Raw genomic sequence first — 144,179 nt, 5'->3', positions numbered from 1 at the left:
TGTTATGAGCGTAGTCATTAAGAGAAACGGGGCAGTAATGCCAACATAAATGACACTAGACTATTGGGAGTTTTGTAATGAGCGTAGTCATTCACATACACATGGCAGTAATGCCAACATATACGGCACTAGACTATTGGGAGAGTTGTAATGTGCGTAGCCATTAACACACACAGGGCAGTATTGCCAACATACACGGCACTAGACTATTGGGAGTTCTGTTATGAGCGTAGTCATTCACAGATATAGGGCAGTAATGCCAACATACACGACCTAGACTATTGGGCGAGTTGTAATGAGCGTAGTCATTCACAGACATAGGGCAGTAATGCCAACATACACGGCACTAGACTATTGGGAGAGTTGTAATGAGCGTAGTCATTCATAGACATAGGGCAGTATTGCCAACATACACGGCACTAGACTATTGGGCGAGTTGTAATGAGCGTAGTCATTCACAGACATAGGGCAGTAATGCCGACATACACGGCACTAGACTATTGGGAGTGTTGTTATGAGCGTAGTCATTAACAGACACAGGGCAGTAATGCCAACATATGCGGCACAAGACTATTGGGAGAGTTGTAATGAGCGTAGTCATTCACAGACATAGGGCAGTAATGCCGACATACACGGCACTAGACTATTGGGAGTGTTGTTATGCGCGTAGTCATTCACAGACATAGGGCAGTAATGCCGACATATGCGGCACAAGACTATTGGGAGTGTTGTTATGAGCGTAGTCATAAACAGACATAGGGCAGTAATGCCGACATACACGGCACTAGACTGTTGACAGTGTTGTAATGAGCGTAGTCATTCACAGACATAGGGCAGTAATGCCAACATATGCGGCACAAGACTATTGGGAGAGTTGTAATGAGCGTAGTCATTAACAGACACAGGGCAGTAATGCCAACATATGCAGCACAAGACTATTGGGAGAGGTGTAATGAGCGTAGTCATTTACAGACATAGGGCAGTAATGCCAACATATGCGGCACAAGACTATTGGGAGAGTTGTAATGAGCGTAGTCATTAACAGACACAGGGCAGTAATGCCAACATACACGGCACTAGACTATTGGGATAGTTGTGCGGCACAAGACTTTTGGGAGTGTTGTAATGAGCGTAGTCATTAACAGACACAGGGCAGTAATGAGCGTAGTCATTAACAGACATAGGGCTGTAATGCCAACATATACGACATTAGACTATTGGGAGTGTTGTAATGAGCGTAGTCATTAACAGACATAGGGCAGTAATGCCAACATATGCGGCACTAGACTATTGACAGTGTTGTAATGAGTATAGTCATTAACAGACATAGGGCAGTAATGCCAACATATGCGGCACTAGACTATTGGGAGTTTTGTAATGAGCGTAGTCATTCACATACTCGGGGCAGTAATGCCAACATATGCGGCACAAGACTATTGGGAGTGTTGTAATGAGCGTAGTCATTAACAGACACGGGGCAGTAATGCCAACATATACGGCACTAGACTATTGGGAGAGTTGTAATGAGCGTAGTCATTAACAGACATCGGGCAGTAATGCCAACATATACGGCATTAGACTATTGGGAGTGTTGTAATGAGCGTAGTCATTAACAGACATCGGGCAGTAATGCCAACATATACGGCATTAGACTATTGGGAGTGTTGTAATGAGCGTAGTCATTAACAGACATCGGGCAGTAATGCCAACATATACGGCATTAGACTATTGGGAGTGTTGTAATGAGCGTAGTCATTAACAGACATCGGGCAGTAATGCCAACATATACGGCATTAGACTATTGGGAGAGGTGTAATGAGCGTAGCCATTAACAGACACGGGCAGTAATGCCAGCATATACGGCACTAGAATATTGGGAGTGTTGTAATGAGCGTAGTCATTAACAGACATCGGGCAGTAATGCCAACATATACGGCACTAGACTATTGGGAGTTCTGTAATGAGCGTAGTCATCAACAGACATCGGGCAGTAATGCCAACATATACGGCACTAGACTATTGGGAGAGGTGTAATGAGCGTAGCCATTAACGGACACGGGGCAGTAATGCCAACATATACGGCACTAGAATATTGGGAGTGTTGTAATGAGCGTAGTCATTAACAGACATCGGGCAGTAATGCCAACATATACGGCACTAGAATATGGGGAGTGTTGTAATGAGCGTAGTCATTAACAGACACGGGGCAGCAATGCCAACATATACGGCAATAAACTATTGGGAGTTTTGTAATGAGCGTAGTCATTAACAGACATAGGGCAGTAATGCCAACATATGCGGCACAAGACCATTGGGAGAGTTGTAATGAGCGTAGTCATTAACAGACATAGGGCAGTAATGCCAACATAAATGGCACTAGACTATTGGAGTGTTGTAATAAGCGTAGTCATTCACAGACATAGGGCAGTAATGCCAACATAAATGGCACTAGACTATTGGAGTGTTGTAATAAGCGTAGTCATTCACAGACATAGGGCAGTAATGCCAACATAAATGACACTAGACTATTGGAGTGTTGTAATAAGCGTAGTCATTCACAGACATAGGGCAGTAATGCCAACATAAATGACACTAGACTATTGGAGTGTTGTAATAAGCGTAGTCATTCACAGACATAGGGCAGTAATGCCAACATAAATGACACTAGACTATTGGAGTGTTGTAATAAGCGTAGTCATTCACAGACATAGGGCAGTAATGCCAACATAAATGGCACTAGACTATTGGAGTGTTGTAATAAGCGTAGTCATTCACAGACATAGGGCAGTAATGCCAACATAAATGACACTAGACTGTTAGGGTGTTGAAATGAATGTAGTCATTTACAGACATAGGGGAGTAATGCCAACATATACGGTACTAAACTATTGGGAGTGTTGTAATGAGCGTAGTCATTAACAGACATAGGACAGTAATGCCAACATAAATGGCACTAGACTATTAGAGTGTTGTAATGAATGTAGTCATTCACAGACATAGGGGAGTTATGTCAACATATACGGTACTAGACTATTGGGAGTGTTGTAATGAACGTTGTCATTAACATATGACTACATATATACCAAAAGCATTAGTAACATACCAGGTACGTACCGCTCCCACTGGTGTTGTGTGGTTTTTAGTGTTGAAAACTAACAGCTTTCATACGGGAGTGTTTATTTGAATTGGTTATATTAACAAAACAAATAAGGGTTATTCAAACTCACGCCAGCTACTATATTTAGTACACTATGTGGCAATCTTCGTGATATTTTATTTGTTTTCACATGAATATCAGGTTTCTTAAAATGAAATCAACATTTTTAATCACTCTGCTAGGTTTAACATAAATTCTGTATACTACAATTCATTACACGTATGTACGGGTTGAGATGTCAGTGTCGACAGCCTGTCATAGTCGTTCTGTAACAACGTAATTTGTTTAAAAAACTACGGGTAGATTCATCATCTATTTCTCCTGAGGCGAACAAAAGGTGTCATTAACCATTCTGATTGACAAACAACAATATGTTTGCAATTTGTGAAGCTGGTAGAGCTGTAATACTAAAACTCACTAATTGTCATTACGTCAGAACTCATAATTAAAAGTTATGTAGATGCTTAATAAAAAAGCTATAAAGCACAAGTTGGAATCGTAAACCATATGCCGATAATAAGTGTTTCTTTTTGGCTCTTGACAGCCTCGCATTTCATCTTCAATCAGTTTCTTAAGAGCGTAATTCATTTTGAAGGATGCTTAAACATACAATATGATTTCCCTTGTAATAAAATACGATGATAGATTTATAAATAAATGTCTTTAGAAGGACGAAATAGAACAACTTGTAGACATAATGACAGAAATAATGAGTATGTGTAAAATAGTGTCATATTTAACAAATGTACTAAGATAATGGATTGGACATACTTGCAATTGTTTTCAAAGCTTTACCTTTCAAAACAGGGGTTAATGGCAGTTTTCAGCCATTATTTATGAGTAAGTTTATAAAGACCTATATCTTCTTTACAATATAATCTGTCAGTTATATTCTGAAACAAGATGAACGGTCTAGAATAAAGGATGTTTGACGTATATTTAAAAGAAGTATAAACTCAAACGTCTTTGGCGCATTTGGTTGGAATAAGCCTAAGAGGTGTCCGTCCAAAAACATATTGAAAACCATCATAGAGAAAGAAAACATTTTAGTTACAAATAGCATATTTTTAACATGATAAGCAGAACTTTACCGTCGCATCATACCAAAATAATTTTATAATTGTGAAGTAGGTCATGTAAAATTTGGATTCTAAACATTACATAATAGTTAAAACTAGTTCGTTGTGTTTTTAACGCAATTTCGGTTAATTGGTTATAGGTAATATATCTCCAGAGTCTAAACATATTACAGCAACGCAGAAACAACTAGTAAGGGAAATGTAACGTTTGCTGTTTTGTAACTTTCTTCGAAATATGACAATGTAAATATGAAACTATATCTGCTATCATGCGCGTCCTATTCAACTAGATATGACGTCTTGTTTGTAGGACCTGGGTCTGTGTAATGCGATAAAAATGAATGTTTTTTAAAAATCACATTATATCAAAAAACAATTTAAACAGGTAACTCTCAAATATGCAATGTCTAAGTTGCTTAAAGTACCTTTGGTAGAATAGAACAGTTGCACATAGAAGCACAAAAAATATACAAATTTAAATTTAAACTAATATATTTTACAACGATTGTGAAACAAGTTATTACAACATAATATTAATCACTCTCGTTGGCACGATATTACGCGACATGCATATGAACGCCGATAATAGTGCAAATCTGGCGAACGTATTTGTCAAGTATATAGTACAGTCTACGATTAACAACCGCACATCAATTTTAGCAAAAAAACCCATCTCTGATTTCATAAAATAAATGTATACAATACTGTATTTAAAATTAAGGAACTATAGACATATTTCAGATCATTCGACATTCTTCCTTGACAAAACCTTTACGACACAATTACCGTAATAATTAATATCTGGCATAAACCTACCTAAGGTGACATACAACCTGACAAAAACTATCATTTGGCATGTGGACACAATTACTTTGAAATATAACGTTCATCTGTTATCAAAAATGCTTACAGAGAGTGGCATACATGAATTATAATGTGTCAGTCGGTCATTATACAAATAAGTTTTAGAAAACCTTGGAATTATGAGCTTCGTACAAATGGTAAGGCTTAGCGTTTTGTTTTGTTTTTAATTTACAGGGACGTAACAATCATACAATTAGATATCAAGGCTAGGGAAAAATACCGTCTAAAGAAAGCAATAAAAGTTAAACAAAAACATGGAAGGCTGTTTAAATAAACATATTGGCCTTCCCGTATGTGTGTGATCTCAGTTTTCAGTTTGCTAATACACTCGGCATGCACACATGTGATATAAGGTATAAAATACTTGAACAGCCTGTGGGTTGTATACAACAGGAAACAACAACACAACTACATAACATATTGGTTTACAATACAAAAATGTGTAAAGGTTTTAACATGTTGGCCATCCGGATGGGTTTTCAAATGTATTCTTTACAACAACTACAAATCTGCCTAACTGACAGAGAGTATTTTCATATAAGTATAAGTACCGCTTATCAGAGACGCATGGAAATTAAAGACAATTCATGTTTCTAAGATATCTTTCCAAAACTAATTTTCTACATTATTGATTTAAAAACGAACATTTACAAAGATAATGACAGTAATCTTCACATAAAACTTGATCATCGGTAAAAGTTTGAAGCATTTTTTTTCCAATTGTGTCTGTTGAGTTCGACCTACAATATGTGTTTTACTATACTAAACATATATCTCGTACCTAAAAAGCAAAATGTAATATCATTTTCTTTGATGTATAAACCCCATTGGGAGTAAGCAATTTATTGAAAATACATAGTTACATACTTACACCAATGTATTTAAATACAAAATTGGAAACTAAATGGACAATCCAAGAAGCCAAAACATTTACCCAAGACCCTCTTTAAAACACAAACAGTGAATGCCTAACAGAAACTGACCGAGACACACACAACGTACTAACATCACCGACAGAACAAACATGCATCAATTTATCGGAAACACATTAATCTTCAAACTATTATATTGATTTAAACCTTTTGAGTTGCTATGATATGTTAAACAACGATAAGAAAAGTTGTGTATTGAAAATGTCAATCAACTTTGTATATATGTAGGCCACATTTATGCCTGCAGGATATATTTACCCCCTTCATACTTAACGTTGACTTAAATATTTAATGTTGACAAGTTTGACATCCCACTGACCTATTCTAAGTTGAAGTTGACCCGAGAATACTTGGCACTTAAGACTAGGCTTGTATGTACATATGCGTTACAAAGTTTTATTAACAACATTTTCTTGAAGTTATCTTAAAAAAGTATATATATATATATATATATATATATATATATATATATATATATATATATACTCATAAAAATGTACATTTCAAATACTTATTTCAGTGTTCTTGTTTTTCTTTTGTCCAGCGCATTCAATGTAAAGCATATATACTCTGAGGAACAATATACCTTACGTATTTATAGGCAAATCAAAAAAAACTTTTCTATCAAGAGATAAACAGTGAACCGATTTTTAACCCGAGGCTATCAAAATGCTTCTGAGATGCAATGTGTCAATGCCACCGAAAAGCCAGAACAAAGCCTCCACCAGACAGCATTACATATTGGATCATATAAAGCGACTGAATTAGATACTGGACAAACCTTCTTAAACTTGTATCGTTTAACAATCTGATATTATTGTTAAAGTCATTGGCTGTTTAACTGGCACGCGATCGGCGTTCGTTCGTGGTATTCATTCTCTAACATATTTCAGGAATAAAACGAAAATGGGATATATTCGACGCATGTTGCAGTGATTAATATCAAGCATTGCAGAAAGTAACTGTTCTAGTAAAAACGGATTGTTACAACTGACGGCTAACCAATACACAGAATGCAGCCTTGGGGTAGCTACATTGACCAGTACTGGTATAAAAGATCAGTCAAACCTTGAAAGCATGTCAATCGTTAATAGGCAGGCGAGCTGATCAACGAACGAACGGATACTTTGAATTAAATAATAATGGAAACTATGTAGATTTTTCATGAAATAAAATCGTTTTAATTAAACTACACGGTTAAATAGGACAGTTTATATACACCAAGAAAATAGTTTGTTTTTTTAATTAGCAAAATGAATTTTATTTCCTCAGTTGTATATGTTTGTCTATGTGCGACTGTATGTTCCATGGCTAAAATCAAAAGCGAGGAGAAAGAAATCCAAAATAAAGAAAGGGACAAAAGCTCGATGAATTTAAAAAGAACATTTGAAAACAAAGACGACATTCCAAAAGATTATTTAGAACAACTAATGAAGCGCTACGAAATTTCAGAAGATCCGCTTGCTGACCGAGACAAAAGGAAGCAGGAATTCGAAGAAAAATATGGAGTTGACTATCCTTATGACGACTTTAATTATTATTACTACAATTATGATACAGACGTCCAAGCGGAACCAGATGAGGAGAGTGACAGTGTCATTGACTCTAACCTAAACGACAAGCAACCAAAAGGAAATGATACTTCGGACGGAGACGAAAACCTTACGTGTCCAACGTGCCAGTTGCGCGAAGAAGCAAGGGTAATTAGGATAGAGACAATTAGAAATACAATTTTAGATAAAATAGGATTTTCCAGCAGCAATCTTCCTAACATGACAGGAAAGGTGATACCTAATTTACCGTCCATTCAGCGTCTTAAAGATCAACACATGATGCTGGCTGATGAGCCAGCTTCCGACGAAAATACCTATATCCCGGAGGATGAATTGTACGGCCAAATAAAAAGGGCTTACACCATAGCGCAGAAACGTAAGTCCGTTTACTCTTTAAATCGAACTATTAATAATAGGAATTTGTGTATAAAAGTATGTGTTTCATATGCCTTATTATTATTTTTATATTAAGATCAATGCTTTATGCAAAATAATCAGATGAGGTTAAATTCTAGTTGCTAATTCATAGAACGTGTCTGTCGGTATACAATTTGCCATATTGCCTCGAGATAAGTATCAGTTATACATGTATCTAGCACCATTGCACTTTGTTTAATTACAATCGCATCGATGAATTAGGCTCTTACATCAAAATATTTAACATGATAACTTCATTATAAACACAACAATTCTGTAAAAAGCAAATTCATTCCATCCAAAATGTCAGTATGGAAACCATATCCCATTGAATAGGTAAAACAAAGGAAATTAACTGGAAATTAACACGAAAAGCTAACACGAAAATTATATTCGAGTTGTTTAATGTATTTTTATGAATACCGTACATTAAACACCTGATTGATCTCTACCAAAAATTACTATTTTCAAAATGGTCTTGAATAAAAACAAATTTATATAACGTGGCTCAAACGCTTTGTGTTACATATTTAAATCGCATGATACTAACATATACGCATAATGATTAAGTTACATACGAAACTGAATCATCGGGTAACAATTAAATTGCAATGGATCAGTTGTGTGCCTGTTTCTTGGCACATCTCTCATTCTAGCACTGTCTTGATTTGAAGGCATGGCTGCATTGGCACACTAACCCAGTGTGGAACTAGCACAAGCCAATAAACGCTCACGGCGTACAACACCAGACCTATATAGTTTCACTTCCACTTCCAAATTTTTGTTTGATTTAATTTCGTTTCTAATAGTATTTGGGTTGTGCGAAATCATTAATAACGTGACGTTAAAGGACTTTTTATCAAAATAAAAAATTGCATTACTGAGTAAAGATAAAATGTCATACAGAATATTTTTCTCAATCTGTGAGACACAATTTCTTAATATATTAATACAAATGATGCTTACTGTGTGTTGTCTTGTATGGTGATTTTTTTTGCATTACGAAAATTAGATTTATGTGCCAATAAACTACAAATACATGAAGTACATTTCGGCTTCTATTGGAATTGTCCGACGTACAATGAAAAATCACTGCTAAGAAAAGCTACACGTAGAACAGGTCGACACAATAAACTCCAAATTTATCTCAGTGTGCATACTATGTTCAATATATCAGTGGTGATAAATATGCACGCTTCGTTAGTTTGATTTAATGATTAAACTTGAAAGCTAAAATACACTAACATTTCCAAAACAGATACAATTTATCGTATTACACTACTTTATCTGCCGTGACACAAAGAGTTACAAACCAAATCACGTCACAAGACATGGATCGTGTTTAGATTAAAGGCAATTGCATCACGATATTTTATGATGTATCTAACAAGGTGGTATATGCCGAGACTTCCGAACTCTCCAATACGACTGGTATAACAAACACAGACTAATGTGAAATGTGTTATGGTAAACAGACTAAAGTGAAATGTGTTATGGTAAACAGACTAAAGTGAAATGTGTTATGGTAAACAGACTAAAGTGAAATGTGTTATGGTAAACAGACTAAAGTGAAATGTGTGATGTATTTGCCAGTCACACATCATGCTGCTAGAATGATATTTCTCGTTTAACTAACAATCCCCGATGTGTTTTACTACATATGTCTATATAAAAAATTATATCATACATATGTTCCCGAGAATGTTCATGTTTTGCTTTATATGTAAGAGATGTTTTGACAAAAGGTTTTTGTTCTCTGCTGGCATCCAGCATAAATACGAGAACTAAAAAGTACACAAAAAGTACCGACGCGTATTTCATTAAAGTGTTATATCGCCCAGCCGCATATTGTCGCATGTACGTGAAACATAGTGTGTTTTGTTCTTCAAATTTAGACGAATAGTTAAAATATAACAAAATTAATAAAGAATCCGGCACATTTGACAATCTCCAAGCAATTACGAAATAAAACAATTGAATTCGCTAAGCCAACCAAATCATTCTTAATAACTGGTATCTGCATTACGTGATCAACTTCAGAATACAGACTTAAGGAAACTCATAAAGCTTTTCCTTTTCCAACCAACCAACACGAAAAAAAAATCCCCATATTAATATAAAATTACCAAATATACGATAAAACACAATTATTAAAACTAATATGTTTTAGAAAAAAGATATCAATTTCTAAATCTTTCTGATATTGATAATAATGCAGATGCCCTAACCTCTGATTACCCAACATCGATATAAACCCGCAGTAAGTGCCTGTTGCTCTTCGAATCCTTGAATAAGGTACAGCCGCTGGTTCGGGCCTTGCGAACACTATTTTTCTTTAAAAAAAGAAGTTCCTGATGAACTATCCAGCTAGTCTATTTAACTATTCGTTACAACAATACAAAGTCTCTCGGCAGTGGAAACTGCCTCATGCATGTGCCATATCCAAGAAGAACTAGGTTCGGTTGTTCATAAGTACAGACCTATCTCTCTATCGAGTGTCATCAGCAAGGATATTGAAAAGTTATCCACAAATACGGCTTTAGCAAGATCATCGAACAAAAGAATCCCCACACACGCCTTTAAATTTATTTTGCAAAACAAAGCACGTACGTTCAATTTCGATTTATCCAAAACGACTCGACTGTCAACGTCTACCATTCAATTTGCCAAGCTTTTGACGACGGGAGAGAAAAAAGAGCCGCTTTCCGGGTTATTTTTAACGCCTTTGATAAAGTTTTGCACTAGGTTCTCTTGTTAAAACTTGAACGGATTGGTATTTTTGTTGTCGTTTTTAATAGTTTCGAATATCAGTGTGACAGGAGACACTATTTTGTCATTTATGATGTGAATTTCGACACCGTTTCTTTCTCAATTAGTGTTTCACAAGGATTGATTAAAGGGCAACTTTACTTGGTCTATATCATCGATATTTTCATTGATCAAATCCACAATAAAGTTATTGCCTAACGATAGTATTCTATATATAAACTCTGACTTGCAGAAAAAAATGAATGGGTCAAACTTTGGCTGGTAACATCTAAACCATCTAAAACTGTATGACTAATGTCACGCAAACTTGAATAAACTCATATAAATTACCAATCTTTATAAACAGTATCCTTATCAAGGAATTCGAAAACTATAAATAAGTCGGCGTCATCTTGTCATTAACAATAACTAAACCTTATTAAAAAGAAGGCATTGGAACGAAAGCATGACCCAATTCAAATAACACAAGATCACAAGCCCTGATAAATTATGTATTTGATATATATCCAGCCTATTTGGAAAATGCAGATATGTTTTGGGACAACATGACTATTAGTTTGAACAAGAATATCTCGAACAAATCCATATGTAAGCTGCTAGAGCAGTCTCAAGAGCAAGGTAGTTGTTTTCATCACACAATCCATAAAAGAAACCCGTATTGAACCTGTAAAATAAGAAAGTATTAAATAGTCAAAATAAACACAAACCTTGTTTACTCTTCAAAATGCACCATTCATTTGCGCTATCTTAGCTCAACGGCATGTTACCTATATATGTTGATAATGTAACCACTTATAGACTTAGAGCCTCTCGCTACACTCATAAATTATATAATTGAATCTGATTTAAATACATTAAATACTAGTAGTTCGTTAATGTAGTGTTTTATTTGCAATGTCGCTGATACTGTTCAAATCATCACCAATCATTAAAGTCATGATGGACGCATGCAATTCGGCTATGGTATGACATCTATAAAAAAAATCCGTGAAATTTTGTAAAATTTGATTCAATTATATTCTAGCAGCGCATGTGAAATGAAGCTATAAAATAGCTAAGTGCAAACGCTCCATCATTTTCCGATTTAACGGGAAAAATGAGGAAAACTTGCATTGAATATGTGATCTAGCGAGATGCACAGCGCATCAATATTGATTTCATGAATTGCCTAAAGTGCCATATCAATTACCTTGAGCTGTTAAGTTACCGCGATTTCGATCAATGTGAAAAAAATAGAGGGTTGTAGAATTAAATCTGAAAGAATCAAGAAAGTATAGATTAATAGCCTTTTTACAACTAAAAGTCAAAGGTTTTAATCATTTCCGAGTTTATACACGAAACAGACCCAAAGTATTTGCACCTAAAGTAAAAAGTTATAAAAACTATTCAGAGGATAGAGTAAGTAAAAACAAATCGCTCATTCTTAAGGAAGGAATTGCGGGGTTGATGTCATTATCGGGGCATGAACGCAATTGGGCTGGTCTAAGAATGTGGAGTCCGAAGGACTCCTCGTGTACTTTGACCAGCCCAATTGCGTTCATATCCCCGATAATGACATCAACCCCGCAATTTATTACTAATATTTACACCAATAGTTCATTATTTTATTAAAGAAACGTTAAAAAAATACTTCATTTCATTTCGGTAACCTTTCAGTAATCCTTTCTAACCCATTCTGTAAATAGGGCGACCCGACTGTTACCGGAAACATTTTTCAAATGACGTCACAATAACGCTGGAAAAGATCAACCACTTGAAATCACTTTTAAACGTAAAATTGAAACACTTTTGGCAACAAAACATTTAAAATATAATAACTTAGCACTTTCTAAAATGTTGATTTATATTTAACGGGACCTGCTGACACAATACAAACAATAACAAGATCAATAGTTTTCATGTATATTGTTATGCGATGACTTGCAATCCGAACATATCCGAAGATGTTGCGTTGATGAACGCAATTGCCGAAAGGCAGTTCATTTAAGGAATGGAATATTAAGGTGTAAATATAGTGTGATTGACTCTCAACAAGTTACATCTGAATAACTGATACTAATCCAATACATAAGAGGGTGTATTCATAATTATATACAATGTTCTACACATCATCTGAAAGTATACACACATTAAACGTTTGCAAGATGATATTTTGAAAATTGACACGGAAACGCCGATCATAACAGAGACACTGCAATATATTTCTTCACTCATATAATGATCCTACGAGGTACTATCATATTGGCAGAGTAAATGTTCAACGACGGCTATATCTAACATAATATCAATACTGAATAAATAAAACCGATTTTCATTTCATCCACATACTACTTGGTTATATCGTTCAGGGAACAAGACACAGGTACTGTTGAAATAATTTTCCCCAAGAATGTATTTCCTGCTCAGTTAGCCTCTTTACAATTTCAAACCCCGTATGTGCATAAAACTTTACAAACAAACAACACTTGGCGCTCGTAAATATAAAATAGTTAAGGTTAAAAGTCATTATACATGTCCCCGGGCTCGTCTTACATATTCAACATCGAGGAGATTCCGACTGATGCATCAATTTACCTATTTGACAATTTTAATGTTTATGCAGTATAAAATATCTGTTTAATATATTTTAATGTTCTGACGGATCCAAATATGTGTGATATCATGTTTCAGGCCGTCATACATAAACAAAACCGTGTAACGGTGAATTCTTTGATAGTTTTGTATATCGAATGTTTTTTAAATTCATAATATATTACTTAAATACTTATTAAGAGCGCTACATATTATATCTGCTTGTGATATTTACAATAATCGTTTACTTTCAGCCCCCGCGGAGTTCAACATTCATCTCGATGGGGCAACTTACTTTGAAATCCCGGAATCGGTAACGTCCAGACGAATCCAGGATGCGTCTTTGTGGATTTATATTAAACCTACAGTTCAAAAACAAAAAAAGGTGTTCGAGATATACCTGCACATTGTTGAAATGAAAGCAAAGCCACATGACATTCTGAATGGCCCCAAGCGGTACAAGAAAACGACAGAGGAAGGGTGGGTGGAATTTAAGTTTGCTCACATTGCTCATCACTGGATTAAACGTCCCGAGGCCAACCGGGGCATCATCATCCATGTTCTGGACAGCGCGGGAAACAACGTCGCGGTGACGCCTCAAAACGAAGAAGACAAAGAACATGTAAGTAACAGAATTTACGGATTTTGAAATGTTTTTTCTTCTCAGAATAGAAAGTTAATCATTCTAATGTAAATACTGTCATTCTACTCCAATGTATTAATTAATATTTCCGAATGTATTACATACACTTCTTTTGCTTATTTAATTATTAACTTATTATATTTCGTAAAAGGAAACTGACAGTTACTTTGCCTACTTCCAGTTCCCTATGTTGGAGATGTCCACGACGGAACACAACGACCACCACCACCGCTCCAAGCGCTTTATAAACAACATATGTTCGGAGAGAGAGAAACGCACAACGTGTTGCAGATACCCTCTCAGAGTGGATTTCGTGCAGTTCGGTTGGGATTGGGTTATTGCGCCCACGGGCTACACCGCTAACTATTGTTCTGGTGAATGCAGGCACAGACACTTGGACAATGACCCGTCCGCCTATCTTATCCAACAGGCGACCAACGATTCATCACCATGCTGCGCTGCACAAAAGTGGTACCCGCTTGCCATGCTGTACTTTGACCACAAACACACTGTGCTATACACATATATGCAGAAAATGATAGTGGACAGATGTGCGTGTTCGTGATTTTCTGTTGCAGTGTGTTCGTTAGTTATTTCATTTAACACCCAGTGTTATCTTAGATAGGTTATGTTGCTTCGGTTCTATTGTGATAAAAAGTTTGGTGCATACTTTACTTATGTTCATATTAAATATTTACGTGATGTTTACAAGCGTAAAATATGACGAGTTGTGCAATGCCTTGGTGATATAATGCTCATTGCTCTACCCGTAGAAACTAGCTTGAAGATTTTGTGACACTGACGAAATGGCCCTTTTACATCGACGCAGCCAAGGCCTGATATATAGATTTAGAAAATTAAACACGGGAGGATTTCTCCCAAATGGCTGTTGGACGTCTTTTGCGGACAGCAACAGCTCCCCGAGTTTGAATACATGACTTTACCAGTTGCAGAACAATGAGTTAGGACGAGCTTTTGAGCATTGAAATGGACGGATATTGAAGGAATAGTGGATTAAATCCGCTATGAAGGTTCAAAAGCATGCATGAATGCCAGTGATAGATATTTGGATGAAAATGGTTGTTATAGGGTACAAGGAATTCATGTGTTCATCTGGGATTATACTGATGTAAAAGTTTAACTTATTGGTATTCGAGTAACTGCATGGTTTATGTATAACAGAATGTATGGATGTGAAACTTTAGTACCGAATTAAGTCAAAAAGCATATTGCTGTGGGCATGGAAGTATTTTTACAATGCAATATTTTATTCAAAAAAGCTGACGCAAGTACTAAATTAATAACGAGCACGCCTTTTCTCATTCTAATGTTTTATACTCATAACTTATTTCTTGTTAATTATTTGTAAATAATATTCAGTGATAATAATGTCAGCATAAAAGACGCATAAACGTGTTGTAGGAGGAAGTAGACGAGATTTTATTGACGGCTGTCAGAAATTGCTTCTTTTATATAGCTATAAGTGCATGGAAAACCGAAATATCCAATTCAAGGTAGTGCGAAGTCACTATGTGATGTGATTTGTATGATACAAATGTGCCATTTCGTGATAAATTTGATATGTATTATTTGCCAAGCAATGCACTAAAACAGCCTTTTCCGAAATTATACACTTTGAAATGACTTTTTTATGCCATTGAAGTGCTCTGGTTGTTCGGTATTTACCTTTATTACAGTCTCAGTGCACAGTATATCAATAGTAGGTAAAACCTTTTTTTCCCAAAATGTTCGAGTATAATACAGACGTTTTGCGTGAGTGATGGTGCTTTTCGCGAACGCATTTTATCATGTGTTTGATTTTTATTTTAATCGTTTCCAATAAACTCCCAATTGCACAATATTTATATGTTAAAGTATGTGGGGTTTTTTCGTTTTCAATACTTTTGTCAATATTCTGATCGTTTCAAGTTATATATCATGTGCATAATTGACCTTTTCGGTACCAAATACAATATCTGTCTTTAATAATGTGACCTGCATTCCGATGTTAAATATGTGCTTTCGAGCATTTTCATGTCTTTCATAATAAAGTTTAAAGAAATATGAGTTTATTTGTTCTTAGGTGTTTAGTTTTCAAAGAAAATCATTGTAACACACTGTAGGTTGCTTTCATTTGGTGAGTCTTGTTTTCTCGAGGTTTTGGTTTTGGCCGATTCCGCGTTTTCAATTCCCAATGCCGTTATTCAAACAATTGAAAGCAGCGGAAAAATTACTATTTTGCTAGGTTTAAATTTAAAATCTGATTGCTTTGCAGAAGACCGTGAAATTAATTAAATTGTTATAAATTTACAGTATATACTTGTGTTCCAAATCTTCATTATATTACAATGTTCTAAATCTACAGTATATTACAGTGTTCTGAATCAGTAGTTTATCAAAGTGTTCTCAGAATGCAGTATTTTACAGTTTCCAAAAACTGCAGTATATATCAGAGTTCTAAATCTACAGTATATTAAAGTGTTTTGAATCTACCGTGTTCTAAATCCAGAGTATATAGCAGTGTTCTTAATCTTCAGTATAACAAAGTGTTCTAAATCTACATTAAATTACAGTGTTCTAAATCTACAGTTTGTTACAATGTTCTAAATCTACAGTCTATTACAGTGTTCTAAATATGCAGTATAATATAGTGTTCTTTATCAGCAGTATATAACAGTGTTCCCAATCTGCAGTATATAATAGTGTTCTTAATCTACAGTATATTAAAGTGTTCGAAATCTACCGCGTTCTAAATCTTCAGTATATAACAGTTTTCCAAATCTACAGTATGTAACAGTGTTCTCAATCTACAGTATATTACAATGTTCTTAATCAGCAGTAGGTTATAGAGTTCTTAATCCGCAGTATATAACAGTGTTCTTAATCAGCAGTATATAATAATGTTCTTAATCAGCAGTATATTACAGTGTTCTAAAACTTCATTATATTACTGAGTTTTAAATATGTAAGTTATAACTGTTCTTAATCTATAGTATATAACAGCATTCTAAACCTACAATATATTACATTGTTCTAAATCCGCATTATATAACAGCGTTCTTAACTAAAGGGACTGTGTCACAGATTGGCACCAACAAAAGTTTTTTCTGTAACGAATCTCAGGACAATTATCTAATAGAATGTGTTACGCTTTGATATCATTATTGTAAAAAAGTACCAAAATGTATAAAAATAATTGTGTCGGAGACCGGGTTCGAACCCGCGTCGCCAAAATTGAAGTCCAGCGTCTTACTCACTGAGCTACAAAGGCTTATACTAATCGGGTGACATAATTAAGCTATACTTCTACCTCGGTAATATCACGTGATAACACCGACTAGCCAACCACGCATAAGGAATGAATTCTACCTGGTAGACATACCCAGTAATCTTTTTTAAATGGAAAAATACGAAATAACTGCTACACTTAGATACATTGTAAACTATGTGGTACTTCAGTTAGTTTCAATCAAGTTTCAATGCATTGTACACATCGATGCCAAGTTTATATCAGTTTTCGACAACATTCTTTTTTCCTCGCTATTTTATCATACGTGAGACAGCCCCTTTAATCAGCAGTACATTACAGTGTTCTAAAACTGCACTGTGTTTCGGTGTTCTAAAACTGCAGTATATGAAAGTGTCCTTCAATTGCAGTTTTTATTACAGTTTTCTAAAACTGCAGTATATTGCAATATTCTAAGTTTGCAGTAAATTATAGTGTTCTAATTCTACTTTAGATTACATTGATCTAAAACAGCAGTTTATATCAGTGTTCTCAAACTGCAGTATATTCTCTATTTCATGCATAAACTTGAATTAAAACTGAACTTATCTGGCGGTCTTTTGTATAATGCATCGCACTTCAAAGTTCATAATGGGTCAGAAGGGTGTTTTTATTAACATTATTCCGACAGCCAGGGGAATGTTCCAACATCTACCCAGCCAATTTGAAAATATGATTTCAGGTGCTTTATTACATAGCCAATGATAATCTGCACGTTCTATTCACCCCATGAACTGTCAATTGTCTACGTCATTAAATATAGCAATGATCATCTTAAAACATCGCAAATGTCACCTTTAAATGTCCCACCTACGCCTAGTAGACTGACAAAACATCGATACCCCACAAAGACGTAGTGCATTCGGTTTATTGAGTGTAATAGCTGATAAACTGCTTGACAGCTCTGAATAGACTGTTAGTACAAACATGATTAAACCAACGTGTCAAATAGCTTCATATTCTTAAACACCTGCCTATTTAAGAACTGATCCTATTTACTTAGACTAATATTTCGCATGGGTCGAATCTTTTTACCTCAGCGAGCAAATATGCTTAGCTATTGTCTTCGATATTTGATAACCAGCTAAGCAACACTGACCCATATATTCTTAAGTATCAAAACATGTACAAAATGCTCGTATAAAGTATGCAAATAATAAATTGTTAGTTGTAAATGGAGTACACCCTCTAAAATAACTTAAACAGCTGCTTAATCCTACCATGAACCAAACTATTGAACGTCTTTATATAATACGAAGACATCTGGTTGAACCACGAGATCTCTAGAGCATGTCAGAAGGACACTTTAAAAAAATCAAGGAAGTGCATAAAACAATAATGTTATAATTTAGGTTAAAATGCGCGATAATTTGAACACGGTTTGCCATGGTGGTCTTAAATCGTTTACCAGAGATTTTTTTTTACCTTTGTTATGACTATACAATGTAACACAACAAATACCTCAGTTTGTCCCCCTTTATATCTACATGTAACACCGGTAACCCTCGAAGCGGCGCCAATTGGTATATAATTTCAACAATCTTGGCAGGAAAAAAATTGACAATGCTACACACCAAATTTATATAAACCTGATATTTGTTCTCTAAACTTTACATATAGTCCAAATTTATACACATGGTCTAAATAAAATTGTTGTAGCTTCAAAAATAAGAATGTAGGTAAATGGTCACAGTCAGTGTGATCAAAGGACAACATTGATATTTGTTTTCAAAACTGTACACATGGTCTGAATTCCATTGCTGTTGCTTCAAAAATAAGAAATTACGTCTAAAGGTCACAGTCAATGTCATTCAACGACAATATTGATATTTGTTTTTAGAATAGTGCACATAGTTCAAACTTCTTTGTTGTAGCTTAAAAATAAGAAAATAGGTCAAAAGGGAATGGACCAGCTGTGACCCTTGAGCATAATTTGAACAGTTTTTTAAGAAAACCACTGTAATTATGATGCTTCATGTAAAAGGTTGGGCCTAGCGTTTTCAGACGAGATGATTTTCAGCTTTGACCTTAGGTCCTTTAATTCGGCCTTTTTGGTAATGGGCAACTACACGAGGCTACATACCAATATAAACGATGGCCTTGGCCATGCGATTTCAGAGAAGATTTTCCAAATCTTGGGACCCCCAGGGCGAGGACAGCTTTTACCCTAGGGACATAGTTTGAACAGTCTTGGTGAAAAGCCGCTACATGAGCCTACATACCAATTATCAACAATCTTTGCCTTGCAGTTTCAGATGAGAAAATTTCGAAGTTGTTACTATATAAATATATAGAAAACCTGGGACATCTGGGGCGGGGCCAGCTTCGACCACAGGAACATAATTTGAACAATATGGGCAAAGGGCCACTACATGAGACTACATACGACATATCAATAGGATTTGCGGTTACAGAGAGAAAGATTTTCAGAGATATACAGAATAAAGTCGTATGGTGAAAACTGCCCCCTATCGTTAAAATTAAAAACGAACCAACATCGCTTGAAGAAATTTGATAAAGGGTCATTTCAGAAACATTTCTGTGAAATTTGGTTTCAACTGGCCAAGTGGTTTAGGAGAAGAAGTTATTTCCTTCGAAGTTATTTGAAGCAAAATGTTGACAACGGACGACGAACAACTTACGACATGTGGGATGGATCTTAATAATCTTATTTAGGTAAATGGATAACGCAATCGTTACAACACGGAAATATCTAACAAGAGAAAGTTTTAGTTTCAGGGAAATTGCCGAGAGTGATGTACGTATGGGAAGATTCGCCCATCTTCAGATTTCAATTGCACAAGATTTGATTCGGCAAGTTTGTCAAACATAAATAAACAACGTTCCATGCACAGTGGCGGTCCTACCGGGGGGGACACATAGTAGGGCCCGTGCCCCCCCCCCCCCCCCAGCGGGCCGGCAAGTAATGTTTTGCGGCACATCTATATTGATTTAACTGTACAAATAAGTTGTTTAAGTTGGTTGTCACAATTTAAATTTTATCTCAGCATTTGAGCAAATAAACAACCTGATTATCGAGTATAATATAGTATTCGAAACGAAAGTCTTTTGAAAAATGACATTCGATATAAAAAAAATCGGCGCCGCATTTTACACAGACAGCTGATCAAAAGTAGACAACTATGGCTGCAGTTATACGCATAAGTTTACTGTTTATAAAATATATCATATTCCAGAAATATAAGTTGTTTTAAACTGTTAACATGTGCACATTATATGTTCGTCATTGCTTTTAATAATGTAATTCTGTGTGCATAACGTGCATTAAACAAAAGTGTAAATTCAAAACGTTGCCGCTTTAAAACTTTCCATTTCGGCCTTTATTATCGTCTCGTTCTCTGAATTATGTTAGAGCCTTTGTAAATTAATTCATTATAATTTATTTAAAACCTTTTTTGGAATGTTTTGATTTTAATTCAGTTAACTTAAATTTATAACAATAACATCCTAAGTTTTTTGAAAGGTTTATCTTAGTTAATGATATCTTTTTAATTCAATTTATCTGCCAAACATTATTGACAGTGAAGACAAATGTTAATTCCATGTCATTATATGATTTAAATAATGCATTCAAAATAAGTTTGATATGTTTATAATTAGTTGTGCCCCTCCATTTAGAAAGTCCTTGAACCGCCGCTGATGCACAATATCATGGCCCTGTCAATACAGTTTGTGTATACCACGTGACAAATTGCGTCATAAAGGCTACGTCGGAAGGCAATATTTGCTTCGAACGAAGACTTTAAACAAAGAGTAAACAAAGAGAACTTCACTATTATTACACCATTTTAAATTGATTGAGAGTTGAGTTTCTTAAAACACTCTGGCTCTCTATGCAGCATAGACTGGCCTTTGTTTCATTTAAAATAATGTAATAAAAGAAAAGTAATCTTTGTTTTAAGTCTTCATTTTAAGCACTGCAATAGATTCATTTCATATAACCCTAATAAAGATTCTGCATCTCATTTACTGACCGCGTGAACGGCAAAACATTGCTGATAAGCCCCTCCAGTATATTAGATACTTTATTGTACAATTTAGTTCAGTGGTCTAGTTAAGGTGATAGAATGGCAGACATCAATGATCTCGATTTATTTAAACACGTTTTTATCAGATTATGCAAGGAAACAATCCTCCGGCATATCTGGACAAATTATCTGTTGTGATAGGAACTTTACCGGATCCTTACAACATAAATGCAAGTATTTGGAGCCCAATAGCGTTCATACCCCGATAATGACATCAACCCCGCAATTCATTCCTTAAATATTTACACCTCAACTTCCATTCCTGAAATGAACTACCTTTCGGCAATTGCGGTTATCATCCGATGAACGCAAAATCTTCGGATATGTTCGGATCGCAATTCAATTTCTAAAAACAACACAAATGCAAATTCGAGAAAAGACGTTATTAAACAAAGAAAACAAATAAATTAAATGATGTATGGCGTGTAAACAACCCAGATACTAAATATTACATATATATATATATAAATCGTTCCCTTTTCCTAAAGCTCTTATGTTCTACCAGTCTGTAGTAAAAACACGGATCACATGGCGAAGGTCCATTAACAATAATTAGAAGGAGGTTCAGGCTACTGCAAATTCAACAATATATATTTAGATGATGAACATTTTGTTAGAGTAATGTCTTATTCCTTGAAACTAATTTTATCATTTAATGATAACATGGTTATACAAAGAAAATGGGAACTTTTGAAAATTGAAAAAGTCCACTGAATTTGCAAAAAAATAATAAATCAAACGTTGTTCGAGGTAGAATAGCATTACTGGAAAAAAGACTAAACTATCTAGTAATAAATGACATAAATAACGCCGAAAATAATAAAATAAAAACCGATTTAGAGGAATTATATACAGACACAGCTTGGGGTGCTAAAATAAGATCCTCCATACAATTTGTAGAAGAAGTTGAAAAACACCAAATATTTTAGTCCCTAGAAAATTAAAGACGAACGCGGAAAACTCTGACAACATTAAACGTGAATGGCCATTTTTTAAGAAAATAGTGATATACTATCCTGATAGACGAACGCGGAAAACTCTGACAAAATTAAACGTGAATGGCCATTTTTTAAGAAAATGAAGTTATAAAGTTTCATATTTAAATCGGATAACTAAGAGGAAAATGATATTAACATATATATTTATGATACTCCTTAAGAAAATAAGCTTAACGCAAACGAGGCAAAACTATGCGAAGGCCTTTTCACAAATGAAGAATGTGAAAATGCTCTAACGTCAATGAAATTGAACAAAAGCCCCGGATCCGATGGCTTATCGGTTGAATTCTATAGAAAGTTTTTTGTTTTTTTTTTAATTTAAAAGGACCCTTCATCTGTGATGATTTAAATGAAAGATTTGTTAAACAATAACTCACCCAGAAGTTAGGGATATTTGTCTTCATGATATAAAAAGGTGGACCATACAAATATAGAAAATTGGAGACCTTTAACACTTTCAAATGTAGATGACAAAATTAGAGTAAAGGTTTTATCACGGAGGCTTCAGAGCGGTTTATTCAAAAGTGTAAGTTCGGACCAACAGTTATATTAAAAATCCCTTTATAGGGTACCAAAGTCGTCAAATACAAGATATGAAATATTATGCGGATGATTTTCTTAATCCGAAAGCGCGATCATATTTCTTGATTTTAGGAAGGCATACTGTTTGGGATTTTCTATTTCATACACTTAAGCATTTCGGATTCCAAGATGACTTTATCACTTGGATACAAAACTTGTAAAAAACCCGCTTATTACAATTTTTTAAAAAATGGATGGAAATCAAATCCTATATTCATTGAAGGGGGTATACGCCAGGGATGTTCGATTTCTTCATTACTTTTCATATAAGCTGAAGAATATATGGCCCTTAGAATCAGATCAAGTAACACAGTAAAAGGTAATTAGGTCAAAGTAGACCGTATTATAGTTCCACTCAAAATATCACAGTAAGCACATGATACTACTCATTTGGCAAACTCTGTAAGTGATATTGAAAATGCTTCACAAATTATTGAAGAATATGGTAATATTCCTGGACTAATTAGCTCCACTGGCCGAAGGCCATGGAGCTTATGTCGTCACAGATTGTCCGTCGTGAGTGCGTGCGTGCGTGCGTGCGTGCGTGCGTGCGTGCGTGCGTAAACTTTTACTTTAAACGACATCTCCTCTGAAACTGATAAGCGGATTTTGACAAAACTTCACAGGAATGTTCCTTTGGTGGTCCTTTACCAAAATTGCTCAAATGGTTCCGGTCCATTGCACAATATGGCCGCCAGAGCTAAAAATAGCAAAATCTTTAAACGACATCTCCTCTGAAACGGTTCGGCAGATTTTGATGAAACTTGACAGTAATGTTCCTTGGGTGGTCCTTTATTAAAATTGCTCAAATGGTTCTGGTCCATTGCACAATATGGCCGCCACAGCTAAAATAGCAAAATCTTTAAACGACATCTCCTCTGAAACGGATAGGCAGATTTTGATGAAACTTGACAGAATTGTTCCTTGGGTGGTCCTTAACCAAAATTGCTCAAATGGTTCCGGTCCGCTGCACAACATGGCTGCCAGGGCAAAAATATAGAAAAACCTTTAAAGAACATCTTCTCAGAAACCGATGATCAGATTTTGATGAAACTTAACAGAAATGTTCCTTGGATGGTCCTTTACCAAAATTGCTCAAATGGTTCCGGTCCATTGCACAATATGGCCGCCAGAGCTAAAAATAGCAAAATCTTTAAACGACATCTCCTCTGAAACGGTTCGGCAGATTTTGATGAAACTTGACAGTAATGTTCCTTGGGTGGTCCTTTATTAAAATTGCTCAAATGGTTCTGGTCCATTGCACAATATGGCCGCCACAGCTAAAAATAGCAAAATCTTTAAACGACATCTCCTCTGAAACGGATAGGCAGATTTTGATGAAACTTGACAGAATTGTTCCTTGGGTGGTCCTTAACCAAAATTGCTCAAATGGTTCCGGTCCGCTGCACAACATGGCTGCCAGGGCAAAAAAATAGAAAAACCTTTAAAGAACATCTTCTCAGAAACCGATGATCAGATTTTGATGAAACTTAACAGAAATGTTCCTTGGATGGTCATTAACCAAAATTTGTTAAATGGTTCCAGTCCACTGCACACCATGGCTGCCAGAGCTAAAAAATAAAAAAAAACTTTATACGACTTGTCGTCGAAACCGATGACCTTTTTTCGATAAAACTTGACAGAAATGTTTGTTTGGTGCTCCTTTACTCAAATTGCCCAAATCATTTCGGTCCACTGCACAACATGGCAGCCAGAGCTATAAAGTAAAAAAATTTTTAAATAACTTCTCCTCAAAAATTGATGATTGTATTTCTATGAAACTTGACGAAAATGTTCGTTAGGTGGTCTTTGCTTGAACCTTTTGGCCAGTGGAGCACAGGCACTGATGTGCCTCTTGTTTTAAATAAGACTTTTTTAAAACGGAAGCTATGTGGATAGGAAAAGCCAAAACATTAAACATGGTTATATCAACTGGTCAAATAAAACAGTTAAAAGCCCTTGAGATTTATTTCGGTCACAATCCAAACGAGTTGGGATAATAAAGTAGAAAGAAACGCCGCAATACGATGAGGTTTCAATGATTGACAGCAGAACTTCAGACTTTGATTTGAGAAGTTCCACGTGTTTTTGACATTTAAGTAACAGTGACCTTGACCTTAGGGGCCCAAAATGCAACCCCATTGAAGTCCTCCGTAAACTCATCCTACGTAACATAACATTTGACGTCAAATAGTTCCTCTAAAATCGCCTTTAAACGATTATTTATGTTCAATCTTAATTAAACGTATTGCATACTTATATATTTAATTGTGCTTTATTGTGATGGCATTATATACTTTTCATAAACCATACAATAAAAGAAATAAGAAGTGTCTTACATGGGGGTGTAAGACGGGTTTTCAGCACTGGTCACGTGACCGGAAACACACGTCAGGTATACAAGAAAAACTCTTCCGATATAACAACTTTGGTCGCAATAGGTCAATCATAATTTAAGTAAATCATTACCAACCACATCTTCAATTTTAAGTAAAAGTGACCTTGGCCCTAGGGGGCCAAAACACGATATCATGAAAGGTCTTAATAAACTCTCCTATATATGAAGTTTGGTCAAGATATGTCACCCAAAACTAAAGTTATTCAGTTGCAACGGTTATTCTATTTTAGTAACAGGGACAAGGGCCCCAACGCAATCCAATGAAAGGTCTCCATAAACTCCTCCTAAATACCAATTTCAATCACGATATATCAACCCTTACTAAAGTTATTCGGTTTCAAACGTTTTCCCATTTATAGTAACAGTGACCTTGACCTTGGCCCTCGAGGCCCCAAACGCAATCACATGAAAGATATCCATAAATTCTTTTTCATATATGAAATTTGGTCAATATGTCAACTATAACTCAAGTTATTCAGTTTCAACATTGTTTTTAGTTTCAGTGACCTTGACCCCAGACCCCAGATGCAACCCGATGAAAGGTCTTCATAAACTATATCTTAATACCAAGTTTAGTCAAGTTATGTCAACCCTTTCTCAAGTTATTCAGTTTCCACCATTTTTCTATTATAGTTACAGTGACCTTGACCCTATTGGCCCCAAACGCAAATCCCTGAAAGATATTCTTAAGCTCTTCCTAAATATGAAATTTGGCCAAGGTATGTCAGAACTAACTAAAGGTATTGAGTAATAACCATTTTTCTATTTTAAGTAATTGTGATCTCGATATTGGCCCTAGGGCCCCAAACGAAATCCCATGAAAGATATCCATTGATTCTTCCTATTTCTGAAGTAAAGTCAAGATATGACAACCATAACTTTGACCTCGACCCCCATGGGTGCCAAATGCAATCCCATGAAAGGTTTCCATGAATTCCTTTTAAATACCATGTTTAGTAGGTTTATGTCAACACTCCACAAAGTTAACCAATTTCAACCGTTTTCTATTTCATGCAATAGTGACCATGACCCCAGGCGCAACTTATGCAAGCACAGGAAAGGTCTCCGTAAATTCTAATTAATACCAAGTTAAGTCAAGATATGTCAACCAAAACTCTCTTTTTTCTCAGTTTTTCCTATTTTGAGTAACTGTGATCTTGACCTTGAGCCCAGAGGCCTCAAAAGCAATCTCATGAAAATTATCCATAAACTCTCCCTTAATACCAAATTAAGTCAAGATATGTTAAGCCTAACTGTAGTTTTTCAGTTTCAACCGTTTTTTATATTTTTATTTACAGTGACCTTGACCACAGGGGGCCCAACGAAATTCCATGAAAGGTCTACATAAACTCTTCCTATATACACAGTTTAGTCAAGATATGTCAAACCTAACTAAAGGTAATCCATTTCATAGTCGAGTTTGACGCCGCCCGGCCGATGTAGGTAATTCTAATAACCGGGTTTCACTTTGTGAAAACCTGGTTAAAAACTGATGATATGATAAAATCAAATATTATAATTTCATTAAAGTCATTTTGGTTTGATGTTTGAATGAGTATTTGAATGCATCTTTAATACGATCCATATTTACTCGTTTTTCCGGCGTTAATTTCAGGGGAATAAACCTGTCCGAAACCGATGACCCAGATTCTTTTAACTTTAAGTTCTAGATCCCCGGCCGCGAGTATTTTAAAATGTAATTAACACAGATACATACATGTATTTATTTGGATTCAGTACATGTACGCGTTCATTTTGAAACCTTTCGTAATCTGCATTTATTTTAATTGCGTAATTATGCAAATACACAGCTTATTCGCACTATTTTAACTGAACAACACATTATAAATACTCATTACAGCGCTCCTTGGGCAAGCTACTCATGCAGAACGCAGCTCTGTAGCTATTAGTGCAGATTGGTAATGTCAATTAGGTTGTTGACCGCCGCAATTATAACAACGCTCAGGTTGATACGCCCGTGCGCTTATTAATTTGAAGTAATGTACCGACAATTACAGAAAAAAAGAGATTTTTGTAAGGCATTATCTCCGTAATTGCCACTTTGTCCAAAAACTTGTGTAAAATTATGTTTAAAAAATAAATGTTTTTTTTTATAAAAGTGAAGACAAATGTATCAAACTATAAACTACCGTTATTTGTTCATGATACTGTTGACTGTAACTGTTGATCTTGATATTGATGGGCATCCTTCCACTGAAGTTTCATGGTCCTACATGTATGTCAAGCGGTTTGCGTTATATTATTAACATGACATTGACCTTTAACCTATTGACCTTAAATAAAGGAGGGCTATCTAATGGTCAAGAGCAACCCTCCATTAAAGTAACATTGTCATATGTCAAACCGATCTTGAGTCAGGATGCTGACCAGGTCATGACCTTAACCTTAACAAAAATAGGGGCCATCATTTCTTCAAGGGCAACCTACCACTAAATTTGCATGTTCCTAGATCAAATGGTTTTCGATTATTGTGGGGACAAGACATGGCAATTGAAAAGAGGACATACATATTGTTTTTTCTATAGGTCTTTAGTGATGCGGCTGCAAACCAATGCCACCACATTATGGAATCACACTGCTCAATCATGTTCAAGATCAAGAAAGAAACATTATTTGTTATTTACATTTATTACTCTAGTTGATAGAAATGGTTAAGTAAAAAGATAAAGAAAAAAAATAACAAAAGGTCAAATGTCGCAAAATACGCCGGTTCTACATTTAGCAAACCAGGTGTGGGCATAACTGGTTGAACGTTACCCAATATAAAATGGGCTCTTTAAGTACAGCTTTTTTCCAGCTCATAATTCTGGAGTGATTGAGGTGATATGGTTTGTTACCAAACTTGTCCTTGATATTATACACATCCTGGCAACAATAATTGGACAAAGGCTTCTAAAGTTATTGCTTGGACAATATTAATATTAAATAATTTCTATAATTTAAGGGTTATTTCTTTTGAATGACTTCAGTGATATGGCTGGTTCATGATCATGACCAAGATTTTATTGCCATACACGTTCTGGCCAAATTTGGTGATGAATGCACAAAGGGTTGATCAGGGGTAATTGATCAGAGACAAGATAGATTTAAGGTCATTTCTATAAATAAATCAAACTTGTCTGAGATATTATGCCAATATACATTCTGACCAAATTTGGTGATGATTGGACAAACGCTTCTTATGTAATTGATCTGACAACATACTGGACAACACCCGACCCAACCTTACACCACAGGTGAATAATATCTCTGCTTATCAGCTTTCCTTGCCTATTTTAATAAAACTGTGAAACCAATACAGTTTTGTGGAAATTAGTGGCTGAAGCAACAATGATGTTTTAGAAAGATTTCAACAACTAAAATGTAAAGCTTCAGCTACAACAGTATCGCTGAAAGCGATAGATACTCCCCATAGGCCTATTTTCTATAGAAAGGCAGAAATTGTAATGAAATGTGCTGAAAGAAGGAAAATGGTTGTAGCCCTACTATACACAAGTTAGAAAAATCCATATTATGGAAATATATGGGCAGGTTTGAAAATTAAATTTTAAAGTAAAATTTAAGACATGAAATAAAAATGCCGCAATTGAAATTCCAAAATATCCTTTTAAGAGGAATGTTGCATGACAGCCTGAATATGGATCTTCAAACATTTTATAATGTCATTGCCATCTATCTATATACCAAGTTTCATTTGAATCCCTTTAAAACATTCCAAGATATGGTGCAAACAAGCACCGGTTATGGAAAATTATCAGGTTAAGGGGAGATCACTAAATAAATATATAGGGTATGATTATTATTCTTTGATACTACAGTTTACTGTCATTGCCATCTATTTATATACCAAGTTTCCTTTCAATCCCTAAATTACATTTCATGATATTGTCTGGACAAGCACCCATTATGGTAAAATAGCAGGTTAAGGGGAGATGACTAAAAATAGGAAGGATAAGATTATGATTCTTAAGTACTGCCCCTCCTCTTACTTCCATTTATCTCATGTTCAGTTTATTTTCCAAGATATGGCACAGACAAGAACCCATTTTCCAAGATAATCAGGTAAAGAGGAGATAACTAAAAAGAATATTCAGCGCAGGACTACGGTTGCTCTGCACATCCTCTCATTACCATCTATCTCAGTTTCATTTCAATAGCTTTAGTATTTTCAAAGATATGGCATGGACTAGCACCAACAATGAAAAAAAAAAGGTCAAGGGGAGAAATATTAATAAAAATGCATGATAGGATTATGGTTCTTGATACCAAGTTTAATTTCAATTCCATCAGTAGTTTTCAAGTGATTTTCCTGACAAGGGTGTGACAGATGGACAGTTGGATGAACGTTGGCCCGGATGGAGAGCCCGCCAGCCTGACAGACAAAGCAGCAACTTTATGCCAGGGAGCATATAACGAGCCATCGCCGCAATGATATACTTATGGAGACTATGATTTAATAACAAGAGCCGTCGTAAGACAGTGTGCTCGACCACTGCTTTGACTTAGAATACAATAAAGATGTAATAATACCAAGTTTGGTCTCTCTATGTCAAACCTAACTAAAATTATTCGATACATAAGGTGATATTGATGCTGCCCTCCCACCAGCCCGCCCAAACAATGATGCAAGTCATTCAAATAACTTGATTTCCCATTATGAAAATGTGGTTAAGAATATACAAATATGCCTTTCAAAGGAAATTAAAAAAAATCAAGGGCCATAATTTGTATTTAGGCTTAAAACGGAGTTATGTTTCTTGTTGTAAGATGGTCGTAAATAATTTTGAATTTTATTAGACGCATTTAATGAACGGTATAGAAGTTTTACTTGGCTAAAACTTTAACCTAAGTCAATCAGGGGCCATAACTTGTATTAAGGATATGGAGTTATGTAACCTCATTGGGTGATGGTTCTGAACAATTGTGTGAAGTATTAAGTCAATTGAATGAAGGGTATAAAAGTTATTAAACAATATCCCAACCTGCCCTAAAACTTTAACGTAAGTTCCATAGTCAATCAGGGGCCATAATTTGTATAAAAGATAATATGGAGTTATCTAACCTCATTATGTGATGGCTTTGAACATCTGTGTGAAGTATTAAGTCAATTGAATGAATGGTATTGGAGTTTTAAGTGAAAATTCCAACTTGCCCTAAAACTTTAACCTGCCCTAAAACTTTAACCTAAGTCAATCAGGGGCCATAACTTGTATTTAGGATAATATGGAGTTATGTAACCTCATTGGATGATGGTCCTGAACAATTGTGTGAAGTATTAAGTCAATTGAATGCAGGGTATAGAAGTTATTAAACAATATCCCAACCTGCCCCAAAACTTTAACCTAAGTTCCATAGACAATCAGGGGCCATAATTTGTAAAACAAATAATATGGAGTTATCTAACCTCATTATGTGATGGCTCTGAACATCTGTGTGAAGTAATAGTCAATTGAATGAATGGTATTGGAGTTTTAAGTGAAAATTCCAACTTGCCCTAAAACTTTAACCTGCCCTAAAACTTTAACCTAAGTCAATCAGGGGCCATAACTTGTATTTAGGATAATATGGAGTTATGTAACCTCATTGGATGATGGTCCTGAACAATTGTGAACTTACTAAATAATGCATTTCTAGAAAATATTAATAACTGATAACAAGATTGTAGCCGTGTATTTAATATCTGAAAACGCAAAAATATTAAATGATTGGTTTACTATCTATAAAATATCTCATAAAACTAGTAATTGTCAAATAAGATGTTAGCAGGCTAAATAATTTAATGCAGATAAGATGCAAATATTTAATGATGCTTACTTCTAAATATTATACTGTATAGTGTGAAAGATTTATCATTAAAACAACATTCAATACTCAGTCTAGTAGTAAAGAAACTCATATAGCATTGTATTTGAATTGAGAATTGTTCGTAATAACGCTGAATGGACCTAAGAACAATTTAACCAAAAAACAATGACAAATCATCCTTTACTGTAAAACGATCCAACAAGAATATGTTTATCACATTTCAAACAGAATATAAGTTGCATAAACCTTTTTAAAAGAGGGTAACTGTACACATATCTTTTTACATGGAGTTACGCTACATAACAAGAGCTGTCACAGAGACAGCGCGCTTGACTATTCTGCCACATTTCAGTGTAAGGATTGAAACGTTTTGGCGAAACATGCATGGATCACTGATAGATTAGATTTCAATGCAATACATGATGTGCTGAGATATTAACATAAATGTGGTTACATGCAAAATTTTAACCAGATTTTTAAGTGTAATAATAAAGGGCCATTATTTGCAAAATACAGTTAACTAACTTGGTTATTCAAGAAGGTTGGGTGGTTGAATACCATTGTATAAAGTCTCAATGCAATACATCAAGTAGTTGCTAAGATATTATCCTATGCGTGCTAACATGCAAGACCTTAACCAGAATTTCTAAGTCGCATAATAAAGGGGCAAAAATTATATAATATGAAAGATAGAGTTATCTTACTTGATTAAATAAGAAGGTTAAATGGTTGGGACCCTGTGTGTAAAGTTTCAATGCAATACATGATGTATTTGCTGAGGTATTGACTTAAAAGTGGTTACATGCAAAACCTTAACCAGAATTTTAAAGTCTAATAATAAAGCGCAATTATTTTGCATTAAATGTAAACTAGAGTTATCTAACTTGATTGATTTAGTAGGTTGGATGGTTGAGTACCATTGTATAAAGTCTCAATGCAATACCTCAAGTAGTTGCTGAGATATTAACCTATGTGTGCTTACACGCAAAACCTTAACCAGAATTTCTAAGTCTAATAATAAAGGGCAATTATTTGCATTAAATGCAAACTAGAGTTATCTAACTTGGTTAATTAAGTAGGTTGGATGGTTGAGTACCATTGTATCGAGACTCAATGCAATACCTCAAGTAGTTGCTGAGATATTAACCAATGTGTGCTTGCACACAAAACCTTAACCAAAATTTCTAAGTCAAATAATAAAGGCCTATTATTGGCATTAAATGCAAACTAGAGTTATCTAACTTGGTTAATTAAGTAAGTTGGATGGTTAAGTACCATTGTATAAAGTCTCAATGCAATACCTCAAGTAGTTGCTGAGATATTTACCTATGTGTGCTTGCACGCAAAACCATAACCAAGGGGTGACGCCGACGCTGACGCTTGGGTGAGTAGTATAGCTCTCCTTATTCTTCGAATAGTCGAGCTAAAAATGGGCAGAAACAACTGAATACAGGTGATTGTTTAATACAAGGGGTTAAAATTAGGTGAGAACAAAAGTGAAACTAAAGACTTACAGACAAATAGAAGTATACTGAATACCAGTAAAATCATGAAAATTTACAAAGGGTTGGATTGGTCTAAAATTCATTCATGAGAGAAATGGATATTTTTTCCAAATGCTAATTTTATATGACTTTTCTATCACCACAGTGATAATGTTTGACACAAAACTGCTCCTTGGTCCTTGCTTGAATCAATTGTCATCTCTAGCAGTCACCACCTTTAAATGCACTACTACCATGACATTCATGTATTCATTACTGCAGGTTCTATGCTGTCCTTCGCAAGTAATTTACACATTTCTTCTTTAAAATCCTTAAGTTTGGGTAAAACAACAGCCAAGTAACCATCTGTATTCGGCTTTAAGAAAGAGGATAAGAATAATAAGTTTTATTATATACTGTAAATACGAATTTAAAATTTCAGAAACAACTGTGTCACACTACTGCTGCATCTTACTCTTACAGTATAAGAAACAATACACTTATACACATATATGAAATACAGTATCACACTAACAAAAACGCAAAATTCTTCTCTTAACACAAAAAATAAGTTTTAAATAATATTCTTTTGATTAAGTGTATTTGAAAAATTTACCAGATAAAGAAAACAGAAAAATAATTGCTCCTAATATGAGAAAAAGATTTATATTAAAAAGTCCGAAAAAGAATAAAAAAAAGCGTTTAAACAGAAGCACCGCTATGTTACATTACCTTTTCAGTCAAAACAGACGGTGTGTTCTTTAGTGTACCATTTGTTTCCAGAAGTTGACATTTGAGTCCGCATGGCACCTGGTATTGCGATCCATCGGAGCATTTCACTCGACACAGTGCTGAATCTGCATGAAGATTTTGAGCTCCCTACATGTCAATAAAAGCTATATAGATCTGCACATTTTCAAATTCATTTTTCAAAGCCATTAATCATTGCAAATATTTGACGGGGGGGGGGGGGGGGGGGGGGGCGTGTTTAAAGTCACGTTAGTTAAGGCATATTGACTATTGGACTTGCAGTAAAGATGCTGTTCTAGTCTTGAGATAATTATGTAATTATGGGGATTGTCATAAAAATGTATGTAAATAATTGAAATAAATGTCTGTTCTGTTTTACTTAAAAAATAATGGCTCAAATAAATTTAAATTAAATGTTCACCCAGCAAAAATAATGTCAATATATATTTTGTTCAGAAACACAATACATATCAAGGAATATAAATTTGAGACCTTTATTCACAGTTATGAATCTACAAATTGATACAAAAACATAATTTCTGATTCCCATTCTATTCCATGACTAATGTTCATCAAATGTACAGCATGATTTGTCTAAGGAAGCAATTAGTGAGTAAAAGCAGTTACGTTTTAACCATTACTTAATATTTCAATTTGTATTCACTTCCTTTTCAAAAAAAAATCAAGGGGGCTCAATTGGTAAAATATGGTCTCATAAAATTGATTCTTCAAGAACAAACACAATTCAGGTTTCATTTACTTCCATCAAACATTGTTTCAAATACTGATGAAAATAAATCATTTCTTGAGTAGTCTTTATGTCAAGAGTTAAGCAACATGGGAATAGTGGGCCACAGAGTCATGGTTCTTGGAATGTGCATGAGTCAAACATGTATAACTAATTAACAATATATCAAAATTTAATTGTCCATTCATGTTTTTTAATAAACAGTTTTTAAATGAACACCTTTTTCTTATAAAGGGAAGCTATTTGGTAACAAATGGTCACATGGTTAACGTTCCTATCTTATATAAAACTTAATACTAAGAGGCTGAAAGCTCATAGAATCATTCATGATTGCGCTTGCAAGGTAAAAACCAGTACTGATGTCCATTAGAGAAGCCATGAGAGATCTGCTGGTCACAGTGGTGTGGAGCGAACTCACAACCTGTTTTGTGAAAGGTGGACTTCTGTATAACTGGAACCCACAACCTGTTTGTGAAAGGTGGACGCCTGTATACCTGGTCACAGTGGTGTGGAGCGAACCCACAACCTGTTTTGTGGAAGGTGGACTCCTGAATATCTGGTCACAGTGGTGTGGAGCGAACCCATAACCTCTTTTGTGAAAGGTGGAGGCCTGTATACCTGGTCACAGTGGTGTAGAGCGAACCCATAGCCTGTTTTGTGAAAGGTGGACGCCTGTATATCTGGTCACAGTGGTGTGGAGCGAACCCATAGCCTGTTCTGTGAAAGGTGGAGGCCTGTATACCTGGTCACAGTGGTGTAGATCGAACCCATAGCCTGTTCTGTGAAAGGTGGACGTCTGTATACCTGGTCACAGTGGTGTGGAGCAAACCCATAGCCTGTTCTGTGAAAGGTGGATGCCTGTATACCTGGTCACAGTGGTGTGGAGTGAACCCATAGCCTGTTTTGTGAAAGGTGGACGCCTGTATACCTGGTCACAGTGGTGTGGAGCAAACCCATAGCCTGTTTCACAGTGGTGTGGAGCAAACCCATAGCCTGTTTTGTGAAAGGTGGACGCCTGTATACCTGGTCACAGTGGTGTAGAGCGAACCACAACCTCTTTCGTGAAAGGTGGATGCCTGTAAACCTGGTCACAGTGTTGTGGAGCGAACCCACAACCTGTTTTGAGAAAGATGGTCACAGTGGTGTAGAGCGAACCCATGGCCTGTTTTGTGAAAGGTGGAGGCCTGTATACCTGGTCACAGTGGTGTTCAGCTCACCCACAACCTCTTTCGTGAAAAGTGGATGCCTGTAAACCTGGTCACTGTGTTGTGGAGCGAACCCACAACCTCTTTTTGTGAAAGGTGGACACCTGTATACCTGGTCACAGTGGTGAGGAGCAAACCCACTCTCTTTTTTGAAAGGTGAAAGCCGCTATACCTGGAACCCACAACCTGTTTTGTGAAAAATGGACTATGTATAAATGGTCACAATGGTGAGAAGTGAACCCAGTCTCTTTTGTGAAAGGTGAAAGCCTGTATACCTGGAACCCACAACCTGTTAGGTGAAAAGTTGACACCTGTTTCTTGTCAGAGTGGTAAGCAGCAGACCAATCACCTGTTGGGTGACAGGGGATACCGGTTTCTTGTAAGAGTTGTATAAGCAGCGAACCAATCACCTGTTAGTTGACAGAGGACACCTGTTTCTTGTCAGTGTGGTAAGCAGCTAACCAATCACCTGTTGGGTGACAGGGGATACCTGTTTCTTGTAAGAGTGGTAAGCAGCAAACCAATCACATGTTGGGTGACAGAGGACACCTGTTTCTTGTCAGTGTGGTAAGCAGCTAACCAATCACATGTTGGGTGACAGAGGACACCTGTTTCTTGTCAGTGTGGTAAGCAGCAGACCAATCACTTGTTGGGTGACAGGGGATACCTGTTTCTTGTCAGAGTGATGAGCAGCAAACCAATCACCTGTTGGGTGACAGGGAATACCTGTTTCTTGTCAGAGTGATGAACAGTGAACCAATCACCTGTTGGGTGACAGGGGATACCTGTTCTTGTCAGAGTGATGAACAGCGAACCAATCACCTGTTGGGTGACAGGGGATACCTGTTCTTGTCAGAGTGATGAACAGCGAACCAATCACCTGTTGGGTGACATGGAATACCTGTTTCTTGTCAGAGTGGTAAGCAGTGAACCAATCACCTGTTTGGTGACATGGAATACCTGTTCCTTGTCAGAGTGATGAGCAGTGAACCAATCACCTGTTGAGTGACAGGGGATACCTGTTCTTGTCAGAGTGATGAACAGCGAACCAATCACCTGTTGGGTGACAGGGGATACCTGTTCCTTGTCAGAGTGATGAACAGTGAACCAATCACCTGTTGGGTGACAGGGGATACCTGTTCCTTGTCAGAGTGGTAAGCAGCAAACTAATCACATGTTGGGTGACAGGGGATACCTGTTCTTGTCAGAGTCATAATACAAGGGACCAACATTTTACCTCGTTACGACGATGCTGAAGATGGCAGGTCGACTTAACTGGAACATGAGGCATTGTTTGGTCCAAATTGATGTATCAAGCTCATTTTTGATCAAATTCTGACAAAACAACAGTTTTGAACAAATATCTTTTCACAAATAGCGATATAAACACTGGTCTGGATATACCTCAACATAGGTAAGCCTAAGTTTATCACCTTATATTTTGTTTTTATTTGCAGCATAATCCGAGATTGTAATGCACTTGTCAATTGTAACCACTGCCCTGCCCACCCCTCGCCCTTGTTCCAGGGGTATACTGGGGACAGCAGAGGCAATGGGCTGTGTTTTTACCTTTCACGTGGCCCCGCAGTGCCTAGTGAATGTGGTTTTGTCCTCATATTGAAAATAGTCCGGAATGGGCCTCACATAGGTATTCGGGGTTGTGGGGCCATTTGGCAGGGATTTTACCAGCAGTGTGTCCCTGCAGGTCGGTTATTTTACCTGGGTTTTGAGAGACCGGGAGTCAAAGCCCGTGCTATTCCAGACTGGTGGGGGGATATACAATTGGCTGGTGCATAAAAACATCTAAATAACCAAAAAAAGTACTCTGAAAAATACCCTTGTTCTTTTTGTTTTAATAAGCACATGTCATTGCATTTCCTGTGATAATAAAAACAAAATTTAATCTATGTTATAAGGAGTCTGATGTTTGATGATGCCTGTGTAATTGATCATTTCTTACAAATCCAAAATCAATCCTAAGTGATGTCTAAATACAGTTGCATATGATGTTAAACTGATTCAGGTAGATTTATATAAGTCGTTTCAAACTTTTTACTAAAAGCAGGGTTATTTATTATTATGAATGATCGTCATATTAAAGTACATTTTAATTATATAAGAAATTAGATTTATCCATATAATGTTTGTACTAAACACGGATGAATAAATAGTATGTATTCCGACATTTTCCCAATGTCCATTAGAGGTTCAGTTCATGATGGCATTAAAATGGGTTTAAGGGCAATTATTTTGAACAATCTTTCTTATTAATATTGAATATAAGGAAAAATATATTTTTCGCTCTTCGCTTGCTTTGGTTTTTATGAAAACTGACAAAATTTTATTTTTATTTTTTATTCCCTCGCTCTGACGATCACTCCAATTTTTTTTGGCAAAAATCCGAGGAACTAAACATTAATTTGGTGTGGCCTTAAAAAAATAAAAGACATTAACAGAAAAGTGCAAACCTATTCCTATTACACAAATATCTGGTCATTGACAAGTTGAGATTACAATAATTGAGAAATATAAATTTCATTGTTGGACTTTAACCAGAACACTCCTGAATCATGCACCAAAGAGATTTTATCAAAAACCATCTACAGCCAGATGTTCATCATCATTAGATTTGGAAACAGGTAAGTAGGAGATCTGGTTTTCTTTACATTATTAAACAATAGGAATTGATAATAAATTTCTGTTGCCTATTAGTTGTAATGTTCTGGTTTCAAATTGAGCAATGTGGTTATCATCAGCATTTCATTCAGGGATTGTTTTCTATTCACAATGAAAAACGAGGGTCATTCAAAAATATGTAGACACTGAACATAAAAGAAATTATTAAAGGAAATATATATATTTATACCTTTGTCAAAATGATTTCTCTAAATGTGCAAGTGCAAAATTGTACATTGATTTTGCTTGGTGTAATAACTTTTAATTAAAAATAGGCAAGGTACAGCATATTAGACGGTGCAACCAAGCGGCGTCAAAAATGTTGTTATCATGTGTGAAAAAAGACCATTCAGTTTTGAAATTAGAATAATCATCATTCATCAGCCTCCAAATCAATATGGCTATTTACTATATTCTTAAAAAGATTTGGACTACAGAGTATCAGACATCACAACAATAAAACAATGGCAAAGCTACATTCATCATGAAGTTCCATTTCTTCTTAATAGCATATTCTGAGATAACTTATTTCATGTTTTTAAATTCCTGATGTAAACAAAGCAGGAAATGTATACGACAACTTCAAACTTTAACATTAAACAAGTTTAAACAAGTTTAGAGCACTTTTCAACCTAAAACATTATGAAATTTCTATTTATATATCACTTACTTCAGTTATAAAAGCTTAAACCTATTATGCTTATATTTTCATTTCACAAATAAATGCCATGCACTAGGTCTTCTTTTATCTTGTTATTTCTCTAAAAGAATACCTTAGTTTATAGTTTACCAAATATTATGAGAAGACCTCTAAAACTTAATTAGTTATCAGGAAAGTCTATGTATTTTTGAATGACCCTTGTACCTTTTGCACTACAAGCACAGTATCAGTAAACAAGTTACTGCATGTAATTCAAGGCATTATGCATCCTGTAATAAGATCTGCATTCTCTACATCCGTGATACTTGCAAAAATTCTGCCAGTATATTTCGAACAACTCGGGCACAGCATAACCTTGACAAATGTTACGTAAAATTTGCATGTACTTCTAATCTTTGCAACATATCAAACTATTTGCAACATAAAGTTACACTGAGCTTAAGTTAAATTAAATAAACAAGAGGCCCATGAGGGCATATGCTCTACTGGTTAGCTGAAAACTTTGCCCGTTCAACATCTGAGGACAGAAAATGTTGTCAATAGATTAGTTGCATGAACTATTTTGATATGTGCCAAGTGAAGGTCATCAGAGGAAAAAATAAATAACCTTAAAACTGTATTCATGGTCAAAATTTCACTGCTGTAGCTTCAAAATTAAGAAAGTAGGTCAAAAGGTCGCAGTCATGGTCATCCTAGGACAACATTGATACTCACTTGCAAAACTGTACACATGGTCCAAATTTTATTGCTGTAGCTTCAAAAAAAAGAAAGTAGGTCAAGAGGTCACAACCAAGTTCATCAAAGTACAAAATAAATATTTGATTACAAAACAGAACACATGGTCCAAATTTCATTGCTGAAGCATCAATTATAAGTAGGTCAAAATGTCACAGTCAAGGTCATCTGAAGACAACATTGATGCTCGTTTGCAAAACTGTACACATGGTGCAAATTTCATTGCTGTAGCTTCAAAAATAAGTAAGTCAAAAGGTCAGTCAAGGTCATCCGAGGACAAGATTGATGCTTGTTTGCAAAACTGTACACATGGTCCAAATTTCATTGCTGTAGCTTTAAAAAAAAAAAAAATAGTCAATAGGGGTGGGGCCAGCTTTGGCCCCAGGGGCATAATTTCAACTGTTTTGGTAGAGGGTCATCATATGATGCTCCACAACAAATATCAAAGGTATGAGCCTTTTGGTTTAAAACAAGAAGATTTTGAAAGTTTTTCATATATAAGTCTCTAGGAAACTTGTGACCCCCAGGCAGGGCCAGTTTTGACCACAGGGGTATAATTTGAACAATCATGGGGTGGACCACTAAATGATGCCTTATTCAAAATAGCAAGGGTCTGTCTAGCGGTTTCAGACAAAAAGATTTTCAAACATTTACCAATTTAAGTATACCAAACCTGTGAACCCTGGGGCGTGGCCAGTAATGACCCCAGGGGCATAATTTGAACAATCATTCACAAGCAATTGTGTTCAGATCGATACACAAACCACAGGCACTTCTGGTCTTTGGCCAATAGAGCTATAAAAGGCCTTTGGGCAATAGATCTAAAAATCAACCAACCCCTTTCAACTGTAACTTTGATCACTTCCTACAAGGGCAAGGGAGAGTACAACATAAAACCAACTGCACAACCAAAAAGTAAGTTTTCTCCCACTTCAGATAAGTAGATCCAAAATTTTAACCATGCTAAAAAAAATTATCTTGCCCACAGGCAAACATAAAACAATTACCCGTATGGAACTCCTTTTTAATGGTCATCACATTGTAATTACCTCCCTTGTTGGAGACAGTCGCCTGTAACATCATAGAAACCTTGTCTTGTGGCAATATTTAGAATGCTTATTAATTATTTCTCGCTTCAAATGACACCATAAAAATGTTTTCAAGTACATTTCCTAAGAACTATTTAAAGATCGATTTAACTATTAACATAATCTGAATCGCAGCGCACATATCCATGACACCCACAAATTATCACATATCCATACACATTTATTTTCACTATGCACAAAAGAGTTCCAGCAAAAAATACATTTTTACTTAATTCTGTTTAACTGAGATGGGAGAAGAAACATCTACCATAGCCACTCGTGCATGATAGGTTCATCCAAACCCTCGCGCAGGGTGTTTTGCGAAAACTCAGTAAACCTCATTTCCGCAAAACACCCTATGCTCGTGTCGGGATGAACCTATCTTACACTCTCCGCCATGGAAGAAACTTATAGTCTCTCTTTAATCCTAGACTTAAATGAGGGCCTACAAGCCCAACCCTCGGGTCGGGATGAACCTATCTTACACTCTTGGGCATGGAGGATACTTATAGTCTCTCTTTAATCCTAGACTTGGCAAAAAATAGCAATTTTTAATAGCTCCAACGGCCATAATCTAGTCATGCATGGGCGGTTCTGGCTGGTTTTCAAAAGAAACCAAGCTCTGATGGATATCTAACTACTGTACTGTAAGTTTCATCGAGATACAATCAAAACTGAAACTGTATCATGTTCACAATCAATTGTTTACAGACGCACATACAACATACACATTACCATTGCATAAGACTTCAAAAGCCAATATAAAACCATGATGGCTCTAAAACGCTCACCTAAGCAAAGGGCCACAACTCTGTGATAAAGCATTAATAAAAATGTTGCAATTTAAAAATATCTTTACTGATGACGATGTCTTGTTCTATATTTGTAAAGGGTCATGCAAGGAAGCTACCTGTAAAGTTTCATTGAATTTGGCCTGGAAGTTTCAGAGATTTTTTTTTAAGCAAAACAGTAAGTCTGCCATTTTGTTGTTGTTGTTGTTTATCAATCTCAATGCCTTGTTATATTTTTGTAGAAGGTTACCCAAGGAAGCTTCCTGCAAAGTTTCATTCAATTTGGACTGGTAGTTTTAGAGGAGATGTTTTCTTTAAAGCAAAAGAGGAAGTTGGCCATTTTCAGGCCTTCCAGCAGCCACTAACAAAAAAGTAGGAAAAAAGTAGGAGGTTTCCTGACAGAAAAGAAGGAAATAGTAGGAATATTTTTTACAAAAAAGTAGGAAAAGTAGGAATATTTTTGGTTAAATATGTAATTATTAATAGCTATTAAGGTGGAACACGACTATGATTTTTTTTTTCGAGTTACTGTCTGAAAATTGGTATACGAATAGAAGAGCATATTCCCAATTGGGGACTGTTTTTACATTTTCAATATTCGGAACAGTTTTGAAACTATGACTCCTCAAAATATACCACTGATGTCAATTTCGAGACGTCTCTCATATTTTTACGTTCCAGCTACAATAACCGATAGTTTCACCAATTCTTCGTTTACCGCTAAGAAATTTAAACCTCAAGTGTGTCTTGTGAAAACGTTCACGCACATATATTTTTTGTTCTCTTGTTTTACGTTATTTATTTAAAATTCGCCTTTAACGTCATTTTTCGCAGGAAAAACGGCGTCGTGTTTCACTGAAAAAAGTGCGCCTTTCATTAATTCTTGAAAAAACTGCTCGTTTAATTTTTGATTTTTTTGAATACATGTATTCAATGTTTGATTACAAATCGCCTGATATCAAAAAAAGGGTACCTCACCGAGTTCGTTTTTGCGCAGTATCAAATAATCTAACCTCTATACCTGTTCTTTTTCATTACGTATTGTTATAAAACGTTTAGCATGACGTAAATCGAACTATTATTTACGCTTATAAGAGCTTAGGTTTGAACAAACAACTGATCAATAACATATAACAGTTGTTGTTAATTTTAGTAAAATTGATAATTCAACATTGTTTCCATCTGTTGAATTCCGAATAGTTAACATTATTAAATAATTAAAGCACTGATTATAAATGAACTTTGGTTAAAGTGACATGCTTATCCAAAATCCATGCATAAACATGTATAACAAGATCAATTTTGTCTAATAAAACTTTAACTTCTTACTCAATTATACATTTATGGAAAATATTAATTACTGGTTACAAGATTTTACCCGCGTGTTTAATAACAGAATGCACAAAAACATAAAATTATTGGTGAATGCTTAAATATTTACTGTGGTCTACTCTAATCTCATAATGTAAAAATACCATGTTTTATGCTCATTTCTTTCAAATCAACTCGTTTTTTCTCATAAGAACCTTTGTTTTCGACAAGATTTCTGCATCCAAGCGTCAGATCACATACGACCTTACTATCATGGAAGTCTAATATACTTATCTTATTTGCATGTAGATTGTAAGCTTTTTATTTATACTTATATATAGCCATATCCTACCTATATAAATATTTTGACAACAATATGCTATAATTTTAAACTGTAATATTATTGTATATAATATTATTTATGTTCTATGTCTATCAATGTTTGGATATATTATGAATATGTCCAGCCATGGGGACAATTCAGATATTGAGTTGAGTTGAGATGGGAGAGTAAGTGTGCATCTTTAAATAGTTACTATAAGCTCATTTTGTTAAGGGTTGTTATAGCTTACATACAAACACACGCACAAAACGTACACATACAAGTCACATACGCACGCGTAAAAACGCACCCCACACACCATCCCACACTCAAGCACGCGTGCACACGCATGCATATATACACACGCGTTCGCACCCTCGCACGCACGCATTTTTTTTGGTGAATTCTACTATTAAATAAACAGTAACAATCTTGTAATCAGTGTATAATATTTTGAATGAGTTTATTATTTAGTAAGAAGTAAGGGTTTATCAGTCAAAATAAATGTTTTTTATACATGTTGAATATTGATTTGAATAAGAGTTTCACTTTAAAATTTTAGTGTGTTTTGAATTAACACCGATTGACCCCGTTATGTATTGACCACATGAGTCATTTTTTTTCTGTTCAAAGAATGACCGATCATTTTTTAACGTCAAGGACTGACCATCCCCCACCCCTCCCCAAACCGTTGCGTAACAAATGACCCTCGTTGAAAATGTTCAAGAGTTATATTCACTACCAAACTCAATAATAAGTCAATAATATGGTTACCAATATTAGTGGAATTTATTAATTGTATATGTTTTTATTCAACGATAACCGATTGACTACATCAAACTTAGATTCAAAACACTGAACTCTATAGTCGGGTATTTTATAGATCTGTATACTATTACATTTTTCTCCGATAGTGACATGCAGAAGAAATATTGGATAAGTTTAAGGGGGAGGGAGGGGGGCTTAGTTTAGAGCCTTATAACTGCAGATCTCTACTGATACTTATTAAAGAAATTGGTAACTAAAAAAGTAGTAGAACCATTTATTGTGTTATTACTGTAGATGTATAATATAAAAAACAAAACACTAATCAGCATAGTCACAGCTCACAGCATAGTGACTGGAATGATTATTGACGTGTATTATTAAAATATTATAATTCGGCAAATGAGATTGCTTAATAATTAAGAAAGCCTCTCATTAAAATAGTCGCCAGATTTAAGTCATTGATTTATAAAGCTGGTTATTCAGCCCCCGTCTTGTGTGGAATTAGATATTTTGTACAACAACAATAACAAATATCCCTAACATAAAACTTATCAGACACTCTAAGATTTCTAATCTTTCCATTTAATAAACAAAGGCAATTCGATTAACGTCATGCTAAACGTTTAAATACACTACGTATTGAAAAAGAAACAGGTATAGGGGTTAGATTATTTGATACTGCGCAAAAACGAAGTCGGTGAGGTATAAAATGATGTTATAGACAAATTTAGAAATAATGACGTTCAACAAGAGAAAGAAAAATATATGAGCGTGAACGTTTTCACAAGACATACTTGACGTTGAAATTTCATAGCGGTAAACGAAGAATTGATGAAAATATGGGTTATTGTGGCTGGAACACAAAAATATGACAGACGTCTCAAAATTGACGTCAGTGGCATATTTTGAAAACTCGTAGATTCAAAACTGTTCCGAATATTGTAAAAGTAAAAACAGTCCCTAACTGGGCATATGCTCTTCTATTTGTATACCAATTTTCAGACAGTTACTCGAAAAAAAAATCATAGTTGCGTTCCACCTTAACTTACCTAGAGGAGATGTTTTTAATGCAAAATCATACCATTCTATATGCCACATTGAATATTTAAGTGAATGATGCTGGGTCCGTTTCTGCTGCTGAACTGTGTGGGTGAAAAGATGATGCACGTCAAAGTGGAACATGTTGCCACACCTTTCAACAACAGAAACTGCAAATAAAACTAGCACAAAGATCAAACTTTAATATTTTTTTGCGGACTTTATTTTCAAAAAAGTAGGAATAGTAGGAGTTTTTTAGAAAAAAGTAGGAAAAAAAAGGAAGCTGTTAAAAACGTAGGAAAAAGTTGGAAAAGTACGAAAAAGGAGGAACGCTGGAAGGTCTGCATTTTGATGATGTTGTTGTTGTTGTTGATCAATCGTGACCCCTTGTACTATTTTTGTAGAGGGTCATCCTGTAGTTTCACTGAATTTGGAGTGGTAGTTTCAGAGGAGATGTTTTTTAGGCAATTGTTGACGGACGGACGGATGTACAGATGACGGACAAAGACTGAACACAATAGCTCACCTTGAGCACTTCGTACTCTGGTGAGCTAAAAATAATAACATGTTTTGACATTTTAACCGTACCTTAACCTTTAAGGCCACCTTCAAATTGACTATTTTAATTTAATTTAATAATATGAAGAGAATAAAATTAACTCCTCGGCTTCCAATACATAAAATGTATTTGATTTCATCAAATTATGAAGTTTATAATATGGCACCTGGATAACTGACCTAATGTTACTGAAGAAACACACGGCTTAGGTAGCAATATATCAGTTTTTTGTCCCTTTAATATAGGTGTATGCACAACAAAACTTGAATCCAGAAACCAGTATGCATTTTCGTGGTCTGTTTATTAAATCACATAACTTTCTCTTTTTGAAGCATATGAACCGTTACAGAAATATGAGACATGGCCAATTGGAAAGGTGCAGAGATAGTTGGTAAAGAAAATATATCAACAAATTGGTTCTATTTTTTGAGTAGGTTACCTTCTTTCCTTTTCCAGTCACCCTGTTGCAGAGCCTGTTGACATGGTCAAACTGGTAGTCTACACTGACCACTTCCTTCTTCTCCGCCACAACAGGGTGCCACTCCGCCAGAGTCACCACACAGATCCTGCAGAAACAATCATCAAAGCCCTCTTAGAAGACATTAATTTTTTATTCTGGCTATTGTACATATTACTAGAGCTGTCACAGGAGTGACGAATACGCTTAACAACATTAGCTAAAGCATTAAAGTAGAAGAGTTTCAAGTGGAGGTTTTCATTAGGGGTGTGTTACCTTAATATACATTAAGGATAATGGTGCTTGCACACTGCATTCTTTCATTGCCATCTATCTATATACGAAGTTTTATTTCAACCCCATCAGTAGTTTTGAAGTTATGCTCCGAACAAGAAAAAGTAACAAAGGCAATAACTCTGGGCATACATAATGTAAGGTGGTTGAAGGTTCCCATTTGTTAAGGAATGGATAGAAATGACTTCAATAAGAGGGAGGGGAAGTTTATTTGGTCATTTTGGCCATTACTCCAGCACAAATATTGTTTTATGGCAGATAGTGGAACTAAGTCGATATACTATGCCCTTAGACATTAATACCCAGTATAGACTGGATAACAATTGGGAGAGAGCGAACAAAATGATTTTCGTTAAATATAATAAATTCAAGGACCATAACTCTGGGATCAAGACTGTGATATGGCTATTGATAAAACCCAGTCAGGACAGAATGCGAATAACATTGTTACCAAGTTTGGTTAATAGTCTATAAGAAATTCTCCAGTAAAAGAGTGGACAAAGCGAATTTGTTAGCATTGACATTTCTACAGCCATAAATATATTGCAGTTACTTGAAATGAATGGAAACATTATGGCCATGGGAGGATTAAAACGGCGACAGGAAGAGCAATAAATGCCATTGTTTTTCAAAACCCTTTAAGTGGTTCAAGAGAAATGGAGTGGACACAAAATATAGTCATACAACCTTTGACCTCTATAAGTGTGACCTTGAACAGAGCTCTGAATATCCTCTCAATATGGTGAACATTTGTGGTAAGTAATTTCAAAATCTTTTAAGCGGTTTAAGAGATATGGAGAGGACCTTAAATATAGTCATATGACCTTTGACCTCTTAAGTGTGACCTTGACCTTGGCTGGTTGTAACATGCACTCTGAATATCGTTTCAATATGGTGAACAGGAAACATTTTTGAATTTGCTACTCAATTGAATGTATATTCACAACTATTACCCTCACGTACAATGTTCAAAGACATGATTGAAAGTACAGTCTAAACTCGCTATGTCAATCTCTGATATCTTGATTTTATGGTTGCGAATTTATTCCTTCTGTTTCTATATAAAACAAGTCCGCTTATGTCTGTTTTTCTATTTCAATATTTTGCTATATCAAAGTAATATTTCAGGCCCTGTGGTTGAATTTCACACATTGTGTACTTTTAAATGTCCAACCGCAGATTGAGCTGAAATGTGAAAATTTCATGACGGTTTGCCGCATGTCGCTAAATAAGCATCTGTTATAATTTGGTGGATAATTGGTTATAATTATAGTCCTTTATGTTTTTAAATAAAGAAAAATTTATTGCTCAAGTTCATGAGATAATGTTTATGTTCAAAAGATGAAGATTTTTTACTTCCAATAAGAATAAAAATTCAATTGTATTCAAATACAATGAGAAGTACATGTACGATGCCATCATCAAAGTGATCGAAGTATGTGCTATATGGTTGTCTATTAAACCTTGTATGTGTTTGTTTTATATCTGTATTTGTGTAATCAAATAATGCCAGTTAAATCAAATTGACACAAATAATTCAATTCTAATAATCAACTGACAACTGGCATTTGACGATACAACTGGCATTTGTATGATACAGCTGGCATTAAATATATGATACAGCTGGCATGTGTACGATACAACTGGCATTTGTACGATACAACTGGCATTTGTATGATACAACTGGCATTTGAGAGGAAATGGATTCAAAGCCGCTCAGATGTCCAGCAGTTACCAACAAAGTTCCGTTTCGAACTGTCGGCAGTCGGGCGGATACAGAGATGCGGTTTGCCCGACTTCCGGTAGCGAAAGTGGACATACATGGCATAACATCCATGGACAAGATAAACAAAACTGTGACGGACAGGGAACACTTCAAAACTTTATTTGTCATTAAGAGGTGCTACAAATAATAAATTTTCTATTTTGACTAAACACAGGGGATGAGCAAAAAAAGTCACGAGACCACAAATGCAAACGCCAGTAGTACTTTGGCTCGATTGATCGTCAATCAAGGTAAGTTTCTTATCGATATTTTTGTTATACGCGAGAGTTCGTTCAAATGACATAGCGCAAAAAAGAATGCATTGTTTTGTCTTTCGATCGGTGTATTGGTCACCATTCATGTCTGCATAGTTTCCGAGAACACTTTGATACAAATTGTGTCCATGAATGCAAACGCACGTAGGTAGTGTTAAAATGTCACATATTTAGATAAATTGCCATATTTTTTCAATTGTTTTGACTTTTAGTTGTTCAATAATGGCTTTTATTTGTTTTATGAATATTTGTGCGATGCAATTTGTACAAACAATTGCATTTTCTGAAGTATTTAAACTTGGCAAACGCACGTTGGCATTTTCATAAGGCAAACGTACGTAGTCTACATAAAATGACAAACGCACGTAGGCATCTTATATAATAATAATAATAATAATAATGAGTTATCGTATATGTCGAAAGCTTTTAAAACATTTTATTCTTTTTATATCCATAACTATTGCTGTAAGATTTTTGAATTTATATTTAATTATTATTATGATCATAATGCTTACGGTCATATGCATAAGGGAAAGTGAAACGCTTTATGTCGTTTTACTTAGCTAGATAAGCCATCTTTTAAGATTTTAATAAGCGTTTGTTTGCACGAGACGTATTTTTTATGAACATGCTTTTACAGATGATATCCTTTTAACAAACTACAATTTGTGTAATATATTTTGCGAAGTAAATCAACTGGCGCTTAATTAATGAATGACAGTGTCTGTTTCAGTGATGTCATTTGTTTGCCACGTTTGTGGGAATGCGTTGAAAACGACATGGGGCTGAAATTGCATGAGCGCCGCCATGACGGTGTTATTTTTACGCATTTACATGCTGTTAGAAACAGTTATACGCCACGGAGAGCTTGACGCGCCATATGTAAGTGTATTCTAGTATTAAAAAATGCTTATATTATTCTTGTTTTATTCTATATTATTCATTAATTAAGCAATAATGTACCAATCACAAGCTTTAAAGGTTACCAAAATATTGCAATTACAAGTATTTTAATTGCATACTTTTAAAGGCATACATGTATTTATACAGGGGCACCACACATGGATCCAATAAGCAGTTTCTGTGCCCGAAATGCATGCAGGAGGTCACCACAAATGCGTACCTGAACAGGCATTGGCGAGGAGAAGATGGCACGACACGTTATACGTGCGACATATGTGGGATTTTAATGGAGGAGAAATAGACCTAAAGGCTCATATGGACGGCCATACTGGCGAAAAATTATACCACTGCGCTGAATGTGGGAAATGTTATCGGCATAGAAGTAGATTGTGCAAGCAAAAGTTATTAAACACACCAAATAAAACATCAAATTTTAGATCATAAGTATCTTTCATGGCCGAGAGTGCAAGGTTCATCCCAACCCGAACATAGAGTGTATTGCGAAAGCGGGGTTTTCCGTGTTTCCGCAAAACACCCTACGAGAGGGGTGGGATGAACTTATCTTACACGAGCGGCGATGATCCTAGAAAAAACTGGAAATCTTTTGTGCGTAGTGAATATAATAAATGAATTGTAATAATTCGTGGTTGTTATGTATATTCGTGCAGTGATTCAGATTATGTTTATGTTATGATTAAATATTTATAATTCTAAAAAGAGGACAGCGTTATTTCTTGAATGGAGCGCGAAAACTTTTCTATTGCTCCATTTTAAGCGAGAAATAATCAATTTTGATTTTTAAAATTGGCACGAGACAATGTTTCCATGATGCTTTAGACGACAGCCGTCTAATAGGGAGGTAATTGTGTGATGACGATTGAAAAAAAATGAATTCCATACGGGTACTTGTTTTATCTTGGCCTTGCCAAATTTTAAGGTCAACTTATCTGATGTGGAAGTAAGTAGAATCTCAGGCAGATCATAACAATTGTTTATTAATTAATCGTTATGTTATTTGATTACTTATCTTTGATTTTATCTGATTATCTGTGATCGCTTTTATTGTCAATCATTTTATTCAATGCATAAAACTAATCTAAGATATACAGTTATAGAATAAATGAAGATCATTTCCATTATAATGTCAAATTTCTGTAAAACAGCACTTAAACATACAGTTCAAAGAGTATTTTCAGTGATATAAACATTGTTCCGGGTAGAGCATACATTGTCATTGTATCATCGCAATATCATTTTATGGTTATCATTAACACAATGTCATTAACAATTATCATGACAGTATTATCATCACAACATGAAGAATGGTTAAATAAAAGGTTCATTAAAGATGTTTAAATTATGTTCAAATAAAACGTTTATCCCCATGCGATCTGTTACAAGCATCTTAGAATCATTGCGTCTGGCCCGCTCCCAGCCCACACCAATGGTTCCCTTCTGTAATGCATTTCTGTTTATCAAAACAGTCCCGTACTGTACTGTACTCCGACTCTTTGTATCAAACGTGTGGTTCCTGAAATGTGACATTACAACAGCTGTTCTAAATGTTCGAGATAAACATTTAACAAGCATTGTTAAGTTAGTTAAGTCTGTATACCACCGGTATGGCCGGATGAGAGTTTGTTCGAGAACTCATATTTCCCGCAACACTCCCGCATAATATCGTGTCAATGTTTGTTACGTATCATAAATTTATATAACTTTCATTATGATGGATATTTAATAATAAAGCGCATAAATATCTTCAATATCTTGAACACATTTTCAGTTTTTAAAGGCTAACGAAATATTCGTTTGCTTCTTATTATAAGATGCCTATGTGCGTTTGCCATTTTAGGTAGACTACGTACGTTTGGCAAATTTGAAATACTCTAGAAAATGCATTTTTGTACATATTGCATCGCACAAAGTATTCATAAAACAATTAAAAACAATTATTGAACAACTTAAAAACAAACATTTGAATAAAATGTGGCAATTTATCTAAATATGTGACATTAAAACATTACCTACGTGCGTTTGCATTCATGGACACAATTTGTATCGAAGTGTTCTCGGAAACTATGCAGACATGAATGGTGACCAATACACCGATCGAAAGACAAAACAATGCATTCTTTTTTGCGCTATGTCATTTGAACGAACTCTCGCGTATAACAAAAATATTGATAAGAAACTTACCTTGATTGACGATCAATCGAGCCAAAATACTACTGGCGTTTGCATTTGTGGTCACGTGACTTTTTTTGCTCATCCCCGGTGCTAAAGCATGCATTAATTGCAATTTTAAAGTGCAATGTACATGTCAAGAAACAAGTTAACATTTCACATTAGACTGCAGTAGCTCTAGATCTTAAGATCTTAAATTGCACAAAAACAAAACATAAGAAAAGTTTCCATTGTGAAGAAAATGTAGACAGTTAAAATCACCAAATTGTGATACTTCGTTTCATAAAATACACAAATTTTGACTGGAGACGAACCAACAGTAAAGTTTGGTTTATTCACCTGTATTAAATAGTGAACATCTACTGCGACCTTACCTACTAATCTCAAAATCAATGGGGGTCATCTACTAGTCATGACCAACTAGCATACCAAGTATGATGTTCCTGGGTGCAAGCGTTCTTTATTTATTGAGCGGAAATGAAGTGTGACGTACCGACTGATGGACTGTTAATTGCGGTTTCTTAAATATATCAATGACATACAAATATGAACAATGACTTATTTGGGGATGACTTAAAATTTCTAAACGATCATCTTCAAATGGATTGTTATAAGGACTTCAGTGGCTAACTTTTACAGACAGATGTAAATACCGTTGTGCAACCCATGTCTATAATACCCTTAATGGAAAAGCTCCGAGGTATATGTCTGAATTGCTAATCTTTGCAAATAATGAACGCTATTCTCTAAGATCAACATCAAAACAAGATTTAGTTTTGATAAAAACACTGCAAACTAATTATTTCATGGAATCTTTTTCGTATTACAGTATGAAGGTTTTGAATTCTATTCCAGATGAAATGTGAAAAGGTTAAACACATTTAAGCATAAATGCAAAGTGCACCTCTTGAAATGTGCATTATCATTAGTTACAAAAAAAGGTATATCATCTTTCTATTATGTTAAAGATTGAAATAACTGATGTTTTATAAATAGTTGTGTTTTTAATTAAGTGTCTGTTGGCATATACACATGGTATATATTGAAATGACTTAAATTGTTATATTAATTAAATACAATTTGTATAGAATAAGAACATCAATAGTTATGAATGTTTCTTGTATACAAATGTATAAGTGCGATGCAGATGTTTTTTTATTTACTACTTGCACTTTTGTTTTTTTGTTTGTTTTTTCTTCATAGAAGGCCACATCATAAATATGATGTTGTCATGGTTGAACCTGTAATTATGTCATCATCATCATCATCATCATCATCATCATCATCATCATCATAAGTTTGCTGTTTTCACGACGGCTATTTTTAATGATTCGGATAAAATTAATCATGTTCACTATCTCAAAGTATTTTACTAGGTCCTGACAACTTCGACATAACGAGTTTGGACTGTATGTCAATAATGAATTTTCATAAACAGTGAATAAATGATCAGAAAGTAAGAACATTATTCAATTTAGTGTAAAGAATGCTCGACTAAATCCATTAACTATAGACATAAAGTGAAACAAGAGATGTTTGTCAAACATTATGTCCCCCTGAGTGCCATATGTCAGGAATATTTGTACAATTGAATGAAATTTGCATGGACCGAAAGGCCGACTTGTCAGTGACATTGGATGCCTTTGTGGCAGTTTTAAGATTATGACCATTCAAAGTGTAAAGACAGTAGGTACAGTTTTTAATCATGTTCAGATGATAACTGATATTTGCAGATAAACATGTATCCTTTTAGCAGCAGGGAATAAGTAACTATGACATAATTTTTAATGACCAATATGAGTTGTGACCTTGATCTTTGACTCTATGACCCAAAAATCCATAGGGTCATCTACTGGTCACAACAAACCTAAATGTCAAATTTGAGGGCCATGGGTGCAGCCATTGTCAAGTTACTACACAGACAAGCTTTTTGTGTTCCAGGTTACTATGACCTTGACCTTTTACCCCTAAGATCAACAGTGTCATCTACTCGTCAGGCCCAATCTCCAACTCAAGTTTGGGGGCCATGGGTGCAAGCAATGACCAGTTATCTCTAGGGCAACCTATTCTCATTCAAGGTCACTTTGACCTTGAACTTTGACATGATGACCCCTAAAATCAAAAGAGGTCATATACTGGTCTGGGCCAGCCTCCATGTAAATTTTGATAACCATAGGTCCAGGAATTGTCGAGTTATTACTCAGACAAGCTTTGACAACCTTTTCCTGTTCAAGGTCACTGTGACCTTTACCTTTCACCCAATGATCCCTAAAATCAATAGGGGTCATCTACTGGTAAGGTCCAACCTTTAAGTCAAGTTTGATGACCATAGGTCCTTGAATTGTCAAGTTATCACTCGGACAAGATTTGGTCTACCGACGGACCGACATGTGCAAAGTAGAAGGGATTAATTGTTAATACTGTATTCTCCTTAGCTTGAAACGAAAAAAAATCAATCAAGAGCATAAGTATTAGATTTCAGTGGTCGAAATTAGCACAAGCCGGCCGCAAGCCCAAGACTGCTTAAATGTCTGTCAGGCTTGTGCATTACCCAATAGAGCAAGCCTGCATATTGGATAAGAGATATTCTTAACTGCACCATAAGCCATTTCAATGAATATGTTTTCTCAGTAATTCAGCAATAACTTCAGCACCCACAAAATAAAGAAGTTTTGCTTAGCTTACAATGTTCTATATAGGAAGTAAAAGACGAGTTGAGGTCAAGAGTACAAGCCAGTGAAAAACAATTTGTTCATATGAATGACAAACTTCAATGTTTGAAAAATATAGATTAAAACTCGAAACAAACTTGAGACACAATGTGTTGGTGACAGACTAGAGAACTCAAACATGAGGGCCAAGATGGCCCTATATCGCTCAACTGATTGGACAAAGGATTTTTAAGTTATTGATACTGGATGCCGCCCGCCCAAAGGTGAAACTATAATACATTTTATGTCCCGTTTTTTTAAACAGGCACATAAAACCATAAAAAATAAGTATTTGTTTAAAAAGGTAACATGGGCCATAACCCTTACAGAACATTGGTACTGTGAAGTTGAAATCTTCAATGATTGTAAAACAATAAAATAATTATAAAAAATAAAAATAAAAAAGTAAAATTCTGTATAGACATAATTATATTGAAAAGTAGCCCCGCCACTGGCAACCATGTTTTCTTACCTATCAACATGGGATGAATGAATTTGATAGAGGGTCATTTTAGGAACATAACTGTGAAATTATTTTGAAATCAGACCAATGGTTTCTAAAGAGAAGATTTTCAAAGTTTTTCATATAGACATAAAGTGAAAAGTTAGCCACAACAAAGTTTACCATGTTTTTTTTATTAATCAATATGTGTTGAAGGAATATAATAGAGGGTCACCATAGGAATATTTTTGTAAAATTATTTTGAAATGGGGCCAATAAATTCTGAAAAGAAGATTTTCAAAGTTTTCTATATAGACATAAAGTGAAAAGATTAAGCCCTGTCTCCTGGTGGCCATATTTTTTTTACAAATCAACATGGGGTGAAGGAATCTAATACATTAAGTCTGTCTTAGAAACATTTCTTTGAAACTATGTTGAAATCGGGTCAGCGGTTTCTGAGAAGAAGATTTTTAAAGTTGTTCTTTTTGATTGCCTTGGCAACCAAAGGCAACCAGAGTTCTAAAAGAAAACACTTTTATTGAAGAAATCTGGAAGAGGACTTATACCCAAGGAAAATCCCTGTGAAGTTTGGTTGAAATTGTCCAAGTGGTTTAGGAGAAGTTGTTCAAAGGAATAGGTTGACCACAGTCAGACAGACGAACAACAGACAACGGCAGGTGACAAACAATCACCCTATCACAATAGCTCACACTGAGAACATTGTGCTCAGATGAACTAAAAAATGTAAAACACAGGTGAAAGCATCATCAGCTGACATTCAGAGGAGGCTTCGGCCCATTTCAGAGGAAAATACAGAATAAGGAACTGTAACCTCTGACAATAATAATAATACAGGAGATATAAGGAAAGAAGACTCCAATCATACACCTGTCAGTGCACAGAGATCACCAAAGGCGTGAAATATTCCTTACAAACCAGTTACTTCTGCCTCAACTTAATATTAACAATAGGAGACTCAATAACTAAAGATTATCAAAAGTGGACTTAATTCAAGTATAATGTATGAGCAATAAGGGGAGCAGCATGTATGAACAATAAGGGCAGCAGCAACAAAATCAATTTCAAAAAGGGTGAAAGGAACAGACATGAGTGCTTACAAGACAATCATTGAGTATATTGGCAAAATGATGTCAGAAATGACATGCTTTTAGAAATGTTAAGTTCCGTGTCTTGTGAGATTTATGTCTTCATGATAGCTCTGCCAATAGATATATATGTAAACCCCACTCAAGAATTAACTAGCAAACCGACTAGCTGATACATTTAACTTTAAAGTTATTGATATGTGCAAGCCATTAATGCGGACGGGTCTAAAACATGTATGCCTTCCCAGGAGATATTGCGTCCATTCTTGGTAAATCGTGGGGATATATTCTGCAGTAGCCAACGCAATGGTATGAGTTTGACTTCCAAAAACATGCACGCGGCATATCGCCGTAATGGCTTTCACTCCATTGCAAGGGTAAACAACCACATCCCCCACACTAGATAATTAGGTCACTAGAATATGGAGAGTTTGTTTAAGCATTTTTAGAAATATGTAAATTAAAAGAAGAATATACCTGCGAAAGGGCTTTCACGCCTTTGGAAAGTTTGAACCAGAAGCTTTGTGTGTTTTTCACGTGTCTTTCTTGGAAGAGCAGAGGTTATTGTACGTTTTCGTAATATAGCAACTTATAAAACAAAATTAAATTTAGTTTTCATTTAAAGAGTTATAATTTTGCAAAGTGTTTGTTTAAATGTGATTTGCTATGTATGTTACTATTTAAAGATTGTCGGAAAATCACAATTCAAAGTGACTGTGGTCAAACATGCCTTCACAGCGCATGGTTGAAGGCCTTGACTTGCTTCATTTTCATGAGGACAATTCTCCTAAACGTTGCTAGCTATTTTTAAACCACCAATAACAAAAATAATTTAATTATATGTAACATTGTATTCAATTTATTATTTATTCACATTCACGCAAGTTTAAAGAGGGGATTCGAAATCTAAATTAGTGCGAATAAGACGACAACAGTGTCTGAGAACTTTCACAGTTGCAAAGCATAATTTTCAGGGATAAAACTACACTGTAAGATCAAACCAAGTGATTTGTAGATTCTGGGTCGAGTTTGTACGAGTTTAATCAAACTTACTAGAGTCATATTTATAGGACAGGAACAAAGAAAGAGCCTTCAGAATTGAAAACAGCTACATAATACCGTATTTACCTTAATTTCCATTAATTACCACTTTCCAACGCCAAGTAAAGTGTTGACTTGACATGGGGGGACATGGTGTGCAATATGCTTTTACTGCGGGGTATAGTGAAATATAGATTAAAAAGATTACGGGTGCGGTAAGGAAAAATTGCTACGATTAGCAAAATCTGCAGAAAACACATGGCTGGTAGAGTAAGACAAATAATATAGGGCAATTATAAATTGGCTTTATGCAAAGTAAAGTTTTTCTTGTATTACAGACCTGTGTCTCAAGTCATGTGACCAGTGCTGGAAAAACCTGTCTTACATGTAAGATGAGTCATGCGCAACAACCCGCCACTTCTTATTTCTTTTATAGTAACTATGGTTAATGAAAAGTATATTGTGTCATTTCAACAAATAGCAATCAAATATATAGGTATGCAAGACTTTTGATTAAAATTGAAAAAAAATCATAAAAAGGCAATTTTAGAGGAACTGTATGATGTCAATAATGATTTGAAATTACTGCGCTTTATGATGTCAGTAAACAACGTAGCATGCTTTTTTGGTGAAATGTACAAATGTGCGTTTTCTACGTTAATTTTCCACAAATTGATAATATTAGATATGCAAGAAAAAATCCAACCCTCAGGTACACTTCGTGGCCGATAACTCAGCAAGCCTTGTTACCAGCTTACGCGTGTGCCCTCGGGTCGGATTTTCATATCTGTACTGGAAACACATGATAGATATTTATCATCTTACTTCATTAATTAACAAACAAATGTCTAATGTTTCAATGCATTAAATGATGTTGCTTACATGCAAAACCTTAACCATGCCAGGTGTGTTCACTGGTGCCGATGCCAATGCTAGCGTATAAGATTAGTCAAGCTAAAATTATTGTGAAAAAAGTCCTTGGATTTATGTGGAAATTGCCTAGGCATGCAAAAAATTAAAAAAGTGTGCAAATTAAATTGTGGTGAAGCAAAGCGTTAGCTTAAATGTTTTTTCAAGTGACTATGGCCCAGTGGGAGTTTTAATATGGTGTAGAAAACATTGTGTTTTATGGATTTATAGATTGTCATGAAGGTGACAGAAAATGCATACATTAATGACTGGCAACACAAGTTAGAATCGACTCTATTTGCAGTTTAAAAAAAATTAAAATGATCCTTAAACATTTGGTAAAAATCGAACTAAATTAATACATAAACAATGAGCGCGAAAATTTGTTTTATTATTATTAATTAGTATAAAAGCTCAGTAAAAATCAGAACTTACTTGTTAGAATGTACAAGGATACACACATCTTCCTTTTCTGACTTAGTGTCTGAAAGCAAGTAATCAGTTGTAAATATGATTGATTAATACAATACAAATTTCATGGGACAAATTTACCATCTCATTTACACAATCTCAAAAATAAATGATTCATCTGAATACATTGCATTTAAATAAAACAAGGGGGCCATGATGGCCCTAAAGTGTTCACCTGAGTGAAGATTTTAAACATTTGTTACCACTCAATGATGCTACACACCATCTACCTTAGCTATAGGCCTTTCTGTTTCAGACAAGAAGATTTTAAGTTTTTTTCTTTTATAATATCTAGTATGTAACACAGGTGGCTCTCGGGCAGGGCCAATTTTGAACCTAGGGGCATAAAAAAATCATTTGAACTATCTTGGAAGAAGACCATTATAAAATGCTATGCACTGTACACATGGTCAACATTTCATTGCTATAGCTATGAAAATAATAACGCCAAGTCCAAAGGTTACCCGTGTCAATGTCAAAATTTATATTTGTTTGCAAACAACACATGGTCCAAATTCCATTGCAGCAGCCTCAAAAGTAAGAAAGTAGGACAACAGGTCACAGTCAAGGTCATCAAAGCACAACATTGATATTTGTTTTCAAAACTCCACACATGGTCTGAATTTATTGTTGTTACTAAAAACTAATAAAGTAGGTCAAAAGATCACAGTCAAAGTCATCCAAGGTCATCCAACATTGATATTTTTTTGAAAACTGTACACATGGTCCAAATTTTGTTGCTGTAGCTTCATAAATAACAAATGTAGGTCAATAGGTCACAGTCAAGGTCAAATGATTGAGGCCAGCTTTGACCCAAGGGGCATTATTTGAAAAAAATAATTGGTAGAAGATCATCATATGACGCTACATAACAAATATGAAAGGTCAAGGTCAAACATGATTTTCAAAAAATTCTCTATATCAGTCTACAGGAAACTTGTGAACCCCTTGGACTTCACCTGTTTTTAAGGGGCATAATTTGGTATAGGACCACATACATGCTTAGATTCAAAACCACAGCTACGTTGCTAGTTTACTTTGTGGCGCTTCGATTTTATTTGCCTGATTTGCCGGGCGAGCGGTCGGGGACGAAACAAATGCCTGTTATGATAAAACGGGGAGGATTGGAAACCACAAATCGAAGACAGGCTGTTTAGTTAACACTCAGATATTGATGGCCTGGGAGGCCACTGAGCTAGGACAAAACACGCCGATTGCAGTTCTACACATCCTATTACTCAAATATGCATTACTCTTTTGCCAAGCAATATCGGCAATTGAAACAAATACAAGCAAGGCAGTTATAGTAGATTAGATGGTTGATGCAAACACGGTTTGCAATAAAAGTCAGATATGGTGATAATAATCTATATAATTGTTTTAAATAATAAGAATGTTTAAAGGACAATGCACAATATACCTGAAATTGTCAAATACTAAAACAAACTAGAAGCGCCGCAATACAACGAAACCAGCAATCAGAAATTATAGCCAATTAATTTGTTGTATGAGCAAGTTAAATCTGCAGCTTCATACAAGCTATATTCACACTAAGATTCATCACTATCCATCAATTCTAACTAAGTTGTTGGGCAGAAAAACATTTTTCTATTTTTAGGAACAGTGACCTTGACCACACCTCCCAAGCTAGCTCTTCACATAAGCCACCTTCGCTCTAAGTTTCATCAATATCTATCAATGTTAACTAAAGTTATTGGGCAGAAACCATTTTTCTATTTTTAGTAATAGTGACCTTGACCCCAACCCCCTCAAAAGAGATTCCAAGCTTGCTCTTCACATAAGCTACTAGTACCTACACATAAAATTTCGTCAATATCTATCAATCCTAACTAAAGTTATTGGGCAGAAACCATTTTTCTATTTTTAGTAACAGTGACCTTGACCTTAGCTCCACCCCCCTCAAAAGCAATCCCAAGCTAGCTCTGTATATAAGCTACCTACACACCAAGTTTTATCAATATCTATCAATGCTAACTAAAGTTATTGGGTGGACACCATTTTTAAATTTTTAGTAACAGTGACCTTGACCTTAGCCCCACCCCCTCAAAAGCAATCCCAAGCTAGCTCTGTACATAAGCTACCTACACACCAATTTTTATCAATATCGGTCAATGCTAACTAAAGTTATTGGGCAGAAACCATTTTTCTATTTTAAGTAACAGTGACCTTGACCATTTTTCTATTTTAAGTAATAGTGACCTTGACCTTAGCCCCTCCCTCCTCAAAAGCAATCCCAAGCTAGCTCTTCACATAAGCTACCTACACACCAACTTTCGTCAATATCTATCAATCCTAACTAAAGTTATTGGGCAGAAACCATTTTTCTATTTTTAGTAACAGGCGACCTTGACCTTAGCCCCACCCCCCTCAAAAGCAATTCCAAGCTAGCTCTTCACATAAGCTACCTACACACCAAGTTTCATCAATATCTGTCCATACTAACTAAAGTTATTGGGCAGAAACCATTTTTCTTTTTTAAGTAACAGTGACCTTGACCATTTTTCTTTTTTAAGTAGTGGTGACCTTGACCGTAGCCCCTCTCCACTCAAAAACAATCCCAAGCTAGCTCTGCACATAAGCAACTTACACATCAAGTTTCGTCAATATCTATCAATGCTTACCAAAGTTATTGGGCAGAAACCATATTTCTATTTTTAGTAACTGTGACCTTGACCTTAGCCCTACCCCCCCCCCCCTCAAAAGCAATCCCAAGCTAGTTCTTCCCATAAGCTACCTACACACCAAGTTTCATCAATATCTATCAATGCTAACTAAAGTTATTGAACAGAAACCAATGTTTGACGCCCGCCCGCCCAACGACAACCTCATTCTAATAACCTGGTTTTCTTTGAAAACCTGGTTAAAAATAATGGGCCCATACATGCAAAATTTGTTTGCTAATTTTCGCACTTGTGGAGTGCTGTCAGTGGAGGGCTGTCAGTGAAGTACTGTTTGTGGAGTACTGTCTGTGGAGTGCTGTCAGCGGAGTGCTGTTTATGAAGTTCTGTCAATGACTTGCTGTCAATGAGGTGCTGTCTGTGGAGTGCTGTCAATGATGTGTTGTCAGTGGAGTGCTGTCAGTGGAGTGCTGTCTGTGGAGTGCTGTCAGTGTAGTGCTGTCAGTGACGTGCTGTAAGTGAAGTGCGGTCAGTGATGTGCTGTCTGTGGAGTGCTGTCAGTGACGTGCTGTCAGTGGAGTGCTGTCAGTGACGTGCTGTCAGTGGAGTGCTGTCAGTGACATGCTGTTTGTGTAGTGCTGTCAGTGACATGCTGTCAGTGACGTGCTGTCTGTGGAGTGCTGTCAGTGGAGTGCTGTCAGTGAAGTGTTGTCAGTGGAATGCGGTCAGTGGAATGCGGTCGGTTGAGTGATGTAAGTGGAGTGCTGTCTGTGGAGTGCTGTCAGTGGAGTGTTGTCAGTGAAGTGCTGTAAATGAACTGCTGTCTGTGGAGTGCTGTCAGTGGAGTGCTGTTAATAAAGAGTTGTTTCAGTTGCATGCTGTCAGTGACATGCTGTCAGTGACATGCTGTCAGTGGAGTGCTGTCTGTGGAGTGCTGTCTGTGGAGTGCTGTCAGTGACATGCTGTCAGTGACGTGCTGTCAGTGGAGGGCTGTCTGTGATGTGCTGTCAGTGAAGTGATGTCAGTGAAGTGCTGTGAATGAACTGCTGTCAGTGGAGTGCTGTAAATTAAGTGCTGTTATTAAATAAAGAGTTGTTTCAGTTGCGTGCTGTCTGTGGAGTGCTGTCAGTGACATGCTATCTGTGGAGTGCTGTCAGTGAAACGCTGTAAATTAAGTGCTGTCAGTGACGTGCTGTCACTTGTTGTCAGTGGAGCGCTTTAAATTAAGTGCTGTCAGTGGAGTGCTGTCAGTGGAGTGCTGTCAGTGGAGTGTTGTCAGTGAAGTGCTGTAAATGAACTGCTGTCTGTGGAGTGCTGTCAGTGGAGAGCTGTAAATCAAGTGCTGTTAATAAATAGTTGTTTCAGTTGCATGCTGTCAGTGACGTGCTGTCAGTGACGTGCTGTCCGTGAAGTGTTGTCAGTGAAGTGCTGTAAATGAACTGCTAGTGGAGTGCTGTAAATTAAGTGCTGTTAATAAAGAGTTGTTTCAGTTGCGTGCTGTCTGTGGAGTGCTGTCAGTGACATGCTGTTTGAAGAGTGCTGTCAGTGAAACGCTGTAAATTAAGTGCTGTCAGTGACGTGCTGTCAGTGGCGTGCTGTCAGTAACGTACTGTCAATGGAGCGCTGTAAATTAAGTGCTGTCAGTGGAGTGCTGTCAGTTGAGTGCTGTCAGTAGAGTGCTGTCAGTGACATGCTGTCAGTGGCGTGCTGTCAGTGACGTGCTGTCAGTGACATGCTGTCAGTGACGTGCTGTCAGTGGCGTGCTGTCAGTGACGTACTGTCAATGGAGCGCTGTAAATTAAGTGCTGTCAGTGGAGTGCTGTCAGTTGAGTGCTGTCAGTTGAGTGCTGTCAGTGACGTGTTGTCAGTGGAGCGCTGTAAATTAAGTGCTGTCAGTGGAGTGCTGTCAGTGGAGTATAAATGTGAACTATTGGAGATCAATAGATGTGAAGGACCTGTGATATACATATTGTGATACTGTGTGCAAAACTTTTGGAGTCAAATCCTTAATTGCCATTTTGGAGTATATATCAAATGTAACTGGGGTAGATTTTTAAAGCAAATCCAGCACTTAAAAGTCTGTGATAATGTTCAAGCTTAACAGTCAAACATCAACTAAATTTGTTCATTTGCTTGGGATTTTTTATTTTTATTTTCCGATGGTATGGTATGTTTGAACCAGCCTAGACACAATTTTGGGATTTAAGTGGGTTCATACGGTATTTGATTAACCTATTTACATACAAACCATTGCAGTGCATCTTTGATCTTTACACAGCTCATGCTGTGATGTCACAAATTGTACTGTTTGATCTGCAGCCGACAAACAGAACAAATTCCATTACATGTGTTAATGAGTTATATTTACGCAAGTGTTTGTTTGGATTGAAGTTGATGGGACTTAAATTTTGAGTAATAAATAACCATTGATGATTGCGGATAAATTAATGTAAGATTAATGAAATATGTATTGAAATTTGCTAGTTACATGCATGTGCATGACATATGCAAAGCCTTATATTAAGGAAAAAGTAAGTTTTATTTCCGACATAAAATAAAAACAATGCATTTTTAAAAAAAAAATTGTCAAAATATTTTTATTTTAAAGGTAACAAAATATGTCTCCTGTGAAAAACAACGTGTTTGGACCGATAACATGTGTTATATTGAGTGTTCATCGTAGCGAAACAAAGCAGATCTATGGTCGTCTTTATCTGATGGGTGTGATCGTGTCACTTTTATTGGGGTGTCATCCACAGACAATAAATCAGTCAGTTGAATACCTTATGTTGAATATTCCTGATTATGACTCTATTCTTTATGAAATTCTTATAGCCTCACCCATAAGAACCCCTACTTAAAATCAGGACCAAATTTCCCCGTCTTATAGTCGAGAAAATACGGTACTCTACCTTAGGGATTAATGTGCACAATTTATTATCTACCTGCTTTTCCAAAGACCAAAGTGCCAATTTTGGCTTTTTTTCTCCAAACCATGGTTTGAGTGAGCGAGGAAAGTGGGTCTAACTCGTTGAGTGTACTGTATCACTGAAAGTCTTTCATTATGCTCTAGTGCACCAGTCAATTGTAACCATGGCCCCCCCAGGTCCGGGTAATAGCAGTGACTTTGCTTTTCAGTCCAGCCAACCACGGCTAAAATTCCTGCCAAATGCCCAAAGCACCCCAGGGACCCTAGGTAAGGCCTATTCCCCACTATATTTAAAGCGAAGACAAACCCTTCGCATTCACCCGGCACTGCGGGGCTACCTGAAAGGTAAAAACACGGCCCATTTTCCCGGCTATACCCGGTATACCCCCGTACCTGGGGGGCCGTGGTTACAATTGACTGCTGCATAGTGATTGCATCTTTAGCTAAAAAAGGCACTAACCCCCTAATCAAATAACAAATACAAAAAAACAGCAACATTTGCTGCAATAAACTTTGCCAGATCTGAAAAACCGACGCTACTTTTGCAATTTAATCACAATGGCAGAACCCCATCTGGGACGCTTTATCATAGCAGATCATTATATTTTATTTAGATCAACTGTGTTTGGGAGTTGTGTTTTCTTTCATTTGAATACTACCAAATAAGCAACTACTTGTCTTTAATTATAAAAAAATGCTAATAAATTATATCACAAATATTGAATCATGAGTAGCATCGCGGAAATATATTGCTTATTACAAGTTGTGAAGTGTAAACGTGCATTGGTAAGCTATTTTAATATAGTTAATATCAAAAATATCGATGTTGATTTGTGTTCTTACTTTTATAGTATTTTGGAGTGTAGTATCTTTCAACTACGGATAAATATCTTGAATCTTTGACAACCTCGTCCATTTTGGAGTAGCAGTCAACACATTCGTATAGGTTACACACCACCATTGTTATTCCCTATATAATTCAATGTAAAATTATAATTTTTAGACAACATTTAAAGGCATTTCGAGCGAATGCAAGCTACGATAACCACATATATTCTTAAAGTACAAGCTTTAAATTACCTTTTAAGCCAATAAAAAGGGGGGGGGGGTCAAGTTATTCCTTAGAAAAATCACTCCACTTGAAAAACAAACTCTAAAAAATGCACCGTCCGCCATGACAGATCTTCCAAAATGACATTTCAACTATAGGGCAGCGGTTTATGCTTTAATCTCTACTCTAAATGATAAATCAAGCAAGAATAGATACTTAAGGTTTAAAAGTTTCAGGAATAATGATAGTTTTGATTTACAGTGTATTGAGCATGTGAAAACATGTCTATCAATCATAAGAACATTTTTTTTTATTGAGAATTTTCCACACAACGGAAGTACATATGACGTAACGGTGACGTCATTCCTATACTGGAGAACGTCGACGTTCAATTCTATACAAACCTCACGCGCTGGCTATTGGAATCTATACAGCAAGAACGTTTACCATAAAGTAAACCTTGGAGTTGTTGACTGCGGCCAGTTGTCTGCTCCATTACGGCGATCTGTCGGACTCCTTCGACATTTTCCATCGAAACCTCGGACGGTTTTCAATGTCAGAATTCCTAACATTTATCTACGCTGCAAGTAGATCGCGAAGTTATTTCAATTTAGCAGTTAAACCTAACGTCTTTTCTCTTGTAAATCTAAATTATCTATGCAATAATACACTTAATGAATATGCAATCAATTTGAACGAATTAATTCTAAGTATACGCCAAAACACTACAATTAATAAATACTATAATTTATAATTTTACGAACTACTTCCACCGATGAACCGAAATACATCAGAGGTTGTTTTCGATGGAAAATGGCCGAGGTGTTTCGATTGTACGGAAATACATGAGTAGAACATTGATGCATGTAAATAAAGATCGGCCACGTGGCAGAAATGAAGTGCATTTACTAAGTTAGTTTATAAGAACATGATTTTAATAACACTTTCGACCTTTTTCCCAAAAATGTTTCAAACATTTTCCGCTCTTTATTGATCGAACATTTCTAAAATAATGAAAAATGATTACGATCATTTGAATTATAATTTCTCGTCATTTTCATCATCAAGCAACTAAGAAGTTAATTTTAACTGACACCTTTCGGTTGGCGAAGGGAGACAATTCTCACTGACATATTGTTTTTCATTCCAATTGACGAATAAGTTAATATTTTATTTAAAATTTATTCTTTATTAGTGTGTACAGTATTCGTTATATGAATATCATGAGGTCATCATTAATCTTGGATAAATTGTGTATTTTGATAGTTTTTATCTGTCTTTCGGTGTACGAGTCAGAACAAGGAATTTGATCTCGAAAAATGAAATTACAATTGCCTATAATATCATTATATTTCAATATTTTTCTCTAAAATTTGGGTTGGTAATGTATTTATATATATTAATATAGGAACAATAAAGGTAAACGTATAGAAGGCGTCTTTCGGGTACTTTCTTGCGTATTGCGGTAATTTTCTCCGTCTTTCTAAGGTATTAAATAACGCGTATTTTGGTCCAGTATCCGTTTACAGATAATGCACCCGGAATGCCGAGTGATTATCGAGACATGAACAGCAAATAACTGGGCAGGGTTTCTATTCATGCTGTCTGAAATTCCAACGAACTGATTTCAGCAGCATAACCAATTCGAAAGGTGATTGTGTTGTATTTGTTTGTATTTTTTGATGAACAAATACTAAGCACATTATGTCAATCGTATATATATCATATAAGATTGTCTTAAGACTATGCTATCTATTTATACGAACGCTTTGTTCACTGTATTCTGTTTACATGTATCTGGGACCAACAACAATCCTACTCCCACACAATGTATAAAAAATCAAATAAACATGAAATAAACTTTTGTATATATTATTTAATTACTGCAATGATCTTAATTCAGACTTGTTTAATTATCACATCATGATCATCAGATATGTGGTCACTGTCATGCTGGAGAAAATGCCGAACCCTATTTGTTTAACTGCTCACTATTTACAGTCGAAATGCAGGTATTTTTTCAAAACACTAGACATAAAGTTCATCCTTTGAGCACTAACAAACTACTTTTGGGATCTTCTAAGCTATCTTATGATGATACTGTTGTAATATTTTCGGAGGTACAGAAATAGTTTCTTTAACACTGGACACAGTAAACACAAGGAACACACAACTACTTCCTCCCATCCTTCTCTTTTCTCTCTCTCTCTATCTCTCTCTCTCTCTCTCTCTCTCTCTCTTAATTATTTCTTACACTTAGCTTAATTTCTACTGGAAATCAAAAATCTAAAAATCAACTGGACAGAGTATTAATTCAGTATTTGAGAAATAGACATATATTGTGTGAAAACTTAAACATAAACATGATGACTGTACAGAGACACCGAATTCAACAAGGTGAAGAAAAAACTTTTTGCGGTGTCAATTATACAAAGAGCCCAATTAAAGAACGGTCTTATATTTTTTACTGAATATTTGTACTTTGTCTAAATCAGATATATCAGCTATGACACCCTAATATTAAATACCTTCCGACGTGCCTGACATCAGTTAAAAAAATACTGGATCCACAACCCCAGTTATTGAAATGATGCATACACGAGCGCTTCAACGCTAGTATTTATTTTCGATCACAAGGGTAGTGTTTTTCTCCTTTTTGTTAAGGACAACGTTCAATAACTATCGTACGGCAACTTTGCATAATGTATCCGTATCATAGCTAATGAACAGTTAAGCCCCGCCTACTTGTTATCGTTCCTATATGTTAGTTAATGTATAGACGAACACAAAGGAAACACTGTCAAACATGGCACAAATACTATCAGGGCTTAGTTTACGGAAAAAAGTTACACAGAAATAAAGAAAACGTCTGAAAATGTACCGTTACGAAAGTAAATTCAAACTTATTATTCATTGGTAAGTATATTAAAAAAGGCATCAAAGAATGTTCTCCGAATATTATGTTTTTACAAAAGCAATTTATTGGTGACTGGGGCTGGTCTGCGCGTATTGTCAGTCTGCAAGAGACGACGACAATGTCATTTGGTTGTACGGGGGAAAAGTTCACTGCACTTTATCATTTATTTTATAGCACTAGCTGCGCCGTATTAAAAATGAAATACGACAATTTTACTTAGTAATAGTGCTTTGTTTGATTTTGAACTTTGTCATTGAACATGAAATGTAAAATAACACTACATATTTGGAGAGTTTAACAATAAAATAGCTTTTTTGAACTTTGAACAGTGAGAAAGAGCAAAATGCACTGCACTCCACCCTGTCGAATTGTGGTCATCTCACGTCGATTCAATTTTCCATGCACATGTATTTTTTTTTACTAAAATGAGTTTCTGTTCGACGTAGGTATCAAAAGATGTTGAAAAGTGAGGAGCAGGTTCATAACTTTATTTCTGAATCAAGATTATTCTAAAAACGGATAATTAGTTAAAAACTTACCTTTTTATATCCAAGATGGCCGGTTTTTGTTGGCGCCGCACTGGAGTGCGCGCCTATTATGGAATGGGAATTTATTTTTGTTAGTGGTAGGATTGGTTTTTAAGTTGATTGACAGTTGGGTTTTACTGTTATTTTATTATGATTAAAAAATGCAAATGGATGGCGATTGCATGGGTGTTAAAAATGCTATTTATGGTTGAATAGATTGTCTTCAATTTATCTTCAAAACATTATATCGGAAGAACGACAAATAAGTTTAATAACTGTTCCCGTTTCGTTTACGTTTTCCGATTGGTTAACTGTAATATCATGTGCCCGAAATGTAAATATTCGGAGGAGTTCCGAATGAAATGTAAAATGTGTGGACCGGTAATTATGTGAATGGGAATAATTATGTTTTATGTTGTTTTGTTATGTTTACTGCATTAATAAACCACGAGGTAAGCTGTTTTCTTCAATTTAATCGATATTGGAATTAAATGTTCACCTAACTTTATTTGTTAATGTGTTGAAGGTGACATAAGTAAAATTTTATTACGATTGCCCCCGAATTGTTTTATTTTTAGAACACTACACATATCCGTATGTTGCTATTTTTAGAACCAGAAGGTATTTCCCCGCTATTCATAGGTCAATAATGGAATTTCTACATCGTCGATTTATAGTTGGAAACTCGGTGAAGTTTTGTCATGAATACGTTTAAAATAAGTAAACACTAAAAGTGCACACTGACAGTTGATTACGATACATCTAACAATTTGAGTCATTACAGTAAAACATGGATTATAAGTGAATTATACGCGTAAGAGAAGATTTTCTGTCGAAAAAACTAATGTCAACAATCAGCATGGAACTGGGATATTCGTATCAAAGGGCTATTCATGTAAGTATCCTTGAGTAGTTGTGTAAGTTTATGTGTTCAAAAATGTTTGTTTTTTAATTTCTTTGGAATTCTTAAATCATTTTTATTTGCTAAATGTTAAGACAGCATTTTAATATTTCTACGTGTTCTATAAATAAACATGTTACATACTTTACATCTACTTATAATGCACCAGTCAATTGTAACCACGCCCCCCCCCCCCCCCCCCCCAGGTCCGAGGAATAGCTGGGACTTTGACTTTCTGTCCAGCCAACCCCGGGTAAAATCCTCGTCCTGCGGGGACGAACTGATGGTCAAATCCTTGCCATATGTCCCGTACCCCAGGGAGCCTAGGTAAGGCATATTCCCAGCTATATTTTGCTCAGACAAAACCACCGCATTCACCCGGCACTGCGAGGCCACCTGAAAGGTAAAAACACAGCCCATTTCCCCGGCTTTCCCCGGCATATCCCCAGACCTGGGGGCCGCGGTTACAATTGACTGGTGCATTATGTACATGTTACATATTTTTAAATGTACTTATGTACATCATTTATGTATATGATATGAGTATGTAATCTTTTATTTGATTGTTTTATCTTAGAAAAATATTAGACTTAAAAATACCCATTATTTGTTTACAAGTTTACTGCATATTTTCAAAATAAACCTGTATTAAAAGATGTACATGGTTTCGGGCTGGAAGCCACAACAGCTTGGACACAAGCGACATTCATTTGCTTGGTGTAGGTCTCGTTGAACGCCATACTGTTGTGAATCATTATCAACCAAAAGCACAACAACTACACATTTGTGCCTACCAACCCTTACTCTTGGCTAAAACGGATATTAGTGCAGAATGTATAATTAATACATGTGCATTTGTATTTTACGGTTGTAGTTTCTGTTGGTTGATAATCAGAAGTCTAATTTCTTTCAGGCAGGAAAAGGACTGAATATTACTATTATATGAAGAATTCCAGCCTGCATTAAATACTTTGTTGGATCATTGAGACAGATTTGACATCCATGTCTATCCACAAGCCAGTCACATCTGATAGAGATGATGTGAGTATTTCATATAAAACATATTTGAGTTGGTGTTTATTGTTTTATAAACTCACTGTTTTCAATAATCCAGTGGTGGTGGTGGTGGTGGTGATGGTGGTGGTGATGATGAATTTTATTGATAAATTTAGTATTTTCTTTATATTATATACATGTATGTATCAGCTTATTGTTGTTGTTTTTTTAAATAATGTTGAGAAATATTAAACTGTTTATATTTTATTTTGTATATGTATGGCAGTATTATTATCTATACAAATTAGTTAGACTTACTTAGGTACTTTTTTTTCTTTTACAGCACTAAACATTCTAGATGGGTAAAGAACCTGAAGGGGCATGAAAACCAAATCAGCATTGACTCAGCATTGGGTAATTTTCATCTGTGCACACACTACAAGTACAAACGCATGGGACCAATTCACTCTTCAAATGTTGAAGAGTGAAGAATTATTGTGAAAAAATCTAAATGTTAGAATACCATTGACTAAATAAAACAAATAGACATCGATTACCAACAGAGACTGTTTACATGTTATAATATTAAAAAGACATTAGTTGAGAACTTTCACTCTGACATTTTTGGAGGGGCATTACCGCCTACTTAGTGTTCTTGTTTCTTTACATATTTAAAAGTACATTCAGTGTTTTTTAAACTGAATTCTGAGTTAGTATCACAAGTCAAATTCATTTATTTGAATGATTACATTTTATGAATAAGTCCAATTAATCTTTTTACAAGAAAAAGGTTGATTTTTAAGCATTTTATTAGTTATAAAAATGTATAGTTACATGACATTATGTATATTTCCTTCAAAACTGAACGGTAAACTATCATAAATTGTCTTTTAAATTGTTCATTAGACATCATAGAACATATTTAAAATAATTTCAGCAGGTTGTCTTGTTATTAATTATTTTTTTTATAAACATCGAAATACTGCTCTGTTCCGAAGACTCACAAGATCAATCAAAATGATTTTTTTCCATGTGTATCAATAATATGTTCGGTTGAACTTAAATTTTCTGTTAAGTTTATTTTACCAGAAACTGTTGTGTTTATTTCATAATCTCTGATAATGTAAAAACAAATCAAATATAGAGAAAATATTTTTAATTCACAGTAAAAAATCTTCAAAATTTGGATAAAAGTCCCATAGTGTACCATGATAATTAACTATGTTGTCGGTAAAAGCTTTATAAAAGTGTGTATTACTTATACCTTAATTAAGTTTAAATAATTATGGCCTTTAAGGATTTGTGTTTTCATATAGATTTCCTGTTATATTGAGCTTTGTCAATTTTGTTGTTGTTTTGTATTATGTACAATTACTACTTCTATTTCCGATATTTCAGTAAATGCATTATTTAGTAAGAAGTTATTGTTTTTTCATTCAATTTGATGTGTGTTATAACTACAATTATATGTATTGATTTCAAATTAGAGTTTCACTTTAAAGATGCTCATTTAAAGATAATGAACAGACACACAAAAACTAGACACATTTGATACTAATTATATGATTGATTATTGTTTTATATATAGGTGAGCTCTGATTTGTTTTGGAGATATTCATAAATGGGTGTTATTCTTTATTGTCTTCAGTTTTTTATACATTTAAGGATTTTTATAATTCTGCTTTTCTGGTATATATTACAATGTAATTTAATGCAAATGAAAACACACTTTAAACTAGACACATTTGATACTAATGATATAAATGATTATTGTTTACATGTACTCTGATTTATTATGAAGATATTCATAAAGGGGTGTTCTTCATGTTATTATACATTTTGGACTTGATTTAGTATTGCTTTTCTGGTATATATTCATTTAATGCACAAAGAAATTGTTTTAAGTGTTCAGTATCACTTTCACACATTGTTTACTATTATTTTTTTTTTGCATATTTGGCCTATTTATGCTTATATGTGCATTGTTGTATTTCAAAACCTTTGTGAAAAATAGAAACAGTATTATTTCTTTCATACATAGTCTGATACATATTCAGTTTGAATGCGTTATTTTTATCATATTTGAAAAAATTGCCATTGTCCAATAAGACACATGCTATTTTTGTGTTAATATCAACTAAAACATCCATTTTCAACTCTTCTTTACTATGTAAATGAAGAAGTTAACATAATAACTCCATTGACTAGATTTTTATGCAATTTTACATTACATTTTCAGTATTATTAAACAGCTAAAAACAAGGCATGTTATGTTATAAATGCATTTCATCTAGTAAACAATGTTCACTTTTTATATAATAGTTAAATAATTATGTTCTATTTATGTTTGCAACTTTACAGTTCAATAATTATGTTCTATTTATGTTTGCAACTTTCGGACGAAATGATAATGTTTATTAAAGTACTACACAAATTGTTAAATTGTTATTTCATATCACTTATTCTTCCCTACAAGTTGTCATTCCAGCATGGTAACGTTGCCCCCTCCCCCTATATGATTAGAACTGCAGTGTAAATGAACAATAACTCTATTTCAGCGTATTGCAAGAGTTATTCCCTTTGTATCTTTTCCTGTCCGGAGCATAACCAGATCAAGGCGCTGATAGCGCTGCATGGACAGGTATTTATACGGGTTTTCACCCTTATGATTCACGATCATGTGTGTATTAATAAGCTGCTGATACGTAGCACAGCGAATGTAAGAGTCCCCGTGTAAAACAACGTCTATACGTACACTATAAAAAGTATTGAAAATAAAGTTAAAATTAAGTCTTGAAAAATCTTTAATTTCAAAACTTTTTTCCTTCATTGTCTATATGGTCAGCAACTCTCTTCAATTTATATATCGTCAGCTAACTCGACAGCACTTTAGTACGTGCCTGTCAAAATGGCGTGTGTTTGTTATTCCCACGTGGGCTATCACGTGATCTTCTAAGCGGGGAAACTGTGCGATCATTGAGATCAATGAGATCATTGTGTCACGTGATGGAATGATGCGCTTTGAGTGGGTAGTAATTCTTTGTTTACGTTTCGATGTTCATTCATTTTTGGGCGCAGGGATACTACTTCAATATTATTTTTATTTAAGTTCAACAAATTAAATGATTAAAATAGATATTGCGTTATGATTGCTTCTTGCTTTGTCAAATCTAGCTCGATTATTGGAAACATAGCTTGCAATTTATATAGTTCGCACTTTTTCAAACTATATTTTTGGTGGTAAAAAGGCAGACGACACTTGTTACTATAAATAGGCTTTTTATGTTGTGAGTGTCGAGTTTGTGGCTACACTGAACAGGGTTGAAAAACGACCCTGTTCAAAAACTACTTTTTTGGAATTTCATTAAACATCATTCAATGGTATTTAGCACAACGAGAGGAAGTGCAGTGCACAATGACTATAGCTGTTTTTAAGCTTATTACATAATTATTGCCCTTTGCCGCTTTTTCTTGACCAGAGCATTACTTTAAAACTACTTATGGTATTGAAATAAAACTTGGTATATGGGTATGTGGCAATGACAAAAAGTATAGTGCACAAGCACCCTAATTCTGTCGTGTTCATTAATGTACCCCACCCCTAATGAAATGTTCAACTTGAAAATCTTCAATTTCAATGCTTTTGCCTATATTGTCATGCAGAATACTACAAATATTTTGAGAATTTCATAGATGCGGTTCAAGACACATAATATGCTTGTTGGTCTTGACATTCCTTGTTTTTCAACATATAACAAGTGCATAAACTATTAAACGGCGCCCTTTGATGCTTTGCATCAATGGTCTTTCTTGTTTACATTTGGAATGGTACAGTGCAGGTCGATTACCCGCTAACGGGTACGTACTTTCAGCCTGAAATAAGCATAACAAATGGGTCGTCTATAATCCAATTATCGAAACGTCCCATTTTAACCAATCAGAGAAGACACTAGTCAAATGATTAAAAGTTTGTTAAATTGCGATAGAAAAGGCGAACAATTGATAAAAAATGTTGTCAAGCATTAGTAAACATAGTGTAAAAACAAGGCACACTTTTTAGAACAGTGTTTCATTTGAAGCAGACGGTCATTGAAAAACAGACGGTGGCGCTAAGAAAATCAAATATTTGACTTAATGACCAATATTTGATAGTTTTTGTGTTGAATGTTCATAATGAAAATTTGTTTTGTAATCTCAAAACTTTTTTATTTGCTTTATATAGCGTTTACTTACAGTATTTTCCTCATTTGTACGATGTTTAAAAGGAGAAGATTCGGCGAGTCACCGCCATTTTGTCATAACATTTTTCGGAGTTTATTTCTCGATTTTCTAGTTCTATTATTAAGTATTAGTGAGTTTTTCATGAAGGATAGAGATTTTAAATTTCATTTTGTTTTAAAATGTCAGCATATTGAAATTTATTTAACCAAAGACAAGTAAACAACAGCAAAGCTGAATGTGACATTCGTACCCTATCTTGATCGTACCAAAACAAGATTCGCCCCTGCACTTAAATATTTTTAACAGCTCATATATAAGGCCATTCTGATTGTTTCCAATGGCTTTTTTTTAAATGTCTTTGTTTTTATTTTAGACGCTTTTTGGAGGTAAACTTTACAGTGCAAAAAGGAGACTCTAGACAAGTACACTTTTGATAGGCCAAACAAGAACACTTTTTTTAACATTCCATCTAGTAAAAGCAATCAAAGTAAATTCTCCTTAAAGTCTCCCCACTTCTCCCTAATTTGACTGGTGGGAGAAGTGACTTCTCCCCAAAAATTCAGCCTTGTGAGAGCCCTGGTGACAACAACCCGAGATGGTAAAGAAAGTGCCTGAAGTGAAAATGAACAAGAAAGAAGAATTAAGAGTATTCTGTAGGTATATTACTACAATGTGTGCATGAACATGCATGTACTTTGATAAGGTACATGGTCGTTTTACAACAATACAAAGCTAATATTGTGTGCATTGTTTTCCATTTTAAGAAAGCACCATGCCCCTTTTTTGGCCCACCCTGCCCTTTTTTGGGCCCACCCTGCCCTTTTTAATTCCTGGCTAAAACACTAAAGGTATAAGTAATACACACTTTTATAAAGCTTTTACCGACAACATAGTTATTATCATGGTACACTATGGGACTTTTATCCAAATTTTGAAGATTTTTTACTGTGAATTAAAAATATTTTCTCTATATTTGATTTGTTTTTATATTATCAGAGATTATGAAATAAACACAACAGTTTCTGGTAAAATAAACTTCAGTTAACAAAAAAAATAAGTTCAACCGAACATATTATTGATACACATGGAAAAAAATCATTTTGATTGATTTTGTGAGTCTTCGGAACAGAGCAGAATTTCGATGTTTGAAAATATATAGCAGTTTTATAAATTCATAAAAAATAGTTAATAACAAGACAACCTGCTGAAATCATTTTAAATATTTTCTATGATGTCTAATGAACAATTTAAAAGACAATTTATGATAGTTTACCGTTCAGTTTTGAAGGAAATATACATAATGTCATGTAACTATACATTTTTAAAACTAATAAAATGCTTAAAAATCAACCTTTTCCTTGTAAAAAGCTTAATTGGACTTATTCATAAAATGTAATCATTCAAATAAATGAATTTGACTTGTGATACTAACTCAGAATTCAGATTTAAAAACAATGAATGTACTTTTAAATTAAAATATGTAAAGAAACAAGAACACTAAGTAGGCGGCAATGCTCCTCCAAAAATATCAGAGTGAAAGTTCTCAACTAATGTCTTTTTAATATTATAACATGTAAACAGTCTCTGTTGGTAATCGATGTCTATTTGTTTTATTTAATCAATGGTATTCTAACATTTAGAATTTTTCACAATAATTCTTCACTCTTCAACATTTGAAGTTTGGTTTGTTCCCATGCGTTTATACGTGTAGTGTGTGCACAGATGAAAATTACTCAATGCTGAGTCAATGCTGATTTGGTTTTCATGCCCCTTCAGGTTCTTTACCCATCTAGAATGTTTAGTGCTGTAAAAGAAAAAAGTACTTTCTAACTAATTTGTATAGATAATAATACTGCCATACATATACAAAATAAAATATAAACAGTTTAATATTTCTCAACATTATTTAAAAAAACAACAACAATAAGCTGATACATACATGTATATAATATAAAGAAAATTACTAAATTTATCAATAAAATTCATCATCACCACCACCATCACCACCACCACCACCACTGGATTATTGGAAACAGTGAGGTTATAAAACAACAAACACCAACTCAAATATGTTTTATATGAAATACTCACATCATCTCTATCAGATGTGACTGGCTTGTGGATAGACATGGATGTCAAATCTGTCTCAATGATCCAACAAAGTATTTAATGCAGGCTGGAATTCTTCATATAATAGTAATATTCAGTCCTTTTCCTGCCTGAAAGAAATTAGATTTCTGATTATCAACCAACAGAAACTACAACCGTAAAATACAAATGCACATGTATTAATTATACATTCTGCACTAATATCCGTTTTAGCCAAGAGTAAGGGTTGGTAGGCACAAATGTGTAGTTGTTGTGCATTTGGTTGATAATGATTCACAACAGTATGGCGTTCAACGAGACCTACACCAAGCAAATGAATGTCGCTTGTGTCCGAGCTGTTGTGGCTTCCAGCCCGAAACCATGTACATCTTTTAATACAGGTTTATTTTGAAAATATGCAGTAAACTTGTAAACAAATAATGGGTATTTTTAAGTCTAATATTTTTCTAAGATAAAACAATCAAATAAAAGATTACATACTCATATCATATGCATAAATGATGTACATAAGTACATTTAAAAATATGTAACATGTACATAATGCACCAGTCAATTGTAACCACGGCCCCCAGGTCTGGGGATATGCCGGGGAAAGCCGGGGAAATGGGCTGTTTTTACCTTTCAGGTGGCCTCGCAGTGCCGGGTGAATGTGGAGGGTTTGTCTTTGAGCAAAGTATAGCTGGGAATAAGCCTTACCTAGGCTCCCTGGGGTACGGGACATATGGCAAGGATTTGACCATCAGTTCGTCCCCGCAGGACGAGGATTTTACCCGGGGTTGGCTGGACAGAAAGTCAAAGTCCCAGCTATTCCTCGGACCTGGGGGGGGGGGGGGGGGCGTGGTTACAATTGACTGGTGCATTATAAGTAGATGTAAAGTATGTAACATGTTTATTTATAGAACACGTAGAAATATTAAAATGCTGTCTTAACATTTAGCAAATAAAAATGATTTAAGAATTCCAAAGAAATTAAAAAACAAACATTTTTGAACACATAAACTTACACAACTACTCAAGGATACTTACATGAATAGCCCTTTGATACGAATATCCCAGTTCCATGCTGATTGTTGACATTAGTTTTTTCGACAGAAAATCTTCTCTTACGCGTATAATTCACTTATAATCCATGTTTTACTGTAATGACTCAAATTGTTAGATGTATCGTAATCAACTGTCAGTGTGCACTTTTAGTGTTTACTTATTTTAAACGTATTCATGACAAAACTTCACCGAGTTTCCAACTATAAATCGACGATGTAGAAATTCCATTATTGACCTATGAATAGCGGGGAAATACCTTCTGGTTCTAAAAATAGCAACATACGGATATGTGTAGTGTTCTAAAAATAAAACAATTCGGGGGCAATCGTAATAAAATTTTACTTATGTCACCTTCAACACATTAACAAATAAAGTTAGGTGAACATTTAATTCCAATATCGATTAAATTGAAGAAAACAGCTTACCTCGTGGTTTATTAATGCAGTAAACATAACAAAACAACATAAAACATAATTATTCCCATTCACATAATTACCGGTCCACACATTTTACATTTCATTCGGAACTCCTCCGAATATTTACATTTCGGGCACATGATATTACAGTTAACCAATCGGAAAACGTAAACGAAACGGGAACAGTTATTAAACTTATTTGTCGTTCTTCCGATATAATGTTTTGAAGATAAATTGAAGACAATCTATTCAACCATAAATAGCATTTTTAACACCCATGCAATCGCCATCCATTTGCATTTTTTAATCATAATAAAATAACAGTAAAACCCAACTGTCAATCAACTTAAAAACCGCTCCTACCACTAACTAAAATAAATTCCCATTCCATAATAGGCGCGCACTCCAGTGCGGCGCCAAAAAATGGTTGATTTCGGTTAAAGACCGAATTTTATTTCACTCGTGATCATAGAAAAGTAATATTTTCACTTGTGGCAACTGTCAGACGTGCTAAATTCTGTTGCATGCCCTTTTCCAAATTGAGAGTTCCTTAGAATTGTTACTGTTTCAATATTGATTCTCACGAATCTCCGCTTACATTTAGACGGTTTATTTTTATCTTGCAATATTAAAATAAAATCAATTTTAAATTGCATTGCATTTCAAAGGACACATTAATTTGGCTGTTTTAGAGGACCATGTAATTCCAAGTATTTTGTATGTTATTTTTTTGACAGACAATGGATTTTTTTTCTAGTTAGCAGAATATTTTGCAGATGCCAATACGTTTACACATTAAAGTCTTGTATACATTATATAGAATATGGAGAATGAAGTTAAGTTTGTATAATGGTAGATGTATATCAAAAGACTATGAAATTCCGTCGTACGCTTTGGCCTATCAGTGCATACAAATACGGGAGTACTCATTTCAGAAAGTAGGAATGATATGTCATGTACTATTTAAACAAAACAAGTACATGCTATGTATTGACCTCGGAATTTTGATCAATGTATTGTTGATAAACCTAAGGAAATCTATAAATATTGTTCGGAATCTTTGTCACGGTGGCCTCAGATAGACCTGTTCAGGTAATCTGTACAAATACAACATTTAAATAATGACCTCGCCCAAATCCCAAACATAAATATTTGCAATGATACCTGTTCCCTAGTAAGATCAGGACACTATTTGGTCTTCCACGCAGTATATATCATGGGCTTAATTTACTTACTAATATAACATATTGAGAGTGCTCTCTCCTTTTAGTGAGCAGATAGCACAACTCTTGATATTTCAAGATTGTTTGTGGCATTAAAGAGTATGGTGGCATATAACTGCCTGTAAATGTTAGTTATTTTACATCTAGCAGGTATAGTTGTGAATGTTAGAAATTTCTCAAGAAGCAGATATAGTTATAAATATCAGTCATTTCACATGTAGCAGTTACAGTTGTGAATGTTAGACATTTCACAAGGAACAGGTACAGTGAATGTTAGACATTTCACAAGGAGCAGATACATTTGTGAATGTAAGACATTTTACATGTAGCAGGTACAGTTTTGAACGTTAGACATTTCACATGAAACAGATATATTTGTGAATGTAAAACATTTCAAATGTACCAGGTACAGTTGTGAATGTAAGACATTTCACAAGGAGCAGATGCAGTTGTACATATTAGTCATTTCACATGTAGCAGTAACAGTTGTGAATGTTAGACATTTCACAAGGAGCAGATACTGTTGTGAATGTTAGTCATTTCACAAGGAGCAGATACAGTTGTGAATGTTAGTCATTTCACAAGGAGCAGATACAGTTGTGAATGTAACACATATCACATGTAGCATGTACAGTTGTGAATGTAACACATTTCACATGTAGCATGTACAGTTGTGAATGTTAGACATTTCACATGGAGCTGATACAGTTTTTAATGTAAGACATTTCACATGTAGCAGGTTAAGTTGTAAATGCTGGACATTTCACATGGAACAGATACACTTGTGAATGTAAAACATTTCACATGTAGCAGGTACGGTTGTGAATGTTGGACATTTCACTTGGAGCAGATACAGTTGTGAATGTAAAACATTTCACATGTAGCAGGTACTGTTGTGAATGCTGGACATTTCACATGAAGCAGTAACAGTTGTGAATGTAACCCATTTCACATGTAGCAGGTACAATTGTGAAGGTTAGACATTTCACATGTAGCAGTAACAGTAGCGAATGTAACACATTTCACATGTAGTAGGTACAATTGTGAAGGTCAGACATTTCACATAAAGCAGATAAAGTTGTGAATGTAAGACATTTCACATGCAACAGATACAATTGTGAATGTTAGATATTTCACAAGGAGCATGAAAAGTTGTGAATGATGGACATTTCACATGTAGCAGGTACAGTTGTGAATGTAAGACAGCACTGACAGAACATTATTGACAAGAAACAATTGACAGCACGTCACTGACAGAAAGTCACTGACAGAACGCCACTGAGAGCACGTCACTGACAGCACTTCATTGACAGCACTCCACTGACAACACTTAACTAACAGCAGTTCATTTACAACGCTCAACTGACAGCACTCCACTGACACTCCACTGACAGCACTTAATTTACAGCGCTCCACTGACAGAATTCCACTGACAACACGTCACTGACAACACGTCACTGACAGCACTCCACTGACAGCACTCCACTGACAGCACGTCACTGACAACACGTCACTGACAGCACTCCATTGACAACACGTCACTGACAGCACTCCATTGACAACACGTCACTGACAACACGTCACTGACAACACGTCACTGACAACACGCCACTGACAGCACTCCATTGACAACACGTCACTGACAACACGTCACTGACAGCACTCCACTGACAACACTTCACTGACAGCACTCCACTGACAGCACGTCACTGACAACACGTCACTGACAGCACGTCACTGACAGCACTCCACTGACAGCACTTTATTTACAGCGTTTCAGCGTGACAGCACTCTACAAACAGCACTTCACTGACAACACTTCACTGACAGCACGTCACTGACATCACGTCACTGACAGCATGTCACTGACAGCATGCAACTGAAACAACTATTTATTAACAGCACTTGATTTACAGCACTCCATTGACAGCACTCCACAGACAGCAGTTCATTTACAGCACTTCACTGACAACACTCCACTGACAGCACTCCACAGACAGCACTCCACTGACAGCACTTAATTTACAGCGCTCCACTGACAACAATTGACAGCACGTCACTGACAGCACTTAATTTACAGCGTTTCACTGACAGCACTCCACAGATAGCATGTCACTGACAGCACTCCACAGACAGCACGCAACTGAAACAACTCTTTATTAACACCACTTAATTTACAGCACTCCACTGACAGCAGTTCATTCACAGCACTTCACTGACAACACTTCACTGACAGCACTCCACAGACAGCACGTCACTGACAACACGTCACTGACAACACGTCACTGACAGCACGTCAATGACAGCACTCCACTGACAGCACGTCACTGACAAAACGTCACTGACAGCACTCCACTGACAACACGTCACTGACAACACGTCACTGACAGCACTTAATTTACAGCGTTTCACTGACAGCACTCTTCAAACAGCATGTCACTGACAGCACTCCACAGACAGCACTTCACTGACAGCACGTCACTGACAGCATGTCACTGGCAGCACGCAACTGAAATAACTCTTTATTAACAGCACTTAATTTACAGCACTCCACTGACAGCACTCCACAGACAGCAGTTCATTTACAGCACTTCACTGACAACACTCCACTGACAGCACTCCACAGACAGCACTCCACTGACAGCATGTCACTGACAGCACTCCACGGACAGAACGTCACTGACAGCATGTCACTGACAGCACTCCACTGACAGTATTTCACTGACAGCAGGTCACTGACAGCACCTCATTGACAGCATGTCACTGACAGCACTCCACTGACAGCATGTCACTGACAGCACTACACTGACAGCACGTCACTGACAGCACTCCACTGACAGCACGTCACTGACAGCACGTCACTGACAGCACGTCACTAACAGCACTCCACAGACAGCACGTCACTTACAGCACGTCACTGACAGCATGTCACTGACAGCACTCCACAGACAGCACTCCACTGACAGCACTCCACTGACAACACGTCATTGACAACACTCAACAGACAGCATTTCACTGACAGCACCTCATTGACAGCACGTCATTGACAGAACTTCATTAACAGCACTCCACTGAAGGCACTCCACAGACAGTAGTCCACAAACAGTACTTCACTGACAGCACTCCACTGACAGCACTCCACGAGTGCGAAAATTAGCAAACAGATTTTGCATGTATGGGCCCATTACTTTTTGTTTTAGTATTTGGCAATTTCAGGTATATTGTGCATTGTCCTTTAAACATTTTTATTATATAAAACAATTATATAGATTATTATCACCATATCTGACTTTTATTGCAAACCGTGTTTGCATCAACCATCTAATCTACTATAACCGCCTTGCTTCTTTGAATATTTTCTTTTTTCGATATAAAACAAATAATTTAGTATCTCAAATAAAACTAACAATTAATTAGTATTTGTTTCAATTGCCGATATTGCTTGGCAAAAGAGTAATGCATATTTGAGTAATAGGATGTGTAGAACTGCAATCGGCGTGTTTTGTCCTAGCTGTGGCCTCCCAGGCCATCAATATCTGAGTGTTAACTAAACAGCCCGTCTTCGATTTGTGGTTTCCAATCCTCCCCGTTTTATTGTAACAGGCATTTGTTTCGTCCCCGACCGCTCGCCCGGCAAATCAGGCAAATAAAATCGAAGCGCCACAAAGTGAACTAGCAACGTAGCTGTGTTTTGAATCTAAGCATGATAACAATATTATAAATGATTATAAACCGATCACAGGACCATTGTCAGAGGATTTCTAATTAATTGCCATTCTCGTACCTGTGAGATTTTTAGGTGTTTATATAATCTGTAAAATAGGAGAGTGCTAAATAAAAGTAAGTATTGTCGAGCCAACGGGGAACAATTTATATTTATGTCAGCCAGTTAAGTAAACGTGTGATATTATACTTCGATTTGCAGCTCAATTTAATGTTCAATATACGGTAATTGGTTTTATATTAGATATAAACTTCAACAAAGAGAAAATGAAATGTTCTGGACTAAAATATTTTGCGTAAGATCTTTGTAAAGGTAAGGATTGATATTGTGTATTGAAATGGGGAGCACGTATTATATTCATTAAACCATCGGTGTGGCTTTTAAAATGGATTTGTATGTTTGTGTGGCAGATTTATATAAATGTATTAAATATGTGGCTAAATTAATAACATTACAAAAGTATTTCATACCGTGAAAACAAAATTGATAAAAATACACGAGTTTGTTAAATGTAAATAATTTGTGAGCCTTAGTCGAAGACCGTGCTACTCAAAACTAAAAAAATAATATTAATAAAGTAAGTTAAATTGTCCTTGACGGCGTCAAAAGAATCTTGTAACTTTCTATTCTAATCAGGTCATTTTCAAAACATTGCAGAAATGTTAACCTATGGTAAGATATATGTCTGTCGGCAGTTCGATATTTGAGCAAGATATTTAAATGTTATGAACAGATGGAAAATCGGTCGAAATTTTTACAAAAAGAGGAATTTATCAAAACATTATTGATAACACGGTATAGGCGACAGATAATAGGGGTATAATAATGCGATCCAAGTCTCAACTTCGTGTGAAAGATATCGGAAAATACATGAAAATGGAAGGGACTTTGGTTCAATAGATTATTTTACCATTTATAATTCCTTATCACCAGCAGTATTTGATTGAACATTGCTGTGCTTGAAATGTTTCCTGGATGAATTAGCGCTCATTTATTTCGGATTAAATCAATTAACTGTGCTATAGTGTCGCTTGTCGCGTTTAATTAAAATGATGTGATGAGAACAGTACGTTCATGTGCACTTAAATACGTCCATAGCAAAATCAGTGAATATCTAACCAGGATTTTATGAATGAGAGAAAGGAAGTACATTGTACTCAGGTGACGTTAACATCATGATCCTGCTATGCGCAATTCCATCGTGATATAAACCAGTATAGAAGTAACTATCATGTCCATATCTCATTTGTGTTGGAATACTATTTCCAATTTCCGAAGTAAAACTAAACAATAATTAAATCATGAATAAATGTACTTTAGATATTTTTATCATCGATTCATGTGATTGATGCCATCCGCTGCGTTTTAACGATGTTACTTATCTGTTCCAGTGACAGAATATAACACCATCGATGTTGAGGGCTATGCATATAAATGGCAGCAATGACGATGGACAAAAGTGAACTCAAGGCTGATCGAGCCATAGAAAAAGCGGACAAAGGTGATAAGAAACCTGAAAATGGATCAGTTAAAGTTGACAAGGAAAAGAAACCCGAAAAGTCAGACACGTTAGAGAATGGCGTGGCTGATAGGAAGGGCGACACATGTGACAAGAAGGCAGACAAGGGAGAGAAGTCGGGTGAGAAAAAAGAGACCGAAGAGAACTGGGGTGTCGGGTTGAACGGGGATGCGGGGTCGGTGGACGGTGAGGGTGAGGAGGGTGAAGAGGTGCTCCTGGACGAGGAGAGAGAGAAGCTCATGCGCGTTCTTGTCGGCGAACTGGAGGACCTGCCGCCTCTCGGATCAAAGATTGTCCGGATCTTCACCAGCTCAACTTTTACAGGTATGTTTTTGATCAAATATTGAAGGGTTTAAACCTCTTCCTCTTAGATATGCGAGCTTCTTTTATATTTTGGCGTTATTCCTGATGCCGTTGTAAGGTTCGCAGGATTCCACTTATAGAGAAAACTGGATTCGGAATCCACAAGAAAACAAATTGCAGTTATTCAAAATGATTTTTAATTACAACTAGCGTATCTCTGAAGAAGGTCCCCGAATACCAGGAGCAAGTTGTTTGGCTCATGGAAAGGGCATGTACCGATTTCTCCTACTCTTAAACCCCCTACTCGCCGCTTCAGGGGGTTCAACGTGGGGTTCAACGTGGGGTTCCAACGTGGGGTTCAACGTGGGGTTCAAGCATGTACGAATGGCTATTGCCAACAACAATAAGCATTTATCTACACGATAATAATGGATAAAAGTATTTCATTCATACGAGGGTATTTCAAAAGTTCTGGTATATGGTAAATGGAGAATGACGCGGTGTTCAAGCAAGACTTGGTTTATTTTGTGTCTAGAAATGACACCACAACCCTTGACGGAAAAGCAAATATATATGTATATATTCACAGCAGCAATTTGCTTTTCCGTCCAGTTGGAATTTTACCCGGCGTCAATTACCGTGCTCATTTGAGATATTTGATTATATACCAGCTTTAAATATGTAACTATATTTTTGTGATGAAAGTCATGATTGAAGCTCAGTCATTATATAAGACAACTACACTTCATAGACGTGTTCACATCATAACCTGATAATACAATGTGGATGTTTATTTACTGACTGCAAGTGCTTGTAAACCTCATTACACAGTTCACATATCGGCCAGTGCACCAGCATAAAGACTTGACCAATATGTTCAAAAACATTTTCTCAATAAAATGGATATTTTAAGTACGGGGTGTCATGCATATAAAATTTATAAACATAACTTTTAGTATACACGGTGGAACTCGTTTATAATTTATATTTATCACAATTTTGGTATAATCAGAAACAATGTTCATAAAGCTGTATTTCCAACGTAGAAGAAATCAACTTGTCTGTTTTCTATATGATTTTAAAGAAAACGAAGTATGTTTGCTCAATACAAATATGAACATAATTATGCAAGACATGAGCCTTAATACTGAATTCATATGCATGTATTTAATAAAAGGTAGAGGGGATTTCAAATAAGTATTACTGTTGATATGCAAGGATCAACAGACTAATTTCAAAATCAAGTCTTGCGTTTCTTATTTTTGCAGTGTCAAAAGTGCATTACTCTTTATTTTAAGTTCTCTGATCGGATTTTATTAATTTCAACCCATTCCAGTGGTCGTAATTCAATGTTGGACGACCGCAATTTATGGTATTATTAGTTATATAGTTTATGCCCCTCCAATTCCGAAAAAGGCTACACCAGCTACAGTTTTACATAATTCACATGACCCGCCCATTTGTACGGAATTCCGTTAGGGTCATTGCCTGTGAATGTGTTGATATGAAATGCGATACTCGATAGTACGATGATGAAAACGCTTAATCACGACAATGAAGCAAACGCGACAGTGAAATAATGAAATCGCGGCAGTACGAAAACGCGGTAATACAACATTACGACGATGATTACGACGATGATCATGTTATATATTATCGCATTTTCACCATCAGTATCGTGATAAAATTATTGCGTTTTCGTTCTGTCGCGTTATCATTATCGTGCTTTCGCGTTATCATCATCATACTGTCGCGTTATCATCATCGTACTGTCGCGTTATCATCATCGTATTGTCACGCGTAATCATCATTGTACTGTCGCGTTAACATTTTCGTACTGTCGCGTTATTATAATCGTACTGTCGCGTTATCATCATCGTACTGTCGCGTTATCATCACTGTACTGTCGCGTTATTATCATTGTACTGTATTGTAATCATTATATAGAGCAGTGATTGAACCATCACTACGTCATTTCATTCGGAACTCCTCGGTCATTTTCCATCGAAAACAACCTCGGATGTATGCAAGTAGTTCGTAAAATCACACATCGTATTGAACGATTCTTCACAAATGAGAAACTTACCAATATAGAAATCTAGCGCCCCTAATTGGCTGAAAATCTAGGCAAACACTTAAACGTTTTGAATTCTGTTCGGATTTACTCGTAGCAGTACGTAACAGGAGCCGCAAGACCAGGCCTTAAATTACCCCATATGAACTGACAGAGCTTTATTGCAAACATATTTCCATTTTGATGTTAAACAAAAATGTTCTTAGGCGCTCTTAAAAAATGAGTTTAATTATAGACTTTGCTTCTGTGCCAAAGTTTTATTCATTCCCTGTGTAAGTGAATGTAATTTAAAGCCATTGATTGTAATTCATAAGAAAGAAAGCCAATAGTAGCAATTTCTATTAGAGATTTTATCATTTTGGGAATATGAGAACACGTTAACGTTTATTCGTTCATACATGCGACCTTTTTGGGAAACTGATAAAACGGTATACGCAATATTTCTCGCACCGAAACAACATTTACATGCAAAAGGTCACTCTCAGCCATATTATAGACAATAATTTTCATGTTTTGACTTGATCCCCTTGATATACATTGTGTCAACATTGTATTAGTATTGTCATGCCTGATTACATAATAATTATATAAAGCTAATATGCCTTTAAAAGACATTAAATACCCTTCTTTTAATTTTCAGACACAACGTTGGAGAGGAATGCGCTGATGGAGAAAGTATATCCTAAATTAAAAAGCAACCTTCGAGAGAAACATGGCCTGGAGTTTCAGGTAAGAACGGGAAGTTTGTATTATCTACCACTCATGTACCGAAAAAATATATACTGTGGACATAATCTACCACGTATGTACCGCATACATATATACTGTATAAATCATCTACTACTCATGTACCGTAAACATCTATACTGTGGACATCATCTACCATTCATGTACCGCATAAATCTATACTGTGGACATCTACCACTCATGTACCGCATACATGTGGACATCATCTACCACTCATGTACGACATACATATATACTGTGGACATCTACCACTCATGTACCGCATACATCTATATTGTGGACATCATCTACTACTCATGAACCGCATACACCTATACTGTGGACATCTACTACTCATGAACCGCATACATCTATACTGTGGACATCTACTACTCATGTACCGCATACATCTATACTGTGGACATCTACTACTCATGTACCGCATACATCTATACTGTGGACATCTACTACTCATGAACCGCATACATCTATATTGTGGACATCTACCACTCATGTACCGCATACATCTATACTGTGGACATCTACTACTCATGTACCGCATACATCTATACTGTGGACATCTACTACTCATGTACCGCATACATCTATACTGTGGACATCTACTACTCATGTACCGCATACATCTATACTGTGGACATCTACTACTCATGAACCGCATACATCTATACTGTGGACATCTACTACTCATGAACCGCATACATCTATATTGTGGACATCTACCACTCATGTACCGCATACATCTATACTGTGGACATCTACTACTCATGTACCGCATACATCTATACTGTGGACATCTACTACTCATGAACCGCATACATCTATACTGTGGACATCTACCACTCATGTACCGCATACATCTATACTGTGGACATCTACCACTCATGTACCGCATACATCTATACTGTGGACATCTACTACTCATGAACCGCATACATCTATACTGTGGACATCTACCACTCATGTACCGCATACATCTATACTGTGGACATCTACTACTCATGAACCGCATACATCTATACTGTGGACATCTACCACTCATGTACCGCATACATCTATACAGTGGACATCTACCACTCATGTACCGCATAAACCTATACTGTGGACATCTACCACTCATGAACCGCATACATCTATACTGTGGACATCTACTACTCATGTACCGCATACATCTATATTGTGGACATCTACTACTCATGAACCGCATACATCTATATTGTGGACATCTACCACTCATGTACCGCATACACCTATACAGTGGACATCTACCACTCATGTACCGCATAAACCTATACTGTGGACATCTACTACTCATGAACCGCATACATCTATACTGTGGACATCTACTACTCATGTACCGCATACATCTATATTGTGGACATCTACTACTCATGAACCGCATACATCTATACTGTGGACATCTACTACTCATATACCGCATACATCTATACTGTGGACATCTACTACTCATGAACCGCATACATCTATACTGTGGACATCTACTACTCATGAACCGCATACATCTATACTGTGGACATCTAATACTCATATACCGCATACATCTATACTGTGGACATCTACTACTCATGAACCGCATACATCTATACTGTGGACATCTACCACTCATGTATCGCATACATCTATACAGTGGACATCTACTACTCATGAACCGCATACATCTATACTGTGGACATCTACTACTCATGAACCGCATACATCTATACAGTGGACATCTACAACTCATGTACCGCATACATCTATACAGCGGACATCTTCTACTCATGAACCGCATACATCTATATTGTGGACATCTACCACTCATGTACCGCATACATCTATATTGTGGACATCTACCACTCATGTACCGCATACACCTATACTGTGGACATCTACCACTCATGTTCCGCATACATCTATATTGTGGACATCATCTACCACTCATGTACCGCATACATCTATATTGTGGACATCTACCACTCATGTACCGCATACACCTATACTGTGGACATCTACCACTCATGTACCGCATACATCTATATTGTGGACATCTACCACTCATGTACCGCATACATCTATATTGTGGACATCTACCACTCATGTACCGCATACACCTATACTGTGGACATCTACCACTCATGTACCGCATACATCTATATTGTGGACATCATCTACCACTCATGTACCGCATACATCTATATTGTGGACATCTACCACTCATGTACCGCATACACCTATACTGTGGACATCTACCACTCATGTACCGCATACACCTATACTGTGGACATCTACCACTCATGTACCGCATACACCTATACTGTGGACATCTACTACTCATGAACCGCATACATCTATACTGTGGACATCTACTACTCATGAACCGCATACATCTATACTGTGGACATCTACTACTCATGAACCGCATACATCTATACTGTGGACATCTACCACTCATGTACCGCATACATCTATATTGTGGACATCTACCACTCATGTACCGCATACACCTATACTGTGGACATCATCTACCACTCATGTACCGCATACATCTATATTGTGGACATCATCTACCACTCATGTACCGCATACATCTATATTGTGGACATCTACCACTCATGTACCGCATGCACCTATACTGTGGACATCTACCACTCATGTACCGCATACATCTATATTGTGGACATCATCTACCACTCATGTACCGCATACATCTATATTGTGGACATCTACCACTCATGTACCGCATACACCTATACTGTGGACATCTACCACTCATGTACCGCATACATCTATATTGTGGACATCATCTACCACTCATGTACCGCATACATCTATATTGTGGACATCTACCACTCATGTACCGCATACACCTATACTGTGGACATCTACCACTCATGTACCGCATACATCTATATTGTGGACATCATCTACCACTCATGTACCGCATACATCTATATTGTGGACATCTACCACTCATGTACCGCATACACCTATACTGTGGACATCTACCACTCATGTACCGCATACACCTATACTGTGGACATCTACTACTCATGTACCGCATACACCTATATTGTGGACATCTACCACTCATGTACCGCATACACCTATACTGTGGACATCTACCACTCATGTACCGCATACACCTATATTGTGGACATCTACCACTCATGTACCGCATACATCTATACAGTGGACATCTACCACGCATATACCGCATACATGTGGACATCATCTACCACTCATGTACCGCATACATCTATACTGTGGACATCTACTACTCATGAACCGCAAACATCTATATTATGGACATCTTCCGCTCATATATACCGCGTACATCTATATTGTGGACATCTACTACTTATGTACCGCATACACCTATACTGTGGACATCATCTACCACTCATGTACCGCATACATCTATATTGTGGACATCTACCACTCATGTACCGCATACACCTATACTGTGGACATCATCTACCACTCATGTACCGCATACATCTATATTGTGGACATCTACCACTCATGTACCGCATACATCTATACTGTGTACCGCATACATGTGGACATCATCTACCACTCATGTACCGCATACATCTATTCTGTGGACATAATCTACTACTCATGTACCGTAAACATCTAAACTTTGGAAATATACCAATCATGTACCGCATACATCCATACTGTGGGCATAATCTACCAATCATCTACCGCAAACGTCCATACTGTGGACATATACCAATCAACTACCGCACACATCAATTCTGTGGGCATAATTTACAACGTTTGTACTGTAAACATATATACTGTGGACATCGACCACGCATGTACCTTGCACGAATTTACACTGTAGACATCATATACCGCGCATGTACCTTGCACGAATGAACACTGTATACATCATACACCACTCATGTACCTTATACGAATGTACACTGTAAGCATCATATACCACTCATGTACCTTGTACGAATGTACACTGTAAGCTTCATAATTTTTATACCACTCATGTACCTTTCACGAATGTACACTGTAGACATCATACACCACTCATGTTCCTTGCACGAATGTACACTGTAGATAACATCTACTACTCATGTACCTTGCACGAATGAACACTGTATACATTCTTTTCGGGGGTTTCCAATAAAGAGACAATTTTCTCTAGCATGTCATATCATAGCAGTGAAGGAGTAAAAGTTTGTAGCTTTTTGATACATTAAGAATCTGTAAAAAATCGTCAAATAATACACACGTTTATTTCACGAGTTTGAGAAATAAGCTAGTAAGCTTACTAACAAATGTCCTGGACGAGTTAAAGTGATAAATTTACCACATGTTTTCTCCAGGTAAAAATAGCCGGAATAAATGTTCGAGACTGTTTAATTCCGTGTATAAGAAGAATCTACGTAAACATTAAATGCAGTAAGAATCAGAACATAATATAAATACTAAACTTTTAACGATCAAATTGCTTTTTTTGCAATATTTTAGTTAATCACACATCTATTTCTAATTTCACGAAATCAAGAGAAAAATCACACTTTCCTCAAGAGATTCAGATGGAAAATTAAAATAAATCATTATCGTAAGATCACATAAATATATGATTTGCTGAAATATTACCAATAAAGGAAAAATCAATTAAAATGTTTATAAACTTGCAGAGCGATATAATGTTCGGACCAATAAAAAATTAGCAATGCTATATTACACATGTGTTATACAAAGTAACTCGTGTTATATGATGCCGGAAGCATTTTTTATTGTAAGCAAGTTTACAACACGAATGTGTGTGTGTGTGTGTGTGTGCGTGCGTGCGTGCGTGCGTGCGTGCGTGTCATTTTAATGGGTCTAAATCTTTAGTCTATGAAGCTTAGGATACTCTGGTTATTTTATGCTAAACGAGGAATGATATAATTAGACATCTTAAAAGGAAGGCAAACATCATGTCTAAGTTTGGAGGACGAAGTGTTCCCTCATGATGTAGGGCCGAGTGCCTTCCAAAAAAGGTCCAGATAACACGTAATTATTACCCTGTAAGTGGTTCCTAATCAAATCTTAAACACCTGTACTATCTCAAACAAATCTCATGACATGACCATTAAACCACTGACGACGTTTATAGAACTGTGCCCGAAAAGTGGGCGATAGCGTAGCAATATCAAGATAGGCCTGGGCACGAGCCGTTGGCGATAGCGTAGCAATATCAAGATAGGCCTGGGCACGAGCCGTTGGTGAGAGTGTAGCAATATCAAGATAGGCATGGGCACGAGCCGTTGGCGATAGCGTAGCAATATCAAGATAGGCATGGGCACGAGCCGTTGGCGATAACGTAGCAATATCAAGATAGGCATGGGCACGAGCCGTTGGCGATAGCGTAGCAATATCAAGATAGGCATGGGCAAGAGCCGTTGGCGATAGCGTAGCAATATCAAGATAGGCATGGGCACGAGCCGTTGGCGATAGCGTAGAAATATCAAGATAGGCATGGGCACGAGCCGTTGGCGATAGCGTAGCAATATCAAGATAGGCATGGGCACGAGCCATTGGTGAGAGCGTAGAAATATCAAGATAGGCCTGGGCACGAGCCGTTGGCGAGAGCATAGAAATATCAAGATAGGCCTGGGCTCGAGCCGTTGGCGAGAGCGTAGAAATATCAAGATAGGCCTGGGCACGAGCCGTTGGCGAGAGTGTAGCAATATCAAGATAGGCATGGGCACGAGCCGTTGGTGAGAGTGTAGAAATATCAAGATAGGACTGGGCACGAGCCGTTGGTGAGAGTGTAGCAATATAATGATAGGCCTGGGCACGAGCCGATGGTGAGAGTGTAGCAATATAATGATAGGCCTGGGCACGAGCCGTTGGTGAGAGTGAAGCAATATAATGATAGGCCTGGGCACGAGCCGATAATGAGAGTGTAGCAATATAATGATAGGCCTGGGCACGAGCCGATAATGAGAGTGTAGCAATATAATGATAGGCCTGGGCACGAGCCGTTGGTGAGAGTGTAGCAATATACTGATAGGCCTGTGCACGATCCGATGGTGAGAGTGTAGCAATATAATGATAGGCCTGGGCACGAGCCGTTGGTGAGAGTGTAGCAATATAATGATAGGCCTGGGCACGAGCCGATAATGAGAGTGTAGCAGTATAATGATATTCCTGGGCACGAGCCGATAATGAGAGTGTAGCAGTATAATGATAGGCCTGGGCACGAGCCGATAATGAGAGTGTAGCAATATAATGATAGGCCTGGGCACGAGCCGATGGTGAGAGTGTAGCAATATAATGAAAGGCCTCTGCACAGGATGCGGTTGAGAGTGTGGTAATATAATGATAGGCCTGGGCACGAGCCGTTGGTGAGAGTGTAGCAATATAATGATAGGCCTGGGCACGAGCCGTTGGTGAGAGTGTAGCAATATAATGATAGGCCTGGGCACGAGCCGATGGTGAGAGTGTAGCAATATAATGATAGGCCTGGGCACGAGTCGAAGATGAGAGTGTAGCAATATACTGATAGGCCTGTGCACGATCCGATGGTGAGAGTGTAGCAATATAATGATAGGCCTGGGCACGAGCCGATGGTGAGAGTGTAGCAATATAATGATAGGCCTGGGCACGGGCCGTTAGTGAGAGTGTAGCAATATAATGATAGGCCTGGGCACGAGCCGTTGGTTAGAGTGAAGCAATATAATGATAGGCCTATGCACGAGCCGTTGGTGAGAGTGTAGCAATATAATGATAGGACTGGGCACGAGCCGTTGGTGAGAGTGTAGCAATATAATGATAGGCCTGTGCACGAGCCGATAATGAGAGTGTAGCAATATAATGATAGGCCTGGGCACGAGCCGATAATGAGAGTGTAGCAATATAATGATAGGCCTGGGCACGGGCCGTTGGTGAGAGTGTAGCAATATAATGATAGGCCTGGGCACGAGCCAATAATGAGAGTGTAGAAATGTAATGATAGGCCTGGGCACGAGCCGTTGGTGAAAGTGTAGCAATATAATGATAGGCCTGGGCACGAGCCGATAATGAGAGTGTAGCAATATAATGAAAGGCATGTGCACGGGATGCGGTTGAGAGTGTAGTAATATAATGATAGGCCTGGGCACGAGCCGATGGTGAGAGTGTACCAATATAATGATAGGCCTGGGCACGGGCCGTTGGTGAGAGTGTAGCAATATAATGATAGGCCTGGGCACGAGCCGTTGGTGAGAGTGTAGCAATATAATTATAGGCCTGTGCACGAGCCGTTGGTGAGAGTGTAACAATTTAATGATAGGCCTGGGCACGAGCCGATGGTGAGAGTGTAGCAATATCATGATAGGCCAGGGCACGAGCCGTTGGTGAGAGTGTAGCAATATCATGATAGGCCTGTGCACGGGATGCGGTTGAGAGTGTAGTAATATAATGATAGACCTGGGCACGAGCCGTTGGTGAGAGTGTAGCAATATAATGATAGGCCTGGGCACGAGCCGATGGTGAGAGTGTAGCAATATAGTGATAGGCCTGGGCACGAGCCGATGGTGAGAGTGTAGCAATATAGTGATAGGCCTGGGCACGAGCCGTTGTTGAGAGTGTAGCAATATAATGAAAGGCCTGTGCACGGGATGCTGTTGAGAGTGCAGTAATATAATGATAGGCCTGGGCACGAGCCGATGGTGAGAGTGTAGCAATATAGTGATAGGCCTGGGCACGAGCCGTTGGTGAGAGTGTAGCAATATAATGAAAGGCCTGCGCACGGGATGCTGTTGAGAGTGTAGTAATATAATGATAGGCCTGGGCACGAGCCGAGGGTGAGAGTGTAGCAATATAATGAAAGGCCTGTGCACGGGATGCTGTTGAGAGTGCAGTAATATAATGATAGGCCTGGGCACGAGCCGTTGGTGAGAGTGTTGCAATATAATGAAAGGCCTGTGCACGGGATGCTGTTGAGAGTGTAGTAATATAATGATAGGCTTGGGCACGAGCCGATGGTGAGAGTGTAGTAATATAATGATAGGCCTGGGCACGAGCCGATGGTGAGAGTGTAGTAATATAATGATAGGCCTGGGCACGAGCCGATGGTGAGAGTGTAGTAATATAATGATAGGCCTGTGCACAGGATGCTGTTGAGAGTGTAGTAATATAATGATAGGCCTGAGCACGAGCCGATGGTGAGAGTGTAGTAATATAATGAAAGGCCTGTGCACGGGATGCTGTTGAGAGTGTAGTAATATCATGATAGGCCTGGGCACGAGCCGATGGTGAGAGTGTAGTAATATAATGATAGGCCTGGGCACGGGCCGTTGGTGAGATATAGCACTATAATGATAGGCCTGGGCACGAGCCGATGGTGAGAGTGTAGCAATATAATGATAGGCCTGTGCACGAGCCGTTGGTGAGAGTGTAGTAATATAATGATAGGCCTGGGCACGAGCCGATGGTGAGAGTGTAGTAATATAATGAAAGGCCTGTGCACGGGATGCTGTTGAGAGTGTAGTAATATAATGATAGGCCTGGGCACGAGCCGATGGTGAGAGTGTAGTAATATAATGATAGGCCTGGGCACGAGCCGATGGTGAGAGTGTAGTAATATAATGAAAGGCCTGTGCACGGGATGCGGTTGAGAGTGTAGCAATATAATGATAGGCTTGGGCACGAGCCGTTGGTGAGAGTGAAGCAATATAATGATAGGCCTGGGCACGGGCCGATGGTGAGAGTGTAGCAATATAATGAAAGGCCTGTGCACGGGATGCGGTTGAGAGTGTAGTAATATAATGATAGGCCTGGGCACGAGCCGTTGGTGAGAGTGTAGTAATATAATGATAGGCCTAGGCACGGGCCGTTGGTGAGAGTGTAGCAATATAATGATAGGCCTGGGCACGGGCCGTTGGTGAGAGTGTAGTAAAATAATGATAGGCCTGGGCACGAACCGTTGGTGAGAGTGTAGTACTATAATGATAGGCCTGGGCACGAGTCAAAGATGAGAGTGTAGCAATATACTGATAGGCCTGTGCACGATCCGATGGTGAGAGTGTAGCAATGTAATGATAGGCCTTGGCACGAGCCGATGGTGAGAGTGCAGCAATATAATGATAGGCCTTGGCACGAGCCGTTGGTGAAATTGTAGCAATATAATGATAGGCCTGGGCACGAGCCGATAATGAGAGTGTAGCAATATAATGATAGGCCTGGGCACGAGCCGTTGGTGAGAGTGTAGCAATATAATGATAGGCTTGGGCACGAGCCGATGGTGAGAGTGTAACAATATAATGATAGGCCTGGGCACGAGCCGTTGGTGAGAGTGTAGCAATGTAATGATAGGCCTTGGCACGAGCCGATGGTGAGAGTGCAGCAATATAATGATAGGCCTTGGCACGAGCCGTTGGTGAAATTGTAGCAATATAATGATAGGCCTGGGCACGAGCCGATAATGAGAGTGTAGCAATATAATGATAGGCCTGGGCACGAGCCGTTGGTGAGAGTGTAGCAATATAATGATAGGCTTGGGCACGAGCCGATGGTGAGAGTGTAGTAATATAATGATAGGCCTGGGCACGAGCCGATGGTGAGAGTGTAGTAATATAATGATAGGCTTGGGCACGAGCCGTTGGTGAGAGTGTAGCAATATAATGATAGGCTTGGGCACGAGCCGATGGTGAGAGTGTAGTAATATAATGATAGGCCTGGGCACGAGCCGATGGTGAGAGTGTAGCAATATAATGAAAGGCCTGTGCACGGGATGCTGTTGAGAGTGTAGTAATATAATGATAGGCCTGGGCACTAGCCGATGGTGAGAGTGTAGCAATATAATGATAGGCCTGGGCACGAGCCGATGGTGAGAGTGTAGTTATATAATGATAGGCCTGGGCACGAGCCGATGGTGAGAGTGTAGTAATATAATGAAAGGCCTTTGCACGGGATGCGGTTGAGAGTGTAGCAATATAATGATAGGCTTGGGCACGAGCCGTTGGTGAGAGTGTAGCAATTTAATGATAGGCCTGGGCACGGGCCGTTGGTGAGAGTGTAGCAATATAATGAAAGGCCTGTGCACGGGATGCGGTTGAGAGTGTAGTAATATAATGATAGGCCTGGGCACGAGCCGTTGGTGAGAGTGTAGTAATATAATGATAGGCCTGGGCACGGACCGTTGGTGAGAGTGTAGCAATATAATGATAGGCCTGGGCACGGGCCGTTGGTGAGAGTGTAGTAAAATAATGATAGGCCTGGGCACGAGCCGTTGGTGAGAGTGTAGTACTATAATGATAGGCCTGGGCACGAGTCAAAGATGAGAGTGTAGCAATATACTGATAGGCCTGTGCACGATCCGATGGTGAGAGTGTAGCAATATAATGATAGGCCTGGGCACGAGCCGTTGGTGAGAGTGTAGCAATATCATGATAGGCCTTAGCACGGGCCGTTGGTGAGAGTGTAGCAATATAATGATAGGCCTGTGCACGGGCCGTTGGTGAGAGTGTAGTAAAATAATGATAGGCCTGGGCACGAGCCGTTGGTGAGAGTGTAGTACTATAATGATAGGCCTGGGCACGAGTCAAAGATGAGAGTGTAGCAATATACTGATAGGCCTGTGCACGATCCGATGGTGAGAGTGTAGCAATATAATGATAGGCCTGGGCACGAGCCGATGGTGAGAGTGTAGCAATATAATGATAGGCCTGTGCACGATCCGATGGTGAGAGTGTAGCAATATAATGATAGGCCTGGGCACGAGCCGATAATGAGAGTGTAGCAATATAATGATAGGCCTGGGCACGAGCCGTTGGTGAGAGTGAAGCAATATAATGATAGGCTTGGGCACGAGCCGATGGTGAGAGTGTAGTAATATAGTGATAGGCCTGGGCACGAGCCGTTGGTGAGAGTGTAGCAATATAATGAAAGGCCTGTGCACGGGATGCTGTTGAGAGTGTAGTAATATAATGATAGGCCTGGGCACGAGCCGTTGGTGAGAGTGTAGTAATATAATGATAGGCCTGGGCACGAGCCGTTGGTGAGAGTGTAGTAATATAATGATAGGCCTGGGCACGAGCCGTTGGTGAGAGTGTAACAATATAATGATAGGCCTGGGCACGAGCCGATGGTGAGAGTGTAGCAATATCATGATAGGCCAGGGCACGAGCCGTTGGTGAGAGTGTAGCAATATCATGATAGGCCTGTGCACGGGATGCGGTTGAGAGTGTAGTAATATAATGATAGGCCTGGGCACGAGCCGTTGGTGAGAGTGTAGCAATATAATGATAAGCCTGTGCACGAGCCGATGGTGAGAGTGTAGCAATGTAGTGATAGGCCTGGGCACGAGCCGATGGTGAGAGTGTAGCAATATTGTGATAGGCCTGGGCACGAGCCGTTGGTGAGAGTGTAGCAATATAATGAAAGGCCTGTGCACGGGATGCTGTTGAGAGTGTAGTAATATAATGATAGGCCTGGGCACGAGCCGATGGTGAGAGTGTAGCAATATAATGAAAGGCCTGTGCACGGGATGCTGTTGAGAGTGCAGTAATATAATGATAGGCCTGGGCACGAGCCGATAGTGAGAGTGTAGCAATATAATAATAGGCCTGGGCACGAGCCGTTGGTGAGAGTGTAGCAATATAATGAAAGGCCTGTGCACGGGATGCTGTTGAGAGTGCAGTAATATAATGATAGGCTTGGGCACGAGCCGATGGTGAGAGTGTAGCAATATAATGATAGGCCTGGGCACGAGCCGTTGGTGAGAGTGTAGCAATATAATGAAAGGCCTGTGCACGGGATGCTGTTGAGAGTGTAGTAATATAATGATAGGCCTGGGCACGAGCCGATGGTGAGAGTGTAGCAATATAATGATAGGCCTGGGCACGAGCCGATGGTGAGAGTGTAGTAATATAATGATAGGCCTGGGCACGAGCCGATGGTGAGAGTGTAGTACTATAATGATAGGCCTGGGCACGGGCCGTTGGTGAGAGTGTAGTAATATAATGAAAGGCCTGTGCACGGGGTGCGGTTGAGAGTGTAGCAATATAATGATAGGCTTGGGCACGAGCCGTTGGTGAGAGTGAAGCAATATAATGATAGGCCTGGGCACGGGCCGTTGGTGAGAGTGTAGCAATATAATGAAAGGCCTGTGCACGGGATGCGGTTGAGAGTGTAGTAATATAATGATAGGCCTGGGCACGAGCCGTTGGTGAGAGTGTAGTAATATAATGATAGGCCTGGGCACGGGCCGTTGGTGAGAGTGTAGCAATATAATGATATGCCTGGGCACGGGCCGTTGGTGAGAGTGTAGTAAAATAATGATAGGCCTGGGCACGAGCCGTTGGTGAGAGTGTAGTACTATAATGATAGGCCTGGGCACGATCCGATGGTGAGACTGTAGCAATATAATGATAGGCCTTGGCACGAGCCGATGGTGAGAGTGTAGCAATATAATGATAGGCCTGGGCACGAGCCGATGGTGAGAGTGTAGTAATATAATGAAAGGCCTGTGCACGGGATGCGGTTGAGAGTGCAGTAATATAATGATAGGCCTGGGCACGAGCCGTTGGTGAGAGTGTAGCAATATAATGATAGGCTTGGGCACGAGCCGTTGGCGAGAGTGTAGCAATAGAATGATAGGCCTGGGCACGGGCCGTTGGTGAGAGTGTAGCAATATAATGAAAGGCCTGTGCACGGGATGCGGTTGAGAGTGTAGTAATATAATGATAGGCTTGGGCACGAGCCGTTGGTGAGAGTGTAGTAATATAATGATAGGCCTGGGCACGAGCCGATGGTGAGAGTGTAGCAATATAATGATAGGCCTGTGCACGAGCCGATGGTGAGAGTGAAGCAATATAATGATAGGCCTGGGCACGAGCCGTTGGTGAGAGTGTAGCAATATAATGATAGGCCTGTGCACGAGCCGATGGTGAGAGTGTAGCAATATAATGATAGGCCTGGGCACGAGCCGATGGTGAGAGTGAAGCAATATAATGATAGGCCTGTGCACGAGCCGTTGGTGAGAGTGTAGCAATATAATGATAGGCCTGTGCACGAGCCGATGGTGAGAGTGTAGCAATATAATGATAGGCCTGGGCACGAGCCGATGGTGAGAGTGTAGCAATATAATGATAGGCCTGGGCACGAGCCGATGGTGAGAGTGAAGTAATATAATGATAGGCTTGGGCACGAGCCGTTGGTGAGAGTGTAGTAATATAATGATAGGCCTGGGCACGAGCCGATGGTGAGAGTGTAGCAATATAATGATAGGCCTGTGCACGAGCCGATGGTGAGAGTGAAGCAATATAATGATAGGCCTGGGCACGAGCCGTTGGTGAGAGTGTAGCAATATAATGATAGGCCTGTGCACGAGCCGATGGTGAGAGTGTAGCAATATAATGATAGGCCTGGGCACGAGCCGATGGTGAGAGTGTAGCAATATAATGATAGGCCTGTGCACGAGCCGATGGTGAGAGTGTAGTAATATAATGATAGGCCTGGGCACGAGCCGTTGGTGAGAGTGTAGCAATATAATGATACTCCTGGGCACGAGCCGTTGGTGAGAGTGTAGCAATATAATGATAGACCTGGGCACGAGCCGATGGTGACAGTTTAGCAATATCGAGATAGGCCTGGGCCCGAGCCTTGTTTGAGAGTGAAGCAATATCAAGAAAGATAGCAACTATGCCGTAGTTTATAGAACTGGATAAAAATTGTCATAAACCTGTTGATAGCAAACACAATGTAGGCATAGGTTGTAGATAAGGCATTCTTTTGTATAGCGGTTTCCACAATATATAATGTACCATTCTGCTCTCCGATTCTGTTTGTTTGTTAATCTCTGTGCTAATTTTCTTTCTCAATTTTATTTTAGTGCACTTTACCATATCTCGGCTACCTGTTAATTACAGACATTAATCTTTGCATGACAAATAATGCAATACTTGAACAAAAATTATTCCGATAACAAATCAAATCTTCAATGGCCTCGCAAATATCCCTCAATGGATTGCAGTATAAATGTAGTTCTTACTAACATAAGTGTTCACATTCATTTTTTTAATGTTTTCACACATGGGTCAAACTAAACATGATCCTCCGTGCAATAGCAGCCGCATATACATTATACAGGCTTACAGCCACATATATATGATCCTTCGTACCTAAACCTGATACTCAGTACGTGTTAATGCCAGCCGCAAAAACATGATAGTCTGTACCTGGTAATGGCAGCCGCATAAACATGATAGTCTGTACTTGGTAATGGCAGTCACATAAACATGATAGTCTGTACCTGGTAATGACAGCCATATAAACATGATAGTCTGTACCTGGTAATGGCAGCCACATAAACATGATAGTCAGTACCTGGTAATGGCAGCCACATAAACATGATAGTCTGTACCTGGTAATGCCAGCCGCATAAACATGATAGTCTGTACCTGGTAATGGCAGCCGCATAAACATGATAGTCTGTACCTGGTAATGGCAGCCACATAAACATGATAGTCTGTACCTGGTAATGGCAGCCACATAAACATGATAGTCTGTACCTGGTAATGGCAGCCACATAAACATGAAAGTCTGTACCTGGTAATGCCAGCCGCATAAACATGATAGTCTGTACCTGGTAATGGCAGCCGCATACACATGAAAGTCTGTACCTGGTAATGGCAGCCACATAAACATGATAGTCTGTACCTGGTAATGGCAGCCGCATACACATGAAAGTCTGTACCTGGTAATGGCAACCAAAATAAACATGATATTCTGTACCTGGTAATGGCAGCCGCATAAACATGATAGTCTGTACCTGGTAATGGCAGCCACATAAACATGATAGTCAGTACCTGGTAATAGCAGCCGCATAAACACGATAGTCTGTATCTGGTAATGGCAGTCACATAAACATGATAGTCTGTACCTGGTAATGGCAGCCGCATAAACATGATAGTCTGTACCAGGTCATGGCTACTGCATAAGCATAATATTCTGTACATGATAATTCACGCCGCATGAACATGATATTCTGTACCTGGTAATGACAGCCGCATAAACATGATATTCTGTACATGATAGTTCCAGCCGCATAAACATGATATTCTTTTCCTTGTTATGACAGCCGCATAAATAGGACACGCATCATTTATAGACCCATTGTTGCATTGTTAATTGATTTAAAAAACACATTTACATGATCGTGATTGACAATGTAATGTCAAACGAATTATACGACAAGATAAAACTGTCATAGAAAAATAAAAGACGTTAATAACGATTTCCCTATATTGATTCTTGCCTGGAATAACTATTTAAATACAGAAACTTGTCATAAAGACGTCAGATAAATTGAAGTTCTGATAACGGAACAAAACTACCTCGAATAAAAGTGCTTATATAAGGTATGTTTTTGTATTGGCTCAACCATTTGGAGAGACAGCTATCACGGCGGTTTCCCAGATAACGTAAACGAGTCCCGCACTCGAATCTTGACATGGAATTGAAATTGAAACGGTTAGCCAAATGCTTTAATATGATAAATTTAATTGCCTTACATTCGCATTGAATGACCTCCACATTTCCTGACCTTCACATTGCCTGACCTTCGCATTGAATGACTTTGCGACGATAGCTCAGATCAATACAATACTTTGATGGAAATGTTACTGCATATATGCATGTATTACATGTCGAATGGAGCGGCTTCAGCGTTATTATTTAAGTTTGCAAACAAACTGAAATGTCATTATATGCACGTGAGCTGTAATGTATTGGGTTATAATACTTAATATTAAACCTGTTTCTGCTTGTATTACTGTTTTTATTATGAATTAAATGTATATGCTTCAATCTTTTAGAATAAGTTATATTATTTACAAGAAGACAGTGTTTCAGTTGCCTAACTACGAGGCACATGTAACAGACCTTCCCGTCTCTGTATTTTAGGTGGTGGACATGCGCTGGGGGGTTCGTGACGAGGCCACGGACGATCACATGACAACTACGCTCTGCATGCAGGAAATAGACAACTGTCAGCGACTCTCCATCGGACCAAACTTTATTGTAAGTTATACAACTGTTGACCAATTTGCATTAACCATTCTACGTCGATTTTATTTGAAGACATACACCCTGAAACATTGCCGTACATGTATTAGTTTGTAATACAATTTTGAATGGAATATTTATATTCAATATCAGACACATATCATTTAAAATCACCGTGTTTGATTGTAAGACAAACACAAGTTTAATCGTAACGTAGAATACTAACAATTGGGCAAGGCCATCTTTCTTATTTTTGGGCAAGTTCGTGTTTCGTTGTAAGATACTAACCATTGGACAAGGCCGTGCTTCGTTGTGAGGTACTCACTATTTGACAAGGCCGTGTTACGTTGTAAGATACTAACCATTGGACAAGGCCGTGTTTCGTTGTTAGATACTCACTATTGGACAAAGCCTTGCTTCGTTGTAAGGTACTAACCATTGAACAAGGCCTTGCTTCGTTGAAAGGTACTAACCATTGAACAAGGCCTTGCTTCGTTGTAAAGTACTAACCATTGGACAAGGCCGTGCTTCCTTGTCAGGTACTAACCATTGGACAAGGCCGTGTTTCCTTGTCAGGTACTAACCATTGGACTAGGCCTTGCTTCGTTGTATGGTACTAACCATTGGACAAGGCCGTGCTTCGTTGTGAGGTACTAACCATTGGACAAGGCCGTGCTTCGTTGTATGGTACTAACCATTGGACAAGGCCGTGTTTCGTTGTTAGATACTCACTATTGGACAAAGCCTTGCTTCGTTGTAAGGTACTAACCATTGAACAAGGCCTTGCTTCGTTGAAAGGTACTAACCATTGAACAAGGCCTTGCTTCGTTGTATGGTACTAACCATTGGACAAGGCCGTGCTTCCTTGTCAGGTACTAACCATTGGACAAGGCCGTGTTTCCTTGTCAGGTACTAACCATTGGACTAGGCCTTGCTTCGTTGTATGGTACTAACCATTGGACTAGGCCGTGCTTCGTTGTATGGTACTAACCATTGGACAAGGCCGTGCTTCGTTGTATGGTACTAACCATTGGATTAGGCCGTGCTTCGTTGTGAGGTACTAACCATTGGACAAGGCCTTGCTTCGTTGTATGGTACTATCCATTGGACTAGGCCGTGCTTCGTTGTGAGGTACTAACCAATGGACAAGACCGTGCTTCGTTGTGAGGTACTAACCATTTGATAAGGCCGTGCTTCGTTGTATGGTACTAACCATTGGACTAGGCCTTGCTTCGTTGTCAGGTACTAACCATTGGACAAGGCCGTGCTTCCTTGTAACATTGGAAAAGACCGTGCTTCCTTGTGAGGTACTAACCAATGGACAAGGCCGTGCTTCGTTGTAAGGTACAAACCATTGGACAAGGCCGTGCTTCGTTGTGAGGTACTAACCAATGGACAAGACCGTGCTTCGTTGTGAGGTACTAACCATTGGACAAGGCCGTGCTTCGTTGTATGGTACTAACCGTTGGACTAGGCCTTGCTTCGTTGTCAGGTACTAACCATTGGACAAGGCCGTGCTTCCTTGTAACATTGGACAAGACCGTGCTTCCTTGTGAGGTACCAACCAATGGACAAGGCCGTGCTTCGTTGTGAGGTACTAACCATTGGACAAGGCCGTGCTTCCTTGTATGGTACTAACCATTGGATTAGGCCGTGCTTCGTTGTGAGGTACTAACCATTGGACAAGGCCTTGCTTCGTTGTAAGGTACTATCCATTGGACAAGGCCGTGCTTCATTGTGAGGTACTAACCAATGGACAAGACCTTGCTTCGTTGTGAGCTACTAACAATTTGACAAGGCCGTGCTTCGTTGTATGGTACTAACCATTGGACTAGGCCTTGCTTCGTTGTCAGGTACTAACCATTGGACAAGGCCGTGCTTCCTTGTAACATTGGACAAGACCGTGCTTCCTTGTGAGGTACTAACCAATGGACAAGGCCGTGCTTCGTTGTAAGGTACTAACCATTGGACAAGACCGTGCTTCGTTGTAAGGTACTAACCATTGAACAATGCCTTGCTTCGTTGTAAGGTACTAACCAATGGACAAGGCCGTGCTTCGTTGTAAGGTACTTACCATCGGACAATGCCTTGCTTCGTTGTATGGTACTAACCATTGGACAAGGCCGTGCTTCTTTGTATGGTACTAACCATTGGACAAGGCCGTGTTTCCTTGTAAGATACTAACCATTGGACAAGGCCGTGCTTCGTTGTATGGTACTAACCATTGGACAAGGCCGTGTTTCCTTGTAAGATACTAACCATTGGACAAGGCCTTGCTTCGTTGTATGGTACTTACCATCGGACAAGGCCGTGCTTCGTTGTATGGTACTAATCATTGGACATGGCCGTGCTTCGTTGTATGGTACTAACCATTGGACAAGGCCGTGCTTCGTTGTGAGGTACTAACCATTGGCCAATGCCTTGCTTCGTTGTATGGTACTATCCATTGCACTAGGCCGTGCTTCGTTGTGAGGTACTAACCAATGGACAAGACCGTGCTTCGTTGTGAGGTACTAACCATTAAACAAGGCCGTGCTTCGTTGTATGGTACTAACCATTGGACAATGCCTTGCTTCGTTGTATGGTACTAACCATTGGACAAGGCCGTGCTTCGTTGTAAGGTACTAACCATTGGACAAGGCCGTGTTTCGTTGTAAGGTACTAACCATTGGACAAGGCCGTGCTTCGTTGTATGGTATTAACCATTGGACAAGGCCGTGCTTCGTTGTGTGGTACTAACCATTGGACAAGGCCGTGCTTCGTTGTATGGTACTAACCATTGGACAAGGCCGTGCTTCGTTGTAAGGTACTTACCATTGGACAAGGCCTTTTTTGGTTGTATGGTTCTAACCATTGGACAAGGCCGTGCTTCGTTGTATGGTACTAACCATTGGACAAGGCCGTGCTTCGTTGTAAGGTACTAACCATTGGACAAGGCCGTGCTTTGTTGTAAGGTACTAACCATTGAACAAGGCCGTGCTTCGTTGTAAGGTCCTTACCATTGGACAAGGCCTTGCTTGGTTGTATGGTTCTAACCATTGGACAAGGCCGTGCTTCGTTGTATGATACTAACCATTGGACAAGGCCGTGCTTCGTTGTAAGGTACTAACCATCGGGCAAGTTCGTGCTTCGTCGTATGGTTCATATACCATTGGACAAGGTCGTGATTCGTTGTAAGGTTCTGATATTATTGGACAAGGCCGTTTTTCGTTGTATGGTACTAACCATTGGACAAGGCCGTGCTTTATTGTGAGGTCCTTACCATTGGACAAGGCCTTGCTTGGTTGTATGGTTCTAACCATTGGACAAGGCCGTGCTTCGTTGTATGGTACTAACCATTGGACAAGGCCGTGCTTCGTTGTAAGGTACTAACCATTGGGCAAGTTCGTTCTTCGTCGTATGGTTCATATACCATTGGACAAAGTCGTGATTTGTTGTTAGGTTCTGATATTATTGGACAAGGCCGTGCTTCGTTGTATGGTACTAACCATTGGACAAGGCCGTGCTTCGTTGTGAGGAATTTACTATTGGACAAGGTCATGCTTCGTTGTGAGGTACTAACCATTAGACAAGGCCATGCTTCGTTGTAAGGTACTAACCATCGGACAAGGCCTTGCTTCATTGTAAGGTACTAACCATCGGACAAGGCCGTGCTTCGTTGTAAGGTACTAACCATAGGACAAGGCCTTGCTTCGTTGTAAGGTATTAATCATAGGATAATGCCTTGCTTCGTTGTAAGGTACTAACTATTGGACAAGGCCGTGCTTCGTTGTAAGGTTCTGATATTATTGGACAAGGCCGTGCTTCGTTGTACGGTACTAACCATTGAACAAGGCCGTGCTTCGTTGTGAGGTACTAACTATTCGACAAGGTCGTGCCTCGTTGTGAGGTACTTATCATTGGACAAGGCCGTGTTTCGTTGTCAGGTACTAACCATTGGACAAGGCCGTGCTTCGTTGTAAGGTACTAACCATCAGACAAGGCCTTGCTTCGTTGTGTGTACTAACCATTGGAAAAGGCCGTGTTTCCTTGTAAGATACTAACCATTGGACAAGGCCGTGCGTCGTTGTATGGTACTAACCATCGGATAAGGCCTTGCTTCGTTGTATGGTACTAACCATCGGACAAGGCCGTGCTTCTTTGTAACATTGGACAAGACCGTGCTTCCTTGTGAGGTACTAAACATTGGACAAGGCCGTGCTTCGTTGTAAGGTACTAACCATTGGACAAGGCCGTGTTTCCTTGTCAGGTACTAACCATTGGACAAGACCGTGTTTCCTTGTAAGGTACTAACCATTGGACAAGGCCTTGCTTCGTTGTATGGTACTAACCATCGGACTAGGTCGTGCTTCGTTGTATGGTACTAACCATTGGACAAGGCCGTGCTTCCTTGTAACATTGGACAAGGCCGTGCTTCCTTGTGAGGTACTTACCATTGGACAAGGCCGTGCTTCCTTGTGAGGTACTAACCATTGGACAAGGCCGTGCTTCGTTGTAAGGTACTAACCATCGGACAAGGCCGTGCTTCCTTGTAACATTGGACAAGGCCGTGCTTCCTTGCCAGGTACTAACCATCGGACAAGGCCGTGCTTCCTTGTAACATTGGACAATGCCGTGCTTCCTTGTGAGGTACTAACCATTGGGCAAGGCCGTGCTTCGTTGTGAGGTACTTACCATTGGACAAGGCCGTGCTTCGTTGTGAGGTACTAACCATTGGACAAGGCCGTGCTTCGTTGTGAGGTACTTACCATTGTACAATGCCGTGCTTCGTTGTGAGGTACTAACCATTGGACAAGGCCGTGCTTCGTTTTGAGGTACTAACCATTGGACAAGGCCGTGCTTCGTTGTAAAGTACTAACCATTGGGCAACTTCGTGCTTCGTGTTAAGGTTCATATACCATTGGACAGGGCCGTGCTTCGTTGTAAGGTACTTACCATTAGACAAGGCCGTGCTTCGTTGTATGGAACTAACCATTGGACAAGGCCGTGCTTCGTTGTAAGGTACTAACCATTGGACAAGGCCGTGCTTCGTTGTAAGGTACTAACCATTGGACAAGGCCGTGTTTCCTTCTCAGGTACTAACCATTAGACAAGGCCGTGCTTCGTTGTATGGTACTAACTATTGGACAAGGCCGTGCTTCGTTGTATGGTACTAACCATTGGACAGGGCCGTGCTTCGTTGTAAGGTACTAACCATTGGACAAGGCCGTGCTTCGTTGTAAGGTACTAACCATTGGACAAGGCCGTGCTTTGTTGTAAGGTACTTACCATTGGACAAGGCCGTGCTTCGTTGTAAGGTACTAACCATTGGACAAGGCCGTGCTTTGTTGTAAGGTTCTTACCATTGGACAAGGCCGTGCTTCGTTGTAAGGTACTATCCATTGGACAAGGCCGTGCTTCGTTGTAAGGTACTAACCATCGGACAAGGCCGTGCTTCGTTGTAAGGTACTAACCATCGGACAAGGCCGTGCTTCGTTGTAAGGTACTAACCATTGGACAAGGCCGTGTTTCGTTGTAAGGTACTAGCCATTTGACAAGGACGTGCTTCGTCGTAAGGTTCATATACCATTGGACAAGGTCGTTTTTCGTTGTAAGGTTCTGATATTATTGGACAAGGCCGTGCTTCGTTGTAAGGTACTAACCATTGGACAAGGCTGTGCTTCGTTGTTAGGTACTAACTATTGGACAAGGTCGTGCTTCGTTGAGAGGTACTAACCATTGGACAAGGCCGTGCCTCGTTGTAAGGTACTAACCATTGGACAAGACCGTGCTTCGTTGTAAGGTACTAACCATTTAACAAGGCCTTGCTTCGTTGTAAGGTACTGACCATTGGACAAGGCCGTGCTTCGTTGTAAGGTACTAACCATTGGACAATGCCTTGCTTCGTTGTAAGGTACTAACCATTGGACAATGCCTTGCTTCGTTGTAAGGTACTAACCATAGGACAAGGCCTTGCTTCGTTGTAAGGTACAAACCACTTGCCAATGCCTTGCTTCGTTGTAAGCTACTAACCATTGGACAAGGCCGTGCTTCGTTGTAAGTTACTAACCATTGGACAAGGCCTTGCTTCGTTGTAAGGTACTTACCATAGGACAAGCCCGTGTTATTTGTAAGGTACTAACCATCGGACAAGGCCGTGCTTCGTTGTAAGGTACTTACCATCGGACAAGGCCGTGCTTCGTTGTAAGGTACAAACCATAGGACAAGGCCGTGCTACTTGTATGGTACTAACCATCGGATAAGCCCATGCTTCGTTGTAATGTTCTAACCATAGGCCAAGGCCATGCTTCGTTGTAAGGTACTAACCATAGGACAAGGCCGTGCTACTTGTAAGGTACTAACCAATGGAAAAGACCGTGCTTCGTTGTAAGGTACTAACCATTTGACAAGGCCGTGCTTCGTTGTAAGGTACTAACCATTGAACAAGGCCGTGCTTCGTTGTGAGGTACTAACCATTGGACAAGGCCGTGCTGCGTTGTGAGGTACTAACCATACGACAGGGCCGTGCTTCATTGTAAGGTACTAACCATTGGACAAGGCCGTGCTTCATTGTAAGGTACTAACCATTGGACAAGGCCGTGCTGCGTTGTGAGGTACTTACCATTGGACAAGGCCGTGCTTCCTTGTCAGGTACTTACCATTGGACAAGACCGTGCTTCGTTGTGAGGTACTAACCATTGGACAAGGCCGTGCTTCGTTTTGAGGTACTAACCATTGGACAAGGCCGTGCTTTGTTGTATGGTACTAACCATTGGACAAGGCCGTGCTTCATTTTGTGGTACTAACCATTGGACAAGGCCGTGCTTCGTTGTATGGTAGTAACCATTGGACAAGGCCGTGCTTCGTTGTAGTTGATAAAGTCACATATAATGTTCGATAAATTCCCAAGGTGCACACGATACTTTATTTAAAAGAAATGAATGGGAATACCAATGCAATTCCAAACTGGTCCACTATATGCTACTTAGGCAGATACGTGTGCGTAGCATAGCATCAATGTTGTTAAGTGAAAAATTGCAGATGTATAGTGTTAAAAAACTCTTTATTATGTAAAAGTATATCACTCGTTTATACGGCGTATTAAACTGGAGAATTCTCCCATGCTATATAATGTACATCCTCTTCCGCAGAATTTTGATAATTGGCATTATGTTGATTTTTCTGTTTTAAAATGATTAAACTTGACATAATTTTGATTCTGATTATTGATAATTGTATAATTGAGTAATTTGAAACTCAATGTTTCATTCCTTACAGACAACTTCAAACTCATTGTATACTTTGTTTTCATATATGTACAGTAAAACTGCGATCGCTCGAGGTCGCAGGGGACGAGCCTTAACCTCGAGGGAACCGATGTTTTGAACGACCCGATTTTCAATTCTCCAGTCTGTTATGAAATATATTTCAGTGTATTTCAAGTATGAAGTAGTCTGTTTACTAAGACACTAATTATGTGTTGGGTTGTGGAAATCGCTCATATGTTCAAAGGCTGTCGTTTTCCATATGTATACTAAATATGAAATGTAAAAGAAATATTAATAAATTAATAAATCGATTTTTTTTTTACCAAATGGCCATATTGCAAAGCAAAGTGATAAAAATGAATACTATTCAGAGATTCCGATGTTGGATCGATATGGTAGTGTTTATTCATATTTTTATTACTCATTTACATTTCTCACAATTAACTTCTCTTCTAAAATGCCCATATCAACTAATATCAGTCATGCGTTACCAGTGTTAAACGGTTTTTCACACCTTATCAATTGCTTTTCAACTGTCATTGCAATTTTTACAACTTGCGAAAAGTTTGATACCCAGCAATTGTTTGTTTATTTTGGAACACGCGTTCGGGAAAAAGTGTGAAATTATGACCTCGAGGGAGCCATAAGGTTTTGTGCATGATTTGTGTACTTGGGATCGAGAATATTGCTCGAATACTCGACATAATTAGATGTCGATGCAGCGTAGGTATATTTTATATGAAAATAGAAGGAAAAAGGTTCGGGACCAAGCTCCGACCTCGAGGGAACGCCGGTTCTCGAACGACCACTTGTTCGAACGACCGCAGTTTTACTGTATTCACTATGTGCCTGCATAAAGCCTCGTTATACTTAGCACTTATAATATCCTTATGTCTGTAAACTCTGTTTGAATTGAGTGTATGAATAAACTTTGAAACTTCATTGTTCAAAATATAATGAAGTTCGTCAATTATACTTGCAAAAAAAACAGTAGTGTTAAGACAATGTTTTACTCGTATAATGACAGTGAACAGATGTGTCGAGAGAGTGGTAAAATATACAGCTAACTCCTGCTGAAATATTTTAAAATTTAGAAGATATTGTAAATATACCGCTAACTGTTTTTATCTGTACGTAATTCTCAACAATTCCATCGGATCATGCCTAATTGTACACATCCGGGCGTAATTTCAGTTCAGTCATTTTGATCGGAACTACCAAATAAATCAATACTGCCATCGTTGATCTGTTATCTCCACGTTGGGTCATTTTCAGTTGGGCGCCATTTTATTCAGGTACCTCTGCTTATAAGATTATTAGCGCATAGCCTGAACGATAGCATAAAATAGGAGCACATGTATTCGGTATTTCGTTTGTATTCATTAAATACTTCAATCAACAAAGGTAGTGATTAAGTACATCAGTAAATGTTTACACTGAGAATAAGTAAGGTTCGTTATATAACCATGGTTAACCAAGCATGCCAACTCATAGTCAATGTAAATATTTGGTTAATATTTCTAACATCTAGGCCATATTCGAGATACCACTATTTTCAATATTTTATCAATACCTGTTCAGTTTGTGAGCATAGTAGATTCTCCTTGGATTTGTCTTGGGTGTACTGATCAAATTTACGGCTCATACTTGGATCACATGTTCAATTAACTGAAATATGTTCAAGTATTTTGTACATGCTCAATCAACGCAAATATGTCCAAGTATGTAGAACATAGTTCCGTTAATTGAGCATATAAAGCAATCAAAGAAAGAACATGTACAAACTGAATGAACATTGTTCCGTTAATTAAGCATGTAAAACATAATTGAACTTAGTCTGCTTACTGAGCATATACAACGTACTTGAGAACGTACAACAACATTTGAGATGTAGAACATAGGTGAAGATAGCTGATCATGTACAACATAATTGAAGATAACTGAGCATGTACAACATAATTGAAGATAACCGAGCAAGTACAACATAATTGAAGATAACCGAGCATGTACAACATAATTGAAGATAACCGAGCAAGTACAACATAGTTGAAGATAACCGAGCATGTACTACATAATTGAAGATATCTGAGCAAGTACAACATAATTGAAGATAACCGAGCATGTACAACATAAGTGAAGATAACCGAGCATGTACAACATAATTGAAGATAACCGAGCAAGTACAAGATAATTGAAGATAACCGAGCATGTACTACATAATTGAAGATATCTGAGCAAGTACAACATAATTGAAGATAACCGAGCATGTACAACATAAGTGAAGATAACTGAGCAAGTACAACATAAGTGAAGATAACCGAGCATGTACTACATAATTGAAGATAACCGAGCATGTACAACATATGTGAACATAACCGAGCATGTACTACATAATTGAAGATATCTGAGCAAGTACAACATAATTGAAGATAACCGAGCATGTACTACATAATTGAAGATATCTGAGCAAGTACAACATAATTGAAGATAACCGAGCATGTACTACATAAGTGAAGATAACCGAGCATGTACAACATAAGTGAAGATAACCGAGCATGTACTACATAAGTGAAGATAACCGAGCATGTACTACATAATTGAAGATAACTGAGCATGTACAACATACGTGAAGATAACCGAGCATGTAATACATAAGTGAAGATAACCGAGCATGTACAACATAATTGAAGATAACCGAGCATGTACTACATAATTGAAGATAACCTAGCATGTACTACATAATTGAAGATAACTGAGCATGTACAACATAAGTGAAGATAACCGAGCATGTACTACATAATTGAAGATAACTGAGCATGTACAACATAAGTGAAGATAACCGAGCATGTACTACATAAGTGAAGATAACCGAGCATGTACAACATAATTGAAGATAACTGAGCATGTACTACATAATTGGAGATAACCGAGCATGTACGTACTACATAATATTGAAAATAACCGAGCATGTACTACATAAGTGAAGATAACTGAGCATGTACTACATAATTGAAGATAACCGAGCATGTACTACATAATTGAAGATACCTGAGCATGTACAACATAAGTGAAGATAACCGAGCATGTACTACATAAGTGAAGATAACCGAGCATGTACTACATAAGTGAAGATAACCGAGCATGTACAACATAAGTGAACATAACCGAGCATGTACTACAAAAGTGAAGATAACTGAGCAAGTACAACATGATTGAAAATAACCGAGCATGTACTACATAATTGAAGATACCTGAGCATGTACAACATAAGTGAAGATAACCGAGCATGTACTACATAAGTGAAGATAACCGAGCATGTACTACATAAGTGAACATAACCGAGCATGTTCAACATAAGTGAACATAACCGAGCATGTACTACATAAGTGAAGATAACCGAGCATGTACTACATAAGTGAAGATACCTGAGCATGTACTACATAAGTGAAGATAACTGAGCAAGTACAACATAATTGAAGATAACCGAGCATGTACAACATAAGTGAAGATAACCGATCATGTACAACATAAGTGAACATAACCGAGCATGTACTACATAAGTGAAGATAACCGATCATGTACAACATAAGTGAACATAACCGAGCATGTACAACATAAGTGAACATAACCGAGCATGTACAACATAAGTGAAGATAACCGAGCATGTACTACATAAGTGAAGATAACCGAGCATGTACAACATAAATGAACATAACCGAGCATGTACTACATAAGTGAAGATAACTGAGCATGTACTACATAATTGAAGATAACCGAGCATGTACTACATAATTGAAGATACCTGAGCATGTACAACATAAGTGAAGATAACCGAGCATGTACTACATAAGTGAAGATAACCGAGCATGTACTACATAAGTGAACATAACCGAGCATGTACAACATAAGTGAACATAACCGAGCATGTACTACATAAGTGAAGATAACCGAGCATGTACAACATATGTGAACATAACCGAGCATGTACTACATAAGTGAAGATAACTGAGCAAGTACAACATAATTGAAGATAATCGAGCATGTACAACATAAGTGAACATAACCGAGCATGTACAACATAAGTGAAGATAACCGATCATGTACTACATAATTGAAGATAACCGATCATGTACAACATAATTGAAGATAACCGAGCATGTACAACATAATTGAAGATAACCGAGCATGTACTACATAAGTGAAGATAACTGAGCATGTACAACATAAGTGAAGATAACCGAGCATGTACAACATAAGTGAAGATAACTGAGCAAGTACAACATAATTGAAGATAACCGAGCATGTACAACATAATTCAAGGTAACCGGGCATGTACTACATAAGTGAAGATAACCGAGCATGTACTACATAAGTGAAGATAACCGAGCATGTACAACATAATTCAAGGTAACCGGGCATGTACTACATAATTGAAGATAACCGAGCATGTACGTACTACATAATATTGAAGATAACCGAGCATGTACTACATAATTGAAGATAACCGAGCATGTTCAACATAATTGAAGATAACCGAGCATGTACAACATAATTGAAAATAACCAAGCATGTACTACATAAGTGAAGATAACCAAGCATGTACAACATAAGTGAACATAACCGAGCATGTACTACATAATTGAAGATAACCGAGCATGTACTACATAATTGAAGATAACCGAGCATGTACAACATAAGTGAAGATAACCGAGCATGTATTACATAAGTGAAGATAACCGAGTATGTACTACATAATTGAAGATACCTGAGCATGTACAACATAAGTGAAGATAACCGAACATGTACTACATAAGTGAAGATAACTGAGCATGTACTACATAATTGAAGATACCTGAACATGTACAACATAAGTGAAGATAACCGAGCATGTACAACATAAGTGAACATAACCGAGCATGTACTACATAATTGAAGATAACCGAGCATGTACAACATAAGTGAACATAAACGAGCATGTACAACATAAGTGAAGATAACTGAGCATGTACAACATAATTGAAGATAACTGAGCATGTACAACATAATTGAACATAACTGAGCATGTACTACATAAGTGAAGATAACCGAGCATGTACAACATAAGTGAAGATAACCGAGCATGTACTACATGATTAAGCACGTACAACATAACTGCGCATAATTGAGCATTTTCAGCATACTTGGACATAGTTCGTACTGATCATACATATGTAAATATATCAAATTGTTGACGGCAACTTATAAAAATGAAACTGAAGAAAACATATTCAGAAACTTGTATCGATATAAACAATCCGCCCAATTAGTCATCAAATGGACTTGTATACCCTAAATGATTCTGTAATATATTTGTAATGTATCGTCTACATGTATAGGTCCGAGCATATAATTCAATAATTTACCATGGTCATATGTCAACAACCTATTACCAGGGTCATATGTCAACAACCTATTACCAGGGTCATATGTCAACAACCTATTACCAGGGTCATATGTCAAAAACCTATTACCAGGGTCATTACCAGGGTCATATGTCAACAACCTATTACCAGGGTCGTACGTCAACAACCTATTACCAGGGTCGTACGTCAACAACCTATTACCAGGGTCATACGTCAACAACCTATTACCAGGGTCATACGTCAACAACCTATTACCAGGGTCATACGTCAACAACCTATTACCAGGGTCATTACCAGGGTCATATGTCAACAACCTTTTACCAGGGACATATGTCAACAACCTTTTTCCTTGGCCATATGTCAACCAGGGTCATATGTCAAAAACCTATTACCAGGGTCATTACCAGGGTCATATGTCAACAACCTTTTACCAGGGACATATGTCAACAACCTTTTTCCTTGGTCATATGTCAACCAGGGTCATATGTCAAAAACCTATTACCAGGGTCAAATGTCAACAACCTATTACCAGGGTCGTACGTCAACAACCTATTACCAGGGTCATACGTCAACAACCTATTACCAGGGTCATACGTCAACAACCTATTACCAGGGTCATACGTCAACAACCTATTACCAGGGTCATTACCAGGGTCATATGTCAACAACCTTTTACCAGGGACATATGTCAACAACTTTTTTCCTTGGTCATATGTCAACCAAGGTCATATGTCAAAAACCTATTACCAGGGTCAAATGTCAACAACCTATTACCAGGGTCATATGTCAACAAACTTTTACTAGGTTCATATGTCAACAACCTTTTACCAGGAACATATGTCAACAACCTATTACCAGGGTCATATGTCAACAACATTTTGCCACGAACATATGTAAACAACTTTTACTCTTAGCATTTACAATTTTTAATCTTTTCGAAAATGAATCGACAGTTAAACACTTATTCAATTGTTTAATCCTTTAACATATTTATATAGACGTTTTTTCAGATTGATCTGCTTGCTACATCGTCTGTATGTTTGAATTTATAATGTAATTTATACCGCTAGAACAACAAGAAGCCTTAACGAAATCTTCGTGCGTTTTTCTGTACTTTTTACAGAGTTTTGCAAACCCTGTATTCGTTTAAACATTGCGGTGTGTGGGTCGATGCCAATAGCCCTATCATGCGACTTGACATTGTTCTAATACAGCTTATCTACCCTTCAATATCCGGTTTGACGGAGCGCAGTGGGAGTGACACCATGAAATAACATATTTATAGTTGAAATTATTTTCTAACCGGGGATTTATTCAATTGATGCTAGGCAAGCTTAACTCCAATGATCAAATGTAATTATTTTATCTTTATTTAAAATAAGCATCTAGTAAGGGACCCAAGCACTAGCACAACCACAAGAGTATAAAGCGCTATCGAAGGAAAAACTGCTGCTTACTTATATGAATATTTGAAAAATCGAACTTTAAACATATTCTTAACAAACCGTTTAAAACCATTCTGAATTCATTCAAAAGTGAATACCTTTATTTTTAGGAATCAATTAAAATGTTTACAGACAAATAAAAATATTCGTTTGTTTCTCCAGGTGTTTCTGGGCCAAAAGTACGGTTACCGCCCGCTTCCGACCCACATCGACGCGGAGGAGTTCCTCCTGCTGCGGGACTGTGCTCAAGGGGAGACCGAGGAGCTCGCTCTGATGGACCTCTGGTACCGGCGCGACGACAACACTGTGCCAGCAGTCTTCATACTCCAGCCGATCAGTTCTATTCTTACAAACTTCAACAACAAGGTATAGCCATTCATGTATAAGTATCGTTGGAAACTTCAACAACAATATACAGCCAATAATCTTTAATTTTATAAACTTCAACCATAATGATTAAGCCAATAATCTATATCATTGCACACTTCAACATCAAGATAGAATAGCCAATACTATATACCTTAACAAGCTTCAACAACTATGTATAGAAGATAATCAATATCCTTGCAAACTTTACCAAAACATGTTTAGTCAATAATCGATATCATTATAAACTTCAACAACACTATACAGCAAATCATCTCCATCCTTGCACACTTCAACAGCAACGTATAGCAAATCATCTCCATCCTTGCACACTTCAACAGCAATGTATAGCAAATCATATCCATCTTTACACACTTCAACAGCAATGTATAGCAAATCATATCCATCTTTACACACTTCAACAGCAATGTATAGCAAATCATATCCATCTTTACACACTTCAACAGCAATGTATAGCAAATCATATCCATCTTTACACACTTCAACAGCAATGTATAGCAAATCATATCCATCCTTGTACACTTCAACAGCAATGTATAGCAAATCATATCCATCTTTACACACTTCAACAGCAATGTATAGCAAATCATATCCATCTTTACACACTTCAACAGCAATGTATAGCAAATCATCTCCATCCTTGCACACTTCAACAGCAATGTATAGCAAATCATATCCATCCTTGTACACTTCAACAACTTCAACAAAAACTTCAACAACAATGTATAGCCAGTCATCTCCAAGCGTACAAGCTTCAACAACAACTTTAACAACAATGTATAGCCAATCATCTCCATACGTACAAGCTTCAACAACAACTTCAACAACAATGTATAGCCAATCATCTCCATGCGTACAAGCTTCAACAACAACTTCAACAACAATGTATAGCCAATTATCTCCATGCGTACAAACTTTAACAACAACTTCAACAACAATGTATAGCCAATCATCTCCATACGTACACACTTTAACAACAATGTAAAGCCAATCACCTCCATGCGTACAAACTTCAACAACAACTTCAACAACAATGTATAGCCAATCATCTCCATGCGTACAAACTTCAACAACAATGTATAGCCAAGCATCTCCATACGTTCTAACTTCAACAACAATGTATAGCCAATCATCTCCATGCGTACAAACTTCAACAACAATGTATAGCCAATCATCTCCATACGTACAAACTTCAACAACAATGTAAAGCCAATCATCTCCATACGTACAAACTTCAACAACAATGTATAGCCAATCATCTCCATACGTACAAACTTCAACAACAATGTAAAGCCAAGCATCTCCATACGTTCTTACTTCAACAACAATGTATAGCCAATCATCTCCATACGTACAAACTTCAACAACAATGTATAGCCAATCATCTCCATACGTACAAACTTCAACAACAATGTAAAGCCAAGCATCTCCATACGTTCTTACTTCAACAACAATGTATAGCCAATCATCTCCATGCGTACAAACTTCAACAACAATGTAAAGCCAATCATCTCCATGCGTACAAACTTCAACAACAATGTATAGCCAATCATCTCCATACGTTCTAACTTCAACAACAATGTATTGCTAATCACCTTCATACGTACAATTTCAACAACAATGTAAAGCCAATCATCTCCATACGTTCTAACTTCAACAACAATGTATAGCCAATCATCTCCATACGTTCTAACTTCAACAATGTTCAATGTATAGCTAATCACCTTCATACGTACAATTTCAACAACAATGTAAAGCCAATCATCTCCACGCGTACAAGCTTCAACTTCAAACAAAACATATTCACTATATCCTTAAAAGCTTCACAGATTAGGTATGGCCGCACATTTCCATTCTTACACACTCCGAAAAACAAGATATAGCCAAAAAGCTACATTCCTACAAATCAACAACAAGATATAGCCAAACAGCAGCTGGCAAATACACTTTAACTTCTATTCAATCAACGCATTTTTCGCAAACCGAAGAATACGACTCGTCGCTTCCTTTCCAATGAGTATGTATCACATATGAAATTAAAAAGTAAAACGATCCTGCTTTCACCCGCAGCGTCAGCGGCGTCTGATGGAGGCGGACCAGGCGACGTGGTGGGAGACGTTCGGCAAGCTGCAGCGCATCCTCCGTAAGTCCGCACAGGTCCTCTTCATCGCCAAGAAGATCACCAGGGAGGAAATGCACAACTACTTCATGTCAGGTGGCTACACGACTCTTTCATCATTCACTTTTTATTGTATACATGCTGGTTCAAAACTGATTTACGTCAGGTATGGTCATATCTGTATCAAGTTAGGTAGGAGCAATAATTCGTATAGTAAACTCTTAAAGTGTGTCGAACTCCTATTACAGCGTTTGGAGGATTTGTTTTTAACTTTCACAGATTATCAACTAACATTTTTGATGACTGTAAAGCAATATTTTTGCTGCTTTTAAAAGTATATCTCAATAAGTGTAGGAGTCAGAGTGATGAAACTTTACCGGAATCTTAAGCAGCGTGTGAAATTTACTCTCCTGTCACCGCTATATCTATAAGTTTAATATACAGGAAGGTTAACCAGCTTCTCAAGTTGGGCATCTTTGGTTTGTTTTTGGCTGTGCCCAGCAGAGTTATGGCACTTTGCGCTGCATACCATTGCATACCATTTGACCAGAATTATTGCTATGGCACAACTTACGTACTTAATGACAACTATATAAGTGTTGGGCCATCCGTGTGGACACAAGTCTTGGTGACTTTTTACATTCAGGATTTTTTTCGGAAAATGTCCATTATCTCTTCGAAATAGATGTTCAAAGTTGATGTTGTCATATCATTTGTGTGTGCAGTAACAGAACGTGAGGTTACACGCGGAGTCCTGATGGCGAAGAACGTGCACGACCACTGCCTGGCGTACGTCCGCGAGATAGAAAATATCAACATCACTCTCCTCAGGTTCGCCTCAAAGTTCGTCGACTTCGCATCAAGGTAGGTCAAGCTCCTGTGTCTTGTTTCTTTGTTTATTACATATTCTTATTCAAGGAGCAATATGCCATAGTTTATGCCGTGTTGACGATTTTAACCAAACCGCCGATCGCCAGTTTTCGGACCTGATCGTTGACAAATGTAATCTAGATGAGATAACTCCATGCCGCTATGCTTTTCAACGAGCGTATCGAAACAAATAGATTGGCATGGACGGTAACACTAGATTGGCATGAACGGTAACACTAGATTGGCATGAACGGTAACACTAGATTGGCATGGACGGTAACACTAGATTGGCATGAACGGTAACACTAGATTGGCATGGACGGTAACACTACATTGGCATGAACGGTAACACAAGATTGGCATGAACGGTAAAACTAGATTGGCATGAACGGTAACACTAGATTGGCATGAACGGTAACACTAGATTGGCATGGACGGTAACACTAGATTGGCATGAACGGTAACACTAGATTGGCATGGACGGTAACACTACATTGGCATGAACGGTAACACAAGATTGGCATGAACGGTAAAACTAGATTGGCATGGACGGTAACACTACATTGGCATGAACGGTAACACTACATTGGCATGATTGCCATTGGCATGAACGGTTACACTAAATTGGCATGGACGGTAACACTAGATTGGCATGAACGGTAACACTATATTGGCATGAACGGTAACACTAGATTGGTATGAACGGTAACACTAGATTGGCATGGATGGTAACACTACATTGGCATGAACGGTAACACTAGATTGACATGAACGGTTACACTAGATTGGCATGAACGGTAACACTAGATTGGCATGGATGGTTACACTAGATTGGCATGGATGGTTACACTAGATTGGCATGAACGGTAACACTAGATTGGCATGAACGGTTACACTAGATTGGCATGAACGGTAACACTAGATTGGCATGGATGGTTACACTAGATTGGCATGGATGGTTACACTAGATTGGCATGAACGGTTACACTACATTGGCATGAACGGTTATACTAGATTGGCATGAACGGTTACACTAGATTGGCATGGATGGTTACACTAGATGGGCATGAACGGTAACACTAGATTGGCATGATTGGCATTAGCATGGATGGTAACACTACATTGGCATGGACGGTTACACTACATTGGCATGGACAGTTACACAAGATTGGCATGAACGGTTACATTAGATTGGCAGGAAGAGTAACACTAGATGGGCATGGACGGTAACACTAGATTGGCAGGAAGGGTAACACTAGATGGGCATGAACGGTAACACTAGATGGGCATGGACGGTTACACTAGATGGGCATGGACGGTTACACTAGATGGGCATGGACGATTACACTAGATTGGCATGAACGGTAACACTAGATGGGCATGGGCGGTTACACTAGATGGGCATGGACGGTTACACTAGATTGGCTGCAAGGGTAACACTAGTTTGGGATGGACGGTAACACTAGATTGGCATGGACGGTAACACTAGATTGACATGAACGGTAACACTAGATGGGCATGGACGGTTACACTAGATTGGCTGCAAGGGTAACACTAGATCGGCATGAACGGTAACACTAGATCGGTATGAACGGTTACACTAGATTGACAGGAAGGTTACCACTAGATTGGCATGGACGGTTACACTCGATTGGCATGAACGGTAACACTAGATTGTGGTAACGGTAACACTAGATTGACAATAACGGTAATTCTAGATTGGCATCAACGGTTAATCTAGGTTGGCCGTAACTTCTGAAGCAGACACTTTTCATGCACATTAACTTATGTTTTATGCGATGCAAAACATATTCGTGTACCCGACATTGATGGTTTTGAGTACCCGACAGTGATGGTTTTGAGTACCCGACAGTGATGGTTTTGCGTGCGCGACAGAGATAGTTTTGAGTACCCGACAGTGATGGTTTTGAGTACCCAACGGTGATGGTTTTGAGTACCCGTCAGTGATGGTTTGGAATACCCGACAGTGATGGTTTTGAGTACCCGACAGTGATGGTTTTGCGTACGCGACAGAGATAGTTTTGAGTACCCGACAAAGATGGTTTTGAGTACCCAACAGTGATGGTTTTGAGTACCCGTCAGTGATGGTTTTGAGTACCCGACAGTAATAGTTTTGAGTACCCGAGAGTGATGGTTTTGAGTACCCGAAAGTGACAGTTTTGAGTACCCGACATTGATGGTTTTGATTACCCGACAATAATGAATGATGGTTTTGAGTACCCGACATTGATGGTTTTGAGCACTCGGCAGTGATAGTTTTGAGTACCCGACAGTGATAGTTTTGAGTACCCGACAGTGATGAGTGATGGTTTTGAGTACTCGACATTGATGGTTTTGAGCACTCGGCAGTGATGGTTTTGAGTACCCGGCATTGATGGTTTTGAGCATTCGGCAGTGATAGTTTTGAGTACTCGGCAGTGATAGTTTTGAGTACCCGACAGTGATGAGTGATGGTTTTGAGTACTCGACATTGATGGTTTTGATTACCCGACAATAATGAATGATGGTTTTGAGTACCCGACATTGATGGTTTTGAGCACTCGGCAGTGATAGTTTTGAGTACCCGACAGTGATAGTTTTGAGTACCCGACAGTGATGAGTGATGGTTTTGAGTACTCGACATTGATGGTTTTGAGCACTCGGCAGTGATAGTTTTGAGTACCCGGCATTGATGGTTTTGAGTGCCCGACATTGATGGGTTTGAGTGCCCGACAGTGATGATTTTGAGTACACGACAGTGATGGCTGTACCCGACAGTGATGGTTTTGAGTACCCGGCAGTGACGGTTTTGAGTACCCGACATTGATGGTTTTGAGTAACTGACAGTAATGGTTTTGAGTACCCGGCATTGATGGTTTTGAGTGCCCGACATTGATGGTTTTGAGTGCCCGACAGTGATGATTTTGAGTACACGACAGTGATGGCTGTACCCGACAGTGATGGTTTTGAGTACCCGGCAGTGACGGTTTTGAGTACCCGACATTGATGGTTTTGAGCACCTGACAGTAATGGTTTTGCGTACGCGGCAGAGATAGTTTTGAGTACCCGACACTGATGGTTTTGAATACCCGACAGTGATGGTTTTGAGTACCCGACAGTGATAGTTTTGAGAACCCGACAGTGATGAGTGATGGTTTTGAGTACCCGACATTGATGGTTTTGAGCACTCGGCAGAGATAGTTTTGAGAACCCGGCATTGATGGTTTTGAGTACCCGACATTGATGGTTTTGAGTGCCCGACAGTGATGATTTTGGTACCCAACAGTGATGGTTATGAGTACCCGGCAGTGATGGTTTTGAGTACACGACAATGATGGTTTTGAGTACCCGACATTGATGGTTTGAGTACCCGACCCGACAGTAATTGGTTTGAGTACCCAACAGTGATGGGTATGAGTACCCGACAGTGATGATTTTGAGTGTCCGACAATGATTGTTTTGGTACCCAACAGTGATCGTTATGAGTACCCGGCAGTGATGGTTCTGATTACCCGACAATGATGGTTTCGAGTACCCGACAGTGATTGTTATGAGTACCCGGCAGTGATGGTTCTGAGTACCCGACATTGATAGTTTTGAGTACCCGACAATGATGGGTTTTGCGTACCCGACAATGATGGTTTCGAGTACCCGACAATGATGGTTTTGAGAACCCGACAATGATGGTTTTTGAGTACCCGACAATGATGGTTTTGAGTACCCGACAATGATGGTTTTGAGTACCCGAAATGATGGTTTTGGGTACCAGGCAGTGATGGTTTTGAGTACCCGAAAATGATGGTTTTGAGTACCCGGCCCGACAATGATAGTTTTGGGTACCCGTCAGTAATGGGTTTGCTTTCTTTTGCTGTGTTCTGAGATTTTACAACTCATAGATTGCGATTTGCGATGCGGAACAGAAGGGATACATACCGATACGAAGGGGAAATCATATACATTGTATATATTGTAATATAATATGATATGTGTGTTTCTCGTTTTAAATGCATTAAAATCGCTCCGTTTATGGCTATTTTTGTTTTTAATGAACAAAATTATCATGTTGTTAAAAAGTAAATGATCACAGCTAAGATTTTTCACTTAAGGAATGAATTGCGGGGTTGATGTCATTATCGGGGTATGAACGCAATTGAGCTGGTCAAAGTGTGTGGAGTCCGAAGGACTCTTATGGAAACAATGCATTTAAAATATATTGAATTAACACTTTCTAAAATGTTGATGTATACTTTGCGGGACTGCTGACACAATACGAACAGTAAAAAGATAAACAAATTCCATGTATATTGTTATGCGACGATTCGCGATCCGAACATATCCGAAGATGTTGCGTTCATCGATTGATAAACGCAATTGCTGAAAGATAGTTCATTTAAGGAATGGAAGTTGAAGTGTAAATATTTATTGTTATTGTCGTCATAACATCATTATAATGATCGGATATGTGAGTAATACTCACTCCTAGTAAATATACCGGTAAACTGGCACATAACATGTTATTTTACATAATGTTATTATGTTTTTGAGGTCTTCAAAGTTGCTTTACCGTGATATCAGTTGTCTTCTGTATTAAAGTTTTGCTTGTTAACGTTCTTAAAGTTAACTTTTTCTGTTTTAGGCATTCGTAATTGTACTTATTATCATTTGTAAAAAAATCTCTGTAAACGCTGACTATAAGTTTGGACTAAGTTAGATAGAAGGGAAATGGACACTTACTATTCTTTATGTATATTCTTTAACTATCATTTACAAAAAACTCTCAATACGTAGGTATTTTCCTGGTTGATAATAATATCTAGTTTACTAAATTTTGTCCTACATAGATATATGTAACTGACTATTTACTGCCACTATTGGCCGTGTTGCACCTGCCTCTCTCTCAAAGTGTACATTTAGTGTTTACGCTCATGCCTCCGCCAATCGGATCACAGAAGGGATTTTGATTCAATCATTTAAAGGCTTCGTAGGAAACAATTGCCAAAATCTTATGAAGTCATTATTTGGTATAATTAAGAAAGTTACTCAGTGGTTCGCGCATGCGCACTGGCTAGTACATGTATGTAGGCATTCGCGCAGAACACCTATTATTAGTTATTGTTCATTTTTTGCTTTTCTAAGCAATGAATTCGGCATAAACCGACTAGCCCTGATTCCGAATTAATTGCTTAGTTATGCAAAATATAAATCATAGTTTACTAAGTAACGACGCGAATGTCGGTATACTAGTCAGCGTTCATGCGCACTCATTAAATTACCAACATCAAAACAATGCAGACACTTAGGCGGTTGTTTTCGTAAGAGGCTTTCTAAATGGTGTAAAAGAGCCCGGCTGGCGATCCCATTGGGCAAGAGAGTAAACATATAAATATGAAGAAAAAATATACTACATACACTTGCTACAACAAATTATAGGTTAGTAATATATATATATCGGAAACATTTTTCAACTTCGTATAACAAGGTTACTGTATATTTGCAATTTTAAGAATTAAACGCCTTCTTTGTTTCATTATTACTTATGTAAGATTTATAAGTTATAAAGCAAGTTAGTCTGTACTCGCTCCCCTCCTCCAGGAACGTGGACGGAGAGGCTCAGAAACTGCTTAAGACGCTAAGAGACGACAAGCTGCCGGCCAAGATGCCCGACTCCAACATCGTCAAGTTCAAGGTCGAGTGGGGCGGCAAGGAGGGAATTGACATGGAAACACACAAGGTACAATATATAGAAATAGACACTATATGTATTTACTTGTTATCATTTGCAATGATTCTGCATGAGATAATTTGATAGTGTTCTGCATGTCCTTCCATGTAAATGTGGTCTTCGTAGCGGTATGTTCGCGGTCCGTTTGAAGGAGAACTTTTAGGTGTCATAAAACAAGGGTTTTCATCGATATAAATGTCGCTGAAGGATCCCGAGAAAAACTGACAAATGCAATCATAAAAAACGGACCAACTCATTACACTCAAAGATTATTCAAGTTATTAATTTACAACAGCAGTGTGTGTATACCAAGTGATAAATTGCGTCATAAATGCTACGTCGGAAGGCAATATTTTGCTTCGAATGAAGACTTAAAACAAAGATAACTTCACTATTCCTTCACCATTTTAGATGAAACATAGCGCAGTCTACGACTCTTACGGAGCCCCGCCTTCGGTCCTTTACCAGAGTTTGATTGAGGGTTTAGTTTCTTAAAACACTTCAAAAACCTTTTCACAATACGGCCGTCTGACGCAAATCATTGTGGTCTGACGGAGCACTGTCAAAACATTATGATGGAAACGGGTTTGTTGAAGTGTTTGAGGAAACTAATCACCTAATCAACTTCGGTAATAAAACGGTGGCTGGGCTCTTTAGGTGGCATAGGCTGCCCTTTGTTTTATTTAAAATGGTGTAGTAAAAGAACAGTTATCTTTGATTTAAGTCTTCTTTTTATGCAAAATGTTGCCTTCCGACGTAGCATATATGACGTAATTTATCACGTGGTATACACACACTGAACAGAGGCAATCTAAACGTTGTGTAGGGTCGTTTTTAAAAGAGGAAAAGCTACTTCAATTCACGTATTTAAAAGATATCGATTAAATCTTGAGATGGTCAGAGGTATTTTCTCGCGGTCATGAAAATAAACAAAATTTCGAGTTTGTAGTCGAGCTAAGGACTTCAAAATGGTGATAATTAATCTGTGAAGTTACTTGAAGTGTATATGTTTGAAATTGTGAATTTGAGGACTTACAAATGGATGATTTTGGACATTTGGTGTTTTCTATGTAAGTACTATCAAATTGTATACTGCAGAACTTTAAAAGGGACACATACGTATTGTTAATTTTATAAATGAATACATATGGAGCACTGAACGTCTACACCCACGCCTGTTGGCTCAGGGCCGGCCGCCAAACGTAACCTTTCACTTTCTCCATCGGAAATGGAACTGCCAACAGACAATAAAAAGTCAAGGCCTCATGAGTCTTTTGACATTTCTAGCATTCCAGAACACTCCAGTGACACTACTGCTGACGTCAGTCCTTCCATAAAGCTTTCTCAGCATGACATTACTGTCATATCAAATCGTCTAAAGGCTCTTTTTCTTGTTGAAATTCAGAGTTCTATTACAACTGCAGTTGAATCTGCGGTTGATACCCTTATTCCAAAGGTAGTAAGCAAAATCGTTTTATTTTATAGACGCGTAATATAGATCTATCTGTGTCTGTGAACAAGTTGACTTAAACGCTAAATGTGGTAAAGGAGGTGTGAGCATAATGTTTAAGAAATCTCTCTCTTTTGCTGTGCAAGAACTTAGAAACATTAAATCCACTCGCTTGACTGGCATTAAGTTAACAAGTGTAGAGTCCACTATTGTTACACCTATCTATGTATTATGCATGTATCTGCCATCGGCAAATTATACATTTGATGATTATATAGAATGCTTAACCGAACTACAAAGTATCTATGACATGTATTCTAATGACGGTTTTATAATATTATGTGGAGATGCTAATGTGCAACTGACTGATATTAATGACAGAAGGTCAACTGCATTTAATAACTTTTTATCTGATAACGAACTTTCGTCGTGTATAAACAGAGGAGTGAATTTCACATTTAAGCCGAGTAAAAGAATTCTAGATTATGTTGTATTAGGGAAATCGCAGTTAGATATTGTGTAAGATAGCTGTATTGTTAACGATGATTGTTGTGTTGTATCCGATCACTTACCCATAGTCACCACTGTCTGTTTTCCGTTATATCACTTCACTTTGCCTGATAAACAATTAATTGCATGGAACAAATGTACAGATCAACATTTTAATTCATACGCAGTCGCTCTTGATAACAAACTGTGCAAACTTAGTCTTGATAGTATACGCTTGTGTAATACTGATATACACTCACTCTATGATCATATAATTAGATCAATGTTAGAATGTGCTGAATCAAACTTGCCCATGTCAAAATATAACATGCATGCTAAGCCTTATTGGACTAGTGATGTAAAATGCGCGCATATGATACAAAAAGATGAACGAAAAAAATGGTGTTCTGCAGGAAAACACAGAGAGCGTGATAATCCACTATATGTCAGTTACAAATCGGCAAAACGAATATTCATCAACACCCAAAAGGCTGCTATATACAATTGCAATGAAAAGTTTTATAATGACTTAAACGAGGCTGCTGAGTGCGACATGCGTCTATTTTGGTATTTAGTAAAGACGAAACGTACTTCTAGATCGAATCCAATAAATGAGCTAGCTATAAATGGTATCTCATTGAGGCACCCACACCAAATATCAAATGCTTTTCGTGACTACTACTCACAAACTTTCAAACCTAAGAGTGCACCACATTTCGACAACGAATTTCTGAACAAATTAGATTCTGATGTTAATGCATTCATACAATCGAATGACTATGAGTTCGACCCAAATTTAACAGAAAACGTACAGATCGAAGAGTTAAATAATGCTATTAGAAAAATGAAAATGAGAAAAGCCCCCGGATATGACAAAGTAACGCCGGAGCACATAAAATACGGCGGTAAAACTCTGCGTGCATATATCGCACGACTATTCACGCTAATGATCAAATGTGCTTACGTTCCGGAAGAATGCAAACTTGGTATCATTATCCCAGTTCACAAAGAGGGAAAACCAAGGTCCTCCCCAAGTAGCTACAGACCTATTTCTTTATTGCCGGTGCTATACAAGCTATTTGAAAATGTCATCCATAGCCGTTTGAATACATGGTGTGCTGACAGTGGCATCGACTTCCCTAATAAACAACAAAATGCATACCAAAAGCATATCGGGCCCGTAACAACATCGTTCAACGTACAAGAAGCAGTTGCGAATAGACTGGAGCTCGGATCAAGTGTTTACTGTGCCCTACTGGACACCAAGGGTGCATTTGATTCCGTTCGGCACAGTGCCATAATTATGAATATGAAATCACTTGGTCTAAAAGGCATTTTCCTGAGGCTGATGGTTAATATATATTCATCTCTTAAAGGATGTGTTCTTGCAAATGGAGTCCTATCCGAAACCTTTCCTGTTCTTCAAAGTGTACGGCAAGGCGGAATATTATCAACATGGAGTTATCTCCTCTTCATTGATGAAATACTGAACATCCTTGAAAATAATGGCCATGGTTTAACACTGCATGATATACCCTATGGGAACCCCACTCTCGCCGATGATCTAACTCTACTTTGCCCGAACAAAATGTCTCTTGAAAATCAACTCGCTGTTGTCCTTGAATACGCCAACAAATGGGGCTATGAATTTAATTTCAGTAAATGCCAACTCGTTATATTCCAGAAAAACATTCCTCGTGAAACAACAGTACCATTTGGGCAGCAAACACTGGTCAGCGTACACTCTGCTAAACACCTCGGTGTGAACTTGAGGTATAATTTAAGTTGCAGTGAAACTATTTACAATCGTCTACGAAAAGGATACTCCTCCCTTTTCAGTGTACTATCAATTGAAAAATCCGAGGGCGATAATAACCGTTTGACAATAGCCTCTCTCGTGACAAAAGTAAGCATACCCACAGCACTGTACGGTGCAGAATTATGGTCCAACGTTTCCGCTACATCAATGCTGCGATTAGAAAGATTCAAGCGCCTAGCAGCTAAACGAATTCAACATTTACCGACATCGACACGCACGGATATGGCCCTAAGCATGCTAGGCTGGTACACAATGGAATACGACATCCATAAACGTAAACTCATGTTCCTGCAAAAACTTTGTACTATGCCCACCTCATTGCTAACTCGTCAAATATTCAACTATAGACTGAACCTTTACATAGCAAAGGGATTTCAACATCAGACAGGCTACATTCCGGACATAATTTCACTTTTGCAAAAATACGAACTGATTGGGTCTGTGAATGTGTACCTTAAAACATTCATATTCCCAAGTAAAAGTAAGTGGAAACAAATAGTCAATGGAACATTATCACTGTATCACAAAACTCAGTGGCGAAGAAGAACCAACTCTGACGAGGATTTCCGAATATTCCAAAGCGTCCATGAGTCTATTGCCCCATCCATTTTTTGGTTGAATGCACAGTCACGCACGCAAATCTTTCACGCCATAAGTGCAACCAAGGCCTTAGTTTATAGACAATTTCAACCCGAATACACGTGTAAACTCTGCAAAACTGAAACAAGTGATATTATAATGCATACCATTATCATCTGCTCAAAAACTGGCAGCCTCAGAAAAACTTTTCTACACGAAACTAAAACATTATGCGGTCAGCACATATATACGTTGCTCGTAAATTCGGATAATGAATATCTAATGCGCTCACTCTTCCAGCCAAACTTCATCACTGCTTTCAGTCTCCCGGAGAAAACTTTTAAGATGTTTCTTAAAAAAGCATGCAAATTTGTTCACGACACTATCAGTTTGTACAATAAAAATAATAGTGTGTAAGTGTGATAAAATAGTGCTTGCATTTTGTTGCATAAGTACCCTAACATACACATCTTAAACCTGCCACTAAATGTTTATTTTTCGTTTTCGATAAGCTCTTAGTTATATGACGGGTAAATATACAGTATGCATGCGTGTACATATTGAATGCAAAATTTGAAAGATTGGTTCAATCATTATAACCAATCATTTGTAAATAATCATACAACTATATTAAATATGTATAAGTAATGTCCTTTTTCAACATGTATTATTTATATTATTAACTACATGGTATGTCATGTCACTTATATCATATGTTAAATCACTGAAAAGTGGAATAAAAGAGAATATATATATATTAAATATATATATATATATAACATGACCCGTTATAATTTATTGAAACAGTATTTGTACTGAACAAACTAACATGATCATTGTAGTATCTTTACAATTTAGCATGCTTTTACTTAAATATCTTCAGTCATAGTTTATAGTTTTGAATACCCCATCATCTGTTGTATTATTATTAATGATGTGCATATAACCTACATCATATATATTCCGACTTCTTGCTTCAGTTTTGTTTTGGAAACAGTATATTTACAAATTGATTTAACACACATGTAGTATATTAAATCAATTCCGTATATATTTAAATGTTTGCTTTTCTGGTCTATATCGCTTCTTACCAGAACATCTAGTGTACTATAACTTTAAAATATGTGCCTTTAACTTCCTGCATAATTTTAGTTCACTGTATGATTTAATTTAATGAAAACAGTATTGTAACGTACCAAATTAATTGTATCATTGTTAACCTTTGGTCAAGTTAGTATATAACATATACTAATATTATTTGGATGCACTTCATTGCTTCTAATCTGTTGGTTGGTGTGTGCCTATACAAGGTCAATGGTTGACTGAGTCGCATCTAACAATTTATTGTTGTGGGCGCATATGTATAGTTACAACACTTAATCATTACTTTGTCGTAGCTATTAAGTGTTTAGAGCATATATATATATATATATATATATATATATATATATATATATATATATATATATATATATATATATATATATATGTAACTACTTTGTACGATAACTAATTATGAACCGATCACTCACTGCATATACAGTCCATTTGTTTTTGTTACAAATTATTGAAACTTTTAATTAAGCATATAGGTATATGTAATTCTTTGTACATAATATTGTTGTTTACATCAACATCTGTTAACACTTAATAGTTTTTCAGAAATTTGTTATTAATCATCATTTTTAAGGACCAAGGTTTTATTATGCTCTTAGGTTCTTCCACATGACACACCACTTTTTTTGTTTATTCTTACTTTTCACATTTCTAGATCTCCATCATTCTGTAAACTTTTCTTTTCTTCACACTTTGGTCTTCATGCGCCTTGCCTTATGATAGTTTATGGGTACTCGTCAGTGACATTTAATGTCGTCAACCGGATATCGGCGGTAACTTTGTTTCTGTTTCTTATCCATTCTGTTTCATGAATGCACTGTGTAATAATTGGTCGTCGGTAGCCGGTTTGACAAAGTTATACGTCGGGGGATATTGGAAAATCAGTTTAGTTTTAATATTTCCCATTCCAATCCTATTCAACTTCTTAGACCTGTTTTCTCTTAAGGCTTACCACGTTTCACACTCAACGCCAACCACTGGAAAAAAGATCCAGCCTAATGTAATAAAACTCTGTTGTAACGGGTTATGGTTTGTAGCCGTCTACTCAGTTTTCTCTGCCATTGTATTTGAATTATGGATTGTCCAGCTCATATTGTTATCTGGTGATGTTCACCGTAATCCTGGTCCCGATTCATTTTCATCATGTTCAACAGAATCCAGTTCAGATTTATCAAAACTCCTCTTGTCACAACATCACGTCTCATTTATCCATTACAATGTACAAAGCCTGCAAAACAAGGTTGATATACTTTTCTCTGAATTGAATGGATTTGATATTATAGCTTTTTCTGAAACATGGCTTAATGAATCAATCTCTTGCGAAGATAGATCTTTCATTGGTTATCACACGGTCGAGAGACGTGATAGACCAGGCGACAGTCATGGTGGTGTTTGTGTATTTATCAAGGATAGTGTACACTTCACTCGCCGCCTAGACTTAGAAATCAATTGCCTGGAAAGCATATGGGTCGAAATTACTTTGAAAAGCCGTAAGCGTTTACTATTTGGGACATTTTACAGACCACCAAACTCATCTAGCGCGTATTGTGATTCTATACAGGACTCTGTGGGACTTGCCTTTGATACAGGAATCAGTGATGTAATCATAACTGGTGATTTTAATTACAACTCAAGCAACTCAAGTTCTTCCAGGCGTATTCATACCTTATGTTCTGTCTATGGACTTTCGCAAGTTATAACCGAGCCGACCCACTTTACTGAAAATACCTCATCCACACTAGATCTGATCTTCGCTTCAAACACTAATAGCTTAATATCTTCGGGTGTTGGGGATCCTTTTCTCCCATCCAATATTCGGTACCATTGTCCTATATTTGGAATACTAAAATTCGCTAAGTGTAAGACAACCTCGTTTCCGAGGCAAGTATGGTATTACGACAGGGGTAACTACGAGGAGCTACGAGGTCTTCTCGACAATACTGAATGGGACTCTCTTTCTGATGCAAATATTAATACATACACTAACAATGTAACTAACGCAATTTTGAATCACGCCAAAAGATGTATCCCAACTAAAACAGTCGTTATTCGACCAGACGACGTTCCCTGGATGACTTTGCATTTAAAAAATCTCATTCGCAAGCGTAAACGGTACTATAAAAATGCTAAGAGTAAAAACTCAACTCTACTTTGGGATAAGTTTCGAAGTTTTCGAAACGAAACCACTCTGGCCATTCGGAGTGCAAAGGAAACTTACTATTCTAATCTTTCGGAAAAAGATTTGTTCTGGGTCTGTCCAATCTAAAGGCTGGTGGACGATTTTAAAGTATTTTCTTAATCCTCAATCTAGATCCCACTAACGGAGAACTGTGTCTAGATGACGCTGATAAAGCTGAACTGATCAATACACATTTTAGAAACCAATCTTTATTAGACGATAGTGGTCATGTCGTTCCGCCGGTAAACAATCGCTACAGTAATTATATTCTTGATAATATAACTTTGCTACCAAGTGATATCACCGACATTTTAACCTCCCTCCCCATAAACAAAGCCTCAGGTCCTGATGGAATAAGCAACCGAATACTAAAAACTTTTAATACACTTTAATACATCTCTTTCTACCGGTCAGTTTCCCAAGCAATGGAAAGATGCCAATGTATGTGCAGTTTTCAAAAAGGGAGATCCGAACCTTCCTGTAAACTATCGTCCTATTTCCCTACTAAATACAATGGAAAAAGTGTTCGAGCGGGCAGTATATAAACATTTCTTTAACCATCTTCGTGATATAAACTTTCTAACCTCGCTTCAGTCAGGCTTTCGGCCAGGTGACCCCACTGTTAATCAACTTACCTTCCTTTACAACACTCTTTGCAAGGCATTAGATGATGGCCTTGACGTTCGAACAGTATTTTTTTATATTAGCAGGGCGTTTGATAAAGTTTGGCACAAGGGTTTGCTTGTGAAGCTTCAAGAAACAGGTGCCCATGGCAACTTACTATCGTGGTTCCGTGACTATCTCAGTAATCGTAGGCAACGAGTAGTTCTCCCTGGCTCCATGTCTAGTTGGGCCCAACTTGAGGCCGGTGTTCCGCAAGGTTCCATTCTAGGTCCCCTTTTATTTCTTATAATTCATAAATGACATTGTTGTTAATATTGGTAGTAATATTAGGTTATTCGCAGACGATACCAGTCTGTACATTCTTGTTGATGAGCCCCTGAGGGCCACTGAAATAATCCAGAGGGATATTGATAGCATAAGTACTTGGGCTGATAAATGGTTAGTAACCTTTAACCCTGCAAAAACTATGTCAATTTTGTTTTCCCGAAAACGACAGCCTCGTTTCTATCCCGAGTTAACTATGTATGGTCAACAAATTTCAGAAACTAACTCGCACAAACATCTTGGTTTGGTCCTTTCCAGTGACTGTACATGGCACGAGCACTTTGAGTACATTAGAAGTAAGGCCCTCAAACGCATATGCATCATGCGAAAGCTAAAATTCCGTTTTGACAGAAAATGTCTAGAAATTATCTATTTTTCATACATTCGCCCAATTCTTGAATATGCTGACACAGTGTGGGATAATTGTACAGACTATGAAAAAAATGAATTTCAAAAGATTCAAAATGAGGCCGGTAGAATCGTCTGTGGGGCTACAAAGCTAGTATCTATTTCCGTTCTTCACAAGGAACTGAGCTGGCCTACTCTTTCAGAAAGACGACTCAATCACAAACTATGTCTCTTCTATAAAATGGACAACGACCTTGTACCAGAGTATTTATCATCCCTTACACCCCAAACTGTTGGTTCTCAGAATTATCCACTACGCAATGCATCTAATGCAAGAACGGTTATGTCACGTACTAGTTCTTACTTTTCCTCTTTCCTTCCTTCTGTACGTGCATGGAATGAACTTTCTCGGGATGTGCGGGACAGCCCTTCTATTGCTTCTTTCAAGAGATCTATTTCAAATCAATCTTCAGTCTGCCCTCCATACTATTACAACGGTAGCCGTCGCTTGCAGGTACTCCACGCTCGACTGCGTACTAGTTGTAGTGCCCTTAACTATCACCTCTTTTGCAAAAACATAATTTCTGCTCTATGCGAATGTGGGGAAGTTGAAAGTAGCACTCACTTCTTCCTACATTGTCCCTTGTATACGGATATTCGACAAACTTTAATTCGTGATATGTCTAGAATCACACGTGTTGACATTGATACCATTCTCAACGGTGATCCCACCCTTAACAACGAGAACAACTCAAAAATCTTCAGTTTTGTTCATAACTTCTTACAAAACTCGAAACGCTTCTGATTATGCTATATTCCCAGACTTGACCCTTTCTATCAAACGGTACAGGTACCCAACTATCATCAATCTAACTATCATCAAACTTACATATATATTTTCTCGCTCTGTCTACTTTTGTTTTCATCCATGCTCTCTTTTCTTCTTTTTGTTACCGAAATCATCATTTTTATACACTATTTCAAACGCATTCTTTCGTTCTCTTAAGATAATATTCTGCAAGTTTTCATTAACAACATATATACATGTAATTAAAATTGTCTAATCTTCTCATTACTCTGCATAACGTGTAACTTAATTCTCACGGAGAGAAACTTTATAAGCTATGCTTTCGTTTCAATCCGATTCAATATATTAATGCAAATACTTAAATTATATTTAACGTGTATTATATGTATATATAGATATGTTGAATAAAATATGTTTAAATCAAAAGATATGTGAAAGGTGAAAAGTAAATCGTTCACAGATATAAAGACTTTATAACCGCACAACAAATTGTAAACATTATTTTTAGCCGGATTTTTCATCGAAAAATTACGGGTTATAGAATGGCGAAAACCGGGCGGACGGGCGTTAAATATTTTGCGTTAAAGTTTTCATTTTATGTAATAAAATCAAGAGTTTTTATTCAATGGTTATCAATTTTGGTCAGACTATTTGTCGGGATGTTATCTTGAATATATATGAATATGGGTCATCTCGGTTCAAAAACTAGGTCACAAGGTCAAATCTTTAGAAAAATACTTCACGGTAATAAATTTAACAATCTTTATCAAATCATGATGAAACATGGTCAGAATGCTTGTCTGCATTATATCTTGCATATTTTTAATATGGGTCAACCCGGGTCAAAATCTAGGTTACTTGGTCAAATCTTAGAGAAAATATTTCCACGTCATGAATTCAACATTTTTTTCATATCTTGATGAAACTTGGTCAGAATATTTGTCTACATAATATCTTGCTTATTTTTAATATCGGTCATCCCAGGTCAAATTCTAGGTCACTCGGTCAAATCTTAGGAAAATATTTCCACGTCATAAACTCAACAATTTTTGTCAAATCTTTATGAAACTTGGTCAGAATACTTGTCTGCATAATATCTTTAAAGTTCTTTAACATGGGTCATCCCCGGTCCAAATCTAGGTCACAAGGTCAAATCTTAGGAGAAAGAAATCCATGGTCATAAAAATTAATTAATTTTTGTCAAATCTTTATGAAAATATGGGTCACCTCAGACATAAACTTGGTCACTAGGTCAAATCTTAAGAATATTTTACCGATGTCATAATTTTTTTATATGCTTACCAAACGATTTACCTATCATTATCAGTCAACAACTAAATTCAATTGCTATTTTATGAACACACATCCCAATCATGAATTTCATATCTACCCATATTTTTCAAAAATATAAATTTTAATTAACTTTAAAAATATTTGTGTACATGAAATCTTAGATGATAAAGTTTGTCATCTAGGGTCAAAAACTAGGTCTCTGGGACAGATCTTATTGGAAAAGCTGATGTATTTATAAAATGTTCAAATGGAATAGTTTCTGTTGATCTGGTTATTTGTATGAACGATATTTCTGATAAGTATGAATATGGGTCTTTTTGCCGCATTGGCGTCTTGTAAAACATTATTTTGTGTGTAATAGTCTTAAGAAAAAATACTGCTGGAAGCGAAATGTAACGTTTCATGATTGCATTAAAAGGACATCTAGTGAATGTTGACATGAGTTAATTGGGTCTACACAATTTCAGACCCTTTCGTTTAGCCAAATTGGAATGTATAAATCAATATTTATTCTGGTCCCTAGATTTATTATTTCATTCTTTCGCCATCTCAGAAATATACATAGTACTTCATACTTGAATGGCTAATTTAAACACGTCGTTCGATTTATTACGTTAGTATTAGGACGATTTCCGAGCACAAGCGGTCTTTTAGTTAATTATTACGTCGTTTGTTGCAGGAGTACATTGAGACATTCTGTCAACACTTCTACGACAACGTGTTACGGCTGGTGGACAACGCCATGGACCGAAACGAGAAGCTCTCCAGCAACCCCGTGTACGTGGAGGTCCTGCAGCATCTCAAAGCCTGCTACAACTCATGCAAGGTCTTCCAGGGCCGCGAGGATATAGGTATGCTAGGATAGGCCATCGCATCAGCTACAAACAGATGCGAAGACTTCATTTGTATTTCAATTACAATGACCAAAGCACAATGTACTTTGAATATAATATTTCTTCAATGTTTCAGTGGACCGGATCAAGCAGTACGTGCTTGGCAAATATGATAAGCCACTCATTTTGCACGGCGCTAGTGGATGCGGCAAAACCTCCCTCATGGCAAAAGGTGCCAGTCAGGTGAGGGAAACAGGGGCGCTAATGAATAGCCAGAATTATTATGTTTGTCATTATTTTAGTATTGTATTTACTATTTAATTTTTCGCTTCGTTGAAACAGTCATTTTCATATATTTCCTTGATTTGACGATGGCGTTTACTTAACAGCTTTTCATGGTCCATTTTAAGGCTATTAAATGATTAACCTCATACGTATACTCCAATATTTCGACCGTATACGTGTCAATGTATTGCAATTAAAATGTACAAACCTTCCCTTGCAGTCTCGGTCATGGTTCGGTCCAAAGCAGACGCCGTTCTTAGTGCTGCGATTCCTTGGAACGACTCCGAACAGCTCGTCCGTCATCCCACTCCTCACCAGCCTCTCCCGCCATCTCATGTGGCTGTACGAAGAACCAGACGAGTACATCCCCGACGAGCTCTCACCCCTCGTCAACCACTTCAAAAAGCTGTTGTGCTGTGCCTCCAAGAGTAAGCCGCTTATATTGATCCTTGACTCGTTAGACCAGCTATCGGGCGCAGATGGCGCTCACCAATTAGCATGGCTACCAACCCAGCTTCCGCCGTATGTGAGGCTTATCGTTTCAACACTTCCGAATTATTTCGGCATTTTGGACACGTTACACAGCATGATTGAGATTCCTGAAAACTACGTCCCTGTGTTACCTCTAGGTGAAAATCTCAGTGCGACGATTTTACAATTCTGGTTGAAAAACGCAAATAGAACTTTGACCGAGGAACAAATGGAACTAGTCAATGAAGCGTTCACAAAGTGCAATCTTCCGTTGTATGTGAAACTCGTGTTTGATGAGGTTTGTAGGTGGAAATCCTACACGTCCTTACAAAATGTATCACTAGCATTTACGATACATGACAGTATATACAAACTGTTTGAAAGAATTGAGATTCAGCATGGACGAACATTAGTTGCCCATGCTTTTGGATATATCACGGCGGCAAAGAGCGGTCTTTCAGAAGCAGAGCTAGAAGATCTGTTGTCCCTCGACGAAAAGGTTCTGAACGATGTGTACCAGTATCACCTTCCGCCAGTCCGGAGAATCCCGCCACTGTTGTGGACGAGGATCCGTAGCGATCTGCCGTCTTATCTCAGCGAGCGTGAGGCAGACGGCGTCAGCGTGGTCAACTGGTATCACCGGCAGTTCATTGAGGCTGCCAAAGAGCGCTATTTTAAGAACTTGAACTATGTGAGTGAAATCCACTCTAATATTTCTGAATACTTTCTTGGTATTTGGGGTGGTGGCAAGCCAAAGCCCTTTGAATATACGGAAGGCCAACGAAAAATGTTCCATCTTGAGCAGAAAGGAGGCGAGAGTGATCGAAAGGTCCCACTCCAACCACTGGTGTTTATGGACGAACACGGTCGACCGATCCGTCACAATTTAAGAAAACTGAATGAGCTCCCATACCATCTCATCCGCTCACACCGCTACGAAGAGCTGTACTCCCAGGTGATCTTCAACTACAACTGGCTGCACGCAAAACTCAATTCAATGCCGTTACAATCGGTGTTGTCTGATTTCGAGGATCTGCTTGACCACGTGTACCAGAAAGACGTCAAGTTGATAGCTGACGTCATCAGACTGTCTAGTTCCATTCTCAGTCATTATCCCGACAACCTCGGACCGCAGATAATTGGAAGACTTCTACCTTACTTCACGATGAACGAAAATATCCGAATGTTGATCCAACAGTGTGACACGGACGGGCTGACGAGGTGCGCGCTGGTTCCGGTACATCACTGTCTCCACACTCCCGGGGGCCCGCTGCAGTTCTCACTTGAAGGTCATTTGTTCGCTCCGTTTGGTATTGCGGTTACTTCAAACGCAAAGTATTTGATTTCAGTGTCAAACAAGTTCATCATATTTGATCTCTCCACGGGCGAAGTATTCAGACAGATTGCTCCCGGAATTGAAGGAATCATGCAAAGTTTGGCGGTGTCGGAGAACGACAAGTACGCAGCGGGATTTACGAATAACAACCAAGTGATAGTGTGCAATATACTCACAGGCGAACACGTGAAAATCATGCCACCTTTGAAAGAAATCAAAGAGTCTCTAGTTACAGGTACCACTATGAATAACACACATATTGTTATTTGGACTGCTCAAGAATGGTTCTTGTACACAATCAGTGGTACTTTTCTGTCCAGACATACTATTGAAATGAGCATGCCGATACTCTCGGCTGAGTTCGGGCCTGACGGTAAAGTCTACCTTGTTGTTAAGAGCGGCGGGACTGGCGATTCTGAGATGACTCTAGAAATGAGTGACAATTCCATAGAACCGTTTGAGTTTCATAGTGCCATATCTTTGTCAAAAGATAAACAATTGATGTACACGTGTATAGAAATAAGTGATAACGCAGTGGCGGTATACACACGGCAGGGTGATGCATGGCGTTATGATCGGACATTAGGTGACAATTTCGACTTAGTGTTTGCGCTTAACCTTTCGGAAGACGAAAACTTCCTTGTTGCTACCATTCCTCTCGGTTACAAATTGTGGAATCTCAAAACAGACATCATGGTACCACTTAAGTTACCCCATGGTACGCGCAATATCCCTACCAAAAACCAGCTGTCAGGAATGGTGACGCTTACGAGAAACAATCATTTCGTGGTCGCCGCCGTGAGAAAGAACGTTTACGTCTGGGACGTAAAACAAGGCAATATGGTGAAAGTGCTGGATGCTCATTTTGGTCGTATAATCGCTCTCACAGCGGTTTCAACTGGGTGCAATAAAGTCATCTCGTCTTCTATCGATAAGACAATCAAGGTGTGGAACTTCGACAACATTCTGGAGGATGTGCACTCCATAGACAGGCTCGAAAAGCCCATAGAGACCATGGACCTGGCTTCAGAGGTGCCCATCTGTGTGACAACTAGCAGAAACTGTGTCGGCGTATGGAATCTCGAGAACGGAAAACTGCTCAAGACGTTCGGAACCACAACGTCGACGTCAGTCATCACTGAGGCCGTACTCACTGGAGACGCGAATTTTGTATGCGCGGCTGAGACTGCTAATATAGTGATATGGGATGTTTCGAAGGACGCTGCAATAAAAACTCTTCCTTTGAGGGACACTCAAAAACTTATTAGAAATGAAAACGATACACGCATAATTGCAATCGCGAAACAAGGCATAAATAAAGGAACGTGTGCGTGTTACTCACTGCCGGAAGGTGATCAAATATATAAATTCGAGTTTGGAGTGAGTGTTTACAAGGACGGGGTTGTAACCTGTGACGGGTCTTTCCTCGCGCTCCCGGCCGTGGACAAGAGCGGTGATGTTATTGGAGTGTATCACGCAAAGACCGGAACTCATCTGTACAATCTGCAACTGAAGTATAGCACATACAAACCAATGATTAAATTGATCCCAATGCCGCACGATCCAAATCAAGTGGCTCTAATTGACGAGGACAAAGGGAATATCTTGGATCTAAAAAAGAAAACATTAGTGAGATCTGTCAATCGATGGAACGGACAGGTTACAAAGACAGGAAAACATGGTTTATATGCCCCAAGTCGCGGTGGTTTGGAGTATATAGAGCTTAAACATGGAAAAACTACGAAGACATTGATTCCTCGAATAGCTGAAGGAGTATTCAATGTGGACACTATATTTAGCAATAACGATCGTCATGTCATATATTACCATTCTGGTCACAGAACATTGAGAGTGTTTCGGCTTTCGGACGGGAAAATGATCGCCAAGTACAAGGCCCAGGCTGAAGTGAAAGTGATGACGTGCAGCCCCGGAGGAATGTCCGTCATTATAGGCTGTGTGGACGGAAGTCTGACCGTTCTGGCCCTCGCCGACCCCCACTACGAGGACAATGTGGAGTTCCTGCAGTGTCTGCCCAGCCGACAGAAACACCAACCCGGCATGAACGGCACGGGCGAGGAGAACGGAGAGTCCAACCTGCCCAAAAACAGCATCGGGACTGCGCTACAAGTCGCGAGATTTGTGGCCAAGGCTAGAGGCGCGCAGAGATCTCGTGCTTGTATTCTGTCATAAAGCGAGAGCAGAGTTTCCTCAGTGTTGTGTTAGCAAAATAGTTCACGTATGCTTAACATTATTGTTGATATATATTTAAATCAACTTTAACATTTGGTCACCTTACATTTTTGCTGAGTTGAAAATTACGAATGCAATCATATTTCATGCTAAAAAGTTCTTTATATTCAAGTGATACCTATGCAACGTCCATGATGACATTTTAAAATATTAACATCATAAGTCACAAATAAAGCATACCCCCCCCCCCCCCCCCCAACTCCCTCCATCCTTCATAACTAAGTCGCATAGAATTTCGAAAAATAAATTATATTTTAAGCTAGAATGAACATCCTTTCAAACACAGTTGCGGAGGTGTTTTATTTTGAGGCTTCTTGCTAGCTTATTGAAAATCTCATATGTTGAGATTATAACAGAGTCGTGTTACAAGCAATGTTATACAACAGAAGTGCATTGGCTTCGTAAAAAATTAAACGAAAATATATTTAAGAAATATTCGAGGATTATAATAATTATGTTGTAAGATTATTAAGATTCATGAGCTTCCTAACGCTGTATGATTTAAAGAGTTCTTTTTTCATGATTCCATTGAAAGGTAGGAAAATTAACAATTCAGTGATTAGGCAAACCAAAATGAAATGGGGAAAGTTGGGGGGGGGGGGTGTAAAACAATTTGAAAACTGAAAAATTAGCGTTTGTGCTACCAAAATAATGTTGTCCTTTCAGTTTCATTGATTGTTATTTTTATATTTACATTATTTTGATTAATTGTGTTAGTCACTGAGTGACTACATCGCTACATCGTACACGTTATAGCATTTGTTCACTACATGCTGCATATAATTATGTTTCTTGTATATATTAAATCTGTTCCATTTTATTTTTTTTTTTAACTTTATAAAAGCGCAATTTAATAGTTTGGTTTTCGAAGAAAATGTAACGTAAATCATAGATAAGTGATCGCTCATTTAAAAAAAATATGGTAGACTTAACTTTAGTTGCGTTTCTGTAAACAATGGCTCTAAACACTACACCTGATTCCATCTAACGGATGTATTGTAAAATGTTTGAGTAGTTTTATATTGAATCCATGACTAACTCGATGATTTTTTTGGACTGTGGTGTCGCACTTAATGGTCTCCTTACCTTAGTGCAACTACGTGCCAAAGAGCGATAACCTATCTGTATTGATAGCCTACCGGGGTAGACAGCCTACAGGGATTGATAGCCTACCGGGGTAGACAGCCTACCGGGGTTGATAACCTTCCGGGGTTGATAATCTTCCGGGGTTGATATCCTACCGGGGTTGATAGCCTACCGAGAAGGACAGACTACCGGGGTTGATAACCTACCGGGCTTGACAGCCTACCAGGGTTGACAGCCTACCGGGGTTGACAGCCTACCGGGGTTGATATCCTTCCAGAGCTGATAGCCTACCGGGGTTGACATTCTACCGGGGTTGATAACATACCGGGGTTGACAGCCTACCGGCGTAGACAGCCTACCGGGGTTGATAGCCTACCGGGGTTGATAGCCTACCAGAGCTAATAGCCTACCGGAGTTGATATTCTACCGGGGTTGACAGCTTACCGGGGTTGATAGCCAACCGGGGTTGATAGCCTACCGTGATTGATAACCTTCCGGGGTTGATAGCCTACTGGTGTTAATAACCTATCGGAGTTG

The 144,179-nt window shown here is 37.7% G+C and overlaps 3 protein-coding genes across 5 annotated transcripts; 2 read left to right on the top strand and 1 right to left on the bottom strand.

The window, feature by feature from the left end:
• The first annotated feature begins 6,786 nt into the window (after positions 1 to 6,786).
• On the top strand, positions 6,787 to 16,041 carry LOC128241015 (growth/differentiation factor 8-like). Its single transcript, XM_052958004.1, has 3 exons — positions 6,787 to 7,961; positions 13,597 to 13,964; positions 14,167 to 16,041. Exons 1-3 carry the CDS (start codon positions 7,286 to 7,288, stop codon positions 14,548 to 14,550), a joined length of 1,428 nt encoding a protein of 475 aa, XP_052813964.1. The 5' UTR covers positions 6,787 to 7,285; the 3' UTR covers positions 14,551 to 16,041.
• Positions 16,042 to 27,934: 11,893 nt separating this feature from the next.
• LOC128234500 (protein Abitram-like) lies at positions 27,935 to 64,325 on the bottom strand. The gene is made up of 5 exons (XM_052948761.1): positions 64,233 to 64,325; positions 57,786 to 57,834; positions 45,700 to 45,826; positions 33,341 to 33,487; positions 27,935 to 32,984 (listed from the first exon to the last, which is right to left on the bottom strand). The coding sequence occupies exons 1-5, from the start codon at positions 64,303 to 64,305 to the stop codon at positions 32,871 to 32,873; spliced, it is 510 nt and encodes a 169-aa protein (XP_052804721.1). The 5' UTR covers positions 64,306 to 64,325; the 3' UTR covers positions 27,935 to 32,870.
• An 18,142-nt stretch (positions 64,326 to 82,467) lies between these two features.
• On the top strand, positions 82,468 to 143,365 carry LOC128226812 (NACHT and WD repeat domain-containing protein 2-like). Of its 3 annotated transcripts, none has more exons than XM_052936915.1 (11): positions 82,468 to 82,634; positions 83,910 to 84,361; positions 87,055 to 87,143; positions 103,059 to 103,175; positions 117,417 to 117,620; positions 119,712 to 119,856; positions 120,486 to 120,624; positions 126,223 to 126,361; positions 138,061 to 138,232; positions 138,351 to 138,457; positions 138,720 to 143,365. In XM_052936915.1, exons 2-11 carry the CDS (start codon positions 83,953 to 83,955, stop codon positions 142,494 to 142,496), a joined length of 5,298 nt encoding a protein of 1,765 aa, XP_052792875.1. In that variant the 5' UTR covers positions 82,468 to 82,634; positions 83,910 to 83,952; the 3' UTR covers positions 142,497 to 143,365. The 3 variants fall into 3 exon arrangements, with proteins under 3 accessions (XP_052792875.1, XP_052793030.1, XP_052792956.1); XM_052937070.1 differs by lacking the exon at positions 82,468 to 82,634 and adding an exon at positions 82,697 to 82,830; XM_052936996.1 differs by lacking the exon at positions 82,468 to 82,634 and adding an exon at positions 82,906 to 83,740.
• Positions 143,366 to 144,179: the final 814 nt, after the last annotated feature.

The sequence above is a fragment of the Mya arenaria genome, chromosome 1 (assembly GCF_026914265.1).
Source record: "Mya arenaria isolate MELC-2E11 chromosome 1, ASM2691426v1".
Classification (NCBI taxonomy): Eukaryota; Metazoa; Mollusca; class Bivalvia; order Myida; family Myidae; genus Mya; species Mya arenaria.
The sequence above is the reverse complement of the archived record's forward strand: the minus strand, read 5'-3'. Positions and strand labels throughout refer to the sequence as shown.

Bases quoted from the DNA above. Each gene is read 5' to 3' on its own strand.
- LOC128241015 (XM_052958004.1), top strand. From the start codon at position 7,286: ATGAATTTTATTTCCTCAGTTGTATATGTTTGTCTATGTGCGACTGTA. The intron at 7,962-13,596 runs GTAAGTCCGTTT...GTTTACTTTCAG, and splicing joins TTACACCATAGCGCAGAAAC to CCCCCGCGGAGTTCAACATT. The intron at 13,965-14,166 runs GTAAGTAACAGA...GCCTACTTCCAG, and splicing joins ACGAAGAAGACAAAGAACAT to TTCCCTATGTTGGAGATGTC.
- LOC128234500 (XM_052948761.1), bottom strand. From the start codon at position 64,305: ATGGACGAGGTTGTCAAAGATTCAAGATATTTATCCGTAGTTGAAAGA. The intron at 57,835-64,232 runs GTAAGAACACAA...ACTTGCTTTCAG, and splicing joins CACTCCAAAATACTATAAAA to ACACTAAGTCAGAAAAGGAA. The intron at 32,985-33,340 runs GTAATGTAACAT...TCTTTCTTAAAG, and splicing joins CGTCTGTTTTGACTGAAAAG to CCGAATACAGATGGTTACTT.
- LOC128226812 (XM_052936915.1), top strand. From the start codon at position 83,953: ATGGCAGCAATGACGATGGACAAAAGTGAACTCAAGGCTGATCGAGCC. The intron at 84,362-87,054 runs GTATGTTTTTGA...TTTAATTTTCAG, and splicing joins CACCAGCTCAACTTTTACAG to ACACAACGTTGGAGAGGAAT. The intron at 120,625-126,222 runs GTAGGTCAAGCT...CCCCTCCTCCAG, and splicing joins TTCGTCGACTTCGCATCAAG to GAACGTGGACGGAGAGGCTC.